Below are 144,179 nucleotides of genomic sequence, written 5' to 3' on the forward strand. Positions count from 1 at the left end.
GTCTTAGGAAATAATTTCATTGATCGAGCACTCTTAGATCTAGGGGCAAGTGTCAACATTTTACCTTACTCAGTTTATGAGAAACTTGGGTTAGGTGAGTTAAAACCAACCTCGGTATCCCTTCAATTGGCTGATCGATCTGTAAAAATACCACGAGGAACAATTGAAGACATCCTAGTCAAGGTAGACAAATTCTATTTCCCAGTCGATTTTATCGTCCTTGATATGGAACCTGTGCCTAATCTTAAGAAACAGATCCCTATGATTCTAGGTCGTCCCTTTTTAGCTACAGCCAATGCGAGTATAAATTGTAGAACTGGGGTGATGAATATATCCTTTGGAAATATGAAGGTCAGGTTAAATATATTTCGTGCCTCTGATCAACCCGCAAAGGAAGTTGAGTGCTTCCTAATAGATAAAATGGACGATCTTGCAGAAGAAGCCTTTCCTTATATTTTAGCAGATGACCCTCTGAAAACATACTTGGCCCATTCTGACTTTGATATAGACAAGGACATAGAAGCAGTTAACTTTGTGTCCGACAATCAGTTTTCCACAAATTTTCTTCCTTGGAGAACTCCGCATGAACCCGGTATGATTTGATAAGGATGCACTGCGTCTGGCTGAAGACGTTAAACTTAGCGCTTGTTGGGAGGCAACCCAATTCTCGTAGGTTATTTTTGCATATTTTCTTGTCGCATTTTTTTATTTTCTTAACAGGATCCCTCATATTACTGATGCAACTACGATAAAATGCTTCTATCCTCCATATGCATCATATTTTCGTCCAAAAAAAAAATATAAAACAATAAAAATAATAATATAATATTCAAAAAAAATTAAGCAAAAAAAAAAAAAAAACATTGAGGACAATGTCTGATCTAGGTTGGGGGGTATAGGATTCGAATTTTTGAAGAAATTTTTCGCATTTTTACATTTTTAAGTGAATTTTAAAAAAAAAAAAGTGAATTTCAAAAAAAAAAAACCTAATTTCTATGCTTTAATACTGAAATGATAAACACACAAAGTATATAAAATTTAAAAAAGCCCAATAACTAGTCAGGAGTAAGTCAATTTGAGTTCTTTTTATTAAAAATTCTTTTAGCGAGTTGTAAGATAATTTTTACTTTGGAATTTCACAACACACGTGGCCTGCACTTCTAAGGATTAGGTTCAACATTATGTTACTAAGTCTAGTAGCAACCTTGAGTCCTGATGAATCATTTCTATCTAATTCACTATTATCCCGTATTTACTGTTAAAAAAAAAAGGGGTGAATTTAGTCAGGTACATCGAAAAGGGCTACCTATTGTCAAAGGTCAGCGGGCTTGTGATGAGGAACCCGAGCATAGGTCCGTAGGGGAGTCTTGATGCCCAACACCTTACGCCATCTGGTGTGGGAGTGTTGACTGAATGCTCGCTACATGGAGGAATCATTTCAAGAGTAAAAGTGCATAATTTATTTATAAATACAAAATCAAAAAAAAAAAAATTAAATCTCAAAAAAAAAAAATGAAAGAGAAAAAGAGAAAATAATATTGACCTTGAAAAAGACGATAGTGTGAAAGTCATCGTTGTAAAAGTTCGAGTAAACTGGAATATTACAGATAAAGCCCATGAGGTATTAAAGTAAACATCCACAACTCTCGAAATCCTGCAAGATAGGATGATTTTGAATCAGTGATTAAGTCTTATCTGACCAATTCTTGGAAACTACTAGTTTTAGCAGTATTTTGGAGAATCTAAAGCCTTAGCTTGTGTATGGTCCAGATATCACCGAGCACCCGAGTATAAATTAGCCTTACAACTCTCTAACGGAAACTTAATAACTTCAACTTAAGTTGCATCTTGACCTAGGATTTGGGCTGACTTAGTAATAAAACTTTGTGTGCTTTTGAAATTATTGGCACTTATGCATTTGAAATTAGATTTTATAAATCAATAAAATAAATTCCTTCGACTACAGTTTGTGGGTATCTGAGCCGGAAACCCTCACGAGACAAAACTCGTCCACTAGGGCCACCTAGGGGTTTAAAGCCTTATTGCATACGGTAAATGCAATCGCGATTCCTGCGAAAGTGAGTTAGTTTTATTTTATTTTGCTTGAGGACTAGCAAAATGTAGGTTGGGGGGTGTGATAAGTGCTAAATAATGCATAAATTAATATATTATTCATAGCACTTATCATTATTTTAATTCATATATTTAGTGAATTTAACATAAGAAAATGTGTTCCCCTTCATCATGGCATTATTAAAAATAATTCGAATTTGCTTGATTTTATTGGTCAATTCTAATATGTGCAGATCGAATCGAACTAATTGGGATAATGTCTGAACTAATTTGTGCAGGTTGCGGTTGCAGCTGAACCCATGTCCACGTCACCTTTTAAGTACTTAGAAATTAAGCATACAGCCTTCCGATGTCCACGTCATCTTCCCCATGTGCACCAAGCTTTCTAACTTAGCAAAATAAAAGCCCTTCCCATTGTCTCCCCGTGTCCAAGTTTAAACCCCTCTTAATCCCAGCCTACCCACGGATGAGGTCACACATCACCGAATCCAAATTTTTCCCAGCATTTCTTACCTTCCGCGATGCACCTCATGCATTCTTTACCAGCAACACCAACCTCCTCCACGTCTCTCTACCAAACATCCCGTCTTCATCGTCAACCTCCCAGCTTCTTCAACTTCATCCGAGATCCATGCTCTATTCCTTCTAACCGCATATTCCCAGATGCATCCTCTCAGATCACACGTCCGAACTTCTCAGTTTAAACAAAACAAAACCACAATCTTCTAAACGCTCCACCGTCCTTTGGATTAATCCCACGAACGGAATTCCCAGCACCTTTGGATTAATCCTATTCTTCGGCAGCCAACCGAACTTCCCAGACTTCACGGAAACATCCCATTCCGCAAACACATCTCCCAGATCTCATCCCATCATAATCTATCATCCCTTGATCACTCTCCCGTATCCGAACAAACTCCCCTGTTCTGACTTAATCCATCCCAGCTTCCGCTAGATCCCGTTCGCGATGATAACCACCCACGGATAACTCCCCTGTTTCTCTGTGATCTTCTCTACTTCCGTTGGCCTCTTCCGGATCACTCCTAAACGGCATCAGCTCTCATCAGCCTCCGGATTAGCTCCCAGCTACAACCGATTCCAAAGCTTTCGGAACCACCTCATCCCAACAGCAAAACCAACTCCCCTGTTCCCAAACCGAATCCTCTGTTTCAGCTGAGAAGAACAAAATTCTCAACAAATTGCAACTAATCAATCGATTACTTCACATCCCCTGCTCCTAAATCATCTCCTCTTCATCACGAATCAAAGCAACTCCTTTCCTTTCGCTCCCAGCAGATTTTCAACCAATCTAGCCGTTCGGTAAGCTTCACGGATCCAGCGAATCAATGTATCAGCTCCCAGCTCATCCTTTTCCCAACTGCTAGCCGTTTCCACGCTTTAACAGATCCGGGATCTTCTCAACGTTCGCATCATCCAGCTCTTCGGATCAAAGCATTTGCAGCCACGTCTTCTTCCGGATTTCTCTCATCCAAACAGCCCCTGCATCCCAACAGAATAGAGGATTAACCTCTCCGAAAATCAAGCGTTTCATCCCGCGTCCAAGGCTTTCGTCCGCATCTCCTCCGCGTGGAAGCAGCGTCGGTTTCATCCTCTACGCACGCGGCAGCCGTTCCTCGACCTTATCTCTTCGCTGGTGAAGCTATAAAAGGGGGTTGAGACGGATCCCATGATCTGATCTCCTCGCAGGCCGAGTACCAGAGAAATAAAAAATAAGGAGGAGAGAAAGGGAGGAAGGAATCAGAAAAGAGAAGAAAGGGATGGGAGCCCGCTGCTGTGCTGCTGCTGCCACCCACAACTCCATGCAGGGCTGATCTCCTCTCTAGGGCTGGATGCAGCCCTAACAAAGGGATAAGGGTTTTATATTTTGATTTCTATTCTTGGAGTTGTATAAACCTTATTTTGCTTCTAATGAATATTTTATTTCATCTCATATTTAATTTCTGTGATTTTAAATATGATGTTTATACAACTGTTCTTCATGATCACTAGGTAAATATAAGATAGTCCATGCTTAGGGAAGATGCGATGTGCTACCATCTTAGATTAGGGTAGACATTTCATGCCAACCGAAGATGGATTATGCCCAAATTACTTTTGTGAATTTTTATTTAAATGCTTATTAGGCTTGTAGCCAATTTGCATGTTAATCCAAGAACGAAATAAAATATAATCAATCCTTGTTCCGATGTTAGTGGTAAATTCCTTGCCCTAGGTTCTCCTAAACTGATATCCCTTTAATTGCATTTTCTTTTATTTAATTGCTTAGTTTAATAGTCTTCACAAATTCTTCCTTTTAAATATTTTTATTTTCAAGAAAAAAAAACAACTATACCCCAATCCCTGTGGATCGATACCCGTAATCACTATCCTACTAGATACGTGCTATTGCGTGGTCTTTAAAGTTGACTATCACTACACCGACCTGAATAAAGCCTGCCCGAAGGACAGCTTTCCACTTCCCAGCATCGACCAGCTCGTGGACTCCACCTCGGGTCACGAGCTGCTGGCATTCATGGACGCCTTTTCTGGATACAACCAGATTCGCATGGCGCCAGAAGATGAGGAAAAGACAGCCTTCATCACCGACGGGGGAACCTACTGCTACAAAGTGATGCCATTCGGCTTGAAAAATGCCGGGGCAACTTACCAAAGGCTGGTCAGCCGGATCTTCAAAGACCAAATAGGCCGAAACATGAAGGTCTACGTGGATGACATGCTGGTGAAAAGCAAGGTGGCGCAAGACCACATAGCCGACCTCAATGAAGCATTCTCCACACTCCGAAAGTACCAGATGAAGCTCAACCCAGCTAAATGTGCATTCGGGGTCACCTCCGGCAAATTCCTCGGCTTCATCATTACACAACGAGGAATTGAGGCCAATCCAGAGAAGATCCGAGCCCTCCAAGAGATGACACCTCCCAGGACGGTCAAAGAGGTACAGCGGCTCACGGGCCGAGTGGCAGCCCTCGGGAGATTCATCTCCCGCTCGGCCGAGCGCTGCCTTCCATTCTTTGCAGCCCTCAAGAAGCCGAAGAACTTTTTGTGGTCGGACGAGTGCCAGCAATCTTTTGAAGAGCTCAAGCACCTACTGGCTTCCCCTCCCCTGCTCATGAAGCCTCAACAGGGTGAGCTCCTCTACTTGTATCTAGCTGTCTCCCCTGTAGCAGTAAGCTCGGTCTTGGTCCGAGAGCAGGGCAAACTCCAGAAGCCAGTATATTATACCAGTCGGGTCTTAAGGGACGCCGAGACCCGATACTCCAAGCTTGAGAAGACCGCCTATGCTTTGGTCATCTCGGCTCGGAGGCTTCGACCCTACTTCCAAGCTCATACAGTGGCTGTGCTGACTGACCAGCCGGTCAAGCAGATCCTGCAGAGATCAGATCGTGCGGGTCGGATCACTAAATGGGCCATTGAGCTCGGGAAATTCGACATCGAGTACCGGCCCAGACCGGCGATCAAAGCACAAGCACTCGCAGACTTTATAGTCGAGTGCACCATACCGGATGAGGTCGAGCCTGAACCTGAGCCACCGGTGGAGCTGACTCCGAGTTTGACATAGACTCTGCATGTCGATGGCTCTTCAAACTCGGGGGGTAGCGGAGCGGGACTTATCCTCACCAGCCCGAAAGGGGAGGTTGCTGAGCAAGCCTTGCGCCTCGAATTTCCTGCTTCAAATAACATGGCGGAGTATGAGGCACTTGTCGCCGGGCTCAAGCTAGCCAAGGAGCTAGGAGTGAAGGATTTGAAGGCCTTCAGTGATTCTCAGCTCGTCGTCAACCAAATTATGGGCGACTTCGAAGCCAGAGACCCGACCATGCAGAAGTATCTTCAGAAGGTACGGGATCTCGTCTCGACCTTGGAGTCCTTTCATATTCAACATATTGCCAGGTCGGAGAATCTCAGGGCCGACCAGCTATCAAAGCTGGCGTCCTCTCGCATGAGCGAGCTTCTCAAAGAGGCAGTGCTGGAATATCTCCAAAAGCCCAGCACAGACGGGACCGAGCAGACCCTCTGCACCGAGTTCGAGCCAAGCTGGATGGATGAACTCATCAGCTATCTGCAAGACGAAACCCTCCCCGCTGATGAACGAGAGGCTCGCCGAATCAAGCGCCTCGCCACCCGGTACATACTATACGAGGGAAAGCTCTATCGGAGATCCTTCACCTCTCCCCTCCTCAGATGCCTTCGCCCAACGGAAGCTAATTATGCCCTGCGCGAAGTCCACGAAGGGATTTGTGGAAACCATCTGGGAGGGCGAGCATTGGCCCACAAAATTCTACGCCAAGGATACTATTGGCCGACACTCCAGAAGGATGCTATGGGCTTCGTCCAAAGATGTGACCGGTGCCAAAGGAACGCCAATGTTCAGCGCCGGCCCTCGGCTCCTTTGACTTCTATCAGCTCCCCTTGGCCTTTTGCCCAGTGGGGAATTGACATCCTCGGGCCATTTCCACTGGCCACCGGGTAAAGAAAGTTCCTGGTCGTCTCCATCGACTATTTCACAAAGTGGGTGGAAGCTGAGCCCCTCGCCCGGATCACCGAGCAGAAGATGCGGGATTTCATCTGGAAGTCCATTATCTGCAGATTCGGGCTTCCCCACATCCTTATCTCTGACAACGGTCGCCAGTTCGACAACATCCACTTCAGAGAGTTCTGCTCCAAGCTTGGCATTGACCATCGCTTCACCTCGGTCGCGCACCCTCAGACGAACGGAGAAACCGAGGTAACAAACCGTACTATTTTGCAGGGTCTCAAAGCCAGGCTCGACAAATCCAAAGGACAATGGGTCGAAGACCTATACAATGTCCTATGGGCTTACCGGACCACGTTCCGCGTCCCCAGCGGCGAGACCCCCTTCAACCTAACATATGGGACGGAGGCCGTCATTCCACTAGAGATTGGGCTCCCCTCTCCAAGAGTCGAGCACCACGATGCCAGCTCCAACTCTTCGCAGCTCAGAGGCAACCTCGACCTGATCGAGGAAATAAGGGAGGCCGCCCGAGTGCGTATGGCAAGGTACCAGCAAAAGACAGCTCAGTACTACAACGCCAGGGTCAAAGTCAAATCTCTCAGACCAGGAGACTTTGTCCTCAGAAGAGCTGAAGCCTCCCGACCAACTGAGCAGGGGAAGCTGGCCCCGAATTGGGAAGGACCATACCGAGTCACGCGCATCTGCCGACCCGGGACTTATAAGCTAGAGTCCCTAGACGGGACTCCCATTCTGCGGAGTTGGAGCTCTGAAAATCTCCGCGTGTACCACCAGTAGAACCCTAAGGGGTTCCCCATTATTCAACCATTGAATTTCATTCTATGAATTTCATTTCACAATAAACTGATGGTTTGCATGCTTATTCCGAGCTCATCAATTCTCCTGGTTATCTCATGCCATCAGGATTATTCTTCCCTGACCACGGTTGGGATGCCCCGGTGCCTCGGGATGATGGAGTACCTACGCGGGCTCCCTGAAGATGTTCGTGAGTTCGTGGCGCGCTCTCCATCGGCAACGAGCTCGGCTCGTTCTCCTACCCTGACCACGGTCAGGATGCCCCGATTCGTCGGGATGGCCCGAGACGTCGGGGTGCGGTCTTAAGTGACCGGACGAGCTCGGCTCGTGCTCCATCGACTATGAGTAGCGGTCCTCTCTGACCGGACGAGCTCGGCTCGTGCTCCATCGACTATGAGTAGCGGTCCTCTCTGACCGGACGAGCTCGGCTCGTGCTCCATCAACTATGAGTAGCGGTCCTCTCTGACCGGACGAGCTCGGCTCGTGCTCCATCGACTATTGAGTAGCGGTCCTCTCTGACCGGACGAGCTCGGCTCGTGCTCCATCAACTATGAGTAGCGGTCCTCTCTGACCGGACGAGCTCGGCTCGTGCTCCATCGACTATTGAGTAGCGGTCCTCTCTGACCGGACGAGCTCGGCTCGTGCTCCATCAACTATGAGTAGTGGTCCTCTCTGACCGGACGAGCTCGGCTTGTGCTCCATCGACTATTGAGTAGCGGTCCTCTCTGACCGGACGAGCTCGGCTCGTGCTCCATCGACTATGAGTAGCGGTCCTCTCTGACCGGACGAGCTCGGCTCGTGCTCCTACCCCGACCTCGGCCGGGATGCCTCGAGACGTCGAGATGCCCCGGTTTATCGGGATGCCCCGATGCGTTGGATGCGGTCTTCATTGACCAAGACGAGCTCGGCTCGCTGTCCGCCGGCTTCAGCCGACGAGCTCGGCTCGTTCTCCATCGCCGGATTTCTCTGCCGACGTCCCCAAAGAACGGAGTCCGAGCAGAGAAGCGTCTTCAGTCGCCTCGGCGCAAGGACGCACACGGTACAAGGTACCCATTTATTTAATATCTTTACGTTATTCTATTCTTGGATTTCTCTGCCGACGTCCCCAAAGAACGGAGTCCGAGCAAAGAAGCGTCTTCAGTCGCCTCGGCGCAAGGACGCACACGGTACAAGGTACCCATTTATTTAATGTTTTTACATTATCTATTCTGCTTCCGGATTTCTCTGCCGACGTCCCCAAAGAACGGAGTCCGAGCAGAGAAGCGTCTTCAGTCGCCTCGGCGCAAGGACGCACACGGTACAAGGTACCCATTTATTTAATATTTTTACATTATCTATTCTGCTTTTGGATTTCTCTGCCGACGTCCCCAAAGAACGGAGTCCGAGCAGAGAAGCGTCTTCAGTCGCCTCGGCGCAAGGACGCGCACGGTACAAGGTACCCGTTTATTTAATGTCTTTACGTTATTCTATTCTTGGATTTCTCTGCCGACGTCCCCAAAGAACGGAGTCCGAGCAGAGAAGCGTCTTCAGTCGCCTCGGTGCAAGGACGCACACTGTACAAGGTACCCATTTATTTAATGTTTTTACATTATCTATTCTGCTTTTGAATTTCTCTGCCGACGTCCCCAAAGAACGGAGTCTGAGCAGAGAAGCGTCTTCAGTCGCCTCGGCGCAAGGACGCACACGGTACAAGGTACCCATTTATTTAATGTTTTTACATTATCTATTCTGCTTTTGGACTTCTCTGCCGACGTCCCCAAAGAATGGAGTCCGAGCAGAGAAGCGTCTTCAGTCGCCTCGGCGCAAGGACGCATACGGTACAAGGTACCCATTTATTTAATATTTTTACATTATCTTATCCATTCTTGGATCTCTGCCGACGTCACCAAAGAACGGAGTCCGAGCAGAGAAGCGTCTTCAGTCGCCTCGGCGCAAGGACGCATATGGTACAAGGTACCCATTCATTTAATGTTTCTACATTATGTTTTGGATTTCTCTGCCGACGTCCTCAAAGAGTGGACTCCGAGCAGAATGTTTTAGTCGCCTCGGCGTGAAAACACACGACACCAGCACAATTATACTAAGCCCGGTGAATCCCCGTCACGAGCTGACGAGTATTCAACCCGTTCATTGGAAAAGAATCCGACCCGCCCCGGCAATGTGGGGCTCGGACCTAAAGTTTACTAACTTTGCTAAAAAGCTTAAGTCCCAGTGACCGCTTTAGGGCTTGGTCGAAATCTGGGCTAGGCTCGGAAGGACTCTCCGAGCCCAAATCCTTTGAGCACAAGCGTTGCTTTACCACTGGTCGAAGGGCCGAGTAATGGAGCTCGGCAAGCCGAACCTAAACCCAAACCCTGTGGCGGGCGAAATTAGAGGCCATAGAGCCCATCTCCTTGGAGCCTAAAATGGATCCGAGCAGGAAAACTTGGGACTATAACAGAATAGTTTCCAAAAATATGTGTTCATTTCAAAAAGGCCCGTAGGCTACAAGGATTCGGGCTCGGCCCTTACAAAATGCGGGGACCGTCCCGACTTAAAAATAACAAAATTACACTCTAAGGCTCGAGCTCGACCACTTCGGCTTCGGCAGTGTCGGGGGCGGCGGGCTCAACAGCCGGGACCTCCTCGGCCTCGACAGCGATAGGAATAGCCTCGGAGGCGGCCTCGGCAACTTCGGGGACGGCTCCGGCCGCCTCGGCCAGACCTCCCTGGTCGGTCCCCGGAGTTTCTGCCTCCGCCTCCGCCTCCGGCCTTTCGACTCCTGCTCCCGGTCGGAGCAGGTTTACATCAAAATCCGGGAGGAGCCGCCGTAGCTGGTTGCGGAAGTCCCGGAAGCCCTGGATTAGCCCATTCACGCCTTCCTCTGCTAAGAGGTCGCGGAACTCCTCCGACTCGCGAAAGAGCGCCACCGCGCTCTGGGCTTGCTCCCGAGCCTCTAGCTCCCGAGCCTCATGATAGGTGGCCTTCCGCTCGAGGTCCCTTAGCTCCCGCTCGAGCTCTAAGTGGCGAACGCGGGCATTCCCCACCTCCTGCTCACGGGAGGCCAGCGCTTCCTCGGTTTTGGCCAACCGAGCCTCTGCGGCGCGCAGCTCGGACCTCGCCAGTGCATGCGCGCCCTTCTCCTCATCGAGCTCTGCGGTAAGAGCTCGAACCCCCTCCTCGGATGCTCCAACTTTTTCCTGTAGCACCTGACGTTCGGCCTCAGCGGCTTGGTACTTCGCCTCGGCGGCTAGGTACCTCGCCTGGGCCTCGTTATAACCGCGCTGGCACCTCCGAGCCTTCTCCCGGTATTCTTGGACTAGGTGCATCAGCATCTTCGTCTCGTGCAAATGCTGTAAAAGAGACGAAAAGAAAAGCATAAGGCGCCACTAGTAGAAAACCTATACAGATTACACAGGTGGAAAATTTTACTTACCCGGACGGCGTTGCAGCGGGTAATGTCCATGAAAGCATTGTAGCTTATGGACTGCATCGCGGCCCGGTCGGCTGGGAGTAGCGCGACCCGGAATATCTCACGCGCTACTCGAGGGTTTTCAAGGGCTGAATCACCCTCGAATACCGACCAGGTGGGTGCGAGGGGCACCCGTTCTTCCAAGCCCGATGGGCCCGGAAGGCCAGCATCGGCTGGCCTAGGCGGAGCCGACCCCAAGGCTCCCTGACTGCTCCCCAGCTCGGAGCTAGGGGGTTGGGGTCGAACAAGCGGCTGATTTGACCGCCGCACAACTATAGCGGGGCGTGCAAGCACCGGACCCATGAAACTCCTCCCCTGGTCGGCAACTGAAGCGTCCTGCCGACCAGGAATCTGCGCTAAAGGCACTGGGCATGGGGGCGCCACCGAGGCTTCTCTGGAGCCCGAGCCCCCGGAATTCGCGCCCTCCCTCCGACCAGCTTCGGGGCGCGCGGGCTGAGAAGGGCCCGCCTCGGAGTGAGCGAGGCGAGAAGGACCCGCCTCGGCCACCGCTGCCGCCGAGGGCGCCGGGGGCGCTGGGGTCGCCGAGACCTTTTGTTTCTTCCTCGGCTCGGTGGGCTCGCCCGAGAGCTCGGCTGTCCTCTTCTGGAAGCGGGCGTAGAGGACTTCGCTTTTCGTCACCATCTTCGCGATATCTGCAAGGGCAAAAAGGATTAGAACATTAGAATAGTAAGGAAATAAAAAGACATCTTGTAATTACTTACCGTGGGGACGCGCCGAGCTCAAGCCCACGTTCACCAAAGCGTCCTCACATATGAGGCCATTCAGTAAGATGCCGTCCCCGAGACTGCGGATGGCGTCGAGGATCCCCTGCTCACGTGGAGAAAGCTGGGGGGGCCTGTTGATAGACTTGAGCTGGGCCGGCCCCCACCTGGGGTCAAACCCCCAGGACCGTTCAGAGCCAAGGAAGAAGAATTTCTCCTTCCAGCCATGAATGGACGAGGGGGCACCATGAAAGAGTGGCCGACCCGCCCGAAGGGCGATGTAAAGCCACTCCCCGTCTCCCGGATTCGACTTAAAGATAAAAAGTCGCCGGAAAACGTTGACAGAGGTCGGAATCCCCTGCAGTAAACACAGTGACAGGAAGCCCATCACCGTCCTCTAGGCATTCGGAGTGAGTTGCGCCGGAACCAACTGGCATACCATCAGCAACTCATTCACGAAGCCGTGAAGAGGAAATCGGAGGCCGGCCCAGAGTGATTCCAGGTGCACTCCAATCCGGCCTACCGGAGGATCGGTTATCCGATCCCTTCGCCTGGCGGGCTCCAAACGGAACCCCTGAAGAGGAAAAAACCACTCTTCGGTCATTTCGACCTCCAGGATGCTCATGGTGGACTCAACCTCACTGGGAAGAGAACCCATTGCAAAAAGAAATTAAAAAAGAAGGGGGACCTGAGGAAGATGCCGGAGAAAAGGGACTTCGGTCTGAGGAAGACTGGAAGAAGGAAAGCTGGAAGCAGAAGGCAATAAGAAAGAGGACGGAAGGCCAGGGGAGGGTTTATATAGACCTCCCCAATGGCCCGGATCAGCAAAGAAAACGCTGTGTCCCGATTAGATGATAACACGTGTCGGTCTAAAAGACAGAACGACGCATTTAATTAGAGCCAGCGCTTCGAACATTGAAGCGCCCCATCGGATCGTGCGGAAAGGCGTCCGCAATCGAAGATCGTGTGGCCCCATCATGAGCCCACGACGCGAGGACGCTTCGCGAAAGGTGCCCCAATAATGAGGCTTTTCGGGAAAGAAGAGACGCCGCCTATTAAAGGCACCTCAAAGCTTCCGATAATTCAAAACGCGCAGTAAATTAAAATTTTCGGAACCCGAAAAGACCCAACCGAGGCTACTTCCCGCGCTCCAGCTGGTAGCCAACTGGAACTCGGAAGTCGGGGGGTAGTGTTGGGGGAAAAACCCCGTCATACCGCCACGGAGGCGCTCGGCTAGAGAATGCCGACCGGAAAAGCGCTCGACTAAAGGACGCCGACCAGAGAGAGCGCCAAGAGGCGCCCAACCAAAATAACCAAGTAGGGATGCTCGGCTAGAAAGAGCCGACCAGAAGAACGCCGACCAGAGAAGCGCTCGAACTAGGAAGCGCCGACCAGAGACAGCGCCAAATAGAGGCACTCGGCTAGAAGGTGCTCGCCCAAAGGGCGTCGACCAGAAGTACTAGAAGCAACCCCGCCACAGGGCGCCCCTCTGGGCGACCAGCTCGACTCGGCACTCTTGCCGAGCCGATGCCTTAACTAAATACTCCTCCCCGCCTAGCTTTCTCGAAAGGTCCGGCGGCTATACACGCGACTCTACTACAACCTGCCACTATCTCCAAGCCATCAAGGCATAAGATCTCCGCAGGTATTCGGCACGACCTGCCATTAATGCATGAGATTCCCTCAAGTCTCCAATGCACTCAGTAATTTAATGAACACGGCTCAAGACGATCTCCGGATCACTGAACCATCAAAGCGTATGGCTCTCCCTGACCGTCGGTTCATTCGGTAATAAATGCACTTACCATCCACGGACCCCAGGCCCATCACGACCAGCGGTTCAACCACTCCAACAGGTCCGATCGACTGTGACAACTCCCTGGTTCCGGTCTGATTTGGTCCCGTTCTCCACTACGCCATTAATGGGCCAAATCGTGCCCAATTATGACGAAAAGAGACAAATTCTCCTACCACCTCCCAGGTAACGTAATCCCCTTCTATAAAAGGAAACCTGGGAGAAGGGAAGAGGGGAGCCCCGGAGAGAACCCTCCTGGACCGGGTGGAAAGAAGCAAACAGCAACACAATTGAGGACATCATCCTCTTCATCTCCTTCATCTTATCCAAATGCTCTCCTGTCTGCTCTCTCCACACATTCCCCCTCTGACTTAAGCATCGGAGGGCCGGCGCCGGGGAGCCCGGCCACCGGTTTTTTTGCAGGACAGGACAGGACTGGACGCACCACCCCTCTTTGCTCTCTTCCACTCCCCAGCGGAGGACGCGGCCGGCCGGCGCCCCGCCGTCCGCCCTCTCAGGCAGCGGAGCTCCTCCTCCCCTGGCTTCGCGGCAGCCCCCGGGTCTAATTTCCAGCAACAATGGGAATATCAAAAGCTTCTATTGTAAGCTGATATTTTTCTATTTTTAAATAAAATTTGGGTGGCTGTTTTTCTGCCTTCTTTTCAAATATAAAAGAGAGAAGAGAGAGAGAGAGAGAGAGAGAGAGAGAGAGAGAGAGAGAGAGAGAGAGGAAACTTGTTTGCTCATGCTGCTGTTTTTATAAATAAATCAAAAATTATCTAACAAGCTCTTAGAATGGAAGCCGAATGAATTAAAAAAAAAAAAGTTGGGACAAGAAAGAGGGTTATTTTGGAATAAAAGTAATGCTTACATGAACTCCTCCATCAATCCTCGCATGGCTAGATCTTATAAATAAAAGTTATGAGGTTTACAAGTAATTTTGATGAAGTTGCACCTTGAATTTATAAAAGCTGAACTTTCTTTTATATGTGTGTATGTACTATTGAAATATTTTTTGTTATACTTTTCTTCCGTCATGATTTCATCTATTGTCCTTTACTTCCATATAATTAATTATTTGGAGATGCCTGATAACCAAGATTATTAATTTTTTAGAAAAAATAAAGTTCATCACCAAGGGGGGCTTGTGCTCGTATTTTCAGTTTGTTCGTTGCATCCTTTCCTACTTCACTAAATAAAAGTATGTGTTTGTGTTGATGACCAAGTGTTTTGGGTGCTTGTGATGATGACCAAGTGTTTTGGGTGCTTGTGTTGATGATTAATTATATTCTCGCACCAAAGAAAACACGAGAAAAAGAACACCGAACTCCCTTTGAATGAGATTGTTTATTTCCAATATAGCTAGGGAGAAAATTGTGAGATTAGCAATATCCAGACTTGCAAGTAAGTCTGGGTTGGATTGAGGCATGTTTGACCCCGATCCAACCTGATTTCATATTTAGGTCATGATTTTAGACCTAACAAATTCTATCAGGTTGAATCTGGTTGGATCCATGAAAGGATCTTAGATCTAGTAGGTCATGTTGGTTGGGTTAGGATCAAGTATGATCCCGATCCAATCCAAAAAATTTTGGCTTAAGCAGAAACTAAGTTGGGCCAGGTTTGCAATTCGAGTCAACCATGTAGTTGTTCTTTCATAGCTAAAACATAATGATTGATATCCAAATATAATATCATGCCCTCGACCCAAGATCGCAAGTCAGGGATCGCAGCATTCGTCGCATACTCATAGAAAACTCTTCCCATGAGCTTGCAAGGTATCTTATCAAGATATCATAATCAAGCAGCAGAAATGATTTAAATAATAACGTTCAAATTCTAATTAAATCATAAAATTAAAAGCATTATAAAACCAATAATATTCCAAAATCTTACATCAACTCTAAAACAAAATTTAGTCCAAATAAAGATGTCAAAATATTGTCTCTAATCATTCTTCCATAATAAATCTCCGAGTTGAATTAATTCTTCGGATATGTAAAAACAGTAAGAAATTATATAATGAGCTAGACAGTCTAGTAAGCAACGGATCTTTAGTTAGATAAATCAAGCAATAAAATAATAATAATATACTGAAATTAAGCATGCAAAATATATCGATTCAAAACCAAATTGATACGCAATCTAGTCATTTCAAATTTCAAATCTTGTTCCATAAATTAATTATATTTCAAATCATTAAGTTCATCTCGACATCTATAAACTATGACAACATTTATATCTTATGGCTGGGCCGAAATATGAGTCTATTAAAGTCCTATTGTATAATGCCCACTGGTAGGATATCGATATGCCAACATATAACCTCCACTGGTAGGATATCGATATCATAGTGAATAACCACTACTGGCAGAACATCGATATACTAATAAATAACACCCACTAACAGGATGTCGATATGCCAATATATAACTCCCACTGGCAGGGTTTCAATATACCAGCGAATAACCTCCACTAGTAGGGTGTCGATATACCAGTGAATAATCTCTACTGGTAGGGCATCGATACATAGTTTGGCTATGAATCCAAATTTGTTCTGACGCGCAACTCATTTTCGTATATTCGATGTTCCAAATTATAAGATGTATAAAATCATACGACATCAAAATCAATCGAACATAATCTATATCAAAATCAATACATTCAATTAAGAATCATACAATATTCTATAAAGAGGCATATATAATAATAAAATACCATGAATCAAGTTCTCAATATCTGATATGTATAATAACTATATGAATATATTTGTACTGAAAATTATATAAAATATATCATTACATGCCAAACCAAATTTATCGATATAAATCTCACGATGCAAATCCAGCAGTACAAACTAATAAACATATATGTATAATTGGTGTCAAAGTATAGGGATTCTTACCTTTACCAAAGATGAACTAAACATAATGATCACGGACCCGCTTTACGTCTACAAGTTGGGATGTAGAGTACTCCGATCAGAACCTTCTTCCGCAGATAACTCTCCCTTTACAAAATCAAACTTGATTATTAAAAAAAAATCAAACAGTGGACTAGTAACCTAGACCGTTTACCGGTGTCCACTAAGGGTCCATCACCAGGTCCCTTCAGACCCTATTTCTATCTACCTAGGTCAACTAGAGAGAGACAACAAGAGAGTGAAAAAAGAAAGAAGAAAGAGGGAGAAACTAAAGAGAGAAAATAGAGCGAAAGAGAGATGAGGGAAGAAGAGAGAAATCCTCTATCTCTTCTCTTCACGATCGGTCATCTCCTTCTCCCTTACCCCTTGTAGGTCCAAGGGGCAGTGCCAGTGGTGCCCATGGTGGCTTGGCCCCCACTCTACGGCAGCCATGGATGGCTACAGCCATGGCCAAACTGGCAAGCGGTAGTAGCTACGCTCAGCAGAAGAACTGAAATAGGGTACCCCTATTTTGGATGAAATTTTCAGCAATTACTAGCCTAAAATGAAGTGAATTGAAGGCCAAGACATCGGAGAAGGAGAAGAGGATGAAGGATTCTTACCTTAGTTGGATGAAGCCTCCGGCGAGGAATCAAAGAGGAGATTTGGAGAAGAAGGCTTGGGATCGGCGGCAATTCTCGGTGATTCTAGTGGTGGAAATCAAAGGAGGAGGTGAACCTTAATAGGAGAGAATCACTGTTTGGATCGCCTTGAACCTTCGAATTTTCCGACTCGATTGCGACCAGGATCGGAGAGGAAGAAGACTCCCAATCGGAGTCTTCCTACCAGTCTCCCTCATGAGTAGTGCACATGGAGTTGGGCCTGGCCTCCCTTCAGGCCGGCCCACAGACCTTTGGTCGCTACAAACCATTACATTCTCCCTCCTTAAAATAATTTCATCCTCAAAATTAACATATTTGAAATTTCTAAAAGTTGTGGATATTTGACCTTCATCTCTTCTTCGAGCTCCCAAGTAGCCTTATTTTTTTAAATAATTATTTTATTGTACTTTCACAAGAGGAATGGTTCGATATCGTAATACCTGAACCTTTCAGTCAACAACTCATATCGAAAACTCTTCGTAGGTCCAATTCTCATGAAGATCCAATGGCTCATATGCTACCACATGACTCGAATCTGAAATATATTTTCTCAGCATCGAAACATAGAATATTTTTTGCACAACCAACATAGCTGGTGGTAATGTGTATCAATAAGCTACCTTTTTGACCCTATCTAAGATCTTAAATGGACCAACATATCTAAGGCTCAATTTACTATGAACCACGAACCTTAACACATCTTTAGTAGGAGATACCTTCAAGAAAACATGATCACCAACCTAAAATTTCAGCTCTCTTTTTCTATTAACAACATAACTCTTTTGTCTGCTTTGAGCTGTGTGAAGTCATTCTCTGATTACTTGAATTTTATCCGTTGTTTGTTGTATGATTCCGGACCCAATAATTCCCTCTATCCACATCATCCTAACAAATTGGAGAGCGGCACTTCCTGCAATACAATGCCTCAAAAGGAGCTATTTGGATTTTGGCTCGATAACTATTGTTGTAAGTAAACTCAACCAGTGATAAGCGACTATCTCATGCACCACCCAAATCCATGACACAAGCCCTTAGTATATCTTCTAAGATCTAAATGGTGCACTCCGGTTGTCCATTAGTTTGCGGATGAAAGGTTGTTCTAAAGTTTAATATGGTACCATGGGCTTTATGAAGGCCTTTTCAAAATTATGACACAAATCTACTGTCTCTATCTGACATAATAGTAACTGGAATCCCATGTAGCCTCACAATTTGCTCTATGTATATGCTTGCCAGTTTCTTCAAAGAAAAACCAACTCTAAACAGTAAGAAGTGTGCTGACTTGGTTAGCCGATCAACAATCTTCTATTACTCTGAGGGGTCCTAGGCAAGCCAGTTACAAAATCCATAGTGACATGCTCACACCTGCACTAGGGAATGAGAAGAGACTATAGTGGTCCAGCGAGTCTTTGATGCTTAGCTTTCACTTGCTGATACATTAAACACTGAGTAACATACTGAGCTATATCCTATTTCATGCTTGTCCACTAGAATTTTCATTTAAGTCTCGGTACATTTAGTACCTCATGGGTGCATAGTATAAGCTGAATTTTGAGCCTCATCAAGAATCTCCTTCTTCAATTCCAGAACCTTTGGCACATGTACCATGTTACCGAACCTTAGAGAATCATCCTCATGTGTCTGATATTCCGACTGCACACGGAACTCTACAGATTCTCTGATTTTTTGTAACTTTGAGTTCTTTTTTTGAGACAATTTAATTCTCTCAATCAAAATAGGCTGCAATAAGAGAGTGGCCAGCTGTACCCTAGGATCATTTAGCCGTACCTCAATCTCAGATCTCTCTAGATCTAATAAAATATATTTCTATGTAGTGATCAGAGCTGCTAATTTGCTCGAAAATTTTTTGTTCAAGGCATCAACTACTATATTTGCTTTTTCTGATGGTGCCGCGTGCATGAGGAGTTGGGCCTGGTACTTTTCGGGTTGGCCCACAGGCCTATGGGCTGCTACGGCCATGGGCACCACACAATCATGTCATTTCCAAAGGGATGAACTTTTGCGAGCCTGTCGTGTCAAGTTTAATTGGAGCCGGTCGACGTATAAATAGGAGTACGAAGCCCGGTCTAATGCCACCAAGAGTGATTTGACACCACATAGAAGACCTTTCTAATCGTGTCCTCATCACTCTTAATGTAAGCATCAAGAAGTGGGTGGAAGATTGGTCGCATGGGACCACAACTTGCGTTGTAGGACGAGGTGTCCATTGGATAGTCCTCCAAAATGATAACCAAAGGGCAGTGCCTTCTCTGCCCATACAGCTGCAAATTGGTCAGATTGAGCCATAATTTAGTCCGACCCGATTCAGTTAAACCAGATTCAATATTTTTTAAAATATTTGCAGAATCGAGTTGGCTTCTAAAATTGGATCTCTTTTATTTTTAAAGACATGTCTAAATTTTTTAAATTTTGATCCGATTTAATCCCATTCATTTAAAATTTAAATAATTATGAATTTCTAACTCTACAATCTAAATTCGCTGAATTTTCTGTACTCATGATGGTGGCAAAATACTATCATGATCTTGTTATCCTTCAACACTATATTTCATAGAGTGGCTTATCAAGAGGATAATAAGGTTCTATTATAGGAAGTATGGAAGATTGTATAATATCATGCTCTGCAAATGTCTTTATAATGCAAGCTTGCATTGGTACATTTAAATCAGCTCTACATAGGGAAAAAAGATAATGCAAGCTCTACATTGGTACATTGTTTTATTCATTTTATAATGATCGAATAAACAAAATCTAGGAATTTTTTTTTTCAAATTACATAGCTGCACTTATCATCAAGGAAGATTTGTTCGTGCAGATTAGATGGTCCTCAATGTTTCTGCATCTTAAGGGAACTGTTGGGGGAAAAAATGGACCAACCCACAAATACAATTAAAGCACCCAAATCCGACAGTGAGTCGAGCTCATAGGCCGAGCCGAGCTCAGAAGGCGGCCGAGATCATTCAGGCTGCCGAGCTTAGAAGGCTAAGGCCCAGGCCGCCGAGCACAGAAGGCTGCTGAGCTCATACAGGCCGCCGAGCTCAGAAGGCTAAGGCCAGAAGGCCGAGCTCAGAAGACTAAGGCCAGAAGGCCGAGCACAGAAGCTGCCGAGCTCATCCAGGCCGAGCTCATTCAGGCCGCCGAGCACAGAAGGCTGCCGAGCTCATCCAGGCCACCGAGCTCAGAAGACTAAGGCCAGAAGGCCGAGCACAGAAGCTGCCGAGCTCATCCAGGCCGCCGAGCTCAGAAGACTAAGGTCAGAAGGCCGAGCACAGAAGCTGCCGAGCTCATGCAGGCTGCCAAGCTCAGAAGGCTAAGGCCCAGAAGGCCGAGCACAGAAGCTGTCGAGCTCATCCAGGCTGCCGAGCTCAGAAGACTAAGGCCAGAAGGCCAAGCACAGAAGCTGCCGAGCTCATCCAGGCTGCCGAGCTCAGAAGGCTAAGGCCCAGAAGGCCGAGCACAGAAGCTGCCGAGCTCATCCAAGCCGAGCTCATCCAGGCCGCCGAGCACAGAAGGCTGCCGAGCTCATCCAGAAGGCCGCCGAGCTCAGAAGACTAAGGCCAGAAAGCCGAGCATAGGAGCTGCCGAGCTCATCCAGAAGGCCGCCGAGCTTAGAAGACTAAGGCCAGAAGGCCGAGCACAGAAGCCGCCGAGCTCATCCAGGCCGCCGAGCTCAGAAGGCTAAGGCCAGAAGGCCGAGCACAGAAGCTGTCGAGCCCATCCAGGCCGAGCCGAGCTCATCCAGGCTGTCGAGCTCAGAAGACTAAGGCCAGAAGGCCGAGCACAGAAGCTGTCGAGCTCATCCAGGCCGAGCTCATCCAGGCCGCCGAGCACAGAAGGCTGCCGAGCTCATCCAGGCCGCCGAGCTCAGAAGACTAAGGCCAGAAGGCCGAGCACAGAAGCTGCCGAGCTCATCCATGCTGCCGAGCACAGAAGGCTGCCGTGCTCATCCAGGCTGCCGAGCTCAGAAGGCTAAGGCCCAGAAGGCCGAGCATAGAAGCTACCGAGCTCATCCAGGCCACCGAGCACAGAAGGCTGCCGAGCTCATCCAGGACGAGCTCATCCAGGCCGCCGAGTACAGAAGGCTGCCGAGCTCATCCAAAAGGCTGCCAAGCACAGAAGGCTAATCATAGAAGGTCGAGCTGACCTCAAAAGGCCGACCTTTTCCACATGCTGCGGCCATGCCCTGCAGCAGCCTTACCGCACCATGCTTTGCTTGCCGGCCACGCCATGGTATATCAACCAGGGACCATACCCTGCTACGACCGCCAACAATCATCACACGTGGCCTCTCCAGACCTCCAACTTACTCCATAATTAATGCGCACATCGTCTGCTGCCTACGGATCTCTAGTTCTCCACGGCAAATCAGCACGGCAGTGTTCAATCAGCCGGGACAATTTCCTGACTCCGACGTGGTCTCCCACTACAGCATTAATTCGCCTGATCGTGCGGCATGCTCAAACTGTACGATGACCTCGCTCCATCATCTCACAGGTAATCCAGCACCTCTCTATAAAAGGAGAACCAGTCCATTTTAGAGGGGGGGCTGGCTGGTAGGCAGACAAAAAACTCTGATTCATACTATTTCCTCCAAGAACACATTGACCCCCTCTGACTTAGGCATCGGAGGGCCGGCGCCGGAAAGCCCGGCCACCGGCTTCTTGCAGGTCCCCCCGGAAGGAGCCGCACGCCGACGATCCACCGCCCACCGTTCTCGCTCACAGGCCCCCCCGGAGGACGCCGTCAGACGACGAACCACCATCCGCCGATTCTCCCACCGGAGCTCCTCCTCCTCCTCGATTCGCGGCCGCCCCCGGGTCCAATTTCCAGCAACAGTTGGCGCTAGAGGAAGGGACCGAGTTGCGGCCATGAAACTAAGGAGCAGAGGAGTCTTTAATGCCTCTCAGCATCATGCTCCAAGTTCCAAACGCTCAGTCCAGAATTCACCACCAAGATCTCCGGTAGATCAAGTTCCACAAGTCCAACTCGAGTACTTCGATGCGCTAGTGCAGCAAGTCTAAGCGCTAGCCATTGTAGCCCAAAGCCTGCAACAAGTGGAGGCCCCTCCTGTGCCGCCTCCACGGGATCATATTAAGTAGAGGAAGAAACTTTCTCCTGAGCCATCTTGAATCAGGCATGGCTCCCGCTGCAACGACGTATGTGGGGGCAACCAGTGAGAAGTAGTAGTCCAAGTCTCACGTCAACGAGTTGGGGGGAAAGAGAAATAAAAACTGAGGTATGGAGAAGAGCTATGGAGCTTTAAAATGGGATTGTAAGCCTCTGTGACAAAGGGTACAGCCCCATTAAATCCCATTGTCCTTCCAAGTCTTCTGTCTTCCGGCAGCAAGCAAGAAACCAGCATATACTCCCTCCTCACGGGCGTAAGTCCTTAGGACGGCGCTCGCGACGTTGCTCCCCTTCAGAGCGTCGCCATCACAGAAGCCCCCGCCGAGCTCATACAGGCCGAGCTCATACAGACCGAGCTCAGAAGACCGAGCTCATGCAGGCTGCTAAGCTCAGAAGGCTGCCGAGCTCATGCAGGCTGCCGAGGTCAGAATGCCAAGCTCAAAAGGCTGCCGAGCTCAGAAGGCCGCCGAGCTCAGAAGCCCGAGCACAGAACACCTCCTAGAAAATCGATCCAAAGAAGGTCGGTGCTGAACCCAGTCCAGAGGGACTTCGAAGCTCAAGAGCCATCAAAATATCTCCAAAAGGTACAGGACACTACTTTGGCTTCAAATAATTTCAATATTTTATCTATTTTCAGGTCGGAGAATCTAAAAAACGACCTACGGGTATCTCTATCTTCAACGTTGCCCCGCTCCGAATAAGGGTGCACGATCGCCAACGAATGAAGTCCATCTCCTGTATGTCTCCAAGATCGGATGCCCGACCAAGCTCGGATCTTCTAGTTAAAGGATTAACGTCATGCTACATCAACTATCGAGCTCGGCTCGATCTCCGCCAACTAATCGAGCTCGGCTCGATCTCCGCCAACTAATCGAGCTCGGCTCGATCTCCGCCAACTAATCGAGCTCGGCTCGATCTCCGCCAACTAATCGAGCTCGGCTCGATTTCGGCTCGATCTCCACCAACTAATCGAGCTCGGCTCGATCTCCATCAACTAATCGAGCTCGGCTCGATCTCCATCAACTATCGAGCTTGGTTCGATTTCGGCTCGATCGCCAACAGACAAGGCCAAAGAAGGCCGCTGAGTCAACCTGGAGCACTTAACTCCAACTGCATTAGAGGTACACCCTACTTAACACGTATATCTCTATACATATTTGGCTATATTACAGGATGATCGACGACTGGCCTACTTCCTTCGTCCGAGCCAAAAAGCAGCTCGAACTCGGAAGTCGGGGATAGTGTTGGGGGAAAAAATGGATCACCCTACAAATACAATTAAAGCACCCAAATCCGACAGTGAGCTGAGCTCATAGGCCGAGCCGAGCTCAGAAGGCGGCCGAGCTCATTCAGGCTGCCGAGCTCAGAAGGCTAAGGCCAGAAGGCCGAGCACAGAAGCTGCCGAGCTCATCCAGGCCGAGCTCATCCAGGCCGCCGAGCACAGAAGGCTGCCGAGCTCATCCAGGCTGCCGAGCTCAGAAGGCTAAGGCCCAGAAGGCCGAGCACAGAAGCTGCCGAGCTCATCCAGGCCGCCGAGCACAGAAGGCTGCCGAGCTCATCCAAAAGGCTGCCAAGCACAGAAGGCTAATCATAGAAGGTCGAGCTGACCTCAAAAGGCCGACCTCGTCCACATGCTGCGGCCATGCCCTGCAGCAGCCTTACCGCACCATGTTTTGCTTGCCGGCCACGCCATGGCATATCAACCAGGGACCATACCCTGCTACGACCGCCAACAATCATCACACGTGGCCTCTCCAGACCTCCAACTTACTCCACAATTAATGCGCACGTCGTCTGCTGCCTACGGATCTCCAGTTCTCCACGGCAAATCAGCACGGCAGTGTTCAATCAGCCGGAACAATTTCCTGACTCCGACGTGGTCTCCCACTACAGCATTAATTCGCCTGATCGTGCGGCATGCTCAAACTGTATGATGACCTCGCTCCATCATCTCACAGGTAATCCAGCACCTCTCTATAAAAGGAGAACCAGTCCATTTTAGAGGGGGGGCTGGCTGGTAGGCAGACAAAAAACTCTGATTCATACTATTTCCTCCAAGAACACATTGAGCCCCTCTGACTTAGGCATCGGAGGGCCGGCGCCGGAAAGCCCGGCCACCGGCTTCTTGCAGGTCCCCCCGGAAGGAGCCGCACGCCGATGATCCACCGCCCACCGTTCTCGCTCACAGGCCCCCCTCGGAGGACGCCGCCAGACGACGAACCGCCATCCGCCGATTCTCCCACCGGAGCTCCTCCTCCTCCTCAATTCGCGGCCGCCCCCGGGTCCAATTTCCAGCAACAGGAACAAATACTAACATTAGGTTGCCACATATCCCCATTATAGTATGTGATGGATGTCACATTATCTTAGGAAAATAATTCAACTCTTCACTAGCCACATGCGCTCTCATTGTGAAACTCAAGTGATGAGTGCAGTAATACACAGTGGACCTGTGGATGTGAGACTATTTGACAGTCTCTCATCTTGCCATTGGCCACATATTGCCATGGTAGTATGTGGCCAAATAAAGTAGACAAATAAGGATTGGAGAGTAGAAGTTATGCTTTCCCTGAAGACAGTAGACTTGGGTCATTCTTGGATGGGCTGTAGGTGGCTCTAGCCCCACCTGTTAAGGAAGACAATTTGGCATAAAAGACTCTACTCTTTGATCCAGACCACCCAATTGGGTCACAGCCCAACTATCTGGTCAGTGCAATTCATCTAATGGGACAAGCCTTGGACCATTTTCATTATTTCAATCAAGGGCTGGTGAAGTTCATGAAAACAGTTGTGTGGGATTTTGCAATGTAACAGTCATAAGATTTGTAAAATTCTTTCCACACTTTATAAGCAGACATTGATGAATAATTATTACATTATAAATATTCGATAATTGGTATTTTGTTAAGAAATAGTTTTTCCCCCTAAATTATGGTAATTTTGGACGCAATAAATAATTTTTGCAAACTATTGATTATTATCTTTGGAATAACTATAACATAATGCATGCATGTTGCAACTTAGTATTGTTGCCCTTCTCCCGTGATCGAATCAAAAGATATGCCAACTAATCAACGTTTCTTAGTAGACTATGTTATTATTGGAGTCGTTGTTGTTATTGTTATTGTTACTATAATTGTTATTATTATTAGTATACGATTGTGATAGGGGAAAATGCAGAAACAAAGATGAGAGCTGAATCAAAGCAATCTCTCTTATTTTCATGCAAGAAACCTTACCGAATTCAATTAATTGGAACCCTACATGTTTCTTAGCAAACTCGGTCTTTCTGTTCTATTTATTAATCTTCTAGATCATGGCCAATTTTCAACATGTCATACGTTTCCACCAGCATTCTCATTCAGCACAAAATAAATGAGCTCCGTGGATGACCATGCATGTAACGATTACCATTTTTTACGACACCCATACGAAATGCCACGAAGCCACCGTCGCGTATGGGTTGAGGCAGTACAAGGAGCGATTACCGCCGCGTGGGTGTCAATCATGCACAATCCCATAAAATAGCACTACTCTTGTAAAAAAAAATTCAAATATCCCTATAAAAAACTTGGCAAGTGCCTAAAATCTTGTACAATATATCTTACTCATAACTTGGTCTATATAGTAAAGGTTCAGGTCATTATCCATATAGCTGGAAGGTATAGATAGTATTTGATAGATGGAGAAATCATGCAAACAAATATAATAAACATTGAGGGCTCGTTTGGTTCGCGGGAAAAGAAGGGGGGAAAGTGTGGTCAACGGGAAAGTAATGAGATGCCTCTTGTTTGGTTGGAGTTTTCAAAGGAGAGAGAAGGGAAAGTTGTATTCCCATGGGAATGTGATTCCCACATTTCATGGGAAAGTCTTTCCCATGAGAAACATGGGAAAGTTACTTTCCCATGAGGCGGGAATCACTTCATTTTTACTTTTTCCCAAAAAGTCCCTTCAGTATTAAAGAAGCATTAAAGAGGCATTAAAAACCTAATTTTTATTAAGGGCATAATATGAATTATATATAACTTTCTTAGGAAAGTGGATGGCCAACCAAACATAAGCACCTTGGAAATTTGTCACTTTCCCATGGTCAACCAAACATGCCAAAAATACTTTCCTAGGCATCCTCTTCCTAGGAATTTGTTTCCCAGGAATCATATTCCTAGGAAGGAAAATGTTTCCCGCGAACCAAACGAGCCCTGAGAGATTCACAGCATAAAAATTCTAACTAAATTATTGTCCAACTGTGTGGAAGGATAGACAGACGGATATAACACGTTACAGCTTGACTCGTGCAAGACCCACTTCTAGAAAGTAGAAAGAATGGAAAAATTATTAGTTGGATCAGATCTACCTACCCAGCGATGGACTAGTCTAAGCAAGAAGCAACATGAAGGTTTGAAAGGCCTTCGACTCCCTTTTCTCTTTCTTTCTTTTTTTTTCGCTTTTTGGTTGGACCGGTCTACCAGTAAAACCTGATTCAACTAACAATTTCTTAATGTGGTAGAGAGTGAAGGAGAAATGGCCCTGTACTTACCATTATACATTTTTGATGACGCCTCTTATTCTTTTTGTCTGCATCTACTAATATTTTTTTTTTGTTGATTTCAGTAATTACAAGTACTCATAATGTGGGATGCATAAAATTGTTTTAAACTTTTATGCGGGACATATGAGGAATACATGGATGAGCCACTTGAGCGACTGTTCTGATCTGGCTAGTTGACTAACTAGCTGGGGTTAGATTTTTTAGTTGTTATTATTATTATTATTTTTTATGAATCGATATTATGTTGTACTACCTTGACAAATGGTCATGACTCATTTATTTCCACATAGACCAGATTATAAAAAGCATTGTAAGAGTCCACGCTTGCATGCGCATGTATGCACATTTGTTGGACAAGGAGCAATAGTTTTTCCTTTTCTTCTATTAAGTAGGGTGGGAGTTCCACCAACCAAGTACGAAGGATGACAAATAGTGGACTTGAGTTCCACTAGTGATAGCTTGGATATGTTTTAAAAAAGTCTCCCTTAATTTCTTTCTCATTGTATAATTTTACTGGACTACATATAAACAGGAGTTTCGGAGCATGTACTTTCAATATTTCTATAAGAAAACATCCATATTATTGAACTCCCAACCACCGTTAATTAGTCAATAAAAAAGATTGCTCCGTTCGTTCGTTCTTTTTTTATATTTTAAACTTATAACTTTCAGATCTGAAGCAACCATATCATTGCATTAAGACTCATCTTCTATTCCTCGTCTGGTTAACTCCTATTCATATTATGCCATCTTATCTCTATCCTTTTCTATTAACATTTGGAACTAATCAGAAACAAAATTCCAGCTCTCTGTAAATTCTTATTTTATAATTATATTTGTATATCTTTATTGCCTCTTTGTTTTAAATTTGGTGATTTTGTTGTGTGTACTTTTTGTATTATTTCTATTTAATTTTAGTGATTTCTATATTATTTAGTGTTTTATTCCATTTGCATTCTTATTTATATTTTCAATATTTTTTTTTGTTTTTAACTTTATTATTGTTCGACTATATGTTTGCTTGTTATCGATTAAACATTTTATTTTTATTTTCTTTCACTTTTATGCCCTTTTACTTGATTTTATTTGTTTTGATTGTATTGTCTATTTTATTTGTACTTGGGGTTTTAAAAACCTTATTTTTGTTCCAGTTTTGTGTTATTTTGATTATATTTTTAATTTCTCTCGCCGGTCTTTGTTTTTGTTTTGTATTTTATGTTTTTTATTCTTGTTATCTAATATTCATGGTATTTTATTTTGCTGGGGGAAAGTGGATCACCCAATACATATGGTTAAAGCACTCGAATCCGACGGTAAGCCTAATCTCGGCGGGCATAGTCTCAACAAACGTGATCTCGGTAAGCATGGTCTCGGCGAGCGTGATCTCGGTAAGCATGGCCTCAGCTAAGCAAAGCTTGATTGACCTCGAGGCCAAGAAAGACCTAGTCAGAAGTTGAGATCGACCCCAACTCTATTGAAAATCAAGCCGATCTCTAAATCAGAGCGTCTGCATAAAGAAGGGGTCACCAAATCCTCCATATTCGGGATCAAATCCCGCGGTCTCCGTTACAACAGCTGTCAAATCTGAATCCTTGCAATCTCAACCAATTGCCAGCTAACCTGAATTTCCGTGCCATCTAAGGTAATCTATTTAACCCAAGATTTGTGCAATCACATCCAATTGCGAATAACCACCACACCCCCTCCTATAAAGAGGGAGGAACTCCGAAGAGAGAGGGGACTTTCTCCCCCTCCACAAAAAGATTTCTCCATTAGAATATCTATGAATCCTCTCTGATTTAAGCATCGGAGGGCCTTCGCTGGATTCATCGGCCTGGGCATCTTGTAGGTCTGCCGGAGACAGTCGTCCACCACCGCCTGTGGCAGAAGCTCCTCCTCCTAGTTCGCAATCACCCCCGAGTCCGATTTCCAGCAATAACATATTTCATATCTTTTTATTTTATTTTTGTCACTCTAACTTTCTATTTTATATTATTTTTAAATTATTTATATTTTTATTTATTATACTTATTTTTTGACAAGCCAAGCGTCGGTTTGCTTTTTTTTTTTTTTGTTTTTTTGGGCTAAAACGGAAGTACCATACTAAACGCGTACGAGTACAACCAAGAAAATCAAAAAACAAAACATCTCGGAGAGCACTAGGTAACTCTGCCTCACCCACCCACAGGTGTCCATCCGAATGGTTGGTAGCGAGGAAAGCCACCCAATCAGCAACCACATTGACCTCCCGAAATGCATGCTTCGTCTGGATGGCCATCTCGTCTCGAACCATAGCCCGGATATCTCGCAGCAGCGGATGGTAGCGGCCAACCCTCCTCCCCCCTCCCGATAACCGTAGAATCCATCCGATGATTGTCGCGAAAATCACCCTCCAAGAGCACCATCCTTGCCTGCAAAGCATGCCGCACATAGCATAGACCAGCCTAGGCAGCTCTCAACTCAACTCCGAGCACTGAAGTATCAAACAACTGGCAGCCCCTCACAACAATCATCCTAGAATCCAAGCCTCTAAATATAAAGCCTGCATCATCCCTTCTGCTGTCTTCCAGGATGCAACCGCCGGTTTGCTTGTTTGAACAAAGTTTCAAGAGAAGTACACTTGAGTCGAAGTCGTCAACGTCTAGCCGACATGGTCGCTACGGTACAGTGGGCAGTTTATAGCCGCTATATTTCCAGACTCATTTTTATATGGCATGCGCCAACCACCAATGGGACCGTTATGGTATTTATTTAATTTGCATGGACCTAACTCTAATTAATACCTCTCATTTTAATATGGCAGGCGCCAACCACCGATGGCGGTGCATCATATCAAGGCAAATCATGGAGACAAACTGGCACCATTGGAAAGAAATCTCTCCTTGCTGCTGCTTCTTATTTTATTTTTTTTATTGAGAAAGTAAATCCCTACTGCATATAATAGGCTTTACATGTGCAACATGTGTTTCCTTTCTTTCTTTCTTTTTATAAATTACAATAAAAATTGATTATCATTTACCCTTGATAGACTTACTTTATTTAAATAGATATATACTCATATCTATTTAGATCCAGATCGAATAATAGAAGTTCTATATGAATGATTTGAGTCATTATGTGTAATCTACTACTTTTAAATTGGTTGCACACCAAAATCACGTAATTTGGAGACTTATAATCTATGCATCACATTATCAAAAAATTAAATAATTTAAATAAAATGAAATAATATATATTTTTTGGACCGCTTTATGTATAGGTCTAGAGTTTCCAAATTATATAATTTTAGATCATAGATGTAGGATTCTGGTTCTCCAATTTAGATCTCAATGAATTTTAATCGAGACCCATTTGAACTGTAGCCAAGCCGATCGATATTTAACCAAAAAAAATTCTAATTTTGAAGATGCGTGGATAAATCTTCTTTGTTGTTATACTCAGCCCAATGTATATAATAATTGACGACCGATGCATCATAGCTATCAGTATCAGAAGATATACACATTTAAATAAATTTGTTAGCCATAATTGTTCAATCACCAAGTCAAAGCATCACGCATGTAAATTGAAACCGAGAAATATCAGCGGCAAGTCCAGCTCTTAGGAGTTACGGTTGTGGCCTCGGCATTGGAAGCGACCTTTGTTGTTACGAGAATCAGAACCAAAACGAGAACAAAAGAAATAGTTGATCACTCATGGCCAAAGGTCAATATTATCATCAAGTTCGATTCACTTTGTATTACCCAACTTTAAACATATCATAATAACTAATGAGAATGACGTATTCCTACAGTGAGAAAGGCGAAGAGACAATGTATTTTTGTCAAAAAAAAAAGAAGAAGAAGCAAAGACAAGGAACAGTGATGAAAGAAATATTTAAACAAGACAAGCAGAAGCTCACGTGTTCATGGTTCATTTCTGGATAGCCTTCTGAATTATATTGGTCAATTATGATTAAACTAAATGAAAAGATTAATGCATGATACAAAGACAACCAAAAGCTCACTCCATCTCTACGGGAACAAATGTTCTTCCACGGCTAAGACCACTGCCATGTTCAAGTTTCTAATTCAAATTATTGAACAGGGGGCAGCTGAATTTGACTGTCCTCGCTTGGAAAAAAGAAAGGAAGGAAGAAAGAAAAGCCTTCCGTGCCGTTGACAAGGAGACACATTTATCCTAACCAACGTTGGTTTCAGACTATAGAGTTCAAGAATAAATTTTAAAAAAAAAACTTTTAGGAGGTCTATGTTTATTACATCTATCCTCAATAATTTGTAAAATCTATATTTTTTTATCTAGTTATATTAACAGCATTAGTGAAATTATTTACCTCATGTAGAAAATTAAAATTACTTTTTGATGGAAGGAGGATGCACATATTTTCTGATGTCCTTAGATGGTTGTTACATCAATTTTCAAATTTTTCTAGTATGGCATTTATGCCTCATTTAAGATTAAAGGTTTGACAAATATTGTAGGTTAAACTGTTAGATAAAAATAAATCTTAGAGGGTAAACATAGGTTTTTCATTCAAACTATTGAAGGTAAGAGTAATTTATTTCTAATTTCAGAAGGATTTTTGTAATTTTGTTAGGAGTCCATGAAGCAACAAATTTTGTGTTATGATCATGTCTAATTATTTTTCAAAATGTCAAAATTTCTATAGTTTTTCGGAAACTAAATTGATTTTAAAAAACAAGGCATTGCATATTAAAAGATAGAACAAGCTCGTTGTAGAAAATATCACCTAAAATTTGTTGTAATATTTGATTCTAAATTATGAAAACAGGAAATTACATGTGTTCTTGATGACTAAACACTTGCAGCCCAGTAAATTTGATGGTAATCTGGAGGTCATGTATTTTGATTTCATATAAAATGACTTTAGAGGTATGTAGCATGTAAAAATTTTATAATATAAGTTACACTACGAGCATAATTTATGATGCAATCAAGATTAGATTTGAACTCTATAAGTCAATTGAAAATCTACTCTTACTGGAATACTGTTTTTTGTCCGCTCGATGTTGCTATGTATTGTTTGAAACTTATGAGCTCAATAAAATTAAATTAATAAAAGATAAGAAAAATATACATGTGCAATGGATAATTGCCAGATGTATTTAATAGTTACCGATACTAGATATCTACTATGTATTTCATATTTCATATATATTTTACCATAGTAGCAACAAGACTAATTCAAGCACATCACCTATCCTATTTATATTTTTTAAAAAAGAAAAAAAACATGACGCCACAAGCCCGCAAGAGGATACAAAATTATAAATAAAATTTAAATAATTAAAATGCTAATATAATAATCTAAGATCTTATAAAAAAAAAAAACTAGATGCAATGTATTAATTAGATTCTTTGGTTCTATATAAATACTCAAAATCTACTTAATACATAACGGATACAGAACTAAACACACATCCGCATGGGTCAATCACAAATATCATGATACTCATGGTTAATCTAAACAGATTTATACTGCAAATGTCCCTAAATCCATCTAGATCATAGCCCCACTTTATTCTAATACAATTTATGATATGTATTAATTAGATTTTTTTTAGCTCCATATAAATATTCAAAATTTATAAAGTATATAGCCCGATATAGGATTCGCATGCCCATATAGACCCTTACAGCTAAGTTCATAAAATGCCACTTTTTTAATTTATTTTTCCCCCAATCGATTACATAATTAAGTGATCGATTTATTGCATTAAACATTAATTACGATCCTTCACCACCCCATTGGTGACCCTCCCGGACCAAGAACAAAGAAAGCCAAGGGGGAAAAGGAAAGGCGAGGCGAAGCCAAGTTGCAAGGAAGAGGACACCTTTGCTTCAACACCAAAAGCCAGGCATGGTATAAATTCCTCCTGCCTCCAAAAGACCGACACCATCCCCAGTGAGGGAGATCTCAAAGCATTAGTGAGAGGAGGAACACCCAGACATGAGGATGACCAAGGGAGAAGACACAGAGAAGAAGAACGACAACAGAAAGGAGGCTCCTTTAATGGAATCAGAGGAAGGCGAGGGAGAGCCAAAAGAAAGCAGAGGAAACGAAGAGGAGGAGAAGAATGAGGAGGAGGTGGTGGTCGGCGTGAAGACGGTGGTGGTCGGCGTGAAGACGGACGTCCAGAGCCGACAACTCCTCACTTGGGCCCTCGTCACGGCGGCCGCCCCGGGAGACCGCGTTGTCGCCCTTCACGTCCACACCTCCCGTTCTTCCTCCTCCTCCGATCCTGAGGGCGAGGACGAGCAGGCCGCGGTCGTCTCCCTCGCCAAAGACTTGGACGCCATGCTCGCCGTCTACAAAGGCTTCTGCAATCTAAAGCAGGTGCCCTTTTTCCTGTCAAAATCCTTACTTTTCTCCACCCAGTTTGCTCTGTTTCTTATTGAATTCGTTCAGCTGTTCCCAGATCTATCTGAAGTGGAAGATTTGCAAGGGGAGTTCGGTCCGGAAGGTTTTGGCCCGGGAAGTGAACGAGCTCGCTGCGTCAAAACTCATTCTTGGGGTCGCCAAGCACTCTCGCAGCATTAGGTGAGTCAGTGGCTCTGTTCTTTGATTTTTGTGTTTTTTTTTTCCCTTTGCCTTTCTTTTTGGTGACCGTTTTAGATTCTCGTAGGTTGTCTTCCCTTTCAATTGTCAAATATTGTGCAAAGAAGCTGCCTTTGGATTGTTCAGTCTTCGCCGTTAGCAATGGAAAAATTGTTTTCCAAAGGCAAGCAGCAGGTTATTTGGTTCCCATTAGCCTTGATTCAGTCTAATTTTTTCTGATTTGCTTTTATTCTTTGCCTGAGATTTCATTGCTGATAACAGACAAGAACAAAGTTCACAGGAGGAATTCGAGCAAGGATTCTACCAGTAGCTCTGGCGATGGCGAATTGTATTGTTTGTTGCCAATTAGAGGTCAGGTAGGGAAGGATGTGGATGATTCCAATTCTTCACCTCTGTTGGAAGATGGGTCGAATAATGGTAACAGTGCTGCTGATGAAAATGTAACAATGGTGGATGCGTCTTTAAAACAGAATTGTTCAATTTGTGAATCTGTTTCTGAGACGCCAAGCATGAATGAATCGAAGGAGGATGAGCCACTGGCTCCAGTTCCAATGGAGAATTCTGATGCTCCTGCGAGTTGCTCATGGTCTCCTGGGGTAAAGGAGATTCCAAGAGCAAGAGCCAGTTGGACGCTCCTCAGAAGACCGGTCTTTTCGAGCATAAGGAGTTCTTCTTCCCATGAGTGGCCTAAGATCTCTCTAGCTCATTGGGCATTGCGGCTTCCGAGCCGGTATTCGGCGGTCCATCCTTATCGCAAGTCCATGAAGTCAAGTGCAAATGCCATCTCTAATATTGACACTGACTCAACTCCTCCTTCCGGTGCTGTCCATGATGAAGAAGGGGTACTTTCAAAGGAGTTGGAGTCTCTTCAAGAGAAGTATTCATCAGTTTGTAGATTGTTCAGCTACAAGGAACTTGTAAACACTACCTCCAACTTCTCACCAGGTTGTTGTTTTCCATTTCCCTCCTCATTCTTCACTATATTATCTTTGTATACTCACGTTGAATTTGTATCTGATTCTCATTTGGATCTTCAATGCAGAGAAATTAATTGGGAAGGGAGGCTGCAGCCGAGTCTATAAGGGTTGTCTTTCGGATGGCAAGGAAGTGGCAGTGAAAATTTTGAAGCGCTCTGAAAATGCATTGAGAGATTTTTTTTCGGAGATTGAGATTGTCACCACCTTGCATCATAAGAACATTATTTCTCTGATTGGGTTTTGCTCTGAGAACAACAGTCTCATACTGGTTTTTGACTACTTGTCACGGGGTAGCTTAGAAGAAGTTCTTCATGGTGTGCATGTTACAGTCACTTAAGTTTAATGTCAAAATTTTGTTGTTTTTCTTCTTCTTATTCACTGAATACTGTTTCCTAGGTGAGAAAGAGAACAAGCCTGTTCTTAGTTGGTCCACTAGATATAAGGTGGCTATGGGTGTAGCGGAGGCACTTGATTACCTACATGGTGGTAGTGGTGCTGAAACTGTGATCCATAGAGATGTGAAGTCTTCAAACATCCTTCTCTCCGAGGATTTCGAACCACAGGTCTAATATTGTTTTCCAGTACATAAGATGAGCAGATTGTAGTGTATCAGCTTGTCACAATCTTCTTGTTGTCATCACTTCAGTTGTCTGATTTTGGACTTGCAAAGTGGGCATCGACATCGACATCAAGTCCAACTTCTGGTGATGTAGCAGGAACATTCGGGTTTGCATCATCGTCTAAATAAATATACATAGATTTTGCTTGCACTATGGCTGTTGGATCAAATATAAGGCCTTCTAATCTATTTTCTCCTTCATGGCAGGTATTTGGCTCCTGAATACTTCATGTATGGGAAAGTCAACAAAAAGATTGATGTCTATGCTTTTGGTGTCGTGCTTCTCGAGCTTCTTTCAGGAAGGAAGCCCATCAGCACAGGGTGCCCCAAGGGCCAGGAGAGCCTGGTCATGTGGGTAAGTCCTTGGGGCTCAACTTATTGCATCTTAATTTTGAGAACTGATAGCTAGTTGGTCAGCTAGCTTCCACCATTAAGACTAAAGAGCAGAATGTACTGTTCCAAACAACAAACTGCACTGCATTTATATTCAGAGACTTGATGATGATATGTATAACCTTCTTTTTAGCTCCTCAATGAAGATAGTCCAACATTTCTAATTTTTAGTGATGGCAGGCAAAGCCAATCAAACTTTACTTCTGTATTTTAGTAATGAAAATAGTCCAACATCCTTAATTTTTATGGTGATGGCAGGCAAAGCCAATCCTTCAAGTTGGCGAAGTCAAACAGCTGGTGGATCCATGTTTAGGAAATGAATACGATAGCGATCAGATGGAAAGGGTGACTCTAGCTGCTTCCCTTTGCATCAGGAGGGCTCATCAATCCCGGCCCCAAATAGCCCTTGTAAAATCTAATCTCCCATGTTATCTTTTAACCAAGTTCCTTGTGTTAGGTAGCACTACTTTAAGGCAGTGTTTTGTTGCTTGGTACCGGGAAGGCAACGTTGCCAGTTCATTTTCATCGAACCATTTCTATGAGAACTAATAAAGGGATGTCGATGTGGGGTTAGTGTCTTTCTCTAATAAAACTTGAAAGCAATCAAACATTGGTTTTCAATAAATAACTAAGGTTCACCAATTGGGGCTTTTATAACTGAACAATCAAATGCTCTCCACAGAGTTGACTGAAGCACCACAAATTTTATTATACACTGAGTTGCATGGGTTAAAATGTAACTTTAGCTTTATGAAATTCATGCATCTTTTATTTCACAACAGGTTTTGAAGCTACTCCAAGGGGATGATGATGTTGTCAAGTGGGCAAGGTCGAAAGTAAGCACTTCCGAAGGGCTTGATGAGTTGGATGATGAGTTAATACACCCAAAATCTATCATCCAATCCCATCTTAACCTTGCACTTCTTGATGTGGATGATGACTCATTATCGATCAGCAGCACAGAGCATACTGTTGATTTTATAACCGCAAACACTTCCATGGAGGATTACTTGAAAGGAAGATGGAGCTGTTCCTCAAGCTTCAATTAAGTAACTTCTTGTAGATGTGGTATCCAAGTTTTTTTTTTTTCCCTTTTTTCCTTTTATTTAAATGTACAGTGTTTATATTTTCTGATTCCTTTGATTTGATCTATTTGTTTTAACTTGATGCAGGAAGCAGTATGGTCTAAAGTGCCCACTTCCTTGCCTCTTCACATGCTAGTCTATTGTGAGATTGTTTTTGAAGAACAATTCCGCACTGTCTTCTCAAATGAAATGCAGGGAACTAACAACAGGGAGTCGATGGCTTTTTGTGTAGTCAAAGAGTGATCATCAGAATTGTCATCTAATTGGTTGAGCCCACAATTATATGAAGCTGTAAGGTTGCCTCCAATGAATAATAAAAATTCCTGCAGCATGTTTCTTCTAATTGTTTGAACTTGAAATTCCATGAGCATTTGTAGATCAACTTGGGCTATACCATGCGATCTTATGTTCAGCATTGTTTAGGCGAGGTGAAAGTTAATGTTGAAAGCTATGAAGTTTGTTCTGCTCTATTGACCAACTGGCTTGTTTGTTTAGATGCAGGACTTGCAGTCTCCATAGAAGCTAGAGGCTGTGAAGTTTCCAATTGTTGAACTTAAAAGATTACGAGGCCAAAAGGTTGCAAAAGTAGATGATAAAATCCTGAAACTAATTTAGCTGGTATGGTCTAGCATAAACAGAACTCTGTCCTGAATAAATATTATTCTCATAAAAGTATTGCTACATTGTATATATGGTTATCAATAAATGATTTATGAAATGTCTAAGGTAAGAAAATTTAACTCACATTTGTACATGGTTCTTTGCTTTCTCAAATCAACTTTTTTGTTTTTTGTCCCCAATGATTTGAGTTTTAACTTTCTACCATCATTTACTTTGCTGCTCTTGCATGCAAATATACTGCTAACTCCACAGCTAGGTTAAATTCCTGTCAATTTTCTCTGTTACTTGGTTTATATCTACCTTTTCTATCTTTCTGCGCACACATGCTTATAATAAGCCATCCAAATCAAGACAGCATCCTCGATTAGCTCAAGATCTCATCAGTTGGAAAATACCAACACAACAAACATACAATGAATTATTGCAAGTTGTCGAGATCAGTATCAAAGCTGTGATCAGGGTGAAATGTGAGATGTGATGTTGGGAACAAACGTAATAGCCAGGGTTAACCAGCAAAGCAGCTAGGCCACAACTGGGATCGTTGCCTCCTTCGTATTAAACTACCAGATAAAATTGGTGCCTGGATGAACCAGATGCTCAGTTTCAGAGCTCCATTGGAAGTGTTCTAAATTTGTTTAAGGAATATTTGATATTGGCCTTTCTGTAAGATGCTTGACTTGAACTGCAAACCTGATCTTACCAGCCGTGACCCAAACTGAACATTCCGGGTTGGGTCTAAGTCATACTTGACCTCGGTCCCGTCAGAATGACCCACCGAATCTAAAATCCTTTCCATGGACCTGATCCGACCCGATATAACTAATAGGTTGGATTCAAGTCCAAAACAATGACCTGAATGTGAAATCAGGTTGGGTTGGGATCGAATATGCCTTGGTCCGATCTTACCTGCTTTCAGCCCTACGAACAATGGAGAGGCTACAGGAAAAGAGAAGTTCCACCGGTAAGAATGACATACAGCTTTCATCTCTGGTAATATCATGCGGAAGAACTAGCCTAGAGGCTAGAACCTGGATTTTTTCAAAGAAATCCAAAGTTCTCTTAACACTTCCAACCTTCAAATAGATGAGTAATGGCATCATCTCGGCCACTATTGTACTTAGCCAAGCTCGATAATTAGAGAAGAGGTGCTTTCAAGTTCCATAGTGAGCAATAAATATTCTTCATGGACTCTATGCTCTCTACTTTGCTCATGTGAGTCCTAACCAAAATTTTGCTGGAAGGGGTAAAGGCTGACTTGAGTGCAAGGATGCAATTCAAGCCCCGGACAGGCTCTGGACAAGGGTGAATTAAATCCCAAGTCCGCTATGAATGAAACCAAAGCTCAATTTGATAACAAGTTTGATTGATCTTATTCAATAAAGAAACAAGCCAAGCTCACATTTCCTCTAAGGGCTCATTTGGTTCGCGGGAAGCATTTTCCTTCCTAAGAATATGATTTTTGGAAAACAAATTTCTAGAAAGAGGATGTCTAGGAAAGTACTTTGACATGTTTGTTGACCATGGAAAAGTAACAAATTTCCAAATGTTTATGTTTGGTTGGCCATCCACTTTCATAGGAAAGTTATGTATAATTTTTATTATGCTCTTTAATTTTTCTTTAATGATGAAGGGTCTTTTTGAGAAAAAGTAAAAATGAAGTGATTCCCGCCTCATTGGAAAGTAACTTTCCCATGAAATGTGGGAATCATATTCCCATGTGAATACAACTTTCCCGTCTCTCTCCTTTGAAAACTCCAACTAAACAAGAGGCATCTCATTACTTTCCCATTGACCACACTTTCCCCCCTTCTTTTTCTGCGAACCAAACGAGCCCTAAAACTTTGGGTTTGTAAAAATATAATAAGACGGGTCTTACTCTAACAAGTTGTTCAGTTCATCAACTAGTCAAGCTGGAATATTTATAGTTGACCTGAGCTCGTCTAAACCTGTATTTACGCACCAAAAGTTGTCCAAACGGCATGATTTAGGTCAGTAATAATCTATGTACCATATATAAAAGCATCAATAAATTTTTGTCCAGAAGCAATCCTGACCTTTCTTTCTAAAAGAGCAAATTCTAGCCATCTATAGGGTCTTTCAATGACTAAATGTTTCTAAATTTCTATACAAGACTCAACCAAACCACCTCTCTACAAAGAATCCAACTATTTAGGTTATTATACACACCCAGGTTTCTTCTTCAATTTCTACAAAGACCTCGCAAATATTCTAATTGTTTCATACCTCTCTTCTTTTAATCCAGTCTCCTGGAAACATGTGGGTTCCGCTTTTTTTCTTTTGAGAACTTGAGCAGAAATTGATGAATTCTGCATTATATTTCAAACTATAAATTTCATGATAATTGGTTGCCAAAAGATTGTATATTATTAATATGTGTATTAGCCAAGTGAAAATCCAACTATTTTGTTGGATTTCTAAAATATAATATTAGTAAATAATATTTGTTTTGTATAACAATATCATGATAAGTCAAACTATATTTCAAACTACGTTAGTAAATAACATTCATTTTGCATTATATTTCAAACTATAAATTTCATGATAATTGGTTGCCAATAGATTGTATATTATTAATATGCATATTAGCTAGGTCGAAATCCAACTATTTTGTTGGATATCTAAAATATAATATTAGTAAATGTTGGAGAAAAAAATGGATTGCCCCGAAACACGTGGATGCATCGCCGGCACGTGATGGCAGGCGCCACGGCAGCAACCCTCAGGGCGCCCGACCTCAGAGGCGCCCGACCTCGAAGCGCCCGACCTCGGCATCCCCGACCTCAAAGATCACAGCCTCGCGGCCTTGGTCTCGGCCAAGCCGAACTCGATCGACCTCAACCCCGAAGAAGACTCGGTCAAAGGACGAGGCAAACTCCTTTCGCTCCGCCAGAAATCAAGCTCCTCTCCTCCTCATTCGGGATCCCATCCCGCGATCTCCGCCTGAACGACTGTCAACAATTAATGCGCACGGTCTCCAAGGATTCCCGGCTTACTCAAAATCTCAGGCCATTCACGGCAACCAATTGACTCACTCAACCCTGTCCAGTCACCCACGGCAGTTCATTAATTCACACGATCACGCCCAATCATGACGGTAACTCATTAATTCGCCTGATCACGTCACAGGTAACACAAGCACCCCTCCTATAAAAGGGGAACTTCTTCCTCTGGGGGGATTCTGATTTCTGGCTCTGACTTCTACTTACAAGTTATCTCCTTTCTCCACAAAAGCCCCTCTCTGACTTAAGCATCGGAGGGCCGGCGCCGGAAACCCCGGCCACCGGCTTTTTGCAGGTCCTCCAGAGGACGCAGCCCGCCGATGCACCATCCGTCGGAGCTCCACCTTCTCAGCCAGTGGTCACCTCCGGGTCCAATTTCCAGCAACAGTAAATAACATTTGTTTTGTATAACAATATCATGATAAGTCAAACTATATTTCAAACTATGTTAGTAAATAACATTCATTTTGCATTATATTTCAAACTATAAATTTCATGATAATTGGTTACCAATAGATTGTATATTATTAATATGCATATTAGCCAGGTTGAAATCCAACTATTTTGTTGGATTTCTAAAATATAATGTTAATAAATAACATTTGTTTTGTATAGCAATATCATGATAATTCAAACTATGTTTGTAAATAATACTTGTTTTGCATTATATTTCATACTATAAATTTTATGATAACTGGTTGCTAATATATTGCATATTATTAATATTATGTCAAGTCCGTTTTGTATTAACCAGGTGGAAATCCAACTATTTCGTTGGATTTCTAAAATATAATGTTGGTAAATAGCATTTGTTTTGAGTAGCAATATTTTATATAACGTTACTTTCACGACCTTATGGTTCCTATTACTTAATTTTGTTGTTCTCAAGAAGCAATAGTCCATTAAAAAGTTACATCTTTTCTTTATAATGTAATTTTGATTATCTTTATATGTATCGAAACATGCTTTTGTATCTATTTATTTTTTAAAAAATTCAATACAGTGAAATTAAGTATTATTGTCATTCATTTTACCATTTATGTTCGTTTTCCCCCGGCTAACAAACAGGTTTTGTTATGTTATTTCTTCATAACCATGTTTTTCTTTTAATTAATTAGTCAATACAACAGATCCTAGGATGGTCTAAATCTGATATGGAGCTCACTAACTCGGTTCATTGTCCCAAACCCAACTGCTAGGGTTAAAAACTCCTACCCAAACACAATATGAGATGCTCTCATCATCGTCTCAAACAAAATTCTAGACTTGGCCATGAGCTAGCAGGGCCTGGTAAGATCAAACCACCAGATGGCAGAGTTCTAATAATACTTATTAGCATTGATGCAAAACACAGTACAGTGATGATCACAGTCTATTGGTTGACACTGATGATTACAGTCTATTGGTTGACAGTGATGCTTCCTCCCATTCAGAACCTGTTTGGTTCTCAGAAAGAGAAGAGACAAAAGTATGGTGAATGAAAAAAAAAAAAAAAAAAAATTGAGTTTCACCAAAAAAAAAAAAAATTGAGAAATACATCATATTTGGTTAGAGTTTTCAAAAGAAAAAGTAGCTTTAGAACAAGATTACTATATTTTATAGAAAAGAAAAATTCATATGGAAAAGTCTAATTTTAAATTAGGATATTTTTTTTCCAAAAATATTGTTAAGCTTTGAGATAGAATAGATAATTAGATACCCTTAAGCTTTAGGATAAAATGGGTAAGGTCTTTTCTTTTATTAACGACATAACAAGTATTTTACATAATTTTCTCGAAAAATTAGATACTCAACCAAACATAAGCCATTCTGAAATGTGCCACTTTTTTATGATCAACCAAACATGCAAAAATTACTTTTCTAAGCATCATATAGCTAAGTATCAACTTTCCAAAAAAATATTCTAGTAATAAAAAACTTTTTCCGCGAACCAAACAAGTCCTCAGTGCCTCTTGATTCAAAGTCTATTGTAGATTTTTTCTAGTTCATGTGAAAACAACTTCAGAGAAACAATGTCATTCACAGGGATTTTGAGACTCAGCATAAAATTCAAGACTATCAACTATAGTGTCTGGCTCTTAAAATTTATGTTCAGTGGCATTCCACTGTAGTATAAATTCTGTTTCCGGTTGTTTTGCAACATTATAAATTACTAGTTGACTTCACAATGATGTTGGGCAGGTTCTTTTTCATGCTTCATGTTAGAAGACTTAATAATCGTCAAATTAAAAGGAGAAATGAAAAGTGAAAGATATGAAGGAAAATGTAATTCATTGCTTGTCGAATATTAGTAATCCAATATATCATTTCATAGGACATGTAACATAAGATAAAGCCAACCTAAGATGTGCTGGGGAGGAAGAGTCACTCAATTTAAACTTCATGCTCTTATGGAGAGAGATAATAGTTATTGCTGGAAATAACTTTCTTCAGATAGTTTTCTCTAAGCTGCCTCTTGGATGATCGACCACTGATCAACCATATTTTTCAAAGTGCATATAATTTTTCAAACCATCATTCAATTAACCTATTACTTATCTGGCCGACCCAAATTAATTATGGTGTAAACACAACAACATAGCAAGGTCAATCCATAGCCGTATATGAAATGTTTACTACATTATTTCCTTTTTGAAATGCAAAATCTCGACAAACCAGATCCCAAGAAGAAAAACAACCCCAGAAGTTATGTTGGCTTTCATTATCTTTTTAGGTGAGATAGATATGCATTGATTTTGGGTCTATGAATTGCAAAGCACATTTATGTGTCTACTTTCACTTGCACCTACATGTGATTCAAGCATCCCTGCAAGTACCTACATGCAATTTCTGATTGGTGCCAGACCAATCCATTCAAAATATGATTTAGTTTGGTACAACAACATGAGCAACTAAAAGCTTTCCATGGAAGATTAATTGATTGGTCCTTGCATTTGGTATATCTATCCCTGCCTAACTCCCACATCATTCATCTAGGAAAAAAATCAAAGGAACATTCTATTTCAACACCAAGATAACTTAGTTGTAGAATTATGAACCCAAGACTGGCCGATCAAATCAGCAAACCATTCTTGCCTCATCATCCTCATCTAATCTTGCTGACCATGATGGTTCATTGTCAACTATCATACATGCAGACAAGGAACGCAATGACAGAAATACCTCAATACATAGCATGAACATGATCTAACAGGTACGACATTGCTCATTCCTCAGGGGAAAACAGGTGGTAATATGGTTAAGATCTTAAATTGCAATAGCCATTGATTATGGCATTCTCAACAGAATGGTTACAAGCATGCCTGACACAAAAACAAGTTGGTATGTGCTACCAGCATTGCATACTTTATACGTTTGGTGTGCAAAGAAGTAAACATACAAAAATAGTTGCAGAAAGAACCAACTAGGAGTCTAGGATACAGAGTTTAAGTTGGTTATTATAATTTTTATATCTAGAATGGCATTAAGTGCACACATAAGAGCTTGCAGACCTCCCAGACCCAAAAATGGCTGAATTCTAGCAGCTCAGGCTAGAGTTCTGTCCGCATGATTGTCTTCCTTGGTATAACAAGTAACATATGGACAACCATGCACCAAAATTGCCTGATCGCAGGCGAAGTTAATGAGCCATATAAAACAAACACAAGCATCCACTGGTATGGGTTCATTGATACTCGAGCAGTGCCTTTTATTGCGAGCTGCCAAGAGAGAGAGCAAGCGCAGCAAGAGGGCCAATCCCACCAAGATCATGTTTCAGATTGACATCGAAAAATGAGAAAGCCATATATGGATAGAAATAGCCATTTTTGAAGGCAAGTTTCAGGCAGAAAATGTTTTTTTTTCCAGTTGTTTCAAGAGTTTCTGCTAGATGCCAGTGCAGTCCCATTTGGCATCCATACTTACAAAATGTGAACAGGGGCATCATCCTCTCCATGCTAGAAGACAAAATGTAACATCACCAACATTTACAACCACAGTAAACAAGACCACCAAAACCTCGCCAAAAAAGATCAAAATGCCACCAACTACTTCTGCTGCAGCTTTCAATCACGACTTGAAGCTATGCATTCTCAGTCACTGTCTTGTTGATCTCTTCAATATGGTCATGAAGTATTTTCCACTTCATAAGGAAAAAGAGTTAAATTAAAGCAGAGAGAATCACATGATAGGAGGCACAAGAAAACTGTCCTTTGAAGCATACAAACAACTGTAAATTGGCATTTGATTTTGTTGAAAAGAAGGGGGGAGGGGGGGATCTAACCTGGCATCAAACACATGGCTGATGTTTTAATGATTATACGAAAGTGCCTTCTTTCTTTTCCAAGACGATTTAGGGGTTTTTAGTAGAAAGACAAAAAAGAATGTTGTGATTGGAAGGATGCTCAGTGCATACCTGATCAATGGAGAGTGTGATACCTAATAGAACAAAGAAAAAGAAAAGGGACTATCAGCAATTTGTGTGAAAATTTCATATTATAAGGTAAAAATGTAGAAGACTAAAAGCAAGCATTCAAAATCACACTTGAGACTCCAAGCTGAAACAACTTGATCATACAAACAATTAAAGTTTTGCAAGGCAAAAATTTAAGCTTGGTATGTTTCAAGACTAATGTCGAAGACTAGTCAAACAGAAAGATTAACAGATTACTCAAAAGTAGGAATCATATTGTCAGATGTGGGACATCTATCCATACATGTTGACCTTACCAATGTGGACTTATATGAAGGGACAATATGAAGACGTTACATTTGGGGGGGCATTTAACTTTATCAATACCAGTCTAAGCAGTCTTGATGTCTACAACTTGGCCATCATACAGCACCAAGCTAAACTGTTTGTTTTGCATCAAAATAAATCCTGGTGCTGTAATCAAGGATCATAGAGTGGAAGGAGAGAATTGGTGGATTTAGGAGGCCTTTGTAAGGAGAAATGATAGGAATGTATACATGAGATCACCACTCACCTATCCTTCTTGCATAGGTCCATTATCTTCATTGGAGAAAAAAATGTGGCCCTTGGGTCAAAAAAAGTCTTCTCTAACTTTATTTGCGTGATGGTAGCAAAAAGTATTCTGTAAAGTGCTCCTTTTCTAGAAGGTTTATCTTTGACAGGCTGTATAATAGAGAAAAGGTTCAATTATAAGTGCTCAAGTTGTAATGACAATACTAGTTAGGCAACATTTATTCCATCGTGACTAGGAGCTATAAGCCATTTGCTTAATATAACTAATTTGCATCTAGCCAAACTACTACACAGAACCAACTAGATTCACAAATCAATCTAAATACCACCATATATATGCATAATCAATCCTTAAAACTTCTCTGATCCAAATCCTGGCCACTGAACAGAAATAGCCAATTGTGACTTGAACTCCTAGTCTAATAACAAGCTTAGACTCTAAGTTTTTGACACATAATTCAACTGAAAATTCATTTCATTTAGTTAATCCATCACTAAATATTTAAGCATTGATAAAGCCTTAAAGAGGATAGCGCACTTAAAAAATCTGAATTTCCAGGTCATTTTGCATTGGCCATTTTTATTTCGTTTTCATGCAGCCCATCTCAAGGCCAAGAGACCACCTAGAAAAATTTGAATAGAACTAAAACACTAGTTTGTGCAATACTGAAAGTATTGCAAAACTGAAATTATCTCTCTTTCTTGTTACTCATGATCCAAAAACATGTCAGTAACATATACTAGGTTATGATCTATTAACATTCTCCTCAATCATGAGTCACAAATCATCAAAATTCAAAAAATATGTTTTAGATCATACCAACTAAACAAAGTGCTCGCATGATTGAATGCTTGTCCACAGGTAATATCATGACCAGAATCTACTTAATAAATGCTACTATTACTATTACAGAATTCAATCATATTACAGAATGTCCCCAGGTATATCATGCTCTCTCTACATGATCAGCTGCAAGCAAGTGCTTTACCATAAAGATCTTCTGATAATCAACTAGTTTTTCAGCAGCAGCACCTTCAAACTCATGAGACTCTTCATAATACAAATGATCAATGAACACCATACCATCCATAAGATGCACTTATTTTCCTGTATTAGTTTCTTCAAAAAAGACAATCCTGAAAATTTTCAATCTCAGTCAGCAATGCTTTCGATCATATAATTGAGAAAATGGACAAAAGTAGATTTACTATGCCTCATGGGTTTCTTTGGTTTCTGAATCATGGGAGAACATTGAGACAAGGCGCAAGATCTTTTCACCATCATCATGATCACCTATTGAGTTAGCATGAAATTCGTAGAACCATATTCATTCCTTGGTTGTTCCCAGACTTTCCCCAATTAATATGGGGTCAAATTTAAAAAACAACTCTAAGTAGAGAAGAAGTCATGGAAGGATTGAGCAAATTCCACATCCAACAGTCAGTCTGACATCAACCTTCTAGAAATTGATGCTAAGTTACTAGACAAGGCAAATTTAGACAAGAGAGAGGCCCTTTATAAAACCTATATGGTCATTTGACATGAAGGCAAATTTATGTTATAGGTGATAATATGCCCCTAGGCTTGCAGAGTCTAGAAAGAAAGGTTTATGATAACTTTCCATATAACTATGACGAGATGTGTTCATCTCAAAGACATGAACAAGATAGAGATGAATAAAAGCCAATCTCATAAATATTGGCAAATGGCTGGATGTTAAAATTTCACCTTTCACTCATAATTATTGTATATAGTCTCTTTAACTGCTTGTAGATGTCAGCTAGAACTTTTCTTTTCTTGGATATGAAGTCACATTCAACAGTAAAGACTATCAGTCATATCCTTTGCTGTTGTGGTGACATTCATCTTTGGAGGGATCTTCTTCTAGATAATAATCACTCCCCCTTCCAACTACCAACTCATGGTTCTCTCTTCGACTAGTTACAAGGAAGAATCTATTTAAGGATCTCATCCTTAAATTTAACATTTCCATTATCACCCACATTTGTTGGCTTATCTGGAAGAGGAGACGCTCGCTAATATGCTCGGATACATGCCAAAATTCTCCAATCCTCACCAATCAAACAAAATCTTTTTTAGGAAGTGGTTTAATGGAATGGCTCTGTGCATGGTGGTGAACGAGAAGCTATGCTTGGTGCAGTGGGGACTCCACTCCACAATTTTAGGCTTCAATTGCAACAAGGTCCAACACAGTTTTGTTTTCAAATATCACATAGCGATCACCAGCCCTAAACTTATGGAGTTTGGAAACCCCGTAAACCTATCAGCAGGACTTGGTGCAATTTTGCTGAGTGCACCAAATATTCCGCAGCTCTTGGGATGATGATGACGGTTTGCTCATGGTGACAGTTCCCTACAGTATCCCTAGCAGGAAATCAGCAAAGAACCCAAAACCAACAAGACATCAACCAATCCCATATTTAACTTTTCGCCCCAAAAGTTACATACCAACATGAGCCTAACAATAAACCATTGTAACGAATGAATCCATCTAAGGGCGCAGATATTTTATTTAAAAAAAATAAAAGGAAAAAATCTATGAAACGTGAAGCAACAAATATAATCACAAAAGAGAAAACAGAAAAAAATGGAAAAAATTGAAAAGAAAAAAAGGCCCAGAAAAAGCAATGAGGAGAACGAAGAGACCTTTCCTTCCAGGGAGCTGATTCCCATCCTTGGCGTAGAACTCTCTGATGTCCACTACGACCATCCCCTGCCACCTCCGCACGGCGACCCTCCGATTTTTCGACAACTGCATTCCCCCATCCTCAGAGATGAAACCCTAAGCGGATCCAAAACGTTGCGCTTGCGAAATTGGGATGGAGGGGGGGGGGGGGGGGGGGGGGCGAGAGAGAGAGAGAGGGAAGCGTTTGGTGATTGTGGGTTCGAGAGGGCTACCTCGCAGACGAGGATGTCGCCGGTAGCGTCCCCGGTTTCTCGCTTAGCCTCCCTCTTCGGCGGCGGCGCCCCGTCGGAGTCGCCGCCGGCGGCCTCCTTGTTGCGTCGTTTCTTGTTCTCCCTGTTCGACATGTCTTCTTCTTCACCTTCTCCGGAACTCAGATGACGTCCGAAGTGAAGAAGGAGAGGCAAAGAGCGAAGTCCTTCTAATGTATGGAACTCGTTTCCCGCGATTCGATATCCCCGCATTACCTTGCAAAGATTTTAAGCAGCACTGTAGCAACTAGCAAGTCTCGGAATTGCTTCTAGACTCGTCCGGGACAGGAGAGCGGTTTTAAAGTCTCTCCGGCCGTCTGATCTTTTGCATCAGTGGTTGGTCGGTGGGTGGCTGGTTCATATCGCGCACTTCAGTTCCCGCCGGTTTTGAAGCTTGCATCTGAAGCCGCCTTTGTATTGGGTGCTTCGGTGACGGGACACAAAACACTGACGAATGAAAATTTCGTGGGGTCCCCAGCCGGTGGCAGCGCTTAACTAACCCATTTAATTTATTTTAAATCAAGTTAGATTAGCTATTTGATAGAACAGTCGAATTTAAGTCTAAATTTTTAACCTTACTTAGTAAATAGATAGAACAGTCAAATTTAAGTCTGAATTTAGTAAAAAATTTTATTTTTTTATGGACTTCAGGATTAAAATTTTGTGAGGCTCTAGAGTTAGAATTTTATGCAGACTTTTATCAAAATTTTGGATTATTTGTATAAATTCATTACTATGTTAGTTTAGATATAATTTATACTATTGAGATTTAAAAATACAAAATATTAAGTTGCTTTCTCATGGTATCTTCTCATCCTCCTTTTTTATTTCTCTTTCTTTCTTTCTTTCTTTTTTTCTCTCTATCTCTCTCCTTCTTCCTTCCATGATATTAGAGCTTATTTTGTCTTGCCAAAGCTTGTTTTGTCATCATGAGCTCTCTATTAGACCATGTAGGCTTATTTTAGAATCTCAAAGACCAACTTAAATCAAGTAAAATGAAGGATAGCATAAAAACTTTTGGTTACTTTAAATTTAGTAATTTCTCCTTCTTTCTCTTTTCTTCTCTCCATTGCTGGATCAGCAATGGCCACCCCCCTGCCACATCTACCCTATTCCAACTGAGTACCTCCGGTCGTCCACCGACATCACTACCATTGAGCCAACATCTCCTTCCTCGCCGCCAATGTTGCCACCAATCGCCTTGCTGATTGTTGGCGCCGCCATCCTATTGAGCGACCCAATTGCCCACTTCAAGCAACCCCTCCTTTCTCTTCTTTCGTCCAACTCCTAGATGACTCAAAGTCACCATAGCACATGGTGTGCAGGGTGTCAATGATGACAGCATTATAACCAACAATCCTCATTTAAGAATCAATAACTTTTTGTGTTCACCTGACCTGTTTCAGAAGGGCACAAGAAACTGGCCTCATAACACTACTACAAAAACACATCTTGCAATCAGATGCAGCTGCTCAGCATCTTTATCTTCTTACTTAACACTCTCTGAATGAATTATTATATTCAGCAGATAGAAAGTCATATGAAACTGAAAAATTGAAGGGATTGGACATGGATTGATGAATAAATAGGATCTCAAATCTCCCTCCGTGTAAAAGCGTAACATTTTTTTTCCTAATCAAACCATAATTCATGGTTACTTTAAGCTAACAAAATAGTGCAAATTGCTGACATATCAGAAAATTACTATGCAAGTTTTGAAGCTGGCGAAGAAACATAGAAGACCAGAAAGTATGATGCTGCATCAGGGCTGTCATGGGATTAAAGCATAAAGCTCTTTATTGGGAAAACAAAGTGCAGAGCACTGAAACATGAGAAGAAGTATTTCAAATAGACATTGGGTGGTATTGTTGGTGTCACGCCCTGAACTCGCCACCTGGGTCGACCACGTGACACAGCTATATAATCCCTAAAGCGAAGCCCTAGAAATCATGATTGTTTAGTGATATTAAGGTTGTAATAAATTTTCAAGCTTTATATATTCTTTAGGGTCTTGCCATAGAAGGTATGTAGCCGTATCATATGGTCGACCTGCGTGACAGGTTCGGGGTGTTGGGCTCACGAGAAAGTTTCTGAGGATCCCAAACTACCAATATAGACTTTTCAATCCCGCAGAGCTGGAAAACTGTATTCTTTATTCCAGTGTTCCTCTGCATATTGATTTCTTTTGCATTCTTAGTATTCTCAGCTGGAGAAAGAATTTTAAGTAACAAAGCATTTCCAATATACACGAATCAAATCAAAAAAATGTCCCTCCATTCCTCATAAATTTTCCAGACTATTTGTTTCTAATCTTTCATGTTACTTGGTTTGATCTTGTAGCGAGGATGTAAGATAGAAGAATGACACTCAGCAGACATGGGATGTCAAAGATGGGGAGAATAAGTTGATATCATGTTATCTTTCCTATAGTCCATATGATTTTGTCTCACTCAAGCTCATTTCCTCTCAATGTGAATTTTGTTCTCCAAATCAGAAGGAATTGGCTTCATGCTGCAATGAACCCTGTTTGCTTTGGTTATTCAGGGACCGTTGATTTTGTAAACATACTTATCTGAATTTGGGATGGACATCCATTCGATGAGACTCCCTGCAGGTGAACTGCAACCTAATCTGTGTTTCAGATGTTTTAAGTGCTAGTAACTTGCCTGACTATGACGAAAATTCTTTGCATGACAAGAAGCACTGAAACCTATTGGCAGTATCTCAGGCAAAGGTCCCAATTTCTCCTCTCATCTCTTCGGCTTCTCAGTCTTATGAGCTCTCAGATACCTCTTCCTTTTCTTCCTTCATTATGGCATCTCCATGCTTCCAAACTCAACTCTTATACTTCTTTCCACTACTAGTAAAGAGGAAAAGATACAGCATGCAAAAGAGAGAAGAAAGTTTATAAAAAGCTTCACTACCACCACAATCATTGCTTAAGAGTATGATAACCAAGCATTAGCCAATGAACCATTGTAATTATTTGGATCCAGATTTTTGGAAATGAATTATCCAAGAGTGGAACCTAGAACTTTTGGTTGTCAAGCACAAGAGTGTGACTATTAGGATCAATGTTAGTTCGTAGTGTACTTTTTACCCATTCTGATGCAAGAGCAATATACTACTGACAATTACTTTCCAAATCGTTTGCTACAAAAGCTTCACTACCACCACAATTTAGCTTAGAGTATTGTAATCGAACAATAGCCAACATCTTTTTTTTAGTACAAGAAGAGTATACTTCTTAACAATAACTGAACTATCAGTACGAATTCTTCCATGCACTCCCTATGGTGGGAGGCTACAACAACATATTTCATGCTACTGTCATTATGACTCGTACACAAAGGATGTTCTTAAACAACGTCTAATATACAAAGGAAACTAAAACACGCACCATCTTCACCATCTTTCTCTCTTCCATCACATAGCTCTCACAGCTTGAAACCTTGGCTCCTTAGGTAAGAACTTCTGCTTTGTATACACTGTGATGTAATCACCAAACATGAACTCAGGATATCTAGCAGCGCCATCTTGATCTTCTTCTTCTTTCGTTGTTTGGCCTTCGAGCAACTTCTTTGCGGGGGCAATGATGGCACTAAGAGATGGGTTGTAGAAGGATGCAATGGACCTTCTGTTACCATTTCGGGTAGCAAGAACACGATGCCATGCGCTTTTATACAGCCCGTTGCTCATCGCCTCTATCTGGTCGCCGGTGTTGATCACAATGGCATTGGCTAATGGTTGGACGTCAATCCACTGGCCATCTTTCAGGATTTGAAGGCCTCCGACTTGGTCATCCTGGAAGAGGAGGATAACGCCGCCTGCATCAGTGTGGGCACGAAGGCCATGAACTAAATCGGGGCGTGGGCATGGTGGATAGTGGCTAACTTTGGTGCCAAAGAATGGTTGTCCATTTTCACTGCCACAGAATGCCCTCCTAATGTAGCCTTTCTCCAGACCGAGATTCTCATCCATGACCTCCATTACCTTCTCAGCCAGCTTCTTCAGCTCGGCCCTGTATGCCTTCATGGTCTCTCTGGAGTATGGCAAAGAAATTGGTGTAAAGATACACAAAGTGAGGTCACTAAAATCGACGCACGCAAATGTGCATAAGGTTTTTCATTTTTGGATGCAACTCTTCAGAGACTTTTTAATTTACAGATATAGCTTCATTTCTCACTTTCCTAATCTTTAGGACCAAAGTTTCAAGCTTATTAAGTTGAACAATTAGTATATAAAATTCCGAAAAAACATTTGATTTACACTTTAGCTATTGAGTTTGTTCCATCCTTGGAAGATGGGCTTATAAAATGGCAGCTCTTAGGATCATAAGTTTGCATGTTCTCATATCATTTTATCCTGTTCTATGATTACATCATCAGTCTAGACTAGCTAGTTGAGAGGCCTACTTGAACTCTGGGGGCTGGGATGGCCATTTGTTATCATCTTGGAGAACAAATACATCCTCCCAATCCGCATTATCCAGACGCTGGGACATGCCTCCGGGACCATTTTCAAGTTCCACTGATTCATTCAACAAATGAACAGGATTGGAGCCCTTGAATCCTTCCTCTCTTTCAAGCTTGAAGCACTCAGAGCACACCTTCTTCACCTGTTCGAGAAGCTCCACTGGAATTCCATGGTTTATCAACTGCAAGAAGAAACACATTGGTTAATGAATTATTTGAGCATGATCACTTTATTTCACAGGAACCATTAGCAGTCTAACATCATAAGCCTCTTTGGAAAAAAAGATATCAAGTTCACTGCATCATGTGGTAACAAAGCCCGGCAGGATAGGATTATAAATGAGTACATTAAAGGAAGTTGGATTGATCAAGAAGATTCTGCGTCTCTTGTTTTCTTCTCAGCAACTCACATATTCTGATCTAATCAAAAAAATCTTAACAACTATTTTGTTTCACAGTAGATTTCTTTTCTCTTTTTTTTTTGAACGAAGGGGAGGGAAACCACACCCAAAAATTTATATTTTACAGTAGAATCGAAATAGGATGAAAGTGAATTGGTGCATATGGATTACCGAAACAGTTATCCGAAAGGTATTGAAAAATAGCTTACTGACCTGAAAGAATCCCCACTCTTCGCATCCATTAGCAATTTGAGCCAAAGTAGTGGCCCTCTCCTCACCATCCAACTTTGAGAAATCAATGACCGGAATCATGGTGCACTTACGAGGGCAGCGAAAGTATCAGAAATAAATGGCAAGTTATGGAAGCTCCTCCTCCTTCACAGAGATGACTAGAATTGAGCCTACAGTGTGCTATTTATAATTCACCAACCTGGGTGTCAACTCCTATTTCATTTCGACATGGTTATGAGTAATAAGAAAAATAAAGCAACATTTGGGACGGCATTGCCAAACAAAAGAAATCAAAAGTCAACCTAGCCGTGGATGCCCACACCTTAAGCATTTCTTATTAGCTTTTATATATATCCATTGTGTTCATGATAAGAAGAAAATACCTTCTCACAGATGTTCTTGTGACTTGTCAGAGATTAGTAAAGGACCCTGGGCAAGAGATTAAAGGCAACACAATCAAAATTAAGGGACCCCTCTAAACTGGTTAGGTCCAGGCCTGATGTGACTTCTAACTAATGCAAATTAGTCACGGCTCGAGGCTTGGACCTACATTAACCAAGAGTTCAAATAGGATTGAAAGTTTGAAGAATGTCCCACCTTTTTGAACCACTCGAAGTAGGTGGTGACTGGCCATTCAAATGTGTTAGGTCGGGTCCAAGATAACACGCAAAATGATGTGTAAACATTTCAGCTCTGGCGCGAACCTCTATGCAAGCAATTATATATTTCGAAATAATAATCACAAAAACAATGATAATTTTTGATGTTTTTTAATGCATAAACCAACGCTTATAAGCATTAGTATTTTTATTGCCAACGCTTTCTAATGCATCACAAAAGTATCGACAATGTAAACGTCAAAATTTTACTTGCCGACGTTTTGTGAAAGCGTCAGTAATTATCGATGTTTTTAAGCATCCGCAATTGCCAACGCTTATAAGTGTCGCTAAGTTATCTCCTGATGTGGAAGTTACAATTGAATCCGATACTGAAATCTCTTGATGTTTGTACCAAAGACCTATCATAGAATACCATCTTTAGGAGAGATAAGGAGGTTTAGGTGCTTGCAAGAAGAGTTGTCTCCTGTTTCGTAGTGTAAAACTATCTGTATGCCCAATATATCTATGAGAAAAATAATCAAATTCAATGATTCTATTCATTGAACTAAATTTGGTTACTAATATTAACTCTTGTTTAGTATATTTCATGTCTAATGTTGGGTCCAAAATATAGGTTTGCTGAGGACTAACTTCAAGGACACATGACCAACTTTAAAACATACTCTTTAGGTCTAGGACAAAGGAGGCGGATTGTTTGATGTCATTAGATGGCAAAGATTTGTTTGCAGAGGACAATCTACTAACCTAATGGTATTTATGTTGTACAAAACACTTACTCGAGTCAATTATTAGAGGCTTCAAATCTCTAGAGTTTTGTAGAGAGCTAGTTAGGCAGCTATCCGGCCGACGTCCCGCCCTTATAGTTGACTTCTCCCGCATCAGTTGGTCTCTTCATCTCCTCTTCTGAATGTTCCAATCCCTTTTGACTTTATTCACATGGAATGTGACCTGCTCTTTATTTTTTTAACGAGAGTTTTAGTCCAAAAAGGAATAGAATCCCTGGATCGCCGCCGGGGATTGAGAACATAGCCAGAGGCTTCATGGAGAGAGGATAACTTTGAATGAACTATAAATTAAGTCATCAATATAATAATTTTCATCTATGAACATTTGCCTCATTAGCTTCTCAACTTGTTTGGATTATTTAATACTCTTCTCTTAGTCAACACAGCCATGTTTCATTGGGTTGGAATTTCTTCAAGTACCCATACGGCACCCAGAAGCTTTGCTTGATCCCAACCGCTCTAAGTCATCCTATTACCCGAGTGGAAAGGGCATTTGATGTGCAGGGGTGCAAGAAAAAGATTGATGATATTTGTGCTTGTCTTTATAAATAATATAATGGTTTTTAGGGGATTGGGGCAAAACTTTCTATTTCTCCTAAAAATCGGAATAGGAAAGATAATCCTCCTAACCAAACATAACTTTACAGGCATGCAAATATTTTCAGAACATAAAAGACACTGCAAAGTATAGTATAATGCAGTTTTTTTGCTTTCCAGTTCAAGCAAACCACTAACTATATAACTACTTGCACTTAATTGGTGTTTAGAGCATTAGGATATATCAAGATTTATACACAAAGATTAGTCATCAGAGTGCATGGTACCTTTGTGGAGCTACCATGGACATTAGATGACAACTTAGATCACCTGGTTGGCATCCCTCTTGGGGAAGGTCCAAGGTTCAGAGCTAGAAGTGCCATCCCCAGCATATTTAAAAATAAAAAAAAAATCAAGAGAGGTCAAAACCCAACGTCTGAATGAGCTAAAAGTTCCTAAAAATAGATGAAAACAATTCAAATAGGATATTAGAAGCTAGTGACCAGTAAGAGTTTCAAATTATACATGGTGCTTTGTTAGAGAACCCATCAAAAGTGTCATGGTGTTTTGTTAACCATTTCCTCTAAACTTTAATGGTGTTTTTCTGTGAGAAGTCCATAACTACATGGTAGCAGACTATCACTAGACAGGGAGTGTTGTTCCAATCTGCATTCACTTTCTTCATTTCCACCCTAACGATCCCGAAAACCATTCCATTCATGTAGATGGCTTCTGCTACAGCCACCCACTGCTTCAAAAATTTAGCTGCCTGGTTCAGGAATCAGTAGAACCAAATTTCAGCTAAATGACACTTATCAGTCTATGAATCTTGAACTACAACTTGAAGGTTCCTATGTAGGAGGACCATGCAATTCCAAGGGTTACAAGAACAAACACCAAACACAAAAATATTCACAAGAATATAATATTAAAGAGAATAAAAGACTTCTGTCAAACACAAAAATATTACAAACTCAAAAAATAAAAAACCAAAAAACTATAATACTCTCTAGAATTCGACACAACAGTTGGCACATATTAATTCCCTCACCTATCACACATACACAAGAATATTTCCTAAAGCTATCGCATGACTCAACTTGGTTATACGCTCTGACTATGCTGCTAAATTTTAGCTTAAGTCCAGTACTAGTTACTATACTATAGAGTAACATATTATTACATAGCGTTGGAACCAAACTCAAAAGGTCACTAAAAATAGAACTATTCTAGCTAGGACATTCCTAGAATAAATAGGATTCCTTTAGAATAATGTCAAATAGGAATAGAATCCTAGTGTAAATATGACAAACAAATAAATAAATCTCAATAAAATTATGATGAGCAATGACCACCAAACTACGAAGCAAGAAAATCTTTTTAAAGATTTATTCTTCAGCACATAAAAAGCAAACTGAAGCACAAAGTGATTCTTTTTGACAAATTATGTCGTTCTTATTGTATAAACAATTTAAATATTTTGAGAAGCGGACTGAATGGAGAAAAGAAAGAGATTTAATAATAGAAAGGAAAGAAACTCTTGCGGACTGAATGGGAGAAGAAGATAATGGAAAACAGTCTCAAGATGCGATCCTCGTGAATTCCTTGCCTATACCTTGACCTTCATCCTCACACTGCTACTGGTGAATAGTAGCGAAAGTAATTCGAAAAAGGTGTTAGATTGCCTGAAGCCCGGCTTGAATGCCAAGATGGTTCGGCTGCCTAACGACTTCACATGTCAATTCTAGTAACATTTGGATTGTATAATTAATCCAATTCAAACACGTAGGGGATTCTAACTTGGATATGAATCTGATTTTCAATGATTGGTCCATATCTAACAGTGGATCTAAAAGTTATCATATGCTTAGTCATTATTAGATATTTCATTGGGTTGATTTAGGAAGATTCTTAAGGCATTTCTTTTCAAGTTTGGTAGTACAGCTATCTTACCATGATAGCCAATACATTTCCAATATGCATTATAATATCTAGTTGTCAAAATATGGTGGAGTTTACTTTCATTGTAGCAATAATGTTAGGCAGGCATTGGTAATTGATATAAAAAATATATTTAAATTTATTGGTTAATTAAATTTGTTGGATTGTGTATGAGGGGGTCATTGGAAAGGCACAGGCGTATATGCATCTATCATCCTCCAATCAAGATTGTTGCAATTTCATTTGTCATGCATGTTAAAAATATACACCTATAATCTTTTTATCACCTCGAGGCTAGAATTGTTTATACAAACACAAGACCAATAAGGGATATAATTTTATGGTTCAAAGCTAGATCGAAATAAGGTCCTCTTCTCCTTATGTTGAGTTGAGATTTCCAATAGGATAGGAGCCAATTCGGCAAGTTAGTTATCTCCCTTCCAACACTATTTCGTTCTTGGAATTTCAAATTTTAATTAATGTCCATTTCTCATGAGAGAATGGTGGCTACAAGACAAAAGGGACAACAATCATGCCTTTAATGTTGATTGGAAAAGAAAACCCTTCATAAACATTGATGTTAAGTAGTAATTTGCTTGCCAATTATTTTCTTAGACCCCTCATAGTTTTTATCTCAAAATACAATTATTTTATTATATGCTTTTCCACACGTTCCACAAAATTCCTTTTCAGTATTGAATTGGGGTTACAATTTATATATAAATTTCAAATTAGTTAATTGATTATGTAACAATATAAGAAATTTATTCTTGATCTAGAGCATGCTGAAATAGTGGAAAATGTAAGATAAAATTAATTCATTCTAAAATCAAATAAACTTGCAAACTTTAATGTATATGAAAAGAACAAAACTTATAAATATTCAAGGATTAGGAGGATTGTGCTACCACTCTCATTGGGATCATTCATTGCTTGTCTTTAGACAACTATGCGAACTTGGACTTTGAAAATATTGGAAGTAGTTAACACCATGATAGCTTGGGGGCCCAAGATAGGCGGCCCAATCTTCAATATATAAAAATATGTTCAATTAAACTTTGCTAAACAATCCAATGTTGTAATTTTCTCCATTTTCATTTTAAATTTTGATTAGCTATTTTATTTTGTTTTACTTTTCAAGGTCTTTATAGGCCAAGTATTCATGATCTAGGAGTTTAATATTCATTCTTTTAAATTAATTGTTAGGAGTGCTTCCTCCCTTTACTTCTTCTCCATTCAAACCCCTAATTGATGTAATTGATAGTTTTACCACCATTACTTAAAGAGAAAATTAAAAAAGATGGAAAAATTAACATAAGTTTGATTAAGTAGATTTCAAATACTACATTCCACAAATATACAATTTAAGATGGGCATGTCAAATTATGTTTATAGATCAACTAAGGTACAATTATATACTTATCTCATTTGTTTAAATTTTTTCAATGTTATCCTTTCTAAATTTAGTTCTTTTATGCGAAGCATGACTTTCACTATCTCTACTACATTGCTACTAAAAAAGGGAAAGACACGGTGTTAATTCTTTATAAAATTTTAAGTGTACCTCCATCACCATTATTGTGTATGTTCTCTACACTTGAAAGTAGGGTTGTGGTACCTATTTGATAATTGTTGTCCAGCTATGCAGCCCAAGAAGAGGATAAATTGGGCTTTTTAAAAACTTTAAGTGAAATGCAGTAGAATAAAACTCGAAATACAAACTCCAAGTTCACCCCTAATCAAGCAAAACTTGTCTTCACTAAGGAGTTTGGTAAAGATATCAGCTAATTAGTTTTTAAAATAATAAAATCAATCATTACATTATTGTGTTGAATATTGTCTCTTATGAATGATGTCTTATCTCAATGCGTTTACTTCTTGAGTGTTGTACAGAGTTTTTAGTTAAGTTAATAACACTTGTGTTGTCACATCTTTTAAAAATTTTATCAAATTTTACATCATAATCCTCAAGTTGTTGCTTAATCATAAGATTTGCATTGAGCACAATAACTTTCGGCTGCTATGTATTCATCTTCAGCTCTAGACAAAGCTACCGAATTTTATGTCTTACTAGACTAGAAGATTGAGTTAACTCAAAAAATTGGCAAGTTCTACTGGTGCTTTTTTTTATCAATTTTGCAACCAACGAAATCTGCATCTGAATGTCCAATTAGGCTAATTGAGGATTATTTAGAGTACCATAAGTCCAGATTTTGTGTTTTAAATTTTTTATGATTCTTTTAACATCTGTTAAGTGTGATTGTTTAGAATTAGAGTGATATCTAGCACATAAACGAATGTTAAATATGATATCAGGTCTACTAGCATTAAGATATAATAGTAAATGATAAAGATTTATATCAATACTCTTACCATGCTTATATTTATCTAATTTATAAGAGGGGCTCATAGGGTACAAATATGCTTGGTTTTCTCTATACCAAATTTTTTTAAGATTTCTCTTGTATACTTGCTTTGGCTAATAAAGATCCCATCTTTAGTTTGGTTAATTTAAAGTTCGAGAAAAAATGTGAGTTCACCCATCATGCCCATCTCGAATTTTACCTGCATGAGCTTAGCAAAATCTTGACAAAAAGCTTCATTAGTGGCACCAAAAATAATATCATTAATATATATTTGAACAATCAAAACATCATCATCTTTTTTTATAAAAAAGAGTTTTACCCATATTTCCTCTTGAAAAATTATTTTCTATAAAAAATGTACTCAGTATTTCATTTCAAGCTCTAGAAGCTTACTTTAGACCATATAATACCTTATTTAATTTGAAGGCATGATTTGAAAATTTATGATTTTCAAAATAAAGAGGTTGTTCCATATAAACTTCCTCTGCTATAAATTCATTTAGAAAAGCACTTTTAACATCCATTTGAAATATTTTGAAATTCTTGTAGCAAGCAAATGTAAGTAATAGTTTGATAGCTTCTAATATTGTAATATGAGCAAAAGTTTCGTTAAAATCTCTTGATGATATTCTGTAGCAACTAATCTGGCTTTATTTCTAATAACATCTTCACCTTCATTTGATTTGTTTCTATATACCCATTTTGTTTTTATTACAAAATAATCTTTGGGTCTACTTACAAGCTTCCAAACATTATTTCTTTTAAATTGGTTCAATTCTTTCTGCATGGTAATTATCCAATTATGATCTTATTCAGCTTCTTCTACAATTTTTTGTTCGATTTAAGATGCAAAAGCTAAGTGATTATATGCATCTCTAATAGAGGACCTAGTTCTTACCCCATGCGATCGATCACCAATAATAAATTTCTTTGGGTGATTATGAACATACCTCTATTCTCTAAGTAAGTTATATCTATCTTGAAATTGTTGTTGTGGCTGATCTTCCTCTTCTTGATCATTCCATTATCTTTTTTTTATGGTCCATTGCATCTTGTGTATACAAGTCATTCATGGTGAGGTCCTTTATTTTTTTGTCCAATGAATATGCATCATCATCAAATACTTTTTTCTTTCTTGATGAAAGATCATTAGTCTTATCAAATAAAATATGCATAAATGTTTCTAATACTAGGGTTCTCTTGTTGAATACTCTATATGCCTTGCTAGAAGATGAGCATCCAAAAAAAATTGCCTCATCGGATTTGACATCAAATTTTTCTAATTTATCTTTTACCATTATTGAGTACAAAATATTTGCAACCAAAAATATAAAAATACCTAATATTAGGTTTTCTATTTTTCCAAAGCTTATAGAATGTTTTCTTTAACAATAGTATAATTGAAACTCTATTTAGAATGTAACATGTTGCGTTGATTGCCTCAGCCTAAAAATATCTTGGAAGAAAGCTTTCGCATAGTATAGTTCTAGCTTTTTTTTTTAAGAGTTATATTTTTTCTATTTACCACCCCATTCTATTGAGATGTCCTAAGTGTAGAGAAATTATATTCAATGCCATTAATTTTTAAATTTAGTTTTGTGATCACTTCTGATTTTAGGAACTTGCATGCCTCTTTTATTTGAAATTCTTTTGTAAAGTTTTCAAAATGCAGAAAAAGCTTCATCTTTATCTGCTAGAAATAAAATCCATGTAAATCTCGAAAAGCCACTAGTGATGACAAACCAAAATATTTGCCACCTTGACTTGCAGTTTTACTTGGCCCAAATAAATCTATATACAAAAGTTTTAAAGGCCTAAAGTTGAAATCATGTTCTTTGATTTAAAAGAGACTCTAGTTTGCTTTCCTAATTGGCATGGATCACAAACTTTGTCTTTTTTAAAACTTAATTTTGGCAAACCAATAGCTAGATCTTTTCTATCTAATTTTGAAAAAAGATCTATGCTTGCATGAGCTAATCTACGATGTCATAATCAACTAGTCTCACTTATTTTGGCATTTATTGTAACTAAGTATTGCATATTTTTTATAGATAAATGATCTAGATTTAGCATGTATATGTTTTCATGCATATGCCCTGTAAATTTTATGCCATCCTCATTAGGACTAGAAATAATGCATATAGAGGATTCAAATACTACTTTAAAGTGTTTGTCACGTAGTTGACTAATGCTAAGTAAATTATGCTTAAGACCATCAATTAATAGTATATTTTCAATAAAGGTAGAAGGGGTAATACCAATGTTGTCAATTTTAATGATTTTTCATTTGCAGTTGTCGCCATAGGTGACCACCCCTCCATCTTTTCTTTTAAGAAAAATAAATTGTGATTCATCTCCTATTATATGTCTAAAGCACCTGGTATTTAAATACCATCTTCTATTTAATCCACGGGGCGCTAGACATACCTGCACTATAGAAATCAAGTTTTTGTCTTAAATGCCTAAGATTTCTTACGTCCTTGAAGGTTGGCTATTATGATTCTTTTTGGAACCTATTTTTGTTAATTGCTAGTTTACTAATTGAGCTATTTACACTATAGTTGTAGGTAAATAATTTGTGGCCAGTTTTTTCACATTTAAAATATGTTGTCTTACTTGAGCAATTGCTTGATGATTTGACAAACATATTTTTTAATAATTTTTATTTTTGTAAAGGATTATGGCCAAGTCCAACTTTATCAAAAATAGCTCGTTGGCTATCTAAGAGCATATTTAACATTTTAGAACTTAAAGTAAATTTATCTACAATTGGCTCTAGCTTATTTACTTCCTTTTTTAGGTTCTGTTTTTTTTTTTTATTGAGGATTGTTTTGCTTTTGAGGTTTCTTCATTTTCATTTATAAAATAGTGATTTTTTAGTTTTAGTTCTTTATTTCTTTGACTAAGCTTTTTAAACTCATCTAGTAATACATTAAAAGTTTTTTGAAGCTCATCAAAGGTGAAATCACTAATGTGTTCAAAATTTACCTCATTCTCATGGGCCATGAGGCACATATTTGCTATTTTTTTTGGTCTCTTTCTTTGAACTTGATTCATCGCTATCGCTCCATGTTGTGACCATAGCTTTTTTTCTTGGCTTCTTGAGAGCTTTCTTAAGTAGTGGGCAGTTTGCTCTAAAATGATTTGACTTTTTACGCTCATAACACCCTAGCTACTCTTCTTTTTCTTTTTTTTTGCTTGACTCTCCCTTAGCCAATAGCCTTTTTCTCATTCTTTGTCTTCTCTTTCTCATGAATCGCTTGAGTTTTCTTATAATTAAGGCCATCTCCTCATCAACCTATGTACCATCTTAGTCCTCTCTCTCTCTCTCTCTCTTTCTCTTTTTAAGCTATTAATTTGAGAGTAATGGTTCTTTTTTTCTTTGACTCTTCTTCTTCTTCAAAGATTTGCTTCATGGTCAGCTCATGAGTTATTAGAGAACTCAGCAACTTTTTTAGAGGAATGGTGTTGAGGTCTTTTGCCTCTTGAACGACAATTACTTTGGCCTCCCAAGCTCTTGGTAGTAACATGAGAATCTTTCTCACCAAATTACTATTAGCATAAGATTTTTCAAAACTTTAAGACCATTAATAATATCAGTAAAATGAGTAAACATTTCAATGATTAGCTCATTTGATTATATTTTAAATAATTTATATTTACGTACAAGCATATTAATTTTAGATTCGACTTGGTTACTAGCTTTCATGAGTTATTTTCAGCCTATCCCAAATTTCTTCAGCAGAATTATAAGTTGAAATATGATTGAATTCAATTAGTATCTAAGGAGCAATAAAAATTATTAATGGGCTTAGTATTTAGTGCCATTTTCTTTATCAAACTCTTCCTATTCCCCTTTGGCTTTGGGAAGAGACACACCATCAATGAGTTTTATGGGTGTGTGAAGACCATTAACTATGACACTTCAAATATCATAATCTAATGCCTGAACAAAGATGTGCATGTGTGCTTTCCAACAAATATAATTTGTGCCATTGAAAAGTGGAGGTCTATTCGTGAATTATCCCTCGATAAGAGAGGTTCCAATTGGAGTTGTCATAGATCTTTAACTATTTGACTATTAGGTCAATGAAAAGTTTGAGTACCAAGGCTCTGATACTACTTGTTGTCCAGCTTTGCAGTCCCAAAAAGGGGTGAATTGGGTTTTTCTAAAACTTTAAGTGAAATGTAGAAAAATTTTCTATATTTGCATGTGAGCATTCAAGGGTTTATTTAAGGCCTTTTTGGAGTCGAGTTTTTTTATGTAGAGATTTTGATAATTAATCTTTATTTGAGAGTTCCAAAAAGCTTTCTTCTTAGCTTTCTGTGAACATTCAAGTATACTCAAAACAACTAATTAGTAAACTTTTTACACAAATATTTTGCATCATCAATATCAAACTTTTAGAGTCAACAATAATATTAGATCTACAATCATGTCTAGATATAAAACTATTTAAAACTAAAGTTATAATTATCCGTGATTAATAATTTGCAAGATAGATGGTACATATTTTCGAATCATTAGTATATGAAAAAACACCTAAATTATTTTCTTGCACTTTATGTTGTCACTATCATACAGATAATTCAAATAAAATCTCTCTTAGTAAATAGATTTTATAGTATGTATACATGATATATGAAAAGCAAAACAAAGACATTGAAGAAATAGATTTTTCTCATAAAATTCCAATAGAAACATATAATACAAATAAACCCTCTACTATTTGGTATTTGTTTGAACACCCTAAAGAAATGTAGAAAACTCCAACATTAATATTTGACAAGAGCTATGGAATTATTTTATGAATACTATTTCACAAAATCAGATAGTCGCTATTAAGGTCTTGTTGACTATTTTACCCTTGATTTATTCAATTTTCTCTACCTTCTAACTTGATTAAATTTACCATATTGTCATGTATCAAGTAAGTTTTTGCAATCCATGGCACTTATCAATAAGCAGCAATGACTTCTATCCATAGAAAAATAAAAGAAAATATAGTGGCGACTTTCACTTTAATACTTGATCTCAACTTGAAAAGTTTGTCGGTAATAATTATCAAGATATTTTATAATTAACCTATTTTGCTTGAAGTGTGCAACATAAGTAAACTTTTCATCTAAAAAAGGCAAAACCACACAACTTGTAACATGCAGCTAAACTTTAGGATGGGGTATCCGAATTAATAATCTGTACTATTTGTTGATCTTGTAGACTTGTTTAACAAATTATTAAATAATGATTATTTATTGATAATTAAACAAAAGGTTTATACTTTGTACACTTTGATGTAGTTCTTTATATTCCAAAATATTTTTGTACAAATATTTTAAAATATAAAAAGCTTGTTGAATTGCACGTTTCTTATATTGTTTTATGGGATAAATTGCATTATTTATTTCCTGGGATGAAAACCATCATAGCTTATAGGACAAATTATAATTTTCTCCATTTTCTTTCTAAATTTTGATTACCTATTTTATCTTATTTTACTTTCCAAAGTCTCTGTAGGTCAACTATTCATGATCTAGGGGTTTAATATTCATTCCTATAATTGGTTATTAGGAGTGCCTCCTTTATTTTCCTGTTACCCATTAGTCAAACCCTTAATTAATGAAATTGATAGTTTGACCATCATTACATAAGAAGAAATTAAAAAATTTAGTGATCAACTAACGTACAATAATATACTTATCTTATTTGTTTGAATTTTTTTAATATTATTCATTCTATATTTAGTTATTTTCTATAAGAAAGAAATGTGGAAGTATGATTTTCATTATCTCTACAAGATTGCCGCTAAAAAGAAAAAGACATGGCATTAATTTCTAACATATCAAATTTCAAGTATACCACCATCACCATTGTTGCGGTACCTATTTGATAATATTAGGTCAACAGGTTATTAAATTGCATAATTCTTGCATGGTAGTACGGGATAAATTGCATTATTTGTCGCCTTTTGAGGTGATAAAAACCAATCCTGTGAAAAGTCCCACATAGGACTGTACGCGAAAATTTTTAAATATTTTTTTAATAAATCCACTAGTTCAAGGCTTCAACAACTATTTGGGGAAATAAAGAAAAGTTGCAAGGGGTGTTTGACGTACGGTGAAGGTCCGGGCATCTGGAGAGTCCCGCGCAAGGGGTGTCTCCGTGTCGTCCGAGCGCTCGAGCGAGCGAAAGAGAGAAGAAGAACTCCCCCAATCTCAGATGCCCTAGAAGCCAATCCTCGCTCCCCACGCTGCGACCATGGAAGAGGACAAGGGCGACGCCGCGACCGCCGGCGTTAGGGCTTCCTCCTCCTCCTCCTCCCCCCTCCCCTCCGCCCCGGCGCCCCTCGCCTCCTCCTCCAACCCCCCAAAGCAGGCGCCGCCGCCGCCGCCGCCTCCGGAATCAGCCAGCCAGCGGCTGCGGTTCACGGTGGAGCTGCGGCCCGGGGAGACCACCATCGTCTCCTGGAAGAGACTGGTCAGGGATTCCAGCAAGGGGAGGAATGTTTTCCCTCCTCCTAGTGGGGCCGAACCGGCCTTCGGAACCCACGCCGGACCGGCTGCTGCGGTAGGGTTTCACTGGCTTCAATTTTATTCCCTTTGTCCCTTTTGCTTTGATGTTGTTTGAGATTTGTGTTGCTTTTGCTGTTTCTAGGGTTTATACGATTACTGATTGTTTTCTCTGTGCTGTTGTTTTGGATTCGAGTACTCGTAGTTAGATCATAGATGGGCTCAGGGTGTTTACAATGTGCCTTCCTTGGACTTCCTCAGTTGTCTTATTTTTTGTGATTGTGTTAAGTTGCCTTTCTATCGAGCGATTCACATCATTGTCTGCTTCTGAATTCAGTAGCGTTATCGTTAGTATCTCTGGGAAGAATGAGGTGGGATGCTAATGTTAGAGTGGTTAAATTGAGTAGATAATAGGAATACGAACATATTTGGGCATCTCATATTTGTTAGAAGAGGACATAATATTGATCCTAACCTGTTGAGTAGTCAGTGGTGGCGCCAGGATTTTACTTGAGGGAGGGAACTTAAGATGTTTTTAGAAGATATGTTTTGATAAATTCTTTTCTACTAAGTTTCTGTTGATAACCTTTATGCCATGTCTCTTAGTTGCGTTTTAGAATTGTGTAAATATATCAATAATTAAAATCAATACTAGTACTCCACAGGGATCATTATACATAATATTTGGATCCATAAATACTTGGGATGTCCAATACAGAATTGAATAATATTTTCAATATGTTAATTAATTTTACTTAACATTATCTTACTATCATAGAAAAATGTTAAAATACTGTTGTTATGACATTTCTTATGACGATATCATGTAAAAAGAAGCGGCAATAAAACATACAAGAAAAAAAAATACATACGAGCATAGATAGGATGTAAAAGATTAATATAAATACATACTTGGGTTGTTCTTCTTGGTTTTTATTTGAGAACCAGAATAGGAGAAAACCTAGCCAAGAATCAGGTGAGGGCAGGACTCAAACGTAGGTCATTGGTACTAACCCCCAAGACTTTACCATTTGTACTAGTTGGCATCTTGGGGCTCTTCATGCATGAACTCTGAAAATAGAAAATACCAATTATACTCATTGAACGATGATAAAGGAATGAATTTTTTCTAAAAAACAAAAATAAGTGAACAAGATGGGGTACAAAACATTACTATCTACCACTTGTGCAAGAAGGGTGGAAAAAGCAAACTAAATTATAAAAAAAAAATAATGAGCCAAGAAAAGAATCAGTAAAATTATAAAATATGCCAAAAAAATGAAAGAAAAAAATGTCACTGATTATATGTTGGTTGGAAGATGGACGCTATTTAGTTGTTGTTGGGAAAAGAAAATTCAAAACACAATCAAAGTATCTTAATTAAAAATGTTAAAGATCAGTAAATAAAGAAATCTTTTCTTGAAATTCTGATGTTGCTCATCCTCATCTTCTTCCATAATATCTGAAATCCGGTGTTGAATAAGATGTTTTAGAAATTGGGGATAATATCAGTTTCTATTCTTTGTTTTGCGAGAACTAACCAAAATTTTGTATGATTTAAAGGGCTGTTATTATTGTCTTCCATATATTTTAACAATCCATCACATCCTTCTATATAAAGGTGGACACTTGTGATTAATTAAGCAGATCTCAGGTTTATCAAATAAATAGGTGAATGCTCCCCCCCCCCCCTCAATCTGCACTTTTATGCTTCTAACAACTTGCCTAGGGGGGCCAAACTCTTTAATTAACATAGATCTAGACTATAGATATACAAGAAAATTTCACTGTAATCTAAAAAGTAATTGATCCCCTACTCCCGTACCTGACTTTGCTCCTGCAAGTAGTGATAATGGGAATTGGAAAAAGCAAGGTTGCTAAACTGCCTAGGCAAGGCTAGGTGGTGGACCTCCTGTAAAGACTAGGTGCATGCTTAGGCGCTTCAGCAACCGCCTAAGGATGAAGGCCTATCAAACTTTTATGATGCATACATTTAATATCATATGCTAAATAAACATTTGCATATGTCACACACACACACACGCGCGCACACTTTTTTCACCAAATTTGACATCATGAAACCTAATTTTCACACTTAAAGTCCAAAGATTAAAGTTCACTAGAAGGAGGAGACCAAGAGCAGCATTGCTGCCGCTATAGCAGCTAGCAGGGTTGTAGAACAAATATTGGCAGTCAGCATCTAGCTAGAAGCAGGAGGAGGGTCGGAATCATCAGCCAACAGGCCATAGGTTCATAACCAACAGCTAACCATTAAGGAGAAGGAGGAGGCGGGAAATATAAAAGGAATAAAGATCAGGAAAAAACTGAAAAGGTCAGGTGAAGAAGGGAAAGGAGTAGAAGAGAGAGAGGAATAAAAATCATAGGAAGGAGAAGATGGGATTACTTTGAGAAGAAAGATAAACATAAATCTGGCAGTAGTGCTGGAGCCGCTGCTTATAGCTATTGGTTGCTCAGCTCATGGCTGCTTCTAGTGTGGTGGTAGCACACCCTCCTGCATGTCCCATATGGGGTGCAAATAGGGAAATAAAATGGTAAAACAAACTGTTAAAGAACTGGGTTTGAAAGTGGGCATGGCCCAGGTAGCCAGGCTAAATAAAGTGCCTAGGTGGCCCCCTAGGCGTCTATGCAGTCACTCTCAATTTGGTAGATTGATTTAAATTGCCATTTAACAAGGGCCTTTGGCTTTTTCTTTGGGTCCAGACCGTGGAAGATGAGCTAAAAGATGCAGTAGCACCTCCAAATCGATTTAGTGCAGTTATTGAGAAGATTGAACGCCTGTACATGGTATGAGGCATTCCATATAGCTATCTTTTGGTCTAATATATCCATAGTATTAGAAGTTCATTAGTTGAACGTGATAATCCTTAATGTTTTATGTTGTTGGATTGTGACTGAGTGTTTGATAACTTTATTAACTCATGAAGTTCCTGGTTTCAGGGCAAACAAAGCAGTGATGAGGAGGATCTTGATGAGACTCCTGATGATGATCAATATGACACTGAGGATTCTTTCATTGATGATGCCGAGTTGGTTAGTTCATGTACCTTTTTAGTTTATTATAGAATTATTTATTGTTATGTCATGGTGTAATCTCGATGCTTTATGTTGACATAGTGTTTCTTTATACATGGACTTCAAACTTGGCTATCACAATTCACTACTATTCTATGACTTCATCATGGTATCGTAGCTATGATTTCCAGTTAAGTGATTTATAGTTTTCTTTTCTTGCTCATTGTTCATGGCCATATATCAATAAACAATTTTATTCATAACTGATGTTGTTAAAGAATGCTGAGGAAGAGTCATCTGCAAATTAATTTGATGGATATTTGTATCTCTCTATCTCAGATACTTTGGACAAAGATTTATTTATTTATTTCCTTTTTCTAAGGAAACATAGTGATAGTATAGTTGTTTATTGCAATCCATACGTAAACTTCCCCACAAGAGCATGCGGCAAAATCATATATATTGTTCTTGTTGAGATTTGGATTCAAGATCATGCAGAAGTTGGAAACTCTAGTATTCAATAGGTGTTCTTGTTCAATGTGCTTGCAATTAGCCTTGTCACCAAAGAATAGCATACTTCTACTAGATAGTTATTTTTCAGATAGATAAAATTTGCTTACAAGGGCTCCAGTCTGATTCTCTCCACTACTTCTACAGTAGAAAGGTTGTTGAAAGACTCCTTTTTCTGATAAAGTCTCAAGTCAACTCATTTATGACGCATTTAGGAATTAGGAGGTGAACCAAATCTGGAGGTGGTGTAATTATGTGGGCAAGATTGGGTGTTATGTTTTATAAGTTATAATGCAAAAGGATGCAAAAGGTTTTGATTTGGATATGCTGCTATGCAACATGGAACCTAAAAGTATCTGTTGTTTAAGAGCAACTTAAAACTGCCATCACATAATGTTTGTTTCTCAACACATAAGTTTATTTATACAACTTGAAATATATACCAGCAGTTGCTTGCTCCAAATTAGTTTGTGTTCTTATTCCCTTTCTAGTATTCTTGGTTTCAAAATAAAGCATACGATAGCAACTATTTTTGGCATTCTTCAATATTTGATTAGTTGGATGAATTGAAATAACTTGCAATTTTCAATAGCTAATGTAATTTATTTACAAGATATATCGACCACAATTAATGTAATCAACATTTATCCTTGTAAATCTGATTGGGTTATTTTTTGTTGGCTAATGCGCCTTCTATCTTATGTTATATATGGTATTCTTCCAGGATGAATATTTTCAAGTTGACAAATTGAGAACCAAATATGATGGATATTTTGTCAATAAAGGGAAGTTAGAACATGTGTAAGTGTCCTCTTGAGCTCTTCATTTGCAGTTATGATTGCATCTATGGCTTGCTATTTTTTTTTAAAAAATCTTGATATAGTGGTAGAATGACTTTCTAATATAGGTATTTCCTTTTGCCTAAAACTGCAGTCCAATTCTTAGTTGGATATGTTATATTTTTAGTTTTTCGACATACGAAACTTGAACTTCTTGTCAAGTCACCATCATTACATATTTTCCTTTTGGTGCTTATACATAAAAGTTTTCAATCTAGCAGACTGTTTATCATATTCTATAAAATTATATATCCCTTAATCCTATTTATTATTTGTTGTGCAGATATGTCCTTTCACATTCATACACATCTAAAATATACTTGTGCTGCTATGTCAAATTTATTAAAGTTTCTCATATCAGTTTTTCTTGTTGATGCCTGGGCACTTTGCATGAGACCTGCATCCTGTATCTTGAGGAACATTGCTCAATCATGTATCAAATTGCTTGTTTTTTAAATGGCTTCATAATCATGGATACAGGTAACCCACCACCAATTTGACCTTATTTGCTTGGAAATAGCTTCAAAGTTTACATATATCAGATGGCAATTTAAATGAGAGTTGTGTTAGATTTGAGGAAGTTCTTACTCTTATTTATGTGTAGGATTTAAAATAGTCCCGTATAGGTTCTATCAGAGGAACCCAATATTATAACACAAGTCTTGGATGTCAGAATTCTTTTGTTTGTAAACTTACAAAAGAACTTAGGCTATTTTTGGTTTGCAGGAAAGAAAAAGGAATGGACATGGGTATCTGAATGAAACTGGAAGTTAGGAATGGAAGGTAGGGAACTGGAATCATGATTTCTATTCCATTGTTTGGATGCAAGATGAGGAATGCATGGAAAAGAAAAACAATTCATTTCTAATATTTAATTTAGCTACTTGTATATTAGAATGTAATCAATATTATATTAACTTTATAAATATATCACTAATAAGGAATAGAACTATGTTTTGTAATAATGATCCTTATAAGTGTTTTGGCCTTCTATTATCTTATATATCTACATGTTAAGTTTTTAAGTAAATATCATTATAATGTTATAATGACAAGTTATTTTATATTTCTTAGTTATTTTTATATTTTTATTTATTATGTATACTTTTCTTTTGACTTCATATTTTTATTTTTAATTCATATATTTTTAAGTTACATTTTATTTTATTGATAATTTTATCATACTATTTATTTCTTTTTATATTAATTATTTTTTATATTATTAATATTCAAAATTTTATTAATATTATATTTTATTTATTTTTGTTATGCTCTTTGTTCCTTTTTGTTCATATTTTGTAATTTTTAGTTAACATTTTTATTTTATATTCTTTGGTATTGTAATGAGGTATGCTATGCTCGTTTTTCTATATTATTTTTTATTTTTAGTATTTATGAAATGTATTTTTATTTATATGTTTTACTTTTTTTTCCTTTTAACATGCATTGCACAGTGCTCATTTATGAGTGTGTAAGAGATACTAGAGTTTTATGTAGCAATTGATAGAGTATTACAAATGCATGCTACTTGATATTTTTTTCCATTCCACTCCAAGGCTCATTCCAAAAAGAGCGTTAGATGAAAAGCTTTGAGGCTGCTCCCCTTAAACCAAGGTGGTATTTGTGGCAATGGAAGACAAAAGGAGGGCATGCTATTGCAAGAACTCAAGGTTCGTAGGAGGAAAGTAGCACACAATTTATAAGCTTGTTAACTTCTAACCACTTAAGAAATCACAACCATTTCTGCCATGGGGAGTTTGAAGATGAATACTGTTTTGAAATAAGAAAAAAAGAAGATAGATAACAATCACAATGCCTAGCATGAGAATACTTTAAACAGCTTGTAAGATTTGGAAAAGGCTTTGGAAAACTAAAGATTTGGAAAAAATCGGTTTCCTGACCATTCAGATTGTAGGAAAACCAAGATATTATAGAGATGAATTTTCCAAATTTGGCTAGATTTTTTTCCTTTTTCCTGGAAAACCTTTTCCTTTCCGTTTTTCCTTTCCACTTTTTTCAGAACAACCAAGCATACCCTTTGGGCAATTTCTTCTGAGGTTTGTTGACGACTAGGAAATTGCCCAGAAAGCTCTCCAAAAGTAGCTAGATTTTTTTCCTTTTTCCTGGAAAACCTTTTCCTTTTCGTTTTTCCTTTCCACTTTTTTCAGAACGACCAAGCATACGCTTAGGGCAATTTCTTCTGAGGTTTGTTGATGACTAGGAAATTGCCCAGAAATCTCTCCAAAAGTAGCCTATGGAGGTTGCCTGTAAATAGTATGCCTGTTGATGACTCCTGATCCAGTTAAGACTCCAGCTAGCTAGCTTGCTTGCTTTTAAAATCTTACTGCTTTATTTCACTCAGATGATTACGAGCATGCCCCTAGCTATATAATGCATATAATTTCTATGTTGTCTCAGAACGGTTATGAGAAATAGACTTGCAGGATCCCTCCTCTAGAAGAAAATAAATGTCAATCCTTTAATCAGATTCTACATAGAATCTCATGAAATTTGGTAGACTACTATACTGAAATCTTGATGAATCATTACCTATCTGGTCTATCTATGGATGTCTGTAGCCATTTCCTTCAGCTCCTGTATTCTACAACATCAGCGACAACAAATATCTTCAACTTTGGTGCATCATGATATCACCCTTGAACCTCCTAATCATTTGTTTTCTGCACAAATCAGCAAAGATGTAATAGCTACTGTTTTTTTTCCAAGCTTCATGTCCTCCATAGTAGGGTCATTTTATTTGATTTGTTAGAAATTAAAAAAAATAAAATTATGCTCTTTATATGGTTGCAGTATTTGATTTTTTATTGGTTGTCTTTGGACTTGGGAAAGAAGACTCCTTGTTTCTCTTTACCAGATGGAACAGATCATAGATATTGGGTTTTCTTCTTTGAATTCATGTAAGATGTCACCGTGCTGCATTTTCTTTTTGTTTCCTTCTGCTTCTTCCCTGAGGTTAGGAAATTTTCTCTGCCTGCATTCAGTGAAGAAACTTATCTGTGCTTGTAATACTTGAATTTTTGTTCTTAAAAGTAGAGTGTGCAGCATGCATTTCTTGAAAGAGGCAGTTGGGTTACTTAAGGTTGCACCTTGTTAATTAGTATTGGAGAAGTTTTTAGGCAAACTTGGACTTGCTTCCCTTCTGTTCCAAGTGCTTCATGGCCATAATCACCTTACATTTGTTTTCATATGTTATGTGTATGTTTATTTATTTAGGGTTTTTTTTGGCATGCATAGCCACCTGAATATACAAAATTGTATGAATACCCTCGTAAAATTACTATTTGCATGTATATCCTTATAAAATACTTATTTTGCATGTATATTTTCTTTTTTTTTTGCATATGTACCCATGCCATCTAACGGTGTTAAAAAATAAACAGCTTAAAATTAAAATGATTGAAATACCCTTATGGGTAGATATGCAAAAAAAAAAATTATATAAGGATATACATGCAAATAGTAACTTTGCGAGGATATTCATATAATGTCTCATATTTAGAAGGTTATACATTCGAAAAATTCACTAAAAAAAGATCAAAACTTGGTTGAGACTTACCAAATCTTTTATGATTCAGTTGGATCAACAAGTCAGAAAAAGGCCAAGTCCCCTTGTCAACTTTCTTTATTTAAGATCTTAACTCGGTCAAGTTGTAATATTAGGCGATCATTTTGGTAATACTATTCTCCATATGATTTTGACATAATTATCATTATCGAGTCCGTGATATCTATATATTCTTCATTATGTTAAAAGACTAAAGCATATCAAACTTAAATTAATTATAGATGCTTAGATTAGTAAAATATTGTTAGTGATTTGAAAATGTTGAGTTGTTTGTTTATTGGAGCGAGAATTTTGTAAATGCAACATGATTTATTCTATAAGAGTTGATATTAACATGAGATCATGCGACATGATAATATTAATATTTTTTTGTGACCGTTTTTTATTAAGAACAATTGAATTATCTTTATTGGATTTTGATTATTTTTATTGTATTTTTTAAGTGTATTTCCTCCTAAATATGCAAAATTGCATGAATTTTCTCACCTTATAAAGTTTTTTTTTGCATGTCTCTCTATAAGGGTATTTCAATCATTTTAAATTTAAACTGTTTATTTTTTAACAGCATTAGATGGTATAGGTACATATATAAAAAGAAAGAAAAAGAAGGGTATGCATGCAAAACAAGTATTTTATGAGGGTATACATGAAAATAGTAACTTTACGAGGCTATTCATGCATTTTTGCACATTTGGGAAGGTGTACATGCAAAACACCCATTTATTTTTGCCATGTACTTACATAATTTTGTATATGTTCATCTATCTACCTGTTTGTTTGTCTATCTATGCATCTAGCTAGCTAGCTAGCTAGCTATTCGGAGATATGTGTATGTAGGTATAAAAACATGTATAGATGTATGTATAGGTATATGTATGTGCTTGCAAATATGCACATGTTTATCGATGGGTCTTCCAGGCATTCCGAGGCCTGTTTGTCTACTAGCGGTCACCCAGGTACCTTGGTGTTGCCTATGTATGAATTATGTGGACATTCTTGTTATATCAATTACCTAATCACCTTGTTTATTTTTAAAGGGTGTCCTAGTGATGCAGGTGGATGTGCAGGTGCATGGACGCCATACAATTTGCATGTCATTTTTAGGATATTAAGTGGCCGGATTTGGAAAAGTTATTAAGATGAAAGTTTCAGGTCTCTTTCTCTTCTTTCCAATAAGCCCAAGAACATTAAAATCAGAGTTATGGTTGGATAGTTATAGGTATTTTAAGAGGCATATGTCTTTTGACCTTTTAAATTATCTAATTCTCTAAGAGAATTTGGTTTTGGCTTTAATGTCTTTTATTGCGTGAGTTACCCATATCAAGGTGACTCTTGACCTTTCATTTTCTTTTGTCTTTTCATGTTACCCATGACTTGCCTATAAATAGTCATGAATTGTAATGAGGAGGCATCCAAGCTTTGAATGAAAGATATCTTCCTCCTTTGCAAAGAAATTGTTCTTGTCTTTTCTCCCAGTTTCTTTGGAGTGCAAATCGATCCAAGCGGTATCACCTAGTGTACGAGGCTTGCCATAGTAGGATCTAGGGAGAGTTAAATGTATGCAACCTTATGCTCGTATGGTTGTTTCCGTGATTCAAACTCATGATACCCAGGCCACAATGGAGCAACCTTATCGTTGCACCATGGCCCGCCCTTTGATTACCTTATTTGTCTTTACTCATAGTATTTTTCTGTGGTAATGGAGAGGTTTCTAAGAAGCTAAGATATAGGTCATCTCGATTGGTGATTAAGATCAAGTGAATTAAGATCTCATTTTTATTTCAGCTGAGATTGAAAGTAGGGAAGAATTGAAGACTAAGATTTTTTTTGATTTTGATCAATATGTTAGATTCAGGATATCAGAATCTTGGCTGATATAGTAAAACCGATATTAGCAAATATTTTGAAGCATTATTTTTGAGATTTATTAATTAAATAATCTATTTGAAGAAGTAAAAGACATTGGAAAATGTTGGCTGATATGATGATATCGTAATGGTTGATGTCTTCGAATATCTCAGTTTCTATCAGCTGGGATTGTAAGGTCTGAGGTTTCTTGTATATTGTGTCCGTGAATGCCCAATACTGATACAAACCGAGATCTTGGCCAAGATGAAAACCTTAAGTGGCACCTATGATGCACTTGCCGAGATTAGGAGACAATTACTATTAAATATCCTGCATATTAGCTCGCATGACACATGCTAAGAGAACTCCTTTTAGGAAGATCGATGCTGTAAGCTTGTAAATTGCCTTCAAAATGAAATGGACCTTCTTTCTTTCCAATGAGGACATTAATGGGACATTTGATTTATTGCTAATATCAGCAGTCTTAATTAAAGCTGCATTCCTTTAACATTAATTTGTTGTAGCATAAATATGTTCAGGGGTTTAATTAAATACTTTTGTATGACATTTGTTGATGTCTTGATTAAAAACTTCAATCTTGTGCCAACAACTATAGGTACCTATAAATGTAGTCTCTGAAATTTCGGGGTCATATAAATTAACAAGATCTAATTTTGGCACTTACCATTTCTCGAGTGACAATAGCAGACAATGCATGCCTTTCAGTGATATTAGTTTGATAAATAATAATGAAGAAGACATCTTTATACACTGTTTTCTTTTTATATCAGTGAGCCTATGGCATCATTTAGTGTGGCACCAAAGAAAAGGAGAAGAAAAGATTCAACAAAAGTTTACAGGAAAAGGGATCATCAACATGGTCCCAATGAATCTGTAAAGATGGGTAATATGCGAATCAAGGCTGCAGCAAGGAATGCACCGTTGGTGGGGAAGAAATTATCAAGCACTGCTGATGTTCTGGCTCTTCCATATTTCGAACATTATTATGAGGAAAGTAAACCTGTAAAAAAAATATTAAATGCCCCTGCAGGAGCCTACAAAAAAAGGTCTTCTGATCTCACCTTGCATTTGGAAAATCCTCCATCTGTGAAAGTACCAAATAAGGATGTCCCATCATTACCCTTGGAATCAAAGGATTTTGATAAACATAAAGCTGTTGTGATACCATCTGATGACCTTGTTCATAAATCAAGAGGAACGGGCAACTCTTTGGATCCCATGTATCAGGCATCTCAGGACAAAGGTGTTTCTTCTCAGGTTGAATTTCAATCTAGGAGATTGCTGAATGGTGAGATTGAAGAATTATCAGCTAAAATACGGCGCAAGGAGAAACATGGAACTTGTGAATTTCCTATGCAAGCAGTGGTAAGCACTTGGAATAGCTAGATATTTTAGAATTCACGCCATTATTTGTTTTCTGCAACATGATTTTTTTCTGTTTTCTCTGCTTGACTAATACTTTCTTCCTCAAATTTCTTTGTAAACAATTATTCTTGCTATGACCTCTTGTTCAAAACTTTTTATCGACTTGTTGGTGTTGTACTTGCTGCTCTTAACTTTACATATATAAATGGCTTACAGTTCTTCGGCACAAGTTTCCATGGGCTGTCTTTTCAGCTTGGACCTCTCTGACAATTTTCCCTGATGTAGCTAAAGGGCCCTACCATCTATAACCATTTATAACTTGGGACACAGTTTATGATGTCCTAAGCATTAAATCCTGTTAGAATGCTGCTAAGTGCTGCAGAATCAGTTGATTTTTCCAGTAATGTGTCTGTTATCAATCATGTTAGAAATTCCTACAATTTTATTATTTTGAAAGTTGCATTCTTGGTAGGATGATGTAACTGAATGGTAGGAGTTTTTCTTCATCAGATACCCTCGAGGATGGGTATCAGTGTTTCTGCTTAGCTACAGATCTAAGAACTAGAATGATAGTTGATTTTTGTGCTTTTAGTTTCAAATCTCCCAATCTTATCAGCTTTATAGAAATTCGCTCTGGCATTCTCAGAACAAATGGTTCAGCACTAAACTTTTTGCAGTGTTGTGTCATTAAAAATAAAAGACCTACCTCTCTAAGTTGTTTTAGTTGTATTTATATAATGATAAAGAAGAATGTTTGGAGTTCTGGACGTCCATGGTTTGTGATGTGCCAGATTTATCATCATATAAAAATCATTCCTATCTTGATTTCTCATGATCTCCGTAAGTGCTACACAAGTGGGTGCTCCTTCATCATCTTTCTATTCTTTGGGTAGGCCGGGGAAACTCTTGAACTTCCTATTATTGTTGAATTGTAACTTCCAGCTTATTATGCATTGATCCCAATATTTCCATTTATGCAAAATTGTTCTTACATGCCTGAATTGTCTTAAATGCTTGACATTTTGATCCATTTTATATTGGACAGTTTCACTACTGTTGTTTAAGTCTTATAGAAGTCTACCAAAAGTAAGGTTCGTCGAACGAATATTAGGATCCGTATCGGTTGGCAAACGGATTGGTATGGTATCAGTACCGGGATCCATACCGGTCGGCGGATGGATCAATACGGTATCGGTATGGTACTAGTTCGGTACCGTAGCGATATACGGTACACTTGGGCATGCCGGTACGGTACCGGCACCGGCATGCCCTTTTTTTGAGTTTTTTAAGTTTAATTACTTGGTAATCAATCTTTTTAAACTTTTCAGTAATTTTAAGTCCAATTTGATATTTTTTAATATTTTTTGATGTTTCTATGATTCTGGTTTAACCTAAATGATACATCTTGTTATTTCAAAATGATATAAAACACAAAAAGATTAGTAAGATGTTGCATGCTAGAATAAGCATTATGAAATATACTTAAATTAAGTAGTGAGGTAAAAAATATAAAATAATATAATCAATTACATATATATTTAAAGTACAACATACATATCGATATCTAAAATCTTTTTGAGTGGCGATGTCTCTCGTAGATATCCAAATTATTAGCATAATCAGAAGGCACATCAGACCACCCCTCTAACTAAGCAGCGTTGTAGTCTTGTATATTCATCTAATAAGGATCATGCTCCGAATTATAAGCACTCTTGGATTTCTCGCTGAAGCTCTAGCTCTGAGGTATTCTTTGACTAATAAGCTGGCTGATAAAACGGTTGTGAAGGAGCCCATCCGAATAAGTTGACAGCAAAATCCGACTCATAAGATGCTTCGAGCTGCGTAGGATAGTAGCTACCGGAAGATGTCTCAGACGCACCATATTTATATCCGTATCCGTTTGGGTTATAGGCTGTCTGTAGCTGTGGGTGATAGGATTCAATGTAGGACTCGAAATCTGATACGCCTATGGATTCTACTCCATATGTGAGATCATCTGCAGCTACATCGTATCCTCTTGAATGATGTTGGGGAGCCCGTCTGTTATATGGAATCGGATCCTCGTAAGTTCCATCAGATTGTGCACCGTGGTCTCTATTCTGTGTAGCATGCATAAACTGAGATTCATCGATGAATTGAAGACCATCCTGCGGCTGTTCCATAAATAGCAGTCTCATGTCCACTCCCTCTGGCCAGTAGATCCTTGACCATCAGAATTGTTGCTTCTAGTCTCTGAATATGAGTAAACTGGCTCCTCTATACTCTTCATTGGAGTTGTGGGTGCCTTTTGTTTTTCTTTTTTGATGTACTGGGCGGCTATCTTCTTTATCCTTCGTGCCACTCGTTGCTTACTTACCCTTCGTGCCATTCGTTGCCTACTTACCCTTCGTGCCATTCGTTGCCTACTTATCCTTCGTGCCATTTATTGCCTATTTATCCTTCGTGCCACTCGTTGCCTGCTTATCTTTCATGCCACTCTCTGCTTGCTTACTCTTGGTGCTCCTCTTTGTCTGGCTATGTTGGGAGGATGTATATCGCCCTTTTGACCGAGTCGATCGGGTAGCATGGTGGTCTTGTTTAAGCATCTCTCGATCATATCTCCAAGAGGATGTCTCGGACAAGGAGTCATATGGTGACCGGCTCTTCTGTGGCTGTGGCTGATCAGCTAGAAGGATGCGTGGAATATTTTTCTGCTCATTGCCCTGCATCGATCCTAGTCTCATTAGCTACGAAACTGGCCGGTCGTGGAGGCAATCCTCGCTTATCAAGCTCCAGTTCCTACTGCCGGCCCACAAGCCACCCGATCATAGGATCATCCTCATCATCAAAGAAAGCATTATGGATCGAATCTCTGTACTTTAGCTCCACTTTCTCTCGAATTCACTTCAGTTTCAATCTCAGTTTGTGGATGAGGCATTTCTGTGTCAAACGGTTTCTCTACTTGCTGTGGATAAGGGCAAAGGTGAACTAGTTGTGCTGACAGCTACTCGAGGAAACTGTCTGGGAGAGCTCATAGCTAGCTACTTTAGATTTTTTGCGGACAAACCAAAATGTCCTCATGTTGCAAAAATATTGAATAAAATTACATATAAGATAGTATTATATTAGTAACCATCTAACGCTAGGTAAATATCCTCCTGATGTGTAATTTACATGGACAGCTACCGAGACTCCAAAACTGTTAGTGCCTTTTCTAAATATTTTGGTCTGTAAAAAAGAACCATGTTGTAATATGTTAATAATTGAAGATACCAGTTAACTTATACATGTCACTTAAGTTAACTTACCTCTTTTTGATATAGGACTGCAACTTTTGGATTAAGCTCTATCTTGTAAATCACATTTCGCAGAGTGGCCAGAAGTTTGTCATCTATATCGATTTCAGATACGGTGTATTGAAACCTCGGATTCAGGTAGTATGCTGCAAATAGAGTTCGTTATTGTTCTAGTAAAATTGTACAAGTACATGAGCACTCTAATTTTCAATTTTCTTGCTTACGTGCTAGATGCAAGTTTCTATCCATCTGATAGTCCTATCGCTGCTCAACGATGTCGATGTACTCCTGGGCATACGTCGGATCTGCCTCCTTGATCTGAGTCTTTTTTCTTTCCATAATATGATACAAGAAGCCCATTTGGGTTTCCTCTCGCTGTCTACGATTTGAAGCATTTTATACAATGGTTTGATAGCCTTTAATATCGTAGTGGCCCTCTGCCAGAATATGTCTTGTCACTAAGTCCTCGACAATGCTTCCTTCAGTGCCAGCCCTCACATATCTACTTTTCTGCCACTCAGGATTGACAAACATCTGACGTAGGGCTGCTTTCCTCTTAAGAAGGCTATCAATTGCAACGTATTTGGTAGCAAACGGTGTGACTTCTAGTATCAAGATCTCTTCCTTTGCATACCTCCTCATTAGTGAAAGGACCCATGTATGGTTATAAATGTATCTGATGATGGCTCTGCAGTTCGGTGGTCCATCTCTTTTTTCTTGAAAATTCTTTCCTTCATTGCTCTGAAATTAGAAAAATATTTTTTCATCAGCTACCGAATCTTCCGTGGACCTTTTCGAACAGATACGTCAGGAGAACCACCAGCTAAGTGCTGCTTCAATCTGGTTACTCGTTCTTTGAACTCTGTGTTGTATCAGTTGCACTTTCAATGGTGCTAGCTCGAGAGCATTTGTCCATGATCTCAATTAATGTCACGCTCTAGCTCCTTTTTCTTTGATGATTCCATTCTTGCAGGTTTATCAAGTACGTCAGTTTATCAATTATTAAAAAATAGTAAAATTAAGTTACGATGAAGATATTTTTTTACTGTCGAAAGTACATTTGATTTATCTAATGCATAATACTAATTTTTCATATTTATTTATGTATTTATATATTTTTAATAATTTTTAAATTTAGAAAATATGTTTAAATATAATAAATTCAAAAAATATGTTTTTTTACCTCAGAAAATACTTCTAAATTATGTAATATGCACCACTAATTTTTCATAATTTTTGGTATTAATTATATATTTTAAATTTTTTTTAAATTTAAAAATAATTTTTAAATATAAATATTTTAAAAAATTAATTTCAGCTCAGATCTTTGTACAACCCAATAATGAAATGCTACATATATTTTTTTAGGCCTGTGGGCATGCATCAAAGGCTACTTATTTCTCAATTTTTTTCAAATTTAGGCCTAGGCCACTATGCGCATGATCGTATTAAAACTTGAACAAATAGACACCAAATTTTGATGGAGAGTAGCTTGCATGCCCCTAATATGTTTTGGATTTTATATTTTTTCTGAATTTTATTTATATATATTTTATTTTTTTTCAATTTAAAAATATATTTTTAATTTTTTAAAATTATATAATCTGAAAATTAAAAATTTTAATATTATTGTGTAGATCATCTATAGATCTACAACATATAATAAATTCAAACCCAAATCAAAATTTTTGGCATGATCTCTTCTTATTTTGCAAATTTTGAGCTATTTTTTCAAGCCAAAAAAATAAAAATAGAGGGAATGAGATAAGGGAGAGGAAGCACACCTTATTTAGGCTTGGATCTTCCTTCAATTGCGTTGAATCGGTCGCAAATTGGGGTGAAGGAGGAGTTGTTTAGGCGTCTTAAGCCTAAACGAAGCAGAGGAGGTGTTAGGAAGGCTTCCTTTCAACAAGAAAAGCTAAGGAGAAGAGGCCCAGTTTCGAACTGGGTCGACTTGGTGCAACCGAACGGTTTGCACCTTCGAATAGAACCGACCGGTTTCGAACGGTTCCAGCCGGTTCAGAACCGAAATCATTTTTAATGGGCGAACTAAGCCAGTTCCCCACTGGGTTAGCTTGGTACGAGCTGAACCGGGCGGTTCGGTTTGGTACAGGCCAAGCCGGGTGGTTCAATCCGGTTCGGCCTACATTGACCAAAAGTCTTGCTACCATTTAATATCTAAACAACATTTTGCAATCTCTTTTACTTATATTAGATTACATGAAAGAAAATAACTGATCCTGAACTTCACCAGCTACATTCATTCTCTATGTACACTATGATTATATGCTGAGATTGATCCCTAAGTATTATAAATTTTATACTTCTACAAGTTAAATATGATATTCCAAGTCTAAAAGATATTTCTTGGACTTCTTTACTTTGTTTCCTCCATTCTTATTTTTACATGTTTATTCACTAAATTGAATTGATTGCTAATTCTTTTTCTATCTTTTACATATAGATTGATAAGTTCAAGCTATTAATCTCTAAGATAAATTATTTTTTCATCTAGTAAAGGTATATTGCTTTGAAACTATTTACCTCCTTGTTTCTGTTTGTGGAGGATGGCCTGTTGATTGAACAACTATGCTTTTAAACTTGAAAGAAACCCCTTTCAGTTTACTGAGAAAATCCAAGTGGAGGGTGATCTGGTAGAGCCCAGCACCTGGGAGATGTTGTACACCTGTTTGCTGTTTCAAGCACCTTGCTGCTCACCTTTGCCACTAGCAGCTTAGCTCTCATGTAGCACTACTTATGGCATTATTTTTGAAAACAGTAAAATCCTTTTACCCTAGTTTCTGCAAAACAATAGATCGCAGATGTTGTTCGCTAACGGCATCTTGTTCAATGCCTGGTAATGCAGTTGAATTAGATGATATATCACTTGCTGAGCACACCAGGTTCTTTCTTATATAGCATGATCTGTCTTTTGGGTGGTTACTTTATTTTTGATGTCTTGCAGCAACCAACATTCAGAAGGGTGAAAGAAGGCTCCACTGTTAGACCGAAAGGGACAACACTTGAACGAGCCATTCGAGACCTGGAAAAGATAGTTGCAGTGTGTAAGTCCTGATGATTCCAAACTGTAGTACTTTCTGTTGAAGATTTTCCTTATGGAATACCATTGGAAGTAATTGAGCTCTTGTTGTTATTGTTTAAACTTTAAAATTTTTCCTACAGCCAGACCACCAAGTATTGATGTTCAGGAAATGGATCCTTCATCTCAAGGAGTTAAAAGGAGGCTTCCTCAGGAAGTAAAACAGAAGCTTGCTAAAGTTGCAAGATTATCGGTAATTGCTAATTAATCTCATTCCTTGTCTCCTGCTAATGCTTTTAGTAGTGTTATATATAATGAAAACATTTTCCCATGCTGTCATGATCTTTTATATTTTTAACTCCATGATCTATCTTAGAGATCAAATTCAAGCCTTTAATGATTTACCCATCGTATCACGTATCTGCATGAATGATATTTAATAATTATCTGGAAGTATTTCATGATCAGTTTCATCTTGCACACTTGAGGCTTCCAATAAGCATTAAGGCCAAGTGGCTTCGTTGTTTGGAAAATATATGGCTTTCTAAGGAGATTCTGTTGTGTCTTAAAACAGTCTGACTAATGTTAGCAGCAATCATCTCAGAAAATTTTCAGCTGCAGGGGATGACGTGGATATTCTCTATGGAAACATTTTTTTGTTTTTTTCTGCTGGTTGGAGAGAGAGGGGGGGGGGGGGCTCCATGATTGATACCAATATTGATGCAATTCTGGTCATATTGTCTATTGTTGCATGATTTTATCAACTTCATAACTAATGAACTGGTTGTGGTGGTACATTGGGCTGATAATGTAATTCAGCACTGTGATTTGGCTTAAGAACTGTGAATGCAACGTCCTTGGATTGTGCTGACGATATCTTCTTCACATATGATCGCCCGTTCCTTCTTTTCTTTGGGGGCATGTTATACACAACAACCATCTGCATTGAGAGGTTCTATGGGAGTTGCAAAGATTGAAGCACGTGTGTTGTGCCAATGGCAGTATATGATTGGCACTGAATTTTGCACCAGTATGTCGGCACTTGGCACGCAGCACAGTTGGAAGATACAAATAACTTGCAAAAGATATGTAACTAGCATATTCCAATATGATTTAACAACTCAAGTTAAGTGCATACAGAATACATCTGCTTCTTTATGAAAGGAAGTTGGACCCTGTTTTTGTCAGTCAAATATGATTTCTGACTGATCTAAGCAAATCTGTCATCTTAGTTCATATTAAAAAAAAAATACCAATTGCTGATAAAGCTGGTCACAAACTTGTTATTATATGATCTGTTATTATATTGATTTTTTATCAAAAACCAATGACCAGAAGTTCAAACAAAGTAAGGGAAATCTGGCAGAGGTATAATGGAAACTGAATCCAACTAATTGCAGTTTATCAATTGTGTAGGTTTAGCAATATATGCAGTCTGACCGCATGCCAAATTGCGTCAATCTGCATTTGATAGTACCTACATAGGTTGGTAGTGATATGCACAACTATGTTGCTGTCATCTTAGAAATGATATTGTCTATGTTGTCTGGAACCTAGATCATCGGGGAGTTAACTTTAATACCCTAGCCCTTTAGGTATCCGCCTCTCAGAAACCTTTGGTGGCCCCTCCACATTCTAATATTAAAAAATAGGGTCCACGCAGAAGTTTAGGGTAGACTATATGAATTTTTTCTTGCTATGTTCTTATCGTTGTTTTCTGTCATTTGGAAAAATCCCATAAATTTTACTTTCGAGATGTCTTTTGGCTTTTATAATGAACTATATTTCAATGTTATTGTAGGCAAGCCAAGGTAAAGTTTCAGAAGATGATTTAATTGATCGTCTTATGGGGATTCTTGGTCACTTGGTGCAACGGAAAACATTGAAGGTAATATTTGGAAAAGCTAATCCCCACTGTATTCAGTGAATTATGTCATATTTAGAAAAGCTAATGCCAGATGTAGTCAGTGAAATATGATACAAATTTCCTGCTTTTATTATCTCACTTAGAAAATACTTTTGAAACTTATCTTTTTGCCCGTTTTCATGCATTTCAAAAATGACATCCTTTCAGCAGGATGACCGCACAGATCTGTTTTCCTGTGTGCACTTATATTTCTCCAAATAATAAATGAGAATACCATATATTTTTCAGTAAGCTTTTTTGGTTTTATTGTTTGATATATATTTAGGCATATTGCAGTAGGATATCATAGTCTCATTCTGTATAAAATTTTCTATATACTAATATATTAAATTGTATTACAGAGGAACATGAAGGAGATGGTTGAATTAGGTCTTTCGGCAAAACAACAGAAAGCTGATAGATTCCAACAAGTTAAAAAAGAAGTTCATGAAATGATCAGAGCACGTGTCTCAAACATGAAATCTAAGGTAAGCGCATAGATAATCAAAATGGAAGCATCATGTGCTCTTGTGAAAACAAACATAATTTTCGATAATTTTATAAGAACATTACTTTTAGATGATATATAACAAACAGCATGCATCTCCGAAGTTGAATTCATATCTTAAATTTTATGTTTAGGAAGTTGAACTTAACATGTACTACTTTATTTTGGTTATTACCCTCGATATCTAAATTCTTATTTCTTCAACATGGGGCTGAGCCACAGGATGCTTCAGCTGATGATTTCCAGGAAGTTATCAATAATGATGAAAGAAGAGCTCTAAAAGGAAAATATAGCATGGATTCTGCACTGGAAGACAAGATCTGTGATCTCTATGATTTATATGTTGAGGTACAAAGTTATCTGCAATTGATTTTTTTCTTCTTGTTTTTTTTTTGCTGTGGGGTTTATCTCGAAAAGAAAAGAGGGAAAGAGTGAGGTATATTCAAGAGGAGAGTGTTTTGGAGACTAGATACTATGCTGCGTCCTAAAACCTTTCTTAGGTTAATTGAAGTGATTGGAATGTGTCATGAAGGGTTCTCCTATGTTCCATGGTCCTATCTTAATTCGGAAAAAAAGAAAACCCTGCCTTTTGTTGGCCAGTTTAAAGTAACTCATATTTCATTAGTTATTTCTTATCATCATTTTGTTTCATTTCTAGCCTCCAAACTAAAATTGATTTTACAGTCCATCACATCACTTTCTAAACTATATTTCATTTCAGGGGATGGATGAAGATAAGGGCCCTCAAAGCAGGAAGCTATATGTTGAGGTAGGTCTAATCCTATATTTATATTTTAAACATTTTCTTGTATAATTCTGTCTGAGATCCAACCATGTTGTAATTATTGATCATTCAAATACTTAAATTTAGACATAATTGCTCTTATGGAAAAATTGTTAAGATTTTATACATTATAAGTTTTTTTTTTTTTTGTAGTTCTATATGACTAATTTTGATAATGAGCTGACTAATTTTGTTTACTTCAAGCATTAAATTTCTTGCTTTATTTTTGTTTTGATTGCATTTTTGTTTTTCTTGTTTCTAGAAATTGTGGATGGTTGCTGGCGTAACTGTCACTTCTTAATTGTTTGTTACTATTTTCTGGTAGCATGTCCATTCTTGCATTTTTTTAAGTTTCTGCTAGTGAAAATATTGCATTTCCCTCATTTATATCTCCTGATGCAGTCTTTTGATATGGCTTATGTTTTTACTTTTGACCCATGCTTTTTCCTGGATTCCAGCTCGCAGAGTTGTGGCCCCATGGTTATATGGATAATGTTGGAATTAAAGATGCTATATACAGATCGAAGGAGCGAAAGAGGGTGTTATACAGGCCGCATAAGGTCTTCATTTCCCCCTTTTTTTTTTCTTATGCGTATGACTCTCTCTTGTTCCATGAAACTGACCTCTTATATTGCATTAATTTCCGTACAACTATGAGTTCTTTCTGACCTATAATGCTAGTGATGCATAAATGAATTGCTTCAGACCCCTATCATCTCAATCACACTGTCATTTGCTTTAAAGAATTAATATTTTTATTTGGTGGAGTACTTATGTATTATCACTTCGAGATCTTACATATCACTGTTTTTTCTAGTGTAAATGGCATAAATCGTCTGCTGCAAGTTGCATTATAGGCTGAAATCTTCTTCTTGTAATTGGCAATGTCTTGTATCTGTGCCGGTGAAGTTGAGATTCATTAATGATTTTATGAAGGTTATGAAACATTTTTGATAGAAAACTGATGTTGAAAAAAGTGATTGGCAAATTGTATGTTAAAGTAGAAAGACAAGACCTTTCTTTGCATGAGATAAAGTCAAGTTTGAGTCATTGGCTAGGTTCTAAGTTTGGTTCCTAGGGAAGAGGAGAGAAACTCTAGATGTTCCTCTTCTAATGCTTGGCGATCAAATGAGGTTAAATGGAAAAAAATATAAATATAAAAAATATAAGGAAAACAGGTCTCTTAAAGAAGTCCAAAATCTTTTGCCCCATTTAAATAACTATCTTGATTGGAATAAGCCAACGAGATCATGCTAATTACAAGTCATATTCTTCACCTGCAGATTTCTCATTATAACCAACTAAGCAAAAAAGTTCTTGTATTTTATTTTTATTATTTTCATATTATTTACGTTTCGTTAGCAAGCAAACAAAGCATAATATGGCTGTGGAGGATGAAAATTAGTGCCACCTAGAAATTCATGTATATAAAATGGTAGTTGCGCCTACCCATTAATTAAGTCACAACATAGTGATCATCATGCATGTAAATAATGAAGACATGGAACTTCTGAGGTATTATAAACAGGAAAAATATCTGGTAAGAAAAAATGATTAATACAGTTAAATACAATAATGTTCAACTTATATACTTTACAGATAAAATGTTATTTGTCCTGGAGTGCTTTAATTCTTGGTTTCTTACTCATGCAAAGTGAGCTCTATAATTTATTAGTACTCAGCTCATGTGTTGGTGTCTACATGATTCCATCATACACATATTGGAATTAGTAGGGGTGGAAAAAACAACCCCAACTTATTTATGCAACCCACTTCAACTTGCCTAACCTGACGTGTTGACTGTTGTGTTCACAAGTCGGGTCCAGCCTAATCTACTGGTGGGTCGGGAATTTAGTACATATGATACCCTTATTTATGCTTTTTGTTAAAATATAATACATTTATAATTTCTTTCAAAAAGAAATATCTAAACCTAGCTTGACCCCCCCCCCCCCCCCCTCCTCCAATCTCTTCTTTCTTCTTTCTTTTCTCATTATTCTCCCTAATGCAAATGCTAACCCAATACCTTCCCTCTTCTCCTTCCTCTCCCATTTCCTTGTCCTCCAAGTAAACCCTCATTCGCCATCTCTCCCTCAAAAGGTGTTAGATGGCAACACCAACTGTGCATACCATTGGCAGTTCGCCAGCCCTTCCACATTGTCTGACACAAAGTGGCCTTTCAGAGGTGGAGTTGGAAACGAGAGCCTCTTGGGTGCCATTGTCATTGCACCGTCCTTCATGACTATCATCATGACGTAGCAGGAGGTGGCCTCCTTTCATGCACTCCTAAATAGAGTCATTGCATACATGGTTGTAGTAGGGTGGCAATGGGTTGGGTTGGTTGGGTCAGGATAGGGAAACACATGAAACCTTGATCCGGTACTCAACCCAACCTAGTGACCCTTCAACCCATTTGACTTTTGAATGTAAACTCAACTCAACTAAGCCTTAATCCCAAGCTAGTTGTGGTTGGCTGCATGAATCCTTTTCATCTATTCCGCTTGGTTTAGGTAGCTTTTGAATGTATTTTTAAAAATAAACATTGTTTGCAACTTTAGATTTGATCATTTCCCATTTTCATAAGTAGGAAACTGTAAAGTATTTAACTTAGGACTCTCGTGCGTGACCATTGAAGTATCTCTGCACAGATAAAGCATTTTCCCCTTCTTTAGGAGTCAGGATGGTTGGGGGGGGGGGCTCAAAATATGCTTTTTCTTGGAAGTCTTGATCTCTGATTAGTAGCAATGAGGCACTAAATTAGTGAAAGTTGGTGTAATATGGATTAGAGAATGTTATTTGATCACTTCTTCTTATTTGTATCCTTTTTTTTAATGATTAAAAAAATTGTTGTGATTTGCTTTGCTGCTTGCCACTTTTGTGTGCATGAAATGTCATCTTCAAATGTTCTCTTTGATGTAACTTCAGGTTCGTGATGAGGAGAGGATCAAGAGGAAAAAGTTGGCTGCGGCAGTTAGGGTAGAGACTAATCCAGCTGCTCAAGTATGGGCTGGACAGGAGAGACCAGTTACTGATTCTATTGGAGCAGTTCTCATTTCTCCGGGCAAGTTGGTATCCAATCAACCGCCTGCTTTATTAGGCAGAATTACTGATCCTACTCCACCTTCAAGTGATTCTGGACAGCAGCATGGATTGAAAAATCCTGACAAGGTTAGAGGAGGTAGCATGAGCATGATCCTTGAGGATGGCAGCAAAGCTGTTGTTGATATGAAAAAAAAGATGAAGAGGAAGTCAGAATCAGAGTTGGGGTACATCCATGTTCATCCACGTAAAGTTCCTTCGCAGCATACCAAGGAAAGCCACAAATCTCAAAAGCTTACAGATGACACAAATGTTAGTCAGCAGCCTAAACCGGTTATCCCACTACCTGGAGTTCCAGGTTCTGACCATGCAAGCTGATTCTGATTCATCATAGCATTACAGAATTACATGTTAATTATGAGTTTAGTTGTTTTCTTTTGTTTTGCACCCACGATCATCAAACAGAAAGATGGTCTTCATGTTCCCCTTCCAGCCAGTTCTTTTCTGAGCAATCATTTAATGTAATGCCGATTGCCTTCCCAATATTAACATGAGACCTATGGGCTTCTTTATTTTGCTTCTAACCAGTATACAAGATCATCGGCTACTATCTATTGTAGGGTTTGCCTAGTTATGCTGCTGCTGTGGTTCATAAAACCATATTCCGAGAATCCATCACTCTGTGGTAATCATGAACCTTGGGTTGAGCCATGTCACAGATGACAGAGTGACTGCAAATTGGTGATCACTCAGATTTAATGATTATGGTGCACTGGGTAGTCTACAATGCTGAGTAGAGCCTCCTCCTCAGATAAAGATGTCTCCGACGCGACCTCCCTTCAACTATTTTTCTTTTAGAGGATGAGCCAGTAAGCAACCTGTTACCTGCGTTTTAAACAATAGTTCTGCTCCTTAACCATAACTGCAGCCACTGTCGCCACCATCCCACCCCCAAAATCTCACGAGAAAAAGGGGAAGTTCTATTCTTCATCTAAAGTTTTGTAATAGATTGAATGCCCAAGGGATTCGTAGATATTGAGTGCTGATTCAGGCTAGACATCTTAACATCTTATGTCTCTCTCCATCAACATATTGCTTATTTTTCCACGAGTTTTCGAGTCTTGCCCACATAATGTTTTGATGGTTGCCTCCAGCGCATCGCGACGTTCTTATGTGCTTCATAATCTAAAGGCAAGCTGAATCAAGAGAACTGTTGGTTGGCGTCGTGGCAAGATCGAACGCAGTAAGTTATTGTTTTTAAACTAAAAACTTTGAGCATAGAAATTTTGGTTTTCTTGGAGCATGAAATCTTAGTTATTTCAATCCATTATTAGGTCTCTTGGTGATTCAACCTTTAATCTTTATCATGGACTGTCTGGTGCTTCATTATTTTATTAGAGAATGGTTTGTGCTACGCCTGCAACTGGGCACTGCTACATCAACCCAAAGCTCACTCAAAAAAGTAATTCAGCTGGCTGCAAACAACTAACGTTTGAGTAAGGTTTCTGAATTACTAAAGCATTTTTCCTGCAATTACAATCCTAAATATTTATTTCTAAGATGGTGGTTGCGGCCTGGTATAGTAGATAGGCTTGTTGACCCTGATTAATTGGCATTGAGTGTAATGTTGTACCGCCCATCTATGGTTTGATATCTCAGTCATTCATCACATGCTCCCTCTTGAATTAGTCATGCATGGCCGCTCAAAGGATAATGGAAGATACCCCACAAACTATGTGACCATGACTCTGGTGCCAACTCCTGCATGTCATGCATTTGAGCTCTATGAACTTCATACTCTCCCCAGCTGTGTGGAGGAATATCAACATACTTTTGATACTCATGGTAACATTAAAACTTTAATCGTCATCAGGTCCTTGTAAATTTCATGACTAATTTACCCAGCCTTGCTACATCGGGTTCTTGAATATAGGTTTTGAAGGCTTGCTATAACTTTTCCTTGATCCATTAAGAGATGATAATTGATCGGTCTTAACAAATTTGTTTGTAGTGCACCTCTATAAATTATGAACAAGGAGGCGTTTGAACATACGGGGAAAAAAATTGGTTCCATGTTAATGGTTGATCATCATATTTTTCATGCACCAAAAGCAGCCCACTACATACTGGCTACCGACCAAATTTCCTCTTGTTAGATTTGCAGTCCTTGTCAGGACAGGATCATGAAAGAACCAAGGGTAAATAAGATTTTTATGCCCAGATTGCAGTGTCACACCCTAGATCCCGAGCATGACATAGCCATGCTACCGCGGGGTATTGCCCACAATAACACGAAGTTCATACTAAAATTTTTATAAAAATTTACAGAATAATAAAATTAGTCCAAAGATTTTTCATTTGTTAAACAAAGAGAGGTGGGTATAGAGCATCTAAACCCAACATTTGAATATTCAAGGGTACACAACCCAAACTTTATAATCATAACTAAATTTATTGATAGCTTGCAACTATGATTGGAGCTTATTCTTTCACCTCTATTTCATTTATTCCTCCCTGCTCCAAGCAACCTTAATTATCTGAAAAAAAAATATAAGAGACAAATGAGCTTTGCGGCTCAATAAGTAACAATGCATCGCCTTACTGAATTAAGCATAAACTTTTATATGATTTAATGCATAATTTGAAAATTAAATTTTTATTATAAAATAAAATATTTTATAAACATAATAACAAACTGCATCATAGCAATCTAATTATGTATGCACAAATCATGCAAGTTTATAAAGCTAAAAATGCAACTTAAAATATTCATAATCGTCAAATATTTGTCATCTATCCATACTATCAATTAAACGTTGCTCCCAGATTTTTTATGCTATAGTCACTATAACCCATGATGGGGCTATTTTTTGTAATCAACAAAATATCATAGTTTATATTTTTTACCGACTTTAACTCATTGGCAAAGGGCCATTTTAGTTGGATGCTAGCTCCAGAGTGCGATTGGTCCCCATTTCTAGGGTTGTCATAGCAATCTGATAGTTCATAAAATATTTCAGATGTTCTTAAGATATATTTTCTTAACTCATACGTAAATAAGATACTTAATGGCTTTATAGAGTTCGTGATCCATAAATAATCTTTAATAATAAAACTATGATAAAATTATTTTTTGTAAATCAACTATATTTATGAAAGTTCATAATTCATAATTAGACCCTATGGACTCGTTTGGTTCGCGGGAAAAGAACGGAAAAAAGTGTGGTCAACGGAAAAGTAAAGAGATGCCGCTTATTTGGTTGGAGTTTTCAAAGAAGAGTGATGAAAAAGTTGTATTCCCATAGGAATATGATTTCCACGTTTCATGAAAAGTCTTTTCCATGAGAAATATGAAAATGTTACTTTTTCGTGATCCGAAAATCGAAATATTTTTATTTTTTTTCAAACAGACCCTTTAGCATCAAATCAATGATCCTCATTGGATTCAAAGTATTAAAAATCTAATTTTTATTTAGGGTATAATAGGAATTATATATAACTTTTTCAGAAAAGTGGATGGTCAACCAAATATAAGCACTTTGGAAATCTGTCACTTTTTCATGGTCAACCAAGCATGCCAAAAGTACTTTCCTAGGCATCCTTTTTATAGAAATATGCTTCACAGGAATTATATTCCTATGAGAAAAAATCCTTCCCGCGAACCAAACGAGCCCTATATGTATCGCCTTCATAGGAAAATGTACTTTTTCATAATTTTAGAAATCATTCGTACATAAGCATCCATGAGACAATGCTATAAAAACATGGATCGTAAAACATTCATATACTTGATTCAAAATTGCAAAGCCAATCATATCAATATAATTTATATTTTCATAGTCTATATAAATTAAAATTGACTAATAATTCAAAAATTTGTACGGTTTGTTCCAAGTTACTTTCATCTATTGGCCCAAAGATCATCAAGTTCAGATGGAAAAATCAGCTGCACCAATTCAAAACTATTTAAAAAAGTAAATTAATTGACATTCCACTATTTAAAAAATTTAAATACAAATTAAAGAGCTCTAACAAAATTGAAATGGACTTGAGCACGCTTCAAACCCGAACTCGGTAAACTGGTTCAGGATCTACAATTCAAGTAGAGAGAGAAAGGTTGCACCAAGGATTGGATCTCTCTATTTTTTTTTTTATTTTTAAATTTTCTCTCTCCTTTTTTTCATTTCTCTCTCTCTCTTTGCTGAGGTGATAGAAATTATACATGCCACTACCCATCACTACTAGCATCTTGCTATGTCAGTGCAAAAACCCGTGCACTCCCCGTCTGTCTTTGATCACTAGATTTAGCAGGTTTAGAGTCATTCTTCTTTTTGTTGGAGTAGTCTTGTACTAAATGTGCCGACTGATTGCATGCAAAGCAAGCTTCGAACTTCTTAAGACAAGGCTTAGCATGAAACTTGCCGCAATAGTCACAAGCCTCAAATTTCTTCTTCTTACTTGAATTTCTCCTGTAGTTCATTGATCGGTCATTCCGATTTTCTGTCAGTTTAGGTCTCTTTTTGTCACCCCTCTCCTCTCTGATCTCTTCAACTCTGATTTAACTTTTAGAGCTCTTTCCAATACATCTTTATAGCTACTGAAGAGGTGAGATCAACGAGACTGAATTAGATATCTTAGACCTTGCTCAAATTTGTTATCCTTGCCTCTCTTGGACACAATAACATGTGGGCAAAAAGCATCCTATCTTATTAAACTTATTGGCATATTCCAGCGTTAATATATTTTCTGTATGTCGCAGAGCTAGAAATTTATTATCTCATGGACCCTAAAAAATATTGTTCATAAAATATTCTTTTAAATTCCTCCCAAGAAAGTTGATTCCCATCATCTACATAAGCAATCTTGGTTGCAGCCCACCAAAATTCCTCATTTTTTTTGAGCATTGGAATGGACACTCCCACTTTTACATCTTCGGGGAACTGCAACACATCAAACATCGTCTCCATCTTCCAAATCTATGCCTCGGTTACTAAAGGATCAGCTCCGCCCTTGAACTATGATGGGGTGAGCTTCCTAAACCTCTCATGGTATGATTCAGGAGGATAGATAGGTTGAGGAGCTGCCTGAAACAGCTCCTGTTGGAGCAGTTAAGCCACTACCTGGCATACTCCAATAATATCTGCCTGAGTGACTGAAGCACAAGAAGCCTGCTTAACTGGCAGGTTAGCATCTCTCCTCTCATTTTGCCTATCATAAATGCCAATATAAGTTGAAACCTTACTCTACTTGATTCTTTGATAGATAGGATAAGAATTCAAATGCAGATCTTTCTTGGTCTAGGATTAGACAAAAGCCGGACCAAACACGACTTCATGGCACCCCTACTATTATCCTACTACGAGCCTACTCTCAACCTAATTGCACCTGGAGTGAACCAACTTGGACCACCACAAAATTTGAATCCCTCTAGTAAATATATTGCTCCAAGCCTCACTACCCAAGAAAGATGGCCCAATTTAAACATTTCGGATGCACCAAACCTCACTGCCCAGAAAAATCCCCTTTTTTTTTTGCCTAAGGTCAGAAAAATCCCTTCAATACTCACTAACAGTACCCTTACACCCCCCCTACCCTCCAGTTGGCCTCTGCCCCATAAGAATGAAAAGAAACGGAGCGCAGATGTCTTAAAAACCAGGAGTGCTATTATCACTCTCCGAGTGGCATGGTGTCAGGCGCTCCGTATCTATGCCGCCTGTGTCTCCTCGCCTTTCTCTCACTCTACGCGACCACAAGCCGACTCCTCTCGGCCCTCCCTCCCACAAAATCAAATCTCTCCCATCCCCCCCGAAAGCTAGGGTTTTTCCTCCTCTCCTTCCCAACCTCTAATTCTTAATCTCTGGCATTCCAAGATCCGATCTTTCCTCCTCTTCTGTTCGTCTGGAAGCCCCCTTGCTCGAAATTCCCCCAAAATTTGTTCTTTTAGAGGTTTTCTTAGGTAATTTCTGGCGGTGTTAAGCTTTGGATCCGGCTCGCGTTGTCCTTTTCACGGCTTGGGTGTCGGTGGAATCCTATCTCGTGATTGTAGGGCGATTTTTTTTTTCTTTTTTTGGTTAGAAAATGGCCATCGAAGAGAAGAGATGCAGTGGCTTTGTTAAGCTGGAGGACTCGTCTGGTGAGGGGTTAATCACTTACAAGAGGAGGAAGCGTGGCAGGTCAAGTTCGGACGCCTGCCAGGTAAGGGCGTTCTTTTTTTTTTTTTTCCTTTATTGCACTTTTGATACTAAAGATTGAATTTTTTATTTTTTTGTCAAGAAAATCAGTAACTTCGTGGAATTTGGATTGAGGTTTGAGGTCGTAGTTGGTTCTCTTATTTGCTTTAGTTATTCGAGCTTTGCAGGGATGTGGTGGTCATTCGAATTCTGTGATTCTGTTTTGCTGTATAATTGAATTTTAAGCTGTATAATTGAATTTTATGTCTATGCCCTAATCTTAGATTTTTTTATGTGTGTATGTGTTAAATTGATTATGTGTGTGGATTTGTAGGTTTCAAACATGCCTTTGCATATAGGGAAAAATCGGGATATTGGGTGGGAGCATGGAGTGATAGTTGATGGAATTAGGTTTCACTGGAAGTGCAATTGGTGTGGCTTGGTTAGAAATGGTGGTGGGGTTTCTAGGCTTAAACAACATATTGCTGGTACTTGTGATGTTAAAAAATGCCAAAAGGTTCCAGAGGATGTTGCAAAAAGCATGATGAACCATCTGATAGAAAAGAAAAAGCACAGAATGGTGAAGGTAGCTGCACGCAATGGTATTGATAGGATGAAGTCCAAGTTTGATCATGAAGATGTTTTAGTTCATAAGGATAATTTAAAAATTGACCTGGAGATGCAGGGGAGGAATGCCAGCCAACTATCTAAGAGAGCCACTAAACAATCTGGGGTTGCTAGTCAGCGGTCCAGGACTGCGACTCAACGATCAATGACAACTACTCAGCGGTTTAAGATTGGCATGGCTAAGGTATCTAATGTTAGTATTGATTGATCCATTTAAATTCATCATGATCCATGCTTGATATAAGTATATGAGTTGAGTTATTTATATGTTGTATTTCATGTTCTTTTGGTATTAGTTGTTAGATTCAACATGTAAGTTCTAGATATTTTGATATTTAAGATTTGTTTGAAAGACCCAAACACATCATTCATAATGCTCATGGTATTTTTTTTAAAGATTATGCTATCATTTAAAATATTATGAACTGAAAAGAGGTTTTCTTCTACATACATAAATGTATTATCCGAAGACTTGCTTCTTTTCATTGCAGTACTAGCTAATTCGATATGATGCCATTCAATAACACTTTCGCTTTATGATTTGGAACATATTTGATCTATAAGATCATGAACAACTCCATAATTCTACTACATATATACATACACATCAATCTTTCAAATTCTCACTCCCTTGTATTGATCTTTGATTTTTCCTCTTTTTTTCTTTACCATCATTGATCATTCATTCTTTTTGTATTCTAAAAATATTCATCCTAGCCGAAATTTAATGAAAAATGGATGGGAGTTATGATTCATATTGCAATTCCTTTTTTGGTGTACATGGTGCTATTCCTCTATCAAAATACAACAGACTCATTTGCGACAATAATCAGAGCGAAGAGAAAAAATTTAGCTATTAGAGATTATTAGGTATTAAATTTGCATAATGTTGCAATAATGACTCGTATCGTTTGAATGGATTCATTGTAGGCACTGGGCACTAGTTGTTTAATGCAGCATGCTTATCGGTATAAGCTAATAGCTTTACCAGATTGAACTGAGTATGCATTACTCAAGTTTAAGCTTTAGGTTACTGGTTTAGCATTTTGCATGGTTTTGACTACTGGCCAACTTACTGATCAATCTTGAATTGACTTTGGAATGAAGAGTGATCAGTGAATATTTATTGGGCTGTTTGTTGAATGATTAGGTCTGAACTGGTGCAATTTCAACATGAGCCAGAATGGGAGTTGGCTCGGATTGAAGATGTAGACCTACATCCTATTGTTAAACTAAGTTGAACAGAACTGGATTGAACATGTGTTACATGATCCAACTAGACATGGCTGACAGTTCAAAATTTCAATTTTGGGTCTACCTCCTAAAAGTAAGGCTGAGTCCAAACCCAAACCAAACTCTTAAAACCCTCTTTGGTTGCCTCATAAATGTGAGTTAGGGCTGGGCTATCCTGCTAACCCTCTAGAGGGTTGCTTTTTGAGGGGTTGAAGTTATTAGGTCAATGGGCCAAAAATGAGATAGACCAAAAAGGTGGGATATAGTTAGTTTGCAGAACTCTCTTCTCTCTCTTCTTCACACTTTTTTCTCACCTTATCCCTCCAAGCGTCCATCAACCTACTTTTCACCAACTCAAAATTAAGGAAATCTTGGAGGGTTTGTGAGAGTTAGGGTTATCCGTCTCGGGTTTGCTATGCTGCAACCACAAGGCCTATGTGACTTGGTTCAATATTAGTTTCTATCTAATTTGTTTTCACTAGGTCATTACTCAGACCTAACTTATCCTATTTCCGTTATGTTTGACCATTTTTAGATGATAAAATTGTAAAGGGATGGGGGACTACGATTCCTATTTATTACTTGGTGTGGCAAAAGTGAAGGTGTACACAAGACAGAAAGAGTAAGTCACTTCCCTTTTCTCTTGAGTATTTTTATAGGCCTTCAAGTGACCCTTCAATTTACCCCGAAGTACCTGCATCCGACACTTGGATATAGGTATGAGTATAATATTTGGTACGGTTCCGCAATAAGAAATTCTTGGAGAAATGATTGGACACTTAGACACTCCCAACTTGTGATTGTAGCAGTATTTGCAAGAGATTGAACAAGACACAATTGTTTAGATCAAAGTATGCCGAATCGGTACCGGGATCCATACCGGTCGGCGGCTGGTTCGGTACCGGTTTGGTACGTATCGACACACGATACATAGAGGCGCTATTTTTTTCAATATTTTTTAGGTTTGGTTTATTGGTAATAATTTTTTTTCAACTTTTTCAATGATTTTAAGTATAATTTGATGTTTTTTTGATTTTTTTTTTTATGTTTCTATGATCCCGATATAACCTTAATGATACATCTTGATATTTTAAAGTGATGCAAAATATAAAATGATTAGTGAGATGTTACATGCTACAAGTAATAATATGAAATATCCTAATTTATTAGTGAGATACAAAATATAAAATAATATAATCAATTACATATATTTAAATTATAAAATACATACCGATATCTAAAATCCTGTCGAGTGGTGATGCCTCTCGTAAATATCTGGATCATTAACATAACTAGGAGGCACATCAGCCCATCTCTTTAACCAAACGGTGTTGTAGTACTGTAAGCTCATTCTATAAGGAACACGCTATGGGTTATAATCACTTTTGGATCTCTCACCGAAGCTCTCGTTCCTTTGTCTTCTCAAGCCTTTTCACCACATCAAAAGAGAGGGAGGGAGAATCGGCTCGGACTGGTCCGAACTGGTGCGAACCGACTGGTTTGGACCGGTTCCAGGTGGTTTGCATTGTTTATGCTTGGAATTGGCCGATTCGGGGCCGATTCAGACTAGTTTCGACCGATTCAGGGTCGGTTCTGACTCCCACAGCCGAATCGACCTGGTCTCGCGCCAGGTTGACTCGGTACGGCCAGAACTAGGGGGTTTGGCCTGGTTCGGCAGACCATGGTTCAGATGCTATTACAAGCTTGGAGGCTTTAATTTTTATGCTAAATATGGAGGGGAGTCAAAGATATGTGCCCTTTGTTGATGTAGTACCAATTTTGTTTTACTTTATCAAGGTTAATGTGTTTGATTTGGTGTATATGGGCCTTAACAAGTTGGTTGTGGATCATTTACATAGCATAAAAACAGCTATTGGTGGATGAACCTATGTAAAATAACACTGTAGTCATTTAGCCACCAGTAGGTGGCCACCTTTATTAGGACAATTTAGTGGGGCCATTAATAGCTGAACTCTTCAACCCCTTTCTCTTCTCTGTTTTACTTTTTTTTGGGGTTCTATCTAATTTCATTCAAAGATACTAGTTTGGTTGATCTGTGATTTTGATCATTATCTTGGGTGCATGATTTATTGGTAGACGCTAATTATTACTTATCCAACCATTTGTTCTATGCTGTCAACTCATGTCCAGCATATATACAGCTGATAATTTAAAAAGTGCCATGCTTCATCTTTAGAAAAAAAAATTATATGGAAATTTATGGAAATATAAGTACTTCATGCAGAAGGTATGTGGACGTATATGGAACCCCTTAATTGGTGCATAAGAATGAGATTTTGAAATACAGTTAGGGTCCTTCATATTTTTCCATATAGAAATATTCTTACATTATTACTAGCTTATTACCAATGGACTTTTAAGAGTTAAAAATTTTAATTCTAATCTATTTTTCATTCCTATACATTGTTTTTTTAGTTGTTAGTCAAGTAATTCTGCAGTAATTTTATTTGGACCATTTCATTTTCATTTTAACCAATGCCGTGGTCACTTGGCTTGCAGCAGGATATGAAGCAAGCTCATGACACGGGTTTGCACAGTAGTACCTATGAGCAAGATGATCATGCTAGAATACATAGTCACTGGAGACAAGTACTGGAACACTTGCTGCAGTTGCCAGATGCGAGCGAAGGTAGTGGTATTCAAGGCTGCATCCGTGATGCACTCATTTGTGGTCCTTCTGGGTTCACCAGGAAGTTCAAGATGACTGATTCCCCCTGGGACACTACACAGCCAAAGGTATTATTGTTTTATTTTGTTTTATTTGTCATTCTCCTATGTTGGAAAGTTTAGATTATGTGGTTTTATAAGCAAGTATACATTCATCATTATCAGGACAGATATAAGGGCCTTAATGAAGTTAAAAGTCAGTCTCAAAGACTGGGTGGTGCTGCCTCAGATGTATCAAAAACTGGGGCTTCAGATGTAAATGCCAACACTATAAAGTGCCAAAATGTTTTCCTTGATATTCTACGGTCAGAGAAATTTGCTTTATTGTGTGATTTACTTTGTGTAACCTTGCAAGACAACAAGGGTGAGAGATTCTTTGACTTTAGCCTGATAAATTCAAAGATGAAAAATTGGGAATATGAGAAGTCGCCTGGATTATTTGATCAAGATATGCAACAGGTATTTATTTAATTATTCATTTTTCCCTTAGTGTATCTTATAAAGGTGTGCTTTCTTCAATGTATATTTTGGTGATTTCTTGATGTTAGTTATTAACTGCTATATTGAGATTTGAGAATGTATTTACATATGCCTTCAGACTTGCATTTTTTTAAGAATGCATTTTTTTGGAAATTTACTGCCTATTGGATGCCTTTTTGTGGAAAGCTGAAAGCTTCAATATTGTAAGTAAACCAATAACTTCATTGTTTGTATTCACAATCTTTCATTGATGAATGCACATAAACTTTGTTGGTATCTTGATGTTTTGTCATCTCTTTTGTGTCTCTTTGTTGAGGTTTTGGTTTATTTGCAATTGGCATCATCTAATTCTAACCCATCATATTGTTATTTCACTTCTATTTGTGGTTCACCGGCACCTGTATACTCTTTGATCTTTCATTTTGAAGTAGCTACACAGAGAGAATTACGTGATGGCCTTCTCTCTTCCACCAATAAATTATTGTTTCATGAATATAATGGTCATCAATATTCTGTTTGCGGATGGTTAGAACTTCTCGATTTTCAACAAATCCTTTATTTTTGAAATCCTGAATGCTAAAATTTGGAGGATACCTGATTGTTCAAGGTCTAGTCAATGCTATGGTATCATAACTGCTGCTGCTTTGTCAATGTGATGTAACAAAAGAAGATATGGGATTAGACACTGTCCTGTATAATTTCTTTAGCATCTAGTTCCATGACCATCGAATCTTTTGTGTTTTTTTGATGTGTTCACTTATGTTGAATTCTTGTGGCGTACAATTGAACTGTAGAGTACTTCTTTCAAATATGTAATAGGATAATATTTTGTTTAAGTATGCTAATCATTCTTTTGGTTGAAATAATATGTTGTCCGGCACCAAAATTGAACCTTATGGAACTAGTTTAAGATTTGTTTTGGGATATAGTTGATTGCGTAAAGCAAACTGATTTTGATTTTTTTTTTTTTGATATATCTGATTTTCCCGGTTCAATTAGACCTTCCATTTGAAAGTCCCTGGATCAATGGGAAAACTTCAATTAGCAAGTAATAGGTGGGCTCAGTTATGAGGATCCATTAGAGATTTGCTGAATAAATATCTCATGCCTTGTATTGCAGGTATGGGATAACTTTCAAAAAATTGGCCGAGAAATGGTTCTTCTAGCAAGTAGTCTTTCAAACATATCACGGGCATCCTATCAGAAGCAGGTATGAGAGTCATGGACCCTTCATGTACTGCCAATATGACATTGACTCTTTCATGTGCTGCATGGAAAGTGGTGTCTTGTTAACATATAATATTTTCCCGTGCTTAAGAAGAAAAAGTGACTTTCTTATAGTGTCTGAAGTTTTACTGACTTGGAATGCTAATATTTAAGGCTTTTAAATCATTTAATTTGCTACTTATATTTGATTTATGCTTGTGATATTCTGCTCTAACTTGCCTAATAAATGTGTACAGGTTGGACAAGACTTAGTTGATGGGGCGGGCGAACATAAACTTGAGGCGAGTGATAGTTAATTTGAAAATTATGGTTCATACAATGTGGACTGTCATAATCAAGGTCGGAGGAACCAATACCGGGCACCATATCGGTTCTCCAGCGGCTTGAGTCAGTACGGGCCGTGCCGGGCCTATACCGACGAGGGCACAATACCGTAGGAACAAGGAAAAGGGAGAGAGAGAGAAGGGGGAGAGAGGGTGAGGCTGGCGGACGCCGGCGGGGGTCGTTCGAAACACGGCCGCGGCTAAAAAATTTCGGAATTTTTAAGTTGCCGACTTCATTTAAATATTTCTAAATTTTTTAGCCATGGCTGGACCCTTGTTTCGAACGCAGGGGAACTGGCTGCGGCCTCGCCCCCCGCGGCCCTCCACCGACGTCCACCATCTCTTCCTCTCTCTTCCTCCCCTACTCGCTCTCTCTTTTCTTCTCTAGCCCCGGCAACACGTCTCGTTTCCGTTGCCGGAACCGTACTAGTGAGTCACTGGTACAGCTCGGAATGGGTAGAACTGCTTGGTTCGAGACAGTTTCGCTGACCTTGGTCATAATGCTGGTTTATTTTATTGCATTACCAGTTTTTTGTCCATCAAATTTCTCCATGTTGCTGGTTTTCATTATTCACTCTTTTGCAGGAGACTTATCGAGCAGGTGTTGAACAAGTGAATTCTGTGGAATCATATACCACAATGCAGTTAGCTTCATGTGAGTCAGACCGTTCCACCAAACCCGATCAAACTAAGGCCTCCAGTCTATACAAAGTTTGCACTTGCAAGAAGTGTGGCACTGAAGCGAATGGCAAGCAGAGCCTCATCTGTGATGGATGTGAAGCAATGTACCATTTCTCTTGCATTGAACCTGCGATCAAAGAGATCCCAACTCGAAGTTGGTACTGTTCTGCCTGTCGTACAAACAAGAGGGAATCATCTGAGCCTACCTCTGCCCATATCCATCCAGACAGCTCGCACCAGAAGTGTCCAGTCTGTGATCGATTAGAATTTTCAGAAACAAAAGAAGAAAATGAGAGTGGAAGCAGGACCATGATGGCTAATGACTCCAGAGAAAGCTCAGTTTCAAATATGGAGTCTGATGAGTCGCCAGAATTGTCAAGGACTGCTATGTCACGGTTGTGCAAGCTATGCGGAACTTGTGAGGATGAAGATAAGAGATTCCTAGTTTGTGGTCATATTCACTGCCCCTACAAGTTCTACCATATCAGATGCCTGAAAACTAGTCAGATAGCTAGTGCACAACAACAAAACAAGCCTGGTTGGTACTGCCCATCTTGCCTCTGTAGAGCTTGTCTCTGTGATAAAGACGATGACAAGATTGTCTTGTGCGATGGTTGTGATGAGGCTTACCACACCTACTGCATGAAACCACCTCGTACTTCTATTCCTAAAGGCCAGTGGTACTGTATTCCATGCAATGTGGCCAGGGCCAGAGAAGGGATGAGAAGGTATGAACAATGGATCTTACAACGTCATAGGAAGAACGATGTAAGGCAAGCTAATGAGGCCAATGAGTCTATGGATTTGCTACTGAGTGCAGCTGAGAAGCTGAGCTCCGAAGATCAATTGGTAGCTGGGAAGAAAGATAAGTAGATTACCGCACTGCTTGCAGCGTTGTGCTATATGCCAAAGGATTTTGATTTAGTGATGGCTAAATTAGGAATCTTTTCTTAATATTCCCTCGATGTATATGGGTGTTTCCTCTTCCATTTGTAACTTTAATTAGATCTTAGCATAGAACGATTTATGATATAAGGGTTCTGCCAAAGGGGATATTATTCCTCGAGTGAGAATATTAATGCTTGACATGTATAATGGCAGGAACTGCTGCAGGATAAGAATTAAGAAAGGAATTGGAAGAAGCTGTATTCTGTAGATTTCTTTTCTTAACGGTGTGTGATAACAACTAGAGTGACATATATCTTTTATCTTTTTTTTTCCTTTTTTCCCTGAAGTTTCCCACTGCTGTAACACAATTGCTGTATCTTGTTAAGAGCATTCTTAGAGGACATGTAACCTATGTAATTTCCAGTATAATGTACTGAATTTTTCCAGGGAAGAATGTTAGTTTTTTCTACTCAAATGCTTTCATTTATCCAGTAAAATGCACTGCATTTTTCAGTGAAGAATGCTAACTTTCCTATTGAAATGTCTAATTTTATCTTGAACTATAAAAGATCAGGAAACAATTAATATTCTGAAAGCTGGATTTTCCTAATTTACACTTACTCTTGCTTTCATTTGATCAGCATGTAGCTGCAGTTTTAGATAAAAAGGTTAATGGATAAACAATCTCGGTTCTCTATTTTCGAGGGAAAAATGAGGGTTGCAGCCCACCAAATTTAATTAGAGTAGGGAAAGAACACTTGTCCGGAAGGAAGGATAGTAAATAGTTGAAACAGAATAGAAAGGAGAGTTCAACAACTTTGCAACACATTCAAAACTCTGCAAGGATTTTTTTTTTTGCACAAAATTCCTATCTCTAAACCAGCAAATGGCTTGCTGGAGGACCATCCCTTTAGTGTTTATTCAAGAAAATATGATTGTTCCTTCCATATGCTTTGACAATCTCAGACATTGCCATTCAGTTAAAAGCTTTATTGTCACCATACTGAAAAACAATGTAATATTTAATTCTGATTACTAAGTAATAAAATTTAATTTTTCTGCATACATGTGCCCTGCATGTGATATAATGCATGGATGACTGTAGTCTTCTGTCTGAGTAGAGATTTTTTTTTTTTAATTTTCTGTGACTTGATAAATATGCTAACTTTTGGCTAATGCATTCTTGTTTCTTTCTCTACAACCAAGCCAAGATAGTGTATTAATTGAAGGAAGGAGTATCCTGTGGAAGGAAGGTGAGAATATGCTAAAAATAGCGAAGCATGGAGGTACACTGCTTTTATTTTTTATAAGCTGTGTGGACACAGATTCATCTACGGGACTGGATATGTGGAGTTCACCATCTATTTGAGCTTTCTTTAAAGTAGTAGATGAATGATGCATGAATTACCTGGAGGAATATCTTATGATATTATATAATTGTTTGCTTTGACAGGGCACTTGTATCATTGGTGGATTGTGTAAACGGTGTTTGATGCCTCGTTTAAGCAATTTGTCTAGGTGATGTTTTTATCACTTACCTCTCTTAAAATTCTGAGATGTTTATCTTCACGTTCACAGTATATAATTTTAATATTCAAAGAGCATTTGCAACCTTTTGATACTCTGCATTGTGATTATGAATTTTCTGCATGCCATATGTGCCCTTAATAGCATCATATGTATTCCACACAATCAGAGGTTTTGGGTTTGAATCTTGGATGGTACATCACCGAGCATTTGGACCTGGACCCTGGTAATTAGAATCTCTAGTGCCCATTCACATATTCTGGAATGTTTTCTAGTCAATAGTTAGGAGATATTACTAAGATGCAGACTTTTCTAATGTTTAGGAGTTGTTGCATCTGTAATTAATATGATTAATAAAAAATATCATATAAATGATTTCATTTGGAAATTAAGATTCATAATTTGTCATTTATCAAGCATTTGCTGTCAAACTATGAAAAAGTAGCTGATTATAATTAAGGGAGTCAAAACTCAGTCTTAGCATTGATGACATGACATACTCAAATATGGATACTCATAAATGAGATTTACATGACAAACCATAATTGCCTTCTTCGACCAAATAATATCGTTTCTTGGATTGTTAGCATGTCAGTTTCCTAGAACTCTTTTGTTAAATGATGCTCAAAAAAAAAGAAAAGAAAAGAAAACATGGTTCTCTTTCATTGAAAAAGAAAATGCTTCATATTTGAACTTTAAGAAACAATTCATTTGGAAGGTGAGAACGGGCTCAATTGTTCAAGCCACGAGGTGCTGGACACTAGTGATCTAGGCCTGAATCTTGCCTTCACCTTGATTTAGGCCGGACTTTCTCCTATCCTTTCGCTCAAAAAAAAAAAAAACATTGAATCTAGCATTGTTCAGGTTTCTTTCTCCTTTGAATGAGATATTTCATGGACATAAATATCATATATATTTGTAAGCTGTGTAACCTGAAGCAAGGTTTGCCGAACCGGTAATGTGACTTGTACCTATTGACTACCGGTATAGTACAGTATGGGTTTGTACCATGTCTTGTCGCAGTGTACCGAAATAGGGAGATGGAGGGGAGGGGAGAGAGTGAGGGAATGATAGAGGGAGAGAGGGGGAGAGAGAGATCAAGAGTCGTACATGGGAATCTTTGCCGAAAAAGTGCAGGTTGCAGTCGCAGATGAAGGAGGCAGCAGAGGAGGCCAGCCGCGACAGTCGAGCTGCAGGATATGGAATGAAGGGGAGTCTTCCAATTGGAGATGAGGGTTTCAATGGGAATGAGAGAAGGCATGTGTAGGAGAGAGACGGAGCTTCTAACGAATGGAAGGAGGCATCCAAGAAAGGGAGGGAGGGGGAAATCGAGTGTGATCAGGTGAGAACTCTGCCAGGGGGGAGGGGGGCTTGGGATTTTATTAAGAGCCGGATTGTTTGTGATGCAGGTGCATGAACGTCAGACAACTTGCATGCCATTTTCAGAGCATTAAATGGCCGAATTTAGAAAAATTATTAACGTAAAAGTTTCAGGTCTCTTTCTCTTCTTTCCAACAAGCCTAAGAACATTAAAATCCAAGTTTTTGAATGAAAGTTATCTTCCTCCTTGCACAAGAAATTGTTCTTGTCTTTTCTCCCACTTCCATTGGATTGCAAATTGATCCAAGCGGTATCAAGTGGTATCAGAGCGAGGTTATCATCTCTTGACGTTTCGAGAAGAATCCTATCGCATTTCTCGTGGTGGTGTTGACGCAAGCTTCAACCAACCATGGCAAGCCGAGGCAACCAAAGTCGTTCTAGCGATGAAGAACCTCGTAGAGAGCGAGATCTTCGCGACATAGAGAATGATGAGTTGCGGCAGCAAGTCCAAAACCTTACCGAAAGGTTGGCTCGTTATGAGCAAAAATCGAGTGAAGAGGAGGGTGGCACCACTGAAGAAGATCGCAACATCTTCCGTGACCAAAGTTCACGTCGTGGTAGGAGGAGCAACTCTTCTTCATCTCACCAACATCGTCATCAATTTCGATTTCCATACATCAGGGTAGACATTCCTGAGTTTGAAGGAAAAATGCAACCCGACATCTTTCTAGATTGGCTTAACACTGTTGAGCGGATCTTTGACTACAAAGAGGTCCCTGATGAGCTTAAAGTGAAGATTGTAGCCATCAAGCTTCGAAAGCATGCATCAATCTGGTGGGAGCGCCTCAAGTTGCAAAGAGCAAAGGAGGGCAAAACCAAGATTCGTACTTGGAAGAAAATGAAGAAAGAGCTTTGCAAAAAGTACCTTCCCGAAAATTACCTTCAAGATGCATTTCTCACTATGTATCAATTCACTCGAGGGATGCGAACCGTGGAGTACACTGAAGAGTTCGACAATCTTATGGTTCGTTGTGGTGTAGCAGAGGCCGAAGAGCAAACAATAGCTCGCTACCTTAGCGGATTGAGGCGTGACATCCATGATATGGTACACCTCCATTCTTTTATTTTTTCTTAATGATGTTATTAAACTTGCTACTAAGGTGGAACGCCAACTTCAACAACGGCGAGAAAAAGGTTTAACAAATGCTCCTGGAGGCCGAAATTTCAAGCATGAGGGCATTCCTAACCGGGGGAGTGCATCACAATCTCATTCGTCTTCTACATCTAAGCCAACCACGATGGTGAAAAAAGATGCTTCATCTTCTTCTCGGCCAATATCATCTCGACCTCAATGTTTCAAGTGTTCTGGCTATGGGCATATTGCTTCTAAGTGTCCAAATAGAAGAGTGGTTTCTCTTGCCCAAGAAGGTGATAGTGAAGAAAATGAGTCAGATTCTATATATGATGAAATTGAAGGAGACATCACATATAGTGATCATGGTGAAGCTCTTGTGGTCCGTCGAACCCTGAATTCAATACGAAGCGAAGATGATCACATGTGGCTCCGGCACAACATCTTTCATACTTGATGTACGGCTCATGGCAAAATTTGCAATGTTATTATCGATGGAGGAAGTTGCGAGAATTGCGTCTCAATGGAGATGGTGGAAAAGTTGAAACTCAAGACAAAACCTCACCACCACCCATATTCTCTTTCTTGGCTCAAGAAAGTTTTGAGAAGCTTAGGTATTAATGACAACGGCCCCTATCTTTGCCTTGCCAGATTTTGAAAAAGTTTTCAAGGTGGATTGTGATGCCTCTAATGTGGGCATTGGTGCAGTGCTTTGTCAAGAAGGACGCCCTATTGCCTTCTTTAGTGCCAAACTTGGAGATGGGCGAAATAACTATTCAACATATGATAAAGAATTTTATGCTATTGTTGAGGCTCTCGTCATTGGCGGCACTATCTTGTGACTAAGGAATTTGTTCTCTACTTCGATCATGAAGCCTTGCGATTCCTCAATACTCAACACAAGTTTAGTGCAAGGCATGCCAAGTGGATTGAATTTTTGCAATCTTTTACCTTCACCATCCGTCATAAAGCCGGAAGTCTCAATTAAGTTGCGGATGCTCTTAGTCGAAGACATGCTTTGTTATCAACCTTGGAGATTAAGGTAATCGGTTTTGATTTCATCAAAGATCTCTATTCTAATGATGATTATTTTGGCGAGATTTGGGCTCGATGCAGTGATGCTCCTCATGAAGATTATTCAATTCAAGAAGGTTACTTATTTAAAGGTAACCAATTATGTATTCCTAATTGCTCTCTTCGCCAAGCAATCATCAAAGAAGCCCATAATGGAGGACTTGGAGGACACTTTGGCCGAGACAAGACTTTAATCCTTGTCAAAGAAAATTTCTTTTGGCCGAAGATGAGAAAGGATGTAGAGAGACATGTCAACTTATGTCGAACATGCCATATTGCCAAAAGCCGAGCTCAAAACACCGGCCTTTATACTCCTCTTCCTATACCTCAAGCTCCATGGGAGGATGTAAGTATTGATTTTGTTCTTGGTCTTCCTCGCACTCAACGTGGAAAGGATTCGGTCATGGTGGTTGTTGATCGATTCTCTAAAATGGCACATTTTGTACCTTGTGAGAAGACCTATGATGCATCTAAAATTGCTGATCTTTATTTTCGAGAGATTGTCAAACTTCATGGCATTCCAAAGAATTTCACTTCGGACCGAGATCCAAAATTTGTAGGACACTTTTGGCGGACTTTATGGGCGAAATTGGGCACCAAACTTCAGTTCAGTTCTTCTCATCATCCACAAACCGATGGTCAAACGGAAGTGGTGAATTGAAGCCTTGGCAATCTTATTCGAAGTTATTTGGGCAACAACAAGAAGCAATGGGACTTAATTCTTCCTCAAGCGGAGTTTGCATACAACCGCTCAAGTAGTTCTACTGGTGCTAGTCCTTTTGAGATCGTCTATGGGTGCAATCCTAATGGCCCCCTTGATCTAGCTCCCCTTCCTCATGTTGTTCGATTTAGCGGTGATGCAGAAGCAAGGGCTAATGAAATCAAAAAGATGCATGAGCAAGTTCGATCCAAGATTGAGAAGAGCAATCAAAAGTTTAAGGAGAAAGCTGATAAGTATCGACGCTCGGCATCATTTAAAGAAGGCGACCTTGTATGATGGACCATTTCGAGATCGTGCTGATGGACCATTTCGAGTTCTTAAGCGTATTGGAGAAAATGCCTATCAAATTGAACTTCCTGGTGACTATGGAGTTTCTGCTACCTTCAATATTTCTGATCTAATTCCATATCATGATAAAGAAGAGGCATTGGACAACTCGAAGACGAGTTGAGCTTCAACCGGGGGAGTATGATGCAGGTGCATGAACGTCAGACAACTTGCATGCCATTTTCAGAGCATTAAATGGCCGAATTTAGAAAAATTATTAACATAAAAGTTTCAGGTCTCTTTCTCTTCTTTCCAACAAGCCTAAGAACATTAAAATCCAAGTTTTTGAATGAAAGTTATCTTCTTCCTTGCACAAGAAATTGTTCTTGTCTTTTCTTCCACTTCCATTGGATTGCAAATTGATCCAAGCGGTATCAGTTTGGAGCAGCCGAACTGTTCTAGTTCTTGGCCAATTTGGTTTGGTATGGTTCAAACTTCAAACCGCTCGGCTCGGGACGGTTTAGCTAACCTTGACTTGAAGTATGCTTGCAATGGTAGGAGTCGAAGATTGTCTCAAGCCAATTAGGCCTTTTATTGAATATGAGATGCCAGCCATATTTGATCATTGATGTGAAACTTGTGTAGCTTCAGTTATTTTGAACAGCCAACAATGTGTGCATTTGGCCTCTCAGGAATTTTATATCTTCACAGAACATTATCTTATTAGCGTGCACTTGAGAGAGAGCTTTGAAGCTATCAAGGTCAATGTTGTCTATGCAAATACATAAGATCATAAAAGAGACCACATCATATTTCTAAATAATATAAGAAGATGATTTCTTTTGTTTGGTAGTATAGATTCAAATGATTCAACTTCTGATACAGATTGGTTAATATGATAACCATGTGGCCATCGGTATCCTCCTCTAGAAGCTCTATTGTTATTAATTGCAAATGAAGATGTCTATCATGTTTACATTTCTGCGGACAGGATTTAGCACATGCAATGCATGTTCTAGTGCATGGGGTGGAAAAGGAAAGAAGAGAAAACAGAGCAGAAATTTTATGAATAAGAGGGAGAGGAAAAAAGGGTGGTGGAGGGCCTTTATAAAAAGGAATAAGATAAACACTAATAATTTTTCCTGAAAAAGAAGAAAAAATATAGGGGGGAGTCTTTCTTGATGGAGTCTCTTTTGTCATAAAGGGTAGCTTTGTAAATATGTCAAAAATAGAGACAAATGGGTTGAGTCCTACCCATACTGTTTTCCAATATAATAGTAGAGAGAATTAATTATAAAGGTTATCAAGATAAGCTAGAAGGAAAAATGGACAAAATATCACATGCACCAATGATGTTTTTAACATAATATTTAATAGTATGATCATAATTTGTATTACTTGTGATTTTGCTGGAGAATAGTGCCTAACTCAATATCTATTTGCTCATAAATTTCTAAGATATTTGTGAGAACTATGGTGCCATGGTGGTAATGCCATCGCTGAGTTTTGAACCTTAGACCTCCCATAAGAGCAAAACATAGGAAAGGGGTGCCAACCATTGGACCCAAGTTTCATGGGCTTAAATTAAGGGTGTAATCAAGCCAAGATCTATCAAGTTTGAGTTTGATCAAACTAGTTTGAAATTATTTTTGAGCTTGTATTTTGAGATCAAGCTTGATTTGTTTATTAATTGATTGTGCCAAATTAAAGCTTAATTTTGAACTAAGCTGAATGTAAGCCTAACTGATCAACTTGATAACCTAAAATGAAGCTGATGTCAGTTCAAGATTTGTATCATGCTTGAATCGAGCTTGGCAGAAGCTTCATTCAAGTTCATATCTTCAATTAAAAGTTTGTTTAAGCTTGAATAAACATATTTTCCTCAAAAATGAGAAGTTTGAAAATGCATGCAACTGATTCAAGCAATTAAATTTAGAAACTAATTAATATCTAATTGTAAATCATAAATTTAAAAGTTGTTAAAAATACTATGAGATATATTATCACTTATAAAATATAATAATTTAACTATGCTACCAATTGAAACTTTCATTGAACTGCACCTGATCGAGCTGAGTGATTTCATACTTTGTTTAAAATTAATATTGAGCCCATGAACCAAATCCAAGCTTGGTTCATTTAAATTTGAATTTAGCTTAATTTGAGTTTAACTGGAGCTGAGCTTGGGCTTCTCAGATCAATTGATGGCCTTAGCTAAAATTTCTAAAACCATATCCTTGAGTATCTTCAACGTTTGTCATACCTATACGGTGGCGACTAGCTGAGTCAGTAAAGTCTTTTGTGTTGAGACAAGAGACTTGGTTTTGATCTTGCACTCACCTCGGCATTTGACCGGGCTTCCGCCCATTCTCAAAAGGAAAAAAGATTTATCATACCAAAAGTTGAAAAGGAAAATTGTTGCTTATGATGCTGAATTGACAACATATATGTGATCCAATACGTATTGTGAAGAAGGTACCACAATTTGCTATATAGCTTATTAGATTGATCATGCTATAGTTTATAGTTCTTTTCAAGGTGGAATTCAATTTCTGTAAATTGATTAAAATTAATTGTATTTTAATTAGTTCTAACCGATACTTAATTTAGTTATTATATTTTGGTGTTATAGTGTAGGCTGTTGTTAGGCATTATAGGACTGAGTTCATATGGTCTTCAAGTCTTTAACTTGATTGGAGGAAGTACTTTTCAAGGTTTGCACCAAAATTATTTAACTCCAACTGGTTTCTTTTCTTTCTTTCTTTTTATTTTTTCCTTTTGGGAGGGTGGGGGGAGGAGGAGGATTTCCTCTAGCTGATTCTAATATAGTATCAAGCTGTTTTATTGGATGGATCTCCATGTACCATGCTATCCTGTATCAGTTAAGTGTGTGGCTATTTTAAAACAACACAAATTAATTACTCTTTTTCTTCTCTCCTTGGACATGCCTTAGTCCTTGCTACATGTTAATGTAGTAATTTAGTAAATAACCATAATCTTTAGGTTAAATCCAATGAGATCAGACTCATGTGTGAACTTCCTAATATGTGGAGTTGTGGACTATACTTTCCCTTCTGCTGCAGCATGTAAACCAACTTGAGGCGATAATTCATGCTGAAAATGATTATGGTTTAACCTGATCCAATGAATTTTCATGTTGTGCCATAATCCTTTTCTTGTTCACATACCTAAGGACTGATTGGAAATCATTCCTAACATATTAATGTAGATGCTCAATTTCTATATGACTATAACCCTTAAGCTGAACCTGACAAATTTGTTTGCTCTAGGAATGGGAACTTTGGGATTGATTGATACAACCTATAGCATTGAGACTGCAGGAAATCATTTTAGGTGAGGAAATATTTTCAGATTAGGTATGCTCTTAGACAATAATGGCAAAGATAAAAAGGGGTAAATTAGATGCAAAATCAAAGAAGGGGGGTGGTGTAGTTAAAAATAATGAGGATTTAAGAGTAACAATGAAGATGAAGTACTAAAGACTTGAGAAAAAGAGGAAGAAAACCCTAAATTCTTCAATCTTCACATACAAGTCCTATATGAAGCTCAAGTCTTAATAAATAAGTAAATCTTAATAAAACAAAGTTCCAGAAATGCCAAATTTACATTATGGATTGACTGACTTATCGATATATTAGGAGAGTAGGGGAAGGGGTGGGTGAACAAGGGTTTACGATGTCCAAGTGTGAAAGGTTTTGCATTTATTCCTTTGCTTCTCTTTTATCTCTTTTTCTTCATTGGCAGGCCCTGCTACAAGGGTCATAACTTATTTTTAATTTAATGGCATGGCAATAAAACATATATTGCCGCATCATGAACTAATCTACTTAGAACACATTATGTCCACGATACATATAACAGAGTACATATTTAAAAAATTAAAGATTCAGAATAGCTGAAAAGAAAGCCATAATCAATGATCTAGAGTCACTTTTAAGGATCTGCATGTATCAACTTTGGCATTTGCAGCTTATTAAAAGTACATAAAATCCATTTATATTTTTGTAAAATCAACACTCGAGTCAATTTGTATTCTCATGCTATTGTTTTGTATATAGGCTCCATAGAGCTTTGAGTAGGGTGAAATCTATAACTCTCCCTTGCTTGCTCTCTCTTGTTGAAAGTCAGACCTGCAAAGTTTTGCACCAAGTGACTTCTTGGTAAAATTCGCACTAGTTTATCCCCAAAAAATCTAAGAATATTCTGATTTTTGATCAATACAAACTGTCTTGCTCAAGATTCAATGTGGTTTGTTGAATCTTTCATATCATGCCATTTGGTGTCAGTTAAATATATGCTTTCTAAATAAAGGTAAAGATATTGTATTCCTTTCCCTTTCTTGATATGCCTAGAGGCCAGTGTGATAATCGTTCCCATAAAATGGCATAGTAATTTACTCATTTATCATGATTTTTAAGAAAAATCCATTGCCATCAAATGCTCGTGTAAATGTGTAAACTATCGTAGCCCTTCTTCTATCACAGTGTGAACTGTCTGATTCTTTGCTCCAAGTCAACAGAATTAGGATTCAAACATAGTGATTTTTCATTATTTGTTGTTTTTTTAAAAGAAATATGTGCTATTTAAATAAAGCAAAATTTAACATTGATTTTCTTGATTTTTAGTCTCTTGATATGCCTGAAGGCTAGAGTAGTAATCCCTCCCATAAATAATGTAATGTACTCATTTTGTATTATCCTTAAGGTTAATCTGAGGAAAATCTGAAACTACCATAAACTATCTGAACTTTTATTCTTTGATGATCGCATGTTGTGCAAAGTCGATCAAATGATTGATTCTGTAAGTAAAACCACCTGTGTGATGGCTGACAGTTCCAAGATGATATAAAAAGCAAATTTTCTTATTATCTTTGAAATGTTTCCATAAGAGAACAATTACTTACTATGTTTTCAGCATTGAAATTTTCACCAGAATCCTTTCCTATTATAGAATAAGAAACCAACTAAATGAATCATTTAAAACTAATTAAATCAGCAACGTACTGCCTTCAAATTTTCAACACAATAACTTTGGGCATTTATTGGTCTATTAACCTCTTTGAGCAGCCCAGTTGGCAAGATAGGCATCTGCATTTATTTATTTATATACCTTTTCTTTTCTGAAAAGCAGCATATGTATTTATTATTCTCTTTTATTCCCTGTTTGGATGGATTAATTTATTCTAACTCATAAGTGGTAATTGTCACCAAAGTCCTTTCCTGTTATTCCCTCAGAGTACCGGAATTATAGGACATTCAGTGCCATATGCTCTCTTCTGGTAGTGATATATATTTCTTACCACCCCTCAACCCTTTTTAGCCAACTGCAGCCATGCCCCCTGTCAACCTTAACCTATTCTCTCCACCCTTTGATATTGATGACATGTTAAAGGATGTCACCATAGAAGAAACATGTGATGGCAGGTTATGTGTGCCTGATGACCCTGTGGAGGACTTGGAGTGGTTCCCGGCCCTCTACGATGACTCACTGGTATTCAACTTACTACCCAATGGTGGAGACAAGAAGAGTGAGCTCTGTGATGCTTTAACTGATTGGGAAGTGCCCAAGAAGCGGAGGACCAGACAGGTTGGACGAAGAACATGGTCTTTAGACCCCCCGGAGCGCCTTCTCTATGGCCACCTGTTAAAGGATGGTGTTCATTTCGACATGCTGAAGAAGTGCACCCACTGCATCACAAGGGAGATGCCACTATGGAGGTCTGGGCCTGATGGGCCCGGGACCCTCTGTAATGCTTGTGGAATCCGCTACAAGTCCCGGCGGCTCCTGCCAGAGCACCAACCTGCATCGAGACCTGCCCGTGGTACTACTGGTTATGCAGCCACTCACAAGAAGGTTTGCAAGGTGAGAAGGGGGAGGAAAAGCAAGAAGAGCAATGGCCATATTTACTGAAAATATTTGCAGTACTTAAAAGAGTCATAGTCTAGTTTAAAAAGGAAATAATCTGTGTTTCTCATTTCATATCTTCATAAGTTTCTCAAGAACCTTATTTAGGTTTGGTTCTGTTTGATGTCGGAGTTGGAAGCTGTTGTGTTTTTTTGGGCAGATACCTTGTAATGGGTCATGGTTTGTAATGCATGTGTTTGTCTAATGACTCTCTCTTGGTTGGGATTAATATTTTCATGGTAATGTTTGTTTGTATTGAAGGGGTAGCAAACTTCTGACTCTCTCTCTCTCTCTCTCTCTCTCTCTGTGTGTGTGTGTGGCTGAAATCATGGTGGTGAACGCCACTGGCCATCTAATCACTTGAAACTCTATTTCCTATGACTAGGGCTGGGCAGATGTGTTTTGTTGGCTGCCTATCTACTAGCATTTTGGCAGTGAGGCCTTATGGATTTAGATTGAAAAGTTGCACTTCTGGTAGTTGCATATGCCGATTTTTGGACAAGCAACCAGCTTATTTCTACATCTACAGGAGTGTATCCGTGTGAAGGGGCAAGGTGGAAGGATGAAGTTGGAGGTATTGTAGATCTCTTGATCCCGCAATTAATTTTTTTTATGAGAGACGATTTCAAGATTATTAGATACCAAAATCACCATATTAGATAGTTTCTCATACCTTGGGAAGCTCATTCTTAGAGCAGCAAATTCTCCCATTTTTCTTCCTTTTCTTTGCAAGGCAGCTCTTGCTTGGCAGAAGATATCTTCTGTTCCTAAACTGATATTTTTCCTCTGACAGTCCATTTCATTTTCTTATCTTTCATTATTTGTAATGAAGGGGTTTTCATGAATTAAATCATTTAAAAAGTAGCCTTATTCTAGCTATTTGGTTTGGCTTGTAAACCATTGTTTCAGATTATTTCTTATGGTTCCTTCTGAAAAAGATGTCTACATGACATCGAAAAATGACATTCACGTAAGCAGTTGATTTATTTGGTAAAATGAATGTGCTTATTTAGTCTGCCAAATCTATGTAAATTGGGATAATTGCCCCTAGGTAAATCATGCAAAAAGTGGATGTATTTAGTGAGATTAATTTTACTATGCTCTATGGAGTAGTTAACTGACACAGCATTTTATTTCTCCATGTCGCCTAATGTTCATGAGATTGTTCATTTTCCTAGTTAAAAAATTGCCCTCTCGCCTGATGAATTTAATTTTGATTTTTTTTAGTAAATAGGATACTGCAGTTAATGAACTATTGCAACTTCATATACTTGATAAGATCAATTTTCCTTGATCTAGAGTTTTGCAGATCAATTCATGTGTTTGAATCTTGAGGTATGAGTCTGTGATGGACAATTGTGTCCTAATTGCTTAAAAGGAATGAATTTGCATTAAAATATAACAATAATAACGTCAGCAGATGTTCACATGCTCTTGGAATTTTATGTGATGGATTCAAGAGGATGAGCATTTGATTGATAGTTGAGGCATAACAAAGAAACAAAATTAGTTTAGTTTTGTCAGGGAAGAAAAAAAGAAAACTTGAGTGGCTGTTTTCAGATCCTTTCCCTCTAGCTCTTTTCTTGTAATGTGAAGGGAAAATTACATCCTTTCAAATGGACAACCATGGGCATTCTCGAGCAAAAAAGCTCCTCTCTCACAAGGGGTAGCCTGAATCTCAATGTTGCAGACATACAAACCATGATAACCCATATTAGTTATAGCTAAAAAGTGAAAAATACAAGAGAAACTATAGTAGTTATCGATTCATAAAGATTAAAAAGAGGAGGAAATGATCCAAACTATAGAAATACATGATCCAAAATAACGAGATGGAGAAGATGTGATGAAGGACCTCCAAACTTCAAACATGTTCGGCAAGTGACAGCCTTGCTTTCAAAATGGCATTCATGGAAAACAATAAGAAGGTTTTCTTGGACGTAGATGCGTATGCTTTATGGTTTAAGTTATGATCCATCAACCTTTGAGCTTTTCTCTTTCAGAATAAACCATTGAGGTTTTCATAGCTAATTTCAACAAACATATAATTCTACTTTGCTCTTTCAGTCTTAAGACAATTTTGAGCTGCCACTCCTGAATAATATCTATTTTGAGAGAAACAGTTGGGGGTCATGCACATACTTCATTAATAAATGAAACGAGAGTGCCATTCATGGAAAAATTTGCAGAAGGCAGCACTATCATGGAAAGGATACAGTGTCTCCTACCAAAGCCTCTGGATTGGAGAAAGAGCTAACACATTGCCAAAATTTGTTTTGAACCATATAGTATGCATATACGTATGCATGTATGCGTGCGTGCGTGCGTGTATAATATATTTGTTAATCTTTTGGCGTGATTTCAATTTAATTGAAGACTCTTACTTTCAACAGCCCTGGTGACAGCAGTGGAGTGCCATATAAAACAAGGATGAAGGAAGCAACTGCATCTGCACTTGAAGCCCCCCTGCGCAAGAGCGTTCAGTGTGCTGAGATGACAGCCATCTGCTTGAGAATAGTGTTGTTCCAATGACCAAAAATATGTTAAACAACAAACCATTGCTTTTCATGATTCATTATAACATGATAATTCAAACCTAGACATGTTATTATCTGTGGTGCCTAAGAATGTAATGTGATGGGAAGTAAATCAAAGGATTCTTGATCCTATGGCAAAAACATAATTTTCTTTTTCTTTATCATAAAATAATGTGATAATTTTTTTTTTCTTTATCGTAAGAAAAGAGGAAAAAAAGCAGCGTTGATGCTCATAGGGGTAGTGTTTTTTGACTTGCTTGATGCTAGCCTTGCCTTAGTTGCCTATATGCTTATGTTTGCTGTCTAATAGCTTCCACTACCAGAAAACACGCATATAGTGACGGCGATTCCCGTCAATATACCGTGTTTCCGGTTACTAATACGGAATTTGTGACCGGAGCTTCCGTCACTGAATTGGTTACAAAAATACGTGTCATTAAATTCTCAGTGACGACGGCGATTCCCGTCACTAACCTCCGTGACAGAACCGCCGTCACTAAACCGTTACAAATTCAAGAATTAAATATTTAAGAAATTACGTATTTTCCGTCACTATCCAGTCGCTGAGTTAGTGATGAAGGTAACTTGGTCACTGATTTTGTCACAGAATGCAGTCACAAGTTTGGTCACTGATCTGTCACAACCTTCAGTGACAGATTTAGTCGTCACAAACATGGTCACACATTTTGTCACTACATTTGTCATTAATCCCGTCACTGACTTAGTGACAAGGTTACCGTCACTAATTTGTTACAAACGCTCTGAGCAAAATCAATTTTTATTAACCAAAATCCTGTCACTAAGTTTATGACTGCTCGTCACAATATTTGGTAAACAATTTAGTAACCAAAATTTGGTCACTGATCACAATCCAATATCCTGGTACATTTGGTACATTGATTGGCTCATAATAATAATAATAATAATAATAATAATAATATCATAAATAGCAAGGCATTCAACATTATGCAAAAGTCATTGAAATGTCATTCAAAATAGGCATCAACATGTCCTAAATCCATCAAAATCAAAGTCTAAAAATATGTTATAGAGATCAACAGAGATTTCTTTCCTCCTACGAATACAAAGACCTATCATCTAAGGCAAAAGCAACATAATGAAGCATGATCAGCAGAACCAGAATCACCATTACTCCCATGATCTGCATGCTTTGGTCCAAAGCCAATCTCTTGTCTCATCTTTTGAAGAATCTCCTCTTGCCATTTTTTTCTTTTCGTGCTTAAGAATACGTAAAAGGTCTTCATGCGTGTACAGCTCTGGAGCTTGACTTGTAGAGGTGGAAGAGGATGATGATTGCCCAACAATTCCAGTGAGATCCTCCAAGGGACTAAAGCCATAGACATGGCCATGAGTTGGGACACCAGTTGCCTCAAACCACAAGTTATAATCACGTGGAGGAGCACTGAGGTGGAGGCATCACCATATTTTTTGGAATATTCAGCTGAATATTTTGCTTGCCAGTTGATTTAAAAGAAGAGAAAAACATTATAGTGGATCAAACAAGAGATAAACATGAGCAAGCTCAATAATATTTATGAATCATAAAAAAAGTATACTTACCATGACAGCTTTACTTCTCTTATCTACATATCCTCCCATGCCTTGCTTTGTCTTATGCGTCCGATTAAAAGATTCAACTATTGTTGGCTCCCTACCGAACTTTATTTTCTACAAAAGAGAAAAGAAAAAATTCATTAACATATGAGATGATTGAACAATAATATGAAAATTATTATAGAAATCCAATTGAATAAAGATGTGTACCAGTCGTTCGTCATGATTGACAAATACGATTGATCCTCCACAGTATTTAGAGATGCTACCATTCTTCAGGGTGTTTCTATTGTTTTTGTTGGCTTCTGATTTCTTCTTCCATTTTGGGAAGATCCAAATGTCAATTAGCTTATTCCAATTTTCTCTAGAGATCCAATTAGGGGGTTTATCACGGACTCTATTTAAATCTCCTTTTGCTTTCAGAAGCTTTTGGCTTCTGACCCTCCCTAACGAGGTTGTCAACCGTCGCTGACAATGCTTGTTCCAAACTTGATGCACATGATATAATTGTCCTGGAAGAATTGTGTGTATCTCCTAACAATATATAGGTCGCAAGTAATCAGACTTACTAATTGACATGTGTAAGAAGGGCAAAAGTTAATGATAAGAAATATAAATTAATTACATTACCTCAAATTTGTTCCACATTCCAATTTTAGCATGTGCAGGGACCTCCCTCCATGACAACCACGGACCACTGAAAAATTGGCGCATGATAGCAACAGCTTTGTGACTGACCTCGTAATCAAGAAACCTGCAATTTAAAAATAAACTAAATACTTTAAATGCAACAAACACATAAATTCAAAATAGTGATGGAAGAAAGTGATATTTTCATACATTCCTCTTGTGCATCTAACAATCACTTTTCCATTTGCATCAACAGAGGCTTTAAGGGTTGGCTCTCGGCCATTGCTCTGTTTTGGATCAACCCCAAGTTCATCATTCATCTGATCCTCGTTCATTGTATCCTCATGATTTTGCACTGCACCATTCATTTCTTCATCATTTATTTCTTCATCTGTATCCACCTCTTCATTCATGTCCCCATCAGGAATGTAATCATCATCATCATGACATTCCTCGACATGCTCAGGCAATCTACGAGGTTGAGGAGGAACTTTAGTAGCAGCCAGTACTAAAGCTGCTTTTTCATTACCTCTTGGTTTCCCTTTTTTCTTGGCCATAGCTGCACAACAATAAAAAGTTATAGTTATTTCACAATATAAATATCAACAAATCCAATCAAAGTAAAGAATAATCAGTGCACCTGTAGTTTTCCCTTTGCTCTTTCATAATATATTAGCATTCATAAATATGCATGTTGTATTTTAATCTTCCTCAGCCTCATGCTCCTCGTCCTCAGTTTGTTCATCTTCAAAATCTTCTTCTTCATCCTCAAAGTCCTCTTCCATTTGGTTAGCTGTCAACCCAATTTCTGCTGCATCAATATCTTCTGCATCTCTATTAACACCAACCAAAATGTCTGGATTATCAAGCTCATCTGTCATCGAGATTGGGGTAGGAATCCTCTGGCTTTCTTCTTGATAAAAATCAAGAAAATTTTCTTCGATCCCACTAGGAGGGAACCTACCTCTAGCTTTTGTCTTAATTACTGCCCACCACAATCTTCGATTCTTCTTCTTACCTGGGTAACTAGTATAGAACACCTGATGTGCTTGTTGAGCTAATACAAAAGGATCATTGGTTGGAAGTCTTAGTTTGTAATTGATCTCAACGAGGCCATGTTGAGGGTGCACTTTCATACCCTTATCTCTATCATATCAGTCACATTTGAATAACACTACTTTATTACCAACCCCAAAATAGTCTAACACGATAATGTCAACCAACATCCCATAATAGTCACTCTCAAAGTCATTGTAACTGCTTCCCTTAATGCACACACCACTGTTGAAGGTTCTTTTATCCTTTTCATATTCTTTGGTGTGAAATCTGTACCCATTCACAAAGTAGCCTTATAACATTTAACTTTATTCCCAGGGCCATATGATAGGTCCTTTAAGCGCCCATCAACATGATTTTTACTGTCATTAACCTAGCATGATAAAAATAATATCATAAGAATAAATCAAGAGAAAGTCTAATTTATTATTATATTTATGAATTATGTACTCACATATGACCTAAACCAAGCTGGAAACTCTATTTCGCGTCGTCTTTCCAAATCTATTTGGCTTATATTCAGACAAGATTTTCGAATATAATCATCAAAATACCTACAAGACAAAAGCTATAATCACATATGTTTTACTCCATATGCATTTTCAAACATGATTATAATTAAGTACTTGTATAACTTACTTTCCAAAAGGTTGAACCTCCTCACAATTCAGAAGAACATATAATTCAGCAGCATTAAACTCCTGAGTAGTCAAATGCCTTCCAAAAGGTTTCCCAAAAGGCCGACCTTGATGAGTAAAAATGGATAGACGATCCACGAGATCAAACTCCCCTTCGACTTCATTACGGGGAACTTGATTTAACCTCGTTTGTATAGAAGGCTCAAAATAATGCGAACAGAAAGTTGATATTTCTTCTATGATGTAAGCCTCGACAATAGAACCTTCAATCGATGCTCGATTCTTTACTTTCTGCTTTATATCATGCATAAGCCTATATATAAGATTAATATGTTAATTTCTCAAATTTAATGGATTTAAAGAAACTATTTAATGGTTTTACAGAAATTGTTACATTTCAAAGGGGTACATCCATCTGTACTGCACGGGCCCCCCGACCTTAGCTTCATAAGCTAGATGAACAGGTAAGTGCTCCATTGAGTCAAAAAATGCAGGAGGAAATATCTTCTCAAGTTTGCAGAGAGTTACCACAATATTTTTCTCAAGAACCTCCATATCTTGGACACGCAAAGTTATGTTACATAAATCTCTAAAGTAACAGCTTAATTCTGTCAATGCATCCCACACTAGTGCTGGCAATACTTCACGGAATGCAATTGGAAGCAATCTCAGCATGAAAACATGACAATCGTGACTTTTTAACCCGTAAAACTTATAATCATCCAGGTTAACACACTTCGATATGTTTGAAGCATATCCATCAGGGAGTCTTAACCCTTTCACCCACTCGCAGACCTCTATTGCTTGGTCTTTTCTGTATCTTATTTGTAGGGATAGTGTGGCAGGGCTAGCTAAGACTAGTGCTCATATCTTATGGATAACCTACTTCCAAAGAATTCAATTAATGTTAGAGTGGAAGGAGATTTTAAGGTATCAATAATCATGGTGAACAATGAACTAATGATAACTCTATTGGTTAATTATAAGGATTTGTAAGACTTATTATATAAGAGCATGCGATATCAATCCCATCTTTGAGATCCATTCTACAATTTCATTCAAGACTCTTGACATGATAGTTTGTAATGTTGTATTATGTATGAAAGGAGCAGCTTAGTCCTTGACATGTGCAATATATGTTGTATTATGTATGAAAGGAGCAGCTTATTTTTGTGTATGATAGTTTATACATATCATAAACTATATGCATTTCTATAAGTTATCAAGTAATTTATCATGTTTTTGATGCACATGGTATTTGTGACAGATGCAAACAAGAGAAAAAATGATGGAGCCAAGGATAACAAGGGCCAAGATAAAGAAGCTGGTTCCTTCTTTGATCGAAAGTAAGCAAGATACCGAAAAGGAAAAATTATACGAGAGGCTCCCATTGGTCCTAAGAGTATGGTTAATAGGAGGTGTTATTTTAAACATTTTCTGGATATACTGCTGAATATCGAGGAAGAAAAGGAAAAAGGGGAAGAAGGAAAAGGGGATGGAGGACAGACCCATCCTCATTGAGCTGATGCACTTCTCATGGGCAAATGGACATGGTCAAGGCCACTTCTTAAGGCTATTTCCTCACCTTTCCCCCTATCAAGTAGGGAAGACCATGTCTTGATGCTCTTATGTCTTTTAGGGATGAGGAGGAAAGTTTTTGGTTTGATAAAATATTCATGCTTATCAACCACTGGAAAATTGTTTATAGTATGTTGATAAAGATGTGAAGGTGCTAATGTGTCCGGGCTTCATATGAACTGTGTTCAATATGAAAGGATGTACAGGCATATATTACATGCTTGGAGATGGATAGTTTTCTGTGCTCTTATTTGCGTTAACCATGTACAAAAAGGCATCAAGAGTGTTTGGATAGATACTATGTCAATGTTTAATTAACTATATTCAAAGTGACAATAATTGTGTTTGGCTAGACATTTTATGTGCACATATTTAAATTAATTGCCTACTCAAAGACATGAATGTGTTTAGATCTTTATTAACTATGTTCAAACTTAATTATCCATGTTCAAGGTGATAGCAATTGTATTCATCTAGGAATATTGCACGTGCATAATTGAATTAATTGTGTGTAGAAAGATATTATGTGTGCATAGATCTTTATTAATTGTGTCTACATTTTCGTCAAATCTTATTAGCTGTGTCATTTATTAGATTTTGGCCAATTTCTACTGTCGGGAACTACATCCCTAGAATAGAGGTTCATAATATAACTAATTATGACAATAGAGACCCGATACTATTGATTGTGTAGGTTTATATTATCCATGTATAGGTAGATAGTAAATTTGGTGCATATTATTATATGCAAGTGGATTCTAAGTGTGTGCAGTTTTACATTAAATATATTTACAGAGGTAGTAAGTATTTGCATGTTTATTACATTTGAATGTGTGCATATACATTAATATTATGCAAATAAATTGCAGGCATGTGCTGGCTATTAACTATGACCAAAATAACGATAAATATGTGAAAGTTTAAGTTTGTCCATATTTAGGTATTTTATTTTTATAGTGGTTGAATAGAGAGTGATTTTCAATGTAATGGTGAGGTTGCTCTATTATGATCATCTGGAGATCACAGGTGGACCGACTGTTATAGTTTGAGTTCATAGAGTTTAAAGACTATGGCTTGATCTAAGAAAGGACTAGCTAGTAACATCCCAAAGTTTATATTTATTTGTTATGATTAATTCCCTTGCTCTATTTTCTTTTATTATGCTAGAACTAGTTCTCTCTTTTCTTTTATTATGCTAGAACTAGATCTTCATAAAAAGTGAATTTGCACTGCTATGTAATATTATTTGAATGTCTATTATTTAATTAAATAAAAATTAGATTTTTTTTGCATACATACCTTCCTAAATATTGAAATTTATATGAATACCCTTCCAAAATTAATATTTGCATGTATACCCTCATAAAATACTTATTTTGCATATATATCCTTTTTTTCTTTTTTTTGGCATATATACTGATACCATCTAACATAAATAAGAAATTAGCAGTTTTAAAATTAAAATGACGGAAATACCCTTAACAAATAAACATGTAAAAAGAAACATTTATAATATAGATACAAATAGCAATTTTGTGAGAGTATTTATTCAATTTCATATACATTTGGAACTTACGTGAATATCATCTCAAAATTGATATGTATATGCATAACCTTAGAAAATATTATTTTTGCATGAATATGTTTTATATAATGGTTTAGCTGACGTTATTAGCCAAAATCATATTGATTTGAATTAAAAATTGCTTAAAATTATAAATATATCTTTTTACTCCTGAAGCAGATAACAGGTTAACATATATTGCTAGGAACTTACTACGACCCATTGAACTTCCCTTCTTCCCACATGATCGGTCTCCTCCGCTCAAGAAGCTCTAATTGCTTGGAAAAGTTGGTGGATTAAGAAGCTCCGGGGTAGATGATGGGGAGGAGAAATAGAGAAAGCAAGAGGAAAATAATAAATTAAAAGGAAATGGAGTAGATGATTGGAAGAAATTAACGAAGCAGATAGATGGGCTGATTAGGATGAATAAAAGTGCAATGAAACTGTCATTTCTAAAAATGCTTAGTTTCAAGTGCACTATAAAATGTCCAAGGGACAGGAACAGGGAGAGGGGGTGCAATTTTCAAAAATATTGAAATGAGATTTATAACTATAGTATTATACATAAATATGAAAACTCGAGTGTGTAAAAATATATATTAAATATACATATATATATATATATGTATGTATTTGAGTGTGTGTGTGTGTGTGTAGTATATTATATAAGCATATAACTATATATGTTCCATTTTTTTGCCCTAAGCTTCTTACAAAAACCATGTAATTTGAGTGAATTAATCTGCCGAATTGTTAGTTTTCTTATCCTCTTTTGCCATATTTTTCCTAGACTACTAGTATGTCGAAGCTTCTAAGATAAGTAAGACAAACATATTTTGAATCACATTTTTGTTATATGCTAAACGGCGAACTATAATGGGAAGATGTTTAGCCGAAGTTGGTGACTGCAAGATTTGAACCCAAGTCACCAATATCAGCACTTGGTGACTTTATCAACCAAGCCATTTGGCACCCTAAATATGATTGGATATTTAGTGGCTAATTAAGCTCTTTGGATAGCCTTCATGGTGAAGATGCAATTTAGGTCCACTATGGGCTCCACAAAGTCTTTAGTGTACGGCAAGGGGCGGCTGCATGCAGGATAGCCATGCATTTATTTGTTTATATCGTACCTATTGAATATGGTAACGGTCTTTATAAGCTCTTTCCTTTTATTCTAGCTTCTTGGGTTTTACGGGTTTTCGATGGATTTAAATCCAGCTTCTTGGCAGTTGGCAAGATAAGCATGCATTCATTTGTTTCCACCATCCTATGCCATAAAATGTATTTGAAGGAATCAATATAAGTTGTGCTCAAATAAGGCAATGCCCATGAAAGCGCATTCCTTTTATTCAAAGTTTGTAACTCTTATGGTTATTCAACGGATCTTACCCGGGGCCCATGGAAAGATAGATATGCATTTATTTGTTTCTATTTTCCTATTTCTCAACTTGATGAGATAGTGGAAGCTACCGTGGAAAAAGCCTTGACGAGTTTTTTTTTTTTGGAACCAAAATATCGGAAGCTCCAAGAAGTTGGAGAGGGGACTAACCATTTACATACCATACCTGAAAGGGAAATATAGAAGCCTCCCGCACGTGAAAAGGGCCGAGAAACCCGAGGGCCGCATTTACCATTCTCCCGCGCGATAGGTGTCGGGCAGCCGAATCCATACCATCCATCCTCCTTCCTACTCTACTGGTATGGTGGACACGCGTCGGCGTGTGGAGTACTGTCACCAGTCTGAAGAAGGGGGGGAAGGGGGGAAGGAAAGGCATGCCGAGCGGATGATTGCACGGCAACTCATTATGAATATATATATATATATATATATCCATGGACACAAACATTAGATATAGAGAAAGGAAAAAACGTAACACGTCCTATTTCCATGTGCCAGGCATTAGCCCACTGCGGTGGTGTTATAGACATGCTGCATCTTCGTAACAATCTAGAAGCTCACCTCAAATAGCTAGCCGCAATATATTATTTGGATTCATTGATTCTATATGAGTACCCAAGATATATCCAGTAAATAACTGATGGGGGACTAAACACATGCCCGCACGGATCCTCACATACTCTTCCTATTTAAGCTCCGACATTTTCGTCACGCTAAGAGTTCAAATTCATTCAAATCTAATCACAAGCACCACGATTAGCCTGTGGTCGACCTAAATTGATCTGTGTTGTAGTGTCCCCTAATCCACATAGATTATGGGTTGAGTCCGCTCTGATACCATTTGTAACAATTCAGAACCTCATCCAAAATGGCTAGCCTGAAGGTATTATCTATTTTTCGAGTTTCTTAGTCCTGTATAAGTACCCAAGATCTCTTTGATGAATAACGGATATATAACTAAACACATGTCCGCATATCCTCACATACTCCGTCCGTTCAAGTCCTAACATTATTGTCAGGATAAGAGTTCAAATCCATTCAAATCTAATCATAAGCATCACGATCGGTCCGTGGTCGGCCCTAATAGATTCATGCTGCAGTGTCCCCTGGTCTATATAGATTATAGATTGGATCTGCTCTGATACTATTTATAACAGCCTAGGACCTCACCCAAAATAGCTAGCTTAAAGGTATTATTTGGATTCCTTGATTCTATATAAGTACCCAAGAACTACTCAACAAATAATCGATGTGGGCTGTACACATGCCAGTGTAGGTCCGTATATACTTTTTCCATTTTAGCTCTGACGTTCTTGTCAGGCTAAGTTTAAATCCATTCAAATCTAATTATAAGCACTACGATCGTCCCACGGTCGGCCCTAATAGATTCATGCTAATGTTTTCCTTAGTTCATATAGATTATGAGCTAGGTCCACTCTAATACTATTTGTAATAACATATGATCTCACCCAAAAAGACTCGCTATAAGATATTTTTTGAGTTCTTTAGTCCTGTATAAATAACCAAGATCTCCTTGGCGAGTAACTAATATGGGACTAAATACATGCCCAACTAAATACATGCCTGCACGGGTCCTCACATACTTCTTCCATTCAAGCTCCGACGTTCTCGTCAAGGGTTCAAATCTATTCAAATCTAATCACAAGCACCACGATCGGCCCATGATCAGCCTCCATGAACTTGTGGGCCGAGTTCGCTCTGATACCACTAAGTGTCACGCCCTAGATCCGGAGCACGACATGGTCGTGTTACTATAGGGTATTGCCCAAAATAACATGAAGCCCACAATAACAATAAAATATAGCATGATAAAATTTGTCTAATTTTATTTGCTAAATAAAGAGAAGTGGGTGCAGGGCATCTAAATCCAATATATGAATTCATAGATATAATTGTATTTATTAATAGCTTACAACTATGCTTCAAGTTTTACTCTTTCATTCTTCATTCATTTATTCTTCTCCGCTCCTTTCAATCTTAATTATCTAAAATACCCAAAAAATATAAGGAGATAAATGAGCTTTGCAGCTCAGTAAGTAACTATGCATCACCTTACCGGATCAAGCAGAAATTTTTTGCATGATTCAATGCATCATTTGAAAGTAGAATTATACTGTAAAATAAAATATTTCATAAACATAATAACAAACTGTCGTAGCAAACCTATCATGTATGCACAAATCATGCAAGTTTGTAAAATTGAAGGTGCAATTTAAAATATCCATAATTGTCAAATGTTTGCCATTTATCTATACTTTTAATCAAAACAATGCTTACAGATTTTCGCGCTATGGTTACTATAACCTATGACAAGGTCGTCTTCATAATCGATAATATATTATAGTTTATATTTGTTACCAACTTTAATCCTATCAGATGGTCATTTTCATTGGATGCTATTTACAGGGTATCGATTGGCCTCCATTTATAGAGGAGAGAGTCATAGCTATTTGAGAGCTTGAAAAATATTTCATATTTTTCACAAATCATATCTTTTTAATAGGTTGGAAACACTAAATCACATCGCAAAAGTTTAAAATGCATAATCATGCCACATATATCATTTTCATGCAATTTTTCATGATCATAATTCATATATAAATCATATTACAATAATGTATTCAATAAGGATGTTGTTTGGCCAAAAATATGAAATATTTACAATCATATGCTTGATCCTAAATTTTTAAGAAGATGCACGATCAATTATGTCAAATATAATTTATAATTTTATATCTAAAATTAATCAGTAATTTGAAATTAATAAAGTTTGTACTAGAGTCACTTATCACTGTTCGTCCAAAGATCACTAGGTTCAGTTGGATAAATTTGCAGCACCTATCAAAACCATTTAACAAAGAATAAATTACTTGTTATTCGCTATTTAAAATCTAAATACAAATTAAAAATCTCTGAGCAATTCAAAATGCACTTAAGCAAGCTTCGAGTTCCGACCGGATAAATCAGACCAGGATCTAAAAATTAGGTAGAGAGGGAATGGTTGCACCTAGGATGGGACCTCTTTCTTGATTTTTTTTTCCTTCATGTATATATTTATTTTTTTTTTCTTTCTTTCTTCTTTATCGCCCTTTCTCCTTTTCGTAGGCGGAGACAGGGGGTCTAGACCCACCCCATCGAGAAATAGAGGAAGGGAGGAAAGGGGCCTCCGAGCAATGGCGGCTGCGGCCGAGGACCGCGGTGCGCGGTGGAACGACCACCAGGTATGTGGTCTTCCATTGTTTTTTCTTCGTCTTCTTTCTTTTCTTCTTTTTCCTTCTCTTTTTCTCTTTTCTTTTCTTCGTTCTCTTTTGTTTTTCTTTCTTCTTCATCGCTCTCCCCTCATTTTCCAGGAGGGGAAAGGGCAAAAGCCTGCCCCACCGAGGGAAGGGAAGGAAGGGCCTCTGGCCCAATGGCGGCTCCGGTCGATGACCGATTACGGTTGTGGCCGAGGAACCACCAGGTAAGTGGTCTTCTCCCCTTCTTCTTCTTCTTCTTCTTCTTCTTTCTTATTATGGTGACCCTTTGTTGAATTCCATCCATCACCGGGTCGATCGGGAGGAGACGGAGACCTACCTTCGCTCTGAGGAGGTTCTGCAGCCACGAATCCGGCGGCACAAATGAGGGCACTGCGAGCCCAAGTAGAGGAAGGAAGACTGTGAATTCTGCGATCTCCTTGTGCTATTCTAACAAAATCAGAGCGCCTGCGAGGAGATTCACCGGAAAGGAAAGAAGAGGGGTGGGGCTCCAACGATGTCGCGCGGCCCTGCCCTCCCTTGCGGTGAGGATCACAGCCAACTCCACCCAGCTAGTCCACGCCCAAAAACAATATCATATTCTTCCCTTCTTTAAAAAAAATTTGTCCTCAAAATTTGTATACCCGAGTCTTCAAAAAGTTTCAGAAAATTGCAGATGCCTCGACGCACTTCATCCTTGAGTTTCTAAGTTGCCTCTCCTTCTGAATGGTTACTCTACTGAATTTTCACGTGGGGAATAGTGCTCCTTGTGATCAATGATACACAAGGAAAACTCTACATATATCAAATCTTCTTCAACTTGCAATGGCCCATACTGACTTGGACTCGAAACGTACTTTCTCAATAAAAAAAGGACAAATTTTATCATGCAATATTTTATTGTTATTATGGGCTTTGTATTATTATGGGCAATACCCTACGGTAGCACGACCATGTCATACTCCGTATATGGGGCGTGACCCTCAAAAAACAAAAAAAATTCCGATCAACCTTTTTGGGTGAAATTCTGAGTTATTAGAAATGGTGTCAGAGTGGATTCGGCCCATAATCTATGTGGTTAAGGGACACTACAGCACGGATCTATTGGAGCTGACCACGATTTGATTGTGGTATTTATGGTTAGATTTGAATGGATTTGAACTTTTAGCTTGATGAGGAGTCGAGGTTTAAACGGAGGAAATATGTGAGGACCCATGTGGGCGTGTATTTAGTTGGGTGTGTGTTTAGATTCATATCAGTTATTCGCCGAGAAGATCTTGGATACTTATACAGGACTAAGAAATTCAAAAAATACCTTTATGTAGCATTTTTGGATGAGGTCTCGGAGTTGTTGCATTCACCTGTTTAATGAGTTGTTCCTCTTTTGTGGCCAAAAAAATTTCCCAGGATTCTATAAATTATGGGAAAAGTTAAAAGAGGCTTACCATACCAGCTCGACTGGCGGTTGCCTCAACAGCTGCCTCAGTTGGTCAGGCTTGATTGAGCTCTATCATGGAATTTATCTTGCACTGGTTTGGATGCTCTCTGATCCCGGCTCTTCGGATCCTCTTTTTGAAGCTTTTCCGCCCGCCTTCTTTAGGAAGACGATGATGGAGATTTGCAGCATCGTGAGCTTTCACTGATCCCTGCTGCTTTTGAGTTTGCTTCTGAGTCTCCAACTTTTTTATCCATCTTCTCTACAATGTGTTTTTGTTGTTTTCATCTTTTTTACTGCCAGACCTTTGTTTCTCTTTTTTTTGTAAATTCTCTGTATTCTCTTCTCTTCTGGCTGTAACATCTGAGGCCTGTACATAAGTCTCTGATTTCTTAATGAATCTTGATGGCTAATGTGGCTCATTGCCCATTAGTCTCCTTTTATTTTTTTTCAAAAAAAAAGAGTAATATGCTGCTTTGATTTGTTTCATCCATGGTTCATCTCCATCTTGCAGGAGCCTCCAGGCCCATTTTGACAATAAAGCGCGATTAAATTCTTCTAAGTTTTTTATGCCCGAGCCTCCTTTTCTGCTTTTGCAAACAACCTTCCAATTTACCAATTTGGAGCAAGGAGCAGAAAATGGTTTCTCAGACTACATGAAGCTTCTTCGATCCTAACAAATCTAACCAATAACCAAGAAGCTCCTTCTGAATTAACCAGTGTCTGTCTGCTCCCCATGAAAACATTTGATTCTTCCATCCTGATAATCTCTGCAGTAACTTTTCTAATAGAGGTTGCTAGTCTGCCTTTGTTAGTAGTGGGTGATAGAGAGTGGAGAAATTGCACCTCAACATCAAAGCCAACCATCAGCCTTTCTCCGCATCTTGTTCAAAGTAAACCACATTGCTCTTTGAGAACTAAGATAAGTTATAGATGAGTGATCTACAATTGCTTAGCCACACTGAACAAGACTCTATCATCAGCATACTGCAGACTTAAAACACTTCAATTTCCGTAATCTGGACCCTAACCTTATCAGACATCCAAATATTCTGGCTGTGTGTAAAATTTCGGTCAGCGCATCCGAGGTCCCTCGCCAAAGTCTATTTCTACAATGTATCTAATTACTTGGCTGGCCATTCAGCAACAATGCACTTCTTCCTGAATTTAGAATCGAGGCCATCGAATAGATCGATGTTTACGCAAAACCTCTCTTCTCCAAAGAATTTACAAAGAAATCCCAATGAACCTTCTATCACAGGCTTTCTCAAAGTCAAGCTTACTGAGCACACCATTTTATTTAAAGACATCTCAGAATTTTCTGTTCTCCGAATTAACAAAAATTGAGTGAAACATATATGGCCAGACAGGTCTATGTTACAAAGTTTGGCTGCAGTCGCATTTTGGCAAGCTTTGTTCATTATACTTTGTTGCATAACTTCAGCCGTGATTCAAGTATAAAAGTAAGCAAACAAGTTCTATATATTCCACAGGAGTTACATTACAGGCAAGCATTCTTTTTCCCTCCCTCTACTTCTCAAACAGCACTCAGGTGTTCAAAATACAGGACAGAACATGGTAAACTCATTGTTCTCACAAACATGACAAATCCTATGTGCAAGTATTTTGCGTGGTGGTGATTTATATAAACTTCGAGAAGCAAAGCAGTCCTCACAAGCAGTCAAACACTCCCTATCAAATAAAAATAAAGCAATCCATATACATGAGAGGATTATTCAGGTCCTCCATGTGAGGAATCCTGGAGCTCTCTTGAGCAAACACTTGCCTGCTACCCTTCTGAACCATTTGACCGTGCGTTTGGTGGATCTGGTGCATGCAAGCTTCCCTCCTCTTCTCTACGCTTGAAATTTGCCTGTGTGCTAAGTTGCAAGGACTCAAACGCAGAAGCTTCTCCTTACTTGCAGCATTACCCGGCGTTCCAACGGCACGCCCCTGCAGTTCAGTTGACGCATTTGTCGATCTCCAACGAGCAGATGGAGTGCTCAGTTTTCTATATGTGGGAGGGACTGCCGAGCTAAGCTCTGTCTTGGAACTCTTCCGGCCGAGAGGTGTTGGTGGTGAGGTAGAACGTCCCCGCTTGGCTGGAAGTGACTGGTTTGCTCCGGCAGTACCTTGAACTAATTTGAATGGCCGTGGCAATGCTTTCACCGGATGTCGATTTGGTTTAGGCTTTGAGGGACAATGCTTATGGGGATCAAGTATGATTATGTGAGGATTCTCCCTTGCGCAAGACAACAAGAACTCATTCGTGAAAGATCGATCCTTCGACGAAGACTGAGAGTAGGTGGAATTACTAGTGCAAGAAAAAGCAGCGGAGGCGGATGACGATGATGACGATGAAGAAGAAGAAGAGGAAGAAGTGGAGGAGGAAGAGGAGGGGGTTGATTGCATACTGGGGTGATCATTGGGGAGGGGATTGGTGGGAGTGGAAGGTGATTGAGAAATGACAAGCTTATCTTGGGGAGGACTAGGATCAAAAGGGAGGGTGGGATTGGAGCAACACTTGCTTACACAAGTGCCCATGGCAATCTTTTTTCTGTCAGGTAGGGAGTGGAACATAGAAGATGTGCAATTGCCTTAGTAGAAAAGGAAGCAAGTGAGACTTTACCTGTTCTCCATGGATGGAAGCATGTCCAGGTTTTAAATTCTATCGGCGGGTTTGGAAACCGTTGCCCAACGGGTAGATGAGAAGATGATGGCCGCCCGCTTTATCCTGTGACTCTTTATGATGACAAGAAGGAAAGGGAACTCGCAGGCACTTGGCGTGCGAATTAAAGGCTTAAGGGTCTTCGTAAAGGCGTGAGGAGCATTAAATTAAAGGATACGTAGTAGGATAAAAGTTTCAAGTAGTACAGTCTCGGGCAAGCACTTCCACTGTTCCACTGTCGGGCCACCGGCAAAGAAGATGGGACTTGAACTGTCATGGCCAGCAAGGTACGAGTATCCCACGAAATATGTTACTTTTGCTTTTACATATCAATCTCCAAAATTTTTTATGTTTTATATTAATTGTTTTTTTTAATTTTTGTTTAAATTTATATAGTAGTTCTTAAAATTATATGCATATTTGCAGGTAGTTAAAGAGAGAAAGATACTTAACTATACTTGAGGCGATCTCATCCGATCATGTGTAGATAGGCAATGAGGTCTCACTTGCATTAGTTGGAAGCATACAAATCTCATAATTTTTTAGTTTGTAAATAGTTTAGAGGCAGTAGATTAGATCTAATAGCTCGAATTGTCGATGTAAAACCCATATCGTCTAATCGAGATTTAACCGAATCTAAGCAGACATCAGTATAGCCGAGTCAAGATACATACATGTATGTATATATGTCTGTGTCGTCGCCGAAAATCTAACCTGGCAGAACTAGGGGTCTAGAAGGCCAAAGCAAGTTTGCTCGGCTCGGTTGGAGATGGATTGCATCGTACAGGCTTTGACCTACAACCAAAAGAAAATAATCGGGGGGTCACTAGAACGTATCTGGTAGAAAATCTTCCGATGTTTAAGTCAGGTCGAGTTTTAGGAGGGAGCAATAGAGATCTGAACGAAAATAATGAAGTGAGAGCATGGTAAAGAGTTTCTTACCTGAGGATCCCTAGGTCTGGTTTATATAGAGAGGAGGGTGTTGTTCTCGCATGATCCGAATCACACGATCTTCGGATGAGTTGTTATGTGCTTTTCTTATCTGCCGATCGAGGCGGTTGTAGGTTTCCTTCTCTGGCGTGCTGAGATCGTGCTATGTTGTAACCACACATACTAATCGTTTGCATGTTTGCTAACTGTTGACTCCGCATGATACGTGTCGCCCTCCTAAAGTGGATGGAGCTGACAGAAATAATTTCGGAGAGCGGCAAATCCAAGCCATATCAGTAGGTATGTAGATATATACGTATGTATGTGTGTGTATATGCATGCACACATACATAGATTTTTTAGCATATCACTTCCAAGAATTTATCGAAATTATATATGACACCTCCTTTATCTCTATTTGCAAATCAATCCAGATAATGTTAATTCAATTTGCAAGGAGCTCTTTCCATAAGCCTGAAATCTCTCCAATTATCAAGGACTAGTTAAATTAACCAAAGATGGTAATCAACAATCTTGCCTTTGGTTACTCTCAACCAGGGTCCATGAACAGTAAAATAAACCCATCTCCTTTCACATGAGCAAAACCCCTCCCCCCTCCTTAGAATTTGCTGAACTTGCCATCAGACAAACAAATTGGTTCCTTTGATTTCTTAATTAATCATAATCTGAAAACTTTCCGATCTTGATCACAGAAACACGTCCCTAAACTGAAGGGAATAGAAAAGAAGAATCTTTTATTATTTGGGAAGTTGAGCTTTGCGAGACAAATCAGAGCAATCAAGAAGCACCAAATTGTGGAAGAAACAAGAGTTTGATCAATGTTCTTACAGTTGCTCATAACTCCACTTAAGACTTCAAAACCATGGTTAATGAATAAAACCTCAGAAATTTTGGAGAGAGGAGAGAGAGTGGGGTGTATGGAGGTTTTTAGGAATTGATAAAGAAAAAGACAATAAGATAGCTGGACTTGGCGAAGAAAAATTGTCTCCTTTCAAATTTTTACCTCATCATTTTGTTGGCTTGAGCTTTTCTATGGGGACATGGAAAATTCCGTTAGGCATCTTCTATCATGTTAAAGTCAATCTAACCCTAGGTGCTTCTACAGAAAAAAGTCAACATTATTTAGTTCTATTTGTAGATCAAGATAAGCAGAGGTATTATATATAATTTTAACAAAATTTTGGATATGATAACCAAAAAAAGAACAAAAAAGAGGGGGTAATGCACACCGAGATGTCGGCGAGACTTGAACTCAGGTAATCAACACCAATCCTCTAATAACTTTACTAGCTAAACTAATTGGCACCCACAAAATAATATGTTCTATTGCACAGGTCTCCATAATCTAGTTAATGGTGGTTGAAATGATTATTTATGGAATACTTCTGACAAACAGTAATTAATAATACAAAATATTTATACCATTTTACCCTTAAATTATTCAATAGTGTTTGTACATTAGTCCCTCAAATCCTTTTTTGGGAAGCAGAAGAATCCACCTCATTTAGTCCCTTTCAGATTTGAATATTACATTTATGTTTCATATGTGATCAATAGACTTGGTTGGTCACATTCTAATCGAATCAAGAAGATCTTGAAGTGGTACTGTGAGGACCCGTGCGGGCGTGTGTTTAGTCCCACATCGGTTATTTGCTGGGTAGATCTTGGATACTTATACAGGATCAAGGAACGCATATAATACCTTCCGGCTAACCATTTTGGGTGAGGTCCTGAGTTGTTACAAATGGTATCAGAGCGGACCCGGCCCATAACCTATATGGACTAGGAGATACTGCAGCACGGATCCATTGGGGCTGACCATGGATCAATCATGGTATTTGTGATTTGATTTGAATAGATATAAACTCTTAGTCTGACGAGGACGTCAGGACTTGAACGGGGGAGTCTGTGAGGACCCGTGTGGGTGTGTGTTTAGTCCCACATTGGTTATTTGCTGGGTAGATCTTGGGTACTTATACAGGATCAAGGAACCCATATAATACCTTCCGGCTAGCCATTTTGGATGAAGTCCTGGGTTGTTACAGGTACCTAACTTATTCATAATTCGGTTGCATAAAATAACCCATATCCATAAATAGACTCATACACAATCCGCCAATTCGATTAGAGCTTTCCTTATATTTTTCGAGGAAAAAAAAGAGAAAAAGAGATGGGTCAAGAAGAAGAGTTTTATAGTTGGGAATCAAAATAAAGTAAAAAAAGGAGAAAGTAAAATGAAGGAAAATCATATTAAATCTTAGCATGTTTTGCCATCCACTTTTCTCTTCATTTTTTTATTTCTTCTTAGCAATTAACTATCCGGCCTTCTCAATAACAGGATTTAGATCTTGACTAGCCCATATCTAAGGTCCCAAGGCTCGGTTTTGGATCGTACAACCATGATGATTCATGGGCCCATCTATAATCGGTTGGTTCCAAAGGAAACTTGACCCACTTCTAGAACCCTCACCCAAATTAGGGCTGCAACTGGAGCAGCCTGGGCCAGATTGCAAGCTAATCCTAATCCAAGCCTTTCCCTCTATCTTCTAATCCAGACCCAACCTCATTTTGAGCAAAATTTGGGTGGGCTTGGGTTAGTCGGATCGGGTTGGTTTGCACCATGTTAATCAGGTTAGATATGATTTTTTTAAAGAGAAAATGGAGGTGTTCCCTTTTTATTATTATTGATATGACAGAATAGATATGGTTGAATAGGAATTCTAAGATGAAAATATTTGGGATATTTTTGTTGGTTTAATATTTCTTGGAGAGCCATTCATCAATTTCAGTAGTGCACTTATACATAATTTAACAAGACTAAAGATTTAAATATATAAATAATCTATATGAATCAAAAATACAAATTTTCTATTTATTTATATATTTGGAATGGGTTGGGAGAAATTGGGTTATGGTTAAGTTCGAGCTGGATTGAAGGTTAACCACAATTGAATTCTATGTGAGGTTAAGTCAGGATTTTTGACCCTACCAAAGTTGCACCCCTAATCCAAAATTGTTTATTTTGAAAAAAAATTGGGCAGCTGGGAAGGTTTAGGTCAAAATTTATCAGATCTAGCAACCCAAAGCATGTAGATTTCTACATCTAAGGCAATTATGAGTGGAGCAAATATTACCATCCATCCCTTTAGTGAAGCCCTCTCCATCCCCTCAGGAAAAAGCTTTATAATCAGCTAACTTTGAGTATTTGAGTTTTACATCTCCTAAAACATACACTAAATATTGCATCTTTAGTTGACTTGCTAGAATCATCAATATTGAACTAAAGGATGGCAATTGGAGCTTCCTGTGTAAATGGAAGATAAGAGAAGAGATAAGAGATGAAGAAAAGGAGAGAACATTTCTAAATGTTGAAAGAGAGGGGGGGAAAAACTCAAGTTTATAGATATGCATCGGTCTAAAAAGAGATCGTATAGATCCTTTTACTAACATTGCTAATTGATAAAATTTTAGAGCTAAATTTTCTAAAAAAAAATAAAAGAGAAAAATAAGACCTCTCCCTCTTTATAGGATTTCGAAGAAAGGTTTGTGTTATGCAAAAAAAAAAAAAATCTCACACCACTGGAAGCCATGGGACTTGGTTCCATTGATTGAAAAATCTCATCCTATCAGCCAAAGGCCAGCTTAATGAGTCATGTTATAAACCACTGAAATGCTTCTATAGAAGTTAGAGGCTGTTCTTGATAGAAGTGGCCCCTAGGAATGGAATTTTAAGGGGACATTGAGTTGGGAAACAATTCCACTTTTCCATCTTTTTGATAGGGCTCAGAATAAAAGGAGACAATTTTTTGATAGGGCTCAGAATAAAAAAGAGAGAATCCAGCTAAACTCGAACAAGAGAGGAGAGAAATGCAAGAAGAAATTGAGCCGGCTTTAGGCTTTCGAGTCGGGCTCTAGAACCAGCTTTTGATACTCTTACCTGTAATTTGGCAGCAAACTTGAACGAAAAGCCCATACTTCACCCAGGTCCAGTTGGTTGACATCCATTTGGCTCGACATTCATAATGAATGCAACTTTGGGTAAAGAAAGAGTTCGCAAGGCATCTTGAATATATTAAATGAGACCAAACTAGTTTTGTTGTGTATATCAGCAATTAGATAGCAAAAATAAGAGCACGTTTGGTTGAGGAGAGTAATGAGTGACTTCCATTCCAGTCATTTGGTTGAAGGAAGTTCTATTTTTATCTGATTCCGGAGGAAGAAGGAGAATGCTCCAATTTTCCAAATTCAATCCCGACTCTCTCCTAGTATCCAAATTCGATTTCGATTTCGGTTGTAAACCAAATGCATTGGAGGATATAGTTGTTTTGACTCCCATTCTAATCCATTTCGATTCTGATTTTGGTTGCAAACCAAAACATGCCTTAAGAGTCTAGAGAATAGAATAAGGAGATTTTTTTTCCAAATTAAAGGAAGATAGAAGGGTTGATATATGTAGTTGAATCCATATGGGAAGCAAAAACTACAGACCAAGTGGCCAACTCTGCCCGTCATGCTCCAAGGCAACACTCTAGAAAGTAAGTCCTTTTGAAGAAGTCTACTCAATAGATGGAACGAAATAATAGAGAGCTTTAACTTACTCCATTACTTTAGAAAAAAAAAATATGTATCATAAATGCTACTTCAAGTGGGAAAAGGTTAATTGAGACAGTAGAAAAACCCATAATTCATAAATTAAATTTTATACTAAGGGTAAACGTATGTGGACCAAATATTCGAAGGAAAATTTACTATTCTTTATAAACTAATCAATGAAAATGCAAACTATAGCTGCAGAATTTTGCAGTAAAATTTTTAAATAAAAGCTTTAAATTGTTTTTTTTCAAATCAGTTAAATGTTGTTGATAAAACAAAACCACAAATGGCATAATTAACATCAAAGGCAATAATAATTTTTTTTTGAATAACTAAATAATAGAAAAGATTAATTTTAAAAGATTAATTGAAAGAGATTCATTGTAAATTTAAGTTTTATTATGAGCTAATACAACAACTTCCATGTACTGCAACTGAAGCCCTGCATTGTCCCTTATTCCAAGCATAATCATATGAATGAAAATATGCAGAAAAATATGCAGTCACCTATCATTTCTTAAAGCCATCAGTTTGCACCGCTACTGATGAACCTAAGAAAATTATATCATACAAAAAAATATTAAATCAAAAATGAGAAGGAACTACTAAATAAATTATATTAAGAGGACATGCCACTTTGGAGTACCCCTCAACATAAAAAATATTAAAAAGAAAGGAAGGTGCTGCTACCCGCTATGTATCCCCCTTATGTGGGAAACATGCGAAGCAGTGCCAGCCCTTAAAAAGCTACTCATCATTATGGAGAATTGCTCTCGACCAAGTAGTCCTCTGTTTTTTCTGCTTTATGTAGTCTTCTTGCTAGTGATGTAGCTGACTGTGCTCATGCGAGAGCAGTATGAGCAGCCGATGTACTAAAAAATAATAATAATAAAATAAAATAAAAAATGAAAAAGAGGCCGAAAAGCTGGGCACCCTCTCAAAAGAAAAATTTCTTTTTCGATCAAGACATCCTACCCAACGTCTTGCTTCGATCGACAAGAGATCGCTTCCCCCTCTAATCCCTTGCCACTAACTTTTCTGAGGATCCTCTTCTCTCATATCTGCCGAGATCCCATCTTGAAGATCCTACCCATCCATCTCTAATCTCGATAAGTTCCCTCCCCTCAACCCCCTTCCCTCATCTCCAATTTCCTGTGTTCTACTATTTTCCGACTTTGTCAGCCCATGAAGGATCCACGACAGTCGGAGAGGGCGGCGATCTCTTTTGGTTTCTTTCTAATACAAATTGCCCCTACCCCCGGCCTAGATTCCACCGTTGCTGCCTCCTCTCCTACCCCCTCCCTCTTCTCTTTCCTCTTTTGCCACGGCCGCCGCTTGCCCTCTTCCCCCTGCCTCTTCCCCTCGGACATCTTTAATCTATAGTATAGATGAGTAGAGGAGAGAAAAGTAGGATAAAAAATATATGATACATACAAAATAAATAGGAAAAAAAGATGGCATAAAAGAGTAGAGAGAGAACTCTTTTATGTTGCCTTACCAATGCCTACCACCACCCGCCATCTCATCACTTCCCACCATGTAAATAATATCCACTAATAGCAATTCCTACTATCTATTGTCATTATTGATCTCCATCACCATTCTTTACTGTCTCCATCTCTACCACTACCAACCATCACTAATAAATTTTTTTCTCAATCATCTCCCATGATTTGTACTACCATACATTGTTGTCGATGATCACCACCACCATCCACTAACTCATCACTATCAACAATCTCCACTATTACCCATAATTTCCACAGCCATACACCATGACGTCAACTTCGCACACAAAAAACTGTCTTTCTTTTCGTATCAAAAGGTTTCGAAGTTTCAATAACTCTGCCAGAACTCTTAATATGAAGATAAAAAAAAGAAAATGACGCATCGAGCACCCCGCTTTGGGCACAGGGACGCGAGAACCACCGCCCGCAGGGAGCGCAGCAACCGACGGTGCATATTATCATATAGAAGCACGCACTACCATCTACAATTTCTATCACCATCTACGATCTCTACCATTATTTACTATCATTGATGATTTCCACAACTGCCTATTATCATTGACAATCTCCACCTTTGCCCGTTGTTGATAGTCTCCAACACTATCCACCATTAACAGTGATCTCCATCTTTGACAATTACTACCACTACCCATAACTATTAATAGCGGTGGTAGAGATTGTTGATGCATATATTTTTAAAAACCAATAAACACATTCTAAATTATTGAAAATATGTAACAAAGTTAAAACTTTTTTAGATATATTCATTTTCCTAGATAAACAGAGAAGATATCAAACCAAAGTGCATTTTGATACTACCAAAAATAGGAAATATTCTACTATTATCACAACAATAATGAGCCAAGCTAGTACTCATAGTGAACCCTCTATTGAATTAAACAATATATTTATGCTCAAATTTGTAATAAGATTAATTTGTCATGTTGAAAATTATGCAAGCAACCACGTTCCCTACTAAAAATTATGCATGGTAACAAAGCATACATGAACATCTATTCCAAATGTGTATATTAATAGTTTATAACATGTACTTCACTTTTTTAAAATCCATGCCTCATATTTATGTATATCAGCTATCTAGATGCTTGTATCACCAATTTGAATCATGCGTATCGACTATTAAGAATGTGTACTTATAGCTCTTTAATATCTTATAATGTATCTTAAAGTGTATGCATCAACTTCCATCCAATAAATGCATCACCCATATAAAATGCGTGCATCACTTGTTTAAAATGTGTAAACTAGCAATTATCAGCTATTTAAGATATACATATTATCAGCTATTTAAGATATACATATTATCGGTTATCAGTGGTAGGGCATGTAGGAGGTCCTGAGTGCTGTAAAGATTGTAGGAGATGGTGGGTGGTGATAGAAATCATTGATGGTGGTAATGATTGTGATGATGGAGATCACAAATGGTGCTTGATGGTGGACATAGTTGACGATGGTAGATGATGATGGAGATAATACGTAGTGGTAGTTGTGGTGGAGATTATCAATGGTAGGTAATGTTAAAAATTATTGACGGCGGTGGTAGTAATACAGATTGTTGGAGGTGGTGGTAGTGGTAGATCATTGACGATGGTACATGATGGTGAAAATCATCAACAATAATAAAAATCTATGAAGGTAACATGTAGTAGTGGATGGTGGTGAAGATTAGAAGAGATAAGAAGCATGACCGATGATGGTGATGGTGGATGGACGTGTGGATTGTTGAGAATGATGGATGGTGATGGACATGACCAATGGCCGGCAATGATGGATGGCGACCAAGGAGGATAATGATAAATTCCCTCTCTTCCTCCCTGTTTCGAGTTATTTTTTCTATATTCTATTTCACAGACACCATATATTATTATCTCATTTCCTCTCTTTTCAAGCCATATTCTGAGATGATGTGGCAAGAGATATTTCAATCTAGAAAGAACAGAACGACTATTTCAACAAAACCAAAAAAAATATGAACATTCTTGCAATAAAGAAATGGAGTAGCCTTTTTGCCAAAAATGTAACTACGAAAAAAAAAAGACTATTCTTTCAACCATTCAAGCATGAATGCAGAGGTCAAAGTAGGGGATTGTGCTATAGAAACAGGAGTGACCACATCTTTAAATGTGAAAGTCATTCATGATTGCTGAAAGAGACCTAATTTTGCTTCCAAGAAAGAAGAAATGAAGAATATTTCCTTCCCACTTACTCTCCAGTATATGTGCAACCTTAAGAAGTTCGTTGATACAATAATAAATTCCAAGATGACGAAACACATTTATTAGTGTTAAAGCCATATTTTCTTTCAGTGTTTGCACATCCTCATCAATTCCCACTTACAGGGGCAGATGTAAATCCCCTACAACTTTTTCCCTTGGCAAGCCAAAAGCATTACATAGCAACACATTACTTACATGACAAACAATTGCGACTAAAGTTAACAGCAGCGAGGTCTATCTCTGGCATATTTGATCGGTGCTCCACTGAGAGCAATTGGATTGTCATATTGGCCTCCAACTGTTTTCATTGCTGTGGTAGGGTCCAATTGTATCATACAATTATGCAGGTTGATCAAGTAATATGACTTAAGAGCTATTGCCAGTAATCCAATACCATTGACTGAACAGGATTGTTTAAGAGGACTTGAGATTCAAGCGAGTGGTTATGGGCGCCCGGCACAAAGGGCATGCTGATATTGTTGCACCACATATCCTGCAAGTCTAAACATGAAAAGGACGAGCACATATTCAGTAAGATAGTCTTCTTTATCACAGGTGGTCCATGCTTAACAAATAAGCAAGATATGCTGAACCAGGCCGAACCATTCGATTCACCCCGTACCGAACTAAACAAAAATGGAACTGAATCAATTTAGCTGAGTTTTTTAGAAAATATTGGGAACCACTCTAAACCGCCGACAGTTCGGAGCAAAACCGGCACAAACTACTCGGTTCACACTGGTTTAAACCAGTTCAATCCCTCCCCCCCCCCCCCCCCCCCCCCCCCCCCCCCCCCCCAACTTTTTTAAAGGCTTTAAATTGGTCTGTT

At 38.6% G+C, this 144,179-nt stretch overlaps 7 protein-coding genes and 1 long non-coding RNA gene across 24 annotated transcripts in view; 5 read left to right on the forward strand and 3 right to left on the reverse strand.

The window, feature by feature from the left end:
- The first annotated feature begins 32,341 nt into the window (after window positions 1-32,341).
- Window positions 32,342-36,604, forward strand: LOC103718726 (protein kinase STUNTED-like). 4 transcript variants are annotated; one of them, XM_017845607.4, is made up of 11 exons: window positions 32,342-32,965; window positions 33,048-33,169; window positions 33,255-33,361; window positions 33,449-34,132; window positions 34,230-34,478; window positions 34,561-34,727; window positions 34,811-34,890; window positions 34,991-35,138; window positions 35,435-35,584; window positions 35,959-36,244; window positions 36,349-36,604. In XM_017845607.4, the coding sequence occupies exons 1-10, from the start codon at window positions 32,579-32,581 to the stop codon at window positions 36,223-36,225; spliced, it is 2,361 nt and encodes a 786-aa protein (XP_017701096.4). In that variant the 5' UTR covers window positions 32,342-32,578; the 3' UTR covers window positions 36,226-36,244; window positions 36,349-36,604. The 4 variants fall into 4 exon arrangements, with proteins under 4 accessions (XP_017701096.4, XP_088562832.1, XP_038984235.2 ...); XM_088706706.1 differs by having other exon boundaries at window positions 35,959-36,225; XM_039128307.2 differs by lacking the exon at window positions 35,435-35,584 and having other exon boundaries at window positions 32,379-32,965.
- A 7,101-nt stretch (window positions 36,605-43,705) lies between these two features.
- On the reverse strand, window positions 43,706-48,192 carry LOC103718712 (RNA polymerase II transcriptional coactivator KIWI-like). Of its 3 annotated transcripts, none has more exons than XM_088706710.1 (4): window positions 47,786-48,192; window positions 47,534-47,639; window positions 44,296-44,318; window positions 43,706-44,163 (listed from the first exon to the last, which is right to left on the reverse strand). In XM_088706710.1, the coding sequence occupies exons 1-4, from the start codon at window positions 48,032-48,034 to the stop codon at window positions 44,041-44,043; spliced, it is 501 nt and encodes a 166-aa protein (XP_088562836.1). In that variant the 5' UTR covers window positions 48,035-48,192; the 3' UTR covers window positions 43,706-44,040. The 3 variants fall into 3 exon arrangements, with proteins under 3 accessions (XP_088562836.1, XP_008805864.3, XP_008805863.3); XM_008807642.3 differs by having other exon boundaries at window positions 43,706-44,022; window positions 47,786-48,188; XM_008807641.5 differs by having other exon boundaries at window positions 43,706-44,318; window positions 47,786-48,184.
- Window positions 48,193-50,957: 2,765 nt separating this feature from the next.
- Window positions 50,958-53,326, reverse strand: LOC103718711 (1-aminocyclopropane-1-carboxylate oxidase-like). 2 transcript variants are annotated; one of them, XM_088706709.2, is made up of 4 exons: window positions 53,312-53,326; window positions 52,911-53,141; window positions 52,237-52,478; window positions 50,958-51,863 (listed from the first exon to the last, which is right to left on the reverse strand). In XM_088706709.2, the coding sequence occupies exons 2-4, from the start codon at window positions 53,007-53,009 to the stop codon at window positions 51,248-51,250; spliced, it is 957 nt and encodes a 318-aa protein (XP_088562835.2). In that variant the 5' UTR covers window positions 53,010-53,141; window positions 53,312-53,326; the 3' UTR covers window positions 50,958-51,247. The 2 variants fall into 2 exon arrangements, with proteins under 2 accessions (XP_088562835.2, XP_088562834.2); XM_088706708.2 differs by lacking the exon at window positions 53,312-53,326 and having other exon boundaries at window positions 52,911-53,267.
- An 11,916-nt stretch (window positions 53,327-65,242) lies between these two features.
- On the forward strand, window positions 65,243-89,984 carry LOC103718710 (ubinuclein-1-like). Of its 2 annotated transcripts, XM_008807638.6 has the most exons (13): window positions 65,243-65,745; window positions 68,409-68,492; window positions 68,646-68,738; window positions 69,955-70,031; window positions 76,295-76,889; window positions 83,130-83,229; window positions 83,348-83,457; window positions 85,006-85,092; window positions 85,473-85,598; window positions 85,841-85,966; window positions 86,340-86,387; window positions 86,861-86,962; window positions 89,328-89,984. In XM_008807638.6, exons 1-13 carry the CDS (start codon window positions 65,437-65,439, stop codon window positions 89,817-89,819), a joined length of 2,349 nt encoding a protein of 782 aa, XP_008805860.4. In that variant the 5' UTR covers window positions 65,243-65,436; the 3' UTR covers window positions 89,820-89,984. The 2 variants fall into 2 exon arrangements, with proteins under 2 accessions (XP_008805860.4, XP_008805861.4); XM_008807639.6 differs by lacking the exon at window positions 68,409-68,492 and having other exon boundaries at window positions 65,252-65,745.
- Window positions 89,985-94,948: 4,964 nt separating this feature from the next.
- Window positions 94,949-104,027, forward strand: LOC103718708 (PHD finger protein EHD3-like). Of its 6 annotated transcripts, none has more exons than XM_008807636.6 (7): window positions 94,949-95,636; window positions 95,946-96,422; window positions 99,992-100,228; window positions 100,325-100,618; window positions 101,760-101,849; window positions 102,103-102,147; window positions 102,775-104,027. In XM_008807636.6, the coding sequence occupies exons 1-7, from the start codon at window positions 95,520-95,522 to the stop codon at window positions 103,741-103,743; spliced, it is 2,229 nt and encodes a 742-aa protein (XP_008805858.4). In that variant the 5' UTR covers window positions 94,949-95,519; the 3' UTR covers window positions 103,744-104,027. The 6 variants fall into 6 exon arrangements, with proteins under 6 accessions (XP_008805858.4, XP_008805859.4, XP_017701101.4 ...); XM_008807637.6 differs by having other exon boundaries at window positions 95,040-95,636; window positions 99,995-100,228; XM_017845612.5 differs by having other exon boundaries at window positions 95,050-95,636; window positions 95,946-96,431.
- On the forward strand, window positions 103,948-115,926 carry LOC103718707 (GATA transcription factor 4-like). Of its 3 annotated transcripts, none has more exons than XM_088706714.2 (4): window positions 103,948-104,042; window positions 104,965-105,044; window positions 105,212-105,276; window positions 115,244-115,926. In XM_088706714.2, exons 2-4 carry the CDS (start codon window positions 105,039-105,041, stop codon window positions 115,728-115,730), a joined length of 558 nt encoding a protein of 185 aa, XP_088562840.2. In that variant the 5' UTR covers window positions 103,948-104,042; window positions 104,965-105,038; the 3' UTR covers window positions 115,731-115,926. The 3 variants fall into 3 exon arrangements, 2 of the variants coding, with proteins under 2 accessions (XP_088562840.2, XP_088562841.2); XM_088706715.2 differs by having other exon boundaries at window positions 103,951-104,042; window positions 104,970-105,044; XR_015971101.1 differs by lacking the exon at window positions 103,948-104,042 and having other exon boundaries at window positions 104,871-105,011; window positions 115,244-115,380.
- Window positions 115,927-129,745: 13,819 nt separating this feature from the next.
- On the forward strand, window positions 129,746-130,659 carry LOC103718706 (uncharacterized). Its single transcript, XR_015971102.2, has 2 exons — window positions 129,746-129,946; window positions 130,076-130,659. It is a non-coding gene; the product is annotated as an uncharacterized LOC103718706 (long non-coding RNA).
- A 12,729-nt stretch (window positions 130,660-143,388) lies between these two features.
- Window positions 143,389-144,179, reverse strand: part of LOC120111355 (E3 ubiquitin-protein ligase RGLG3-like) — a 14,450-nt gene continuing 13,659 nt past the window's right edge. For all 3 annotated transcript variants that reach the window (XM_039128299.3, XM_039128298.3, XM_088706716.2), the window contains 2 exons: window positions 143,775-143,851; window positions 143,389-143,660 (listed from right to left, as the gene is read on the reverse strand). In XM_039128299.3, the coding sequence (XP_038984227.2) occupies window positions 143,633-143,660; window positions 143,775-143,851 (105 nt within the window). In that variant the 3' untranslated portion in view covers window positions 143,389-143,632. The remainder of the gene's footprint in view (window positions 143,661-143,774; window positions 143,852-144,179) is intronic.

Source organism: Phoenix dactylifera, chromosome 11 (assembly GCF_051530095.1).
Source record: "Phoenix dactylifera cultivar Ajwa chromosome 11, Ajwa_hap1_PhDact_Kaust_v1.1, whole genome shotgun sequence".
NCBI lineage: Eukaryota > Viridiplantae > Streptophyta > Magnoliopsida > Arecales > Arecaceae > Phoenix > Phoenix dactylifera.

What these genes read in the sequence shown, in the direction of transcription:
- LOC103718711 (XM_088706709.2), bottom strand. Translation starts at nt 53,009, where the DNA reads ATGATTCCGGTCATTGATTTCTCAAAGTTGGATGGTGAGGAGAGGGCC. An exon ending in AAGAGTGGGGATTCTTTCAG is followed by an intron (nt 52,479 to 52,910) that starts GTCAGTAAGCTA and finishes TTCTTCTTGCAG; the next exon opens with TTGATAAACCATGGAATTCC. An exon ending in TCCCAGCCCCCAGAGTTCAA is followed by an intron (nt 51,864 to 52,236) that starts GTAGGCCTCTCA and finishes GCCATACTCCAG; the next exon opens with AGAGACCATGAAGGCATACA.
- LOC103718707 (XM_088706714.2), top strand. An exon ending in CGTTTAAGCAATTTGTCTAG is followed by an intron (nt 105,277 to 115,243) that starts GTGATGTTTTTA and finishes ATGTGATGGCAG; the next exon opens with GTTATGTGTGCCTGATGACC.
- LOC103718710 (XM_008807638.6), top strand. Translation starts at nt 65,437, where the DNA reads ATGGAAGAGGACAAGGGCGACGCCGCGACCGCCGGCGTTAGGGCTTCC. An exon ending in ACGCCGGACCGGCTGCTGCG is followed by an intron (nt 65,746 to 68,408) that starts GTAGGGTTTCAC and finishes CTTTGGGTCCAG; the next exon opens with ACCGTGGAAGATGAGCTAAA. An exon ending in TCTATGATTTATATGTTGAG is followed by an intron (nt 85,967 to 86,339) that starts GTACAAAGTTAT and finishes ATTTCATTTCAG; the next exon opens with GGGATGGATGAAGATAAGGG.
- LOC103718712 (XM_088706710.1), bottom strand. Translation starts at nt 48,034, where the DNA reads ATGCGGGGATATCGAATCGCGGGAAACGAGTTCCATACATTAGAAGGA. An exon ending in GCGACATCCTCGTCTGCGAG is followed by an intron (nt 47,640 to 47,785) that starts GTAGCCCTCTCG and finishes GGGGGAATGCAG; the next exon opens with TTGTCGAAAAATCGGAGGGT. An exon ending in TCACACTCTCCATTGATCAG is followed by an intron (nt 44,164 to 44,295) that starts GTATGCACTGAG and finishes GTTTGATGCCAG; the next exon opens with GTTAGATCCCCCCCTCCCCC.
- LOC103718726 (XM_017845607.4), top strand. Translation starts at nt 32,579, where the DNA reads ATGAGGATGACCAAGGGAGAAGACACAGAGAAGAAGAACGACAACAGA. An exon ending in CTTAGAAGAAGTTCTTCATG is followed by an intron (nt 34,479 to 34,560) that starts GTGTGCATGTTA and finishes ACTGTTTCCTAG; the next exon opens with GTGAGAAAGAGAACAAGCCT. An exon ending in GATGTAGCAGGAACATTCGG is followed by an intron (nt 34,891 to 34,990) that starts GTTTGCATCATC and finishes CCTTCATGGCAG; the next exon opens with GTATTTGGCTCCTGAATACT.
- LOC103718708 (XM_017845612.5), top strand. Translation starts at nt 95,520, where the DNA reads ATGGCCATCGAAGAGAAGAGATGCAGTGGCTTTGTTAAGCTGGAGGAC. An exon ending in TTGATCAAGATATGCAACAG is followed by an intron (nt 100,619 to 101,759) that starts GTATTTATTTAA and finishes CTTGTATTGCAG; the next exon opens with GTATGGGATAACTTTCAAAA. An exon ending in CGGGCGAACATAAACTTGAG is followed by an intron (nt 102,148 to 102,774) that starts GCGAGTGATAGT and finishes ACTCTTTTGCAG; the next exon opens with GAGACTTATCGAGCAGGTGT.